Source organism: Nesoenas mayeri (assembly GCF_963082525.1).
Source record: "Nesoenas mayeri genome assembly, chromosome: 15".
In the NCBI taxonomy this organism is placed as follows: domain Eukaryota; kingdom Metazoa; phylum Chordata; class Aves; order Columbiformes; family Columbidae; genus Nesoenas; species Nesoenas mayeri.
In genome coordinates this window covers 17,408,128-17,552,306 of record NC_137559.1, presented here as the reverse complement: position 1 = coordinate 17,552,306, position 144,179 = coordinate 17,408,128, and the positions used below count along the sequence as shown (strand labels likewise).

The following is a 144,179-nucleotide window of genomic DNA, read 5'->3' as shown; positions in this document are numbered from 1 at the left end:
CACACACGATGTCCAATGGGATTTGTGATACACATCCTGTCCAATGGGGTTTGTGACACACACAGTTTTCAATGGGATATGTGACACACAAACTGTCCAATGGGGTTTGTGACACACACGTTGTCCAGGGGTCTTTGTGACGCATACCCCGTCCACTGGGGTTTGTGACACACACACTGTCCTGGGGTCTTTGTGACACACACACTCTCCAATGGGGTCTGAGACACACACACGCTGTTAAATGGGGTTTGTGACACACACACTGTCCAATGGAGTTTGTGACACACACCCTGCCCAATTGGGTTTGTGACAAACACCCCGTTTAATGGGGTTTGTGACACACACGCTTTCCAATGGGGTTTGTGACTCACACTCTGTCCAATGGAGTTTGTGACACACACGCTGTCTAGGGGTCTTTGTGACACACACCCTCTCCAATGGGGTTTGTGACGCACACGCTGTCCAATGGGGTTTGTGAAACAAAAACTGTCCAGGGGCGTTTGAGACACACACGCTGTCCAATGGGGTTTGTGACACACACGCTTTCCAATGGAATCTGTGACACACACCCTGTTTAATGGGGTTTCTGACACACCCGCTGTCCAATGGTGTTTGTGACACACCCGCTGTTCAATGGAGTTTGTGACACACACGCTGTCCAATGGGGTTTGTGACACACACCCTGTCCATGGGTGCTTGTGACACATGCTGACCAATGGGGTTTGTGACACACACGCTGTCTAATGGGATTTGTGACACACACGCTTCCCAATGGGTTTTGTGACACACTTTGTCCATGGGTGCTTGTGACACATGCTGACCAATGACGTTTGTGACACACACGCTGTCCAATGGGGTTTGTGACACATACCATGTCCAGGAGTGTTTGTGACACACACGGTGTTTAATGGGGTTTGTGACAGACACACTGTCTAATGGAATTTGTGACACACACACTTCCCATTGGGTTTTGTGACACACAGCCTGCCCAATGAGGTTTGTGACACACACCATGTCAAGTGGTGTTTGTGACACACAGGTTGTCCAATGGGGATTGTGACACACACGCTTCCCTATGGGGTTTGTGACACACAGCCTCTCCAATGAGGTTTGTGACACACACCCTTTCTAGGGGTGTTTGTGACATACACGGTGTCCAATGGGGTTTGTGACACACAGGCTGTCCAATGCGGTTTGTGATACACATACGCTGTCCAATGGAGTTTGTGATACACACCCTGTTTAATGAGATTTGTTACACACACGCTTTCCAATGGGTTTTGTTGCACACAGCCTGTCCAATGAGGATTGTGACACACACACTGTCGAATGGGATATGTGACACACACGCTGTCCAATGAGGTTTGTGACACACACATTGTCCAGGGGCATTTGTCACACACGATGTCCAATGGGATTTGTGACACACACGCTGCCCAATGGGGTTTGTGACACACACGTTGTCCAATGGGGTTTCTGACACACACCCTGTTCAGGGGCTTCTGTGACACACACGCTGCCCAATGGGGTTTGTGACACACAGGCTGTCCAATGGGGTTTGTTACACGAACCCTGTTTAATGGGCTTTGTGATACACAGGCAGTTCAATGGGGTATGTGACACACACACTGTCCAATGGGGTTTTTGACACACCCTGTCCAGGGGTATTTGTGACACACAAGCTGTCTAATGGGATTTGTGACACACACGCTTCCGAATTGGCTTTGTGACACACAGCCTGTCCAATGAGGTTTGTGACACACACCATGTCCAGGGGTGTTTGTGACACACAGGGTGTCCAATGGGGTTTTTGACACACATGCTGTCTAATGGGATTTGTGACACACACGCCTCCCAATGGGGATTTTGACAGACAGCCTGTCCAATGATATTTGTGACACACACCATGTTCAGAGGTGTTTGTGACACACAGGCTGTCCAATGGGGTTTTTGACACACACGCTGTTCAATAGGGTTTGTGACACACAACCTGCCCACGGCCTTTTGCGGCGCAAACGGTTTCCAGGGGTGTTTGTGACACATACGCTTTCCAATGGGGTTTGTGACACACACCCTATCCAGGGGTGTTCGGGACACACACGCAGTCCAAAGGGGTTTGGGACACACAGGCTGTCCAATTGACAGTGTGACACACGCACTATCCAAAGGGGTTGTTACACATACCCTGTCCAGGTGTGTTTGTGACACACGCAGTTTCCCGGGGTGTTTGTGAAACAAACGCTGTCCAATGGGATTTGTGACACACACCCTGTCCACTGGCGTTTCTGACACACATGCTGTCCAGGGGTCTTTGTTACACAGACACTGTCCAATGGGGTTTGAGACACACACACGCTGTTCAATGGTGTTTTTGACACACACGCGGTGCAAAGGGCTTTGTGACACACACGGTGTCCAGGGGTGTTTGTGACACACACACTGTCCAAAGGGGTTTGTGACACACACGCTGTTCCATTGGATTTGTGACACACACACAGTCCAATGGGGTTTGTGACACATACGCTGTCCAGGGGCATTTGTCACACGCAATGTTCAATGGGTTTTGTGACACACACGCTGTTCACTGGGGTTTGTGACCCACACGCTACCCAATGGGTTTTGTGAGACACACGCTGTCCAATGGGGTTTGTGACACACACCCTATCCAGGGCTGTTCGTGACACACGCGCTGTCCAATGGGGTTTGTGACTCACACTCTGTCCTATGGAGTTTGTGACACACGCGTTGTCCAGGCGTCTTTGTGACACAAACCCTGTGCAATGAGGTTTGTGACATATACGCTGTCCAGGGGCATTTGTCACACACGATGTCCCATGGGGTTTATGACACACACGCTGTCCAATGGGGTTTGTGTCACGAACGCTGTCCAATGGGGTTTGTGACACTCACCCTGTCCAGGGCTGTTTGTGACACATACGCTTTCTAATGGGGTTTGTGACAGACACGCTGTCCAATGGAGTTTGTAAACACACTCTGTTTAATGGGGTTTGTGACACACACGCTGTCCAATTGGGTTTGGGACACACAGGTTGTCCAATGGACAGTGTGACACACACACTGTCCAAAGTGGTTTGTGACACACACCATATCAAGTGGTGTTCGTGACACACCAGCTGTCCAATGGGGTTTGTGACACACCCGCTGTGCGATGGGGTTTGTGAGACACACCCTCTTTAATGGGGTTTTTGACACACAGGCTTTCCAATGTGGTTTGTGACTCACCCGCTGTTCAATGGGGTTTGTGACACACACCCTGTCCAATGGGGTTTGTGACACACACCCTGTCCATGGGTGCTTGTGACACACGCTGTCCAATGGGATTTGTGACACACAGCCTGTCCAATGAGGATTGTGACACACACGCTGTCTAGGGGTGTTTGTAACACTCACGGTGTCCAATGGGGTTTGTGACACATACACTGTCCAATGGAGTTTGTGACACACACACTGTCCAATGGGGTCTGAGACAAACACACACTGTTAAATGGAGTTTGTGACACACACACTGTCCAATGGGGTTTGTGACACACAGGCTGTCCAATGCTGTTTGTGACACACACTCTTTCCAATGGAGTTTGTGACATACACCCTGTTTAATGGGGTTTGTGAGACACAAGCTTTCCAATGGGGTTTGTGACTCACACTCTGTCCAATGGAGTTTGTGACACACACACTGTCGAATGGGTTTTGTGACAAACACCCTGTCCAATGGGGTTTGTGACACTCCCACTGTCCAGGGGCATTTGTGACACACGATGTCCAATGGGGTTTGTGACCCACACACTGCCCAGTGCTGTTTGTGACACACACGCTGTCCAATGGGGTTTGTGACACACACCCTGTTCAGGGGCTTTTGTAACACACACGCTGTCCAATCAGGTTGTTGACACACACGCTGTCCAATGGGGTTTCTGACACAAACCCTGTTGAATGGGCTTTGTGACACACACACTGTCCAATGTGGTTTGAGGCACACACCCTGTCCAGGCATGTTTGTGACACACACGCTGTCTAATGGGATTTGTGACACACACGCTTCCCAATGGGGTTTGTGACACACAGCCTGTCCAATGACGTTTGTGACACACACCATGTCCAGAGGTGTTTGTTACACACACACGCTGTTCAATGGGGTTTTTCACACATACGCTGTCCAATGGGGTTTGTGACACACACCCTGTTTAATGAGGTTTCTGACACACACGCTTTCCAATTGGATTTGTGACACACACACTGTCCAATGGGGTTTGTGACTCATACGTTGTCCAGGGGCATTTGTCACACACGATGTCCAATGGGGTTTGTGATTCAAACGCCCTCCGATGGGGTTTGTGACCCACACTCTACTCAGTTGGGTTTGTGACACACACGCTGTCCAATGAGGTTTGTGACAAACACACTGTCCAAAGTGGTTTGTGACACACATCCTATCCAGGGGTGTTCGTGACACACCCGCTGTCCAATGGTGTTTGTGACACACCAGCTGTCCAGGGGTCTTTGTGACACACACCCTGTCCAGTGAGGTTTGTGACACACACGCTGTCCAATGGGGTTTGTGACACACACGCTGTCCAGGGGTCTTTGTGACACACACGCTGTTCAATGGTGTTTGTGACACACTGGCTTTCCCATGGAGTTTTTGATACACACCCTGTCCAGGGGTGTTCGTGACTCACACGCTGTCCAATGGGGTTTGTGACACACATGGTGTCCAATGGGGTTTGTGACAAGCACCCTGTCCAGGGGTGTTCATGACTCACACTCTGTCCAATGGGGTTTGTGACACGCACGTTGTCCAAAGGATTTTGTGGCACAAACCCTGTTTAATGGGGTTTGTGACACACCCGCTGTCCAATGGGGTTTGTGACACACACGCTGTCCAATGCTGTTTGTGACACACACCCTGTCCATGGATGCTTGTGACACACGCTTTCCAATGGGGTTTGTGACACACACGCTGTCCAATGGGATTTATGACACACACCTTTCCCAATGGGGTTTGTGACACACAGCCTGTCCAAAGAGGATTGTGACACACACCTGTCTAGGGCTGTTTGTGACACACACGGTGTCCAATGGGTTTTGTGACACACACCATGTCCATCTGTGTTTGTGACACACAGGCTGTCCGATGGGGTTTTTGACACACACACTGTCCAATGGGATTTGTGACACACACGCTGTCCAGGGGCATTTGTCACACACGATGTCCAGTGGGGTTTTTGACACACACGCTGCCCAATGGGGTTTGTGACACACACACTGTCCAATGGGGTTTGTGACACACACCCTGTTCAGGGGCTTTTGTGACACACACGCTGTCCAATGGGGTTTGTGACACAAACCCTGTTTAATGGGCTTTGTGACACACACACTGTCCAATGGGGTTTGAGACACACACCCTGTCCAGGGGTGTTTTTGACACACACGCTGTCCAAAGGGGTTTGGGACACACAGGTTGTCCAATTCACAGTGTGACACACACACTATCCAAAGGGGTTTATTACACATGCCCTGTCCAGGGGTGTTTGTGACACAAACGCTGTCCAATGGGATTTGTGATACACACCCTGTCCAATGGGGTTTTTGACACACACGCTTTTCAATGGGATATGTGACACACACACTGTCCAATGGCGTTTGTGACACACACGCTGTCCACTTTGCATTGTGACACACACGCTGTCCAGGGGTCTTTGTGAGACACACACTGTCCAATGGGGTCTGAGACACACACACGCTGTTAAATACGGTTTGTGACACACACACTGTCCAATGGGGTCTGTGACACACACGTTGTCCAATGGGGTTTGTGATACACACCCTGTCCAGGGGTGTTTGTGACACACCCACTGTCCAATGGGGTTTGTGACACACACCCTGTCCAATGGGGTTTGTGACAAACACCCTGTTTAATGGGGTTTGTGACACACACGCTTTCCAATGGGGTTTGTGACTCACACTCTGTCCAATGGAGTTTGTGTCACACACGCTGTCCAGGGGTCTTTGTGAGACACACACTGTCCAATGGGGTCTGAGACACACACACGCTGTTAAATACGGTTTGTGACACACACACTGTCCAATGGGGTCTGTGACACACACGTTGTCCAATGGGGTTTGTGATACACACCCTGTCCAGGGGTGTTTGTGACACACCCACTGTCCAATGGGGTTTGTGACACACATGCTGTCCAATGGGGTTTGTGACACACACCCTGTCCAATGGGGTTTGTGACAAACACCCTGTTTAATGGGGTTTGTGACACACACGCTTTCCAATGGGGTTTGTGACTCACACTCTGTCCAATGCAGTTTGTGTCACACACGCTGTCCAGGGGTCTTTGTGACACACACCCTCTCCAATGGGGTTTGTGACGCACACGCTGTCCAATGGGGTTTGTGAAACAAACACTGTCTAGGGGCATTTGTGACTCACACGCTGTCCAATGGGATTTGTGACACACACGCTGTCCAATGGAGTTTGTTACACACACCCTGTTTGATGGGGTTTGTTACACACACGCTTTCCAATGGGGTTTGTGACTCACACGCTGTCCAATGGGATTTGTGACACACACGCTTCCCAATGGGTTTTGTGACACACAGTCTGTCCAATGAGGATTGTGACACACATCCTGTCTAGGGGTGTTTGTGACACACACGGTGTCCAATGGGTTTTGTGAAACACACACTGTCCAATGGGGTTAGTGACTCACAGGCTTTCCAATGAGGTTTTTGACTCACACTCTGTCCAATGGAGTTTGTGACACACACACTGTCAAATGGGGTTTGTGACACACACGCTGTCCTGGGGTTTTTGTGACACACACGCTGTCCAATGGGGTTTGTGACACACACTGTTTACAATGGAGTTTGTGACACACAGTATCACAGTATCACAGTATGTTCTGGATTGGAAGGGACCTTAAAAGATCATCTAGTCCAATCCCCCTGCTGGAGCAGGAACGCCTAAGTGAGGTTGCACAGGAACATGTCCAGGTGGGTCTTGAATGTCTCCAGAGAAGGAGACTCCACAACCTCCCTGGGCAGCCTGTTCCAGTGCTCTGTCACCCTTACTGAGACGAAGTTTTTTCTCAAATTTAAGTGGAACCTCTTGTGTTCCAGCTTGATCCCATTGCCCCTTGTCCTATCATTGTTTGCCAACGAGAAGAGCCTGGCTCCATCCTCATGGCACTCACCCTTTATATATTTATAAACATTAATAAGGTCACCCCTCAGTCTCCTCTTCTCCAAACTGAAGAGACCCAGCTCCCTCAGCCTTTCCTCATAAGGGAGGTGCTCCACTCCCTTAATCATCTTGGTTGCCCTACGCTGGACCCTCTCCAGCAGTTCCTTGTCCTTCTTGAACTGAGGGGCCCAGAACTGGACACAATATTCCAGATGGGGTCTCACCAGGGCAGAGTAGAGGGGAAGGAGGACCTCTCTTGATCTACTAACCACCCCCCTTCTAATACATCCCAGGATGCCATTGGCCTTCCTGGCCACAAGGGCACAGTGCTGGCTCATGGTCATCCTGTTGTCCACCAGGATCCCCAGGTCCCTTTCCCCTACACTGCTCTCTAATATGTAATTTCCCAACCGATACTGGAACCTGGAGTTGTTCCTGCCCAGATGCAGGACTCTACACTTTTCCTTGTTGAATTTCATTAGGTTATTCCCCGCCCAACTCTCTAGCCTGTCTAGGTCTCGCTGGATGGCAGCACAGCCTTCTGGCATGTCAGCCACTCCTCCCAGCTTAGTGTCATCAGCAAACTTGCTGATAGTACACTCTATTCCCTCGTCTAAGTCATTAATGAATATATTGAATAATACTGGCCCCAGTACTGACCCCTGAGGTACTCCACTAGATACTGGTCTCCAACTAGACTCCGCACCATTGACTACCACTCTCTGGCTTCTCTCCTTAAGCCAGTTTGTAACCCAACTCACTACTCTATTGTCTAGACCACACCTCTGCAACTTAGCAACTAGGATGCTGTGGGAGACTGTGTCAAAGGCTTTACTGAAGTCAAGGTAGACCACATCCACGGCTCTGCCATCATCCATCCACCTTGTAACATTCTCATAAAAGGCTATGAGGTTGGACAAACATGACTTACCCTTGGTAAAGCCATGCTGACTGCCCCTAATAACCTTCTTATCCTTGATATGCCTTGAGATAGCACCAAGGATAAGTTGTTCCACTACTTTCCCAGGGACAGAGGTGAGGCTGACCGGTCTATAGTTACCCAGGTCCTCCTTCTTGCCCTTTTTGAAGATTGGAGTGACATTTGCTTTCCTCCAATCCTCGGGCACCTCTCCCGTTTCCCAAGACTTGGCAAAGATGATGGAGAGCGGTCCAGCAATGACCTCAGCCAGCTCCCTCAGCACCCGCGGATGCATCCCATCTGGACCCATGGATTTATGGATGTCCAGTCTATTTAATTGCTCCTTAACCCAGTCCTCATCAACTAAAGCAAGCTCCTCCATTGACCTGGCTTCATCTGGGGTCTCAGGGGTACAGGGCTCCCCAGGACAGCCTCCGGCAGAGTAGACGGAGACAAAGAAGGCATTCAGTAATTCTGCCTTCTCTGTATCTTCCGCCACCAGGGCACCCACCTCATTCCTCAGTGGGCCTACATTGCCTCTGGTATTAGTTTTATCCGCTATGTATTTGAAAAAGTTCTTTTTGCTGTCCTTGACCCCTCTCGCCAGCTGTAATTCTAAGGAGGCCTTGGCTATCCTAGCTGCCTTCCTACATCCTCTAACAGCAGCCTTATATTCTTCCCAAGTGGCCAGCCCCTGCTTCCATGACCTGTAAACTCTCCTCTTCTGCTTGAGCATACCCAATAGATTCCTATTCAACCACGCAGGCCTCCTGGCTCCCTTCCTTGACTTCCTACGTGTGGGGATGCTCTGATCCTGAGCGCGGAAGAAGCAATCTCTGAATGCAATCCAGCTCTCTTGGGCCCCTTTTCCTTCAAGCAGTCTTGCCCATGGGATTTCCCCCAGCAATTGCTTGAAAAGGCCAAAGTTAGCCCTGCTAAAGTCCAGGGTTGCAATTCTACTTGCTATTCTGTTCCTGCCACACAAGATGCTGAACTCCACCATCTCGTGGTCACTGCAACCCAGGCAGCCCTCAACCTTTACTGCTTCGACCAGACCCTCCTTGTTAGTGAGGATGAGATCCAGCAGTGCACCTCTCCTAGTCGGCTCCTCCACCATCTGCATGAGGAAGTTATCATCAATGCACTGGAGGAACCTCCTGGACTGTGGCTGGCTGGCTGAATGGTCCTTCCAGCAAACATCAGGGAAGTTAAAATCACCCACAACAACCAGGGCCTGTGACTGCGAGGCCACTCTCAGCTGCCCATAGAAGGCCTCATCAACTTCCTCAGCCTGATCCGGTGGCCTGTAACAGACGCCCACAACAGTGTCACCCCTGCCAGCCTGCCCCTTGATCCTGACCCATACACTCTCAACTCGCTCATCATCCACTCCTGGGCAGAATTTAGTACATTGTAGTTGCTCTCTCACATAGAGAGCAACTCCACCACCACGCCTGGCTGGCCTGTCTTTTCTGAAAAGGGCATAGCCATCCATGACCACATTCCAGTCATGTGAACTGTCCCACCATGTTTCTGTAATTGCCACCAGGTCATAATCTCCCAGCTGAACATAGGATTCTAACTCCTCCTGCTTATTCCCCATGCTGCGCGCATTGGTGTACAGGCATTTCAGGGAGCGAGCAGAGCACTCCCATTTCTCCCTAGAGGCATAGGAGGCCACCTGGTCCTCATCAGTTTTAGAATGCTGCCACACTGGGACAAGCCCAGCTACAACCCCATCCCCCTTCGAGCCTAGTTTAAAGCTCTCCAAATTAGCCCAGCTAATTCCTGCCCCAGCATTCTTTTGCCCCTGTGAGAAAACCTTTCCCACGTGACACTGTCAGGACTGGTGTCTTATAGAACCAACCATTATCAAAAAATCCAAAGTCCTGCCTGTAGCACCACTCTTGGAGCCAAACATTTAGAGAATGAATTTAAACACACCCTGTTTAATGAGGTTTCTGACACACACGCTTTCCAATGGGGTTTGTGGCTCACACTCTGTCCAATGGAGTTTGTGACACACACACTGTTGAATGGGGTTTGTGACACACACGCTGTTTAATGGGATTTGTGACACACACACTGCACAATGGGGTTTCTGACACACACGCTTTCTAATGGGTTTTGTGACACACACGCTTTCCAATGGAGTTTGTGACACACACCCTGTTTAATGGGGTTTGTGACACACACGCTGTCCAATGGGGTTTGGGACACATAGACTATCCAATGGACAGTGTGACACACACACTGTCCAAAGCAGTTGGTGACACACACCGTATCCAGGGGTGTTCCTGACACACCCACTGTCAAATGGGGTTTGTGACACACCCGCTGTCCCATGGGGTTTGTTACACACACCCTGTTTGATGGAGTTTGTGACACACACGCTTTCCAATGGGGTTTGTGAATCACACTCTATTCAATGGAGTTTCAGACACACACGCTGTCCAGGGGTCTTTGTGACACACACTCTGTCCAATGGGGTTTCTGACACACCCGCTGTCCCATGGGGTTTGTTACACACACCCTGTTTGATGGGGTTTGTGACACACACGCTTTCCAATGGGGTTTGTGAATCACACTCTATCCAATGGAGTTTCAGACACACACGCTGTCCAGGGGTCTTTGTGACACACACTCTGTCCAATGGGGTTTGTGACACACACATTGTCCAGCGGCGTTTGTGACACACATGCTGTCCAATGCGGTTTGTGACACACACGCTGTCCAATGGAGTTTTTGACACGCACTGTGTTTAATGGGGTTTGTGACACACCCACTGTTCAATGGGGTTGTGACACACACGCTGTCCAATGGGGTTTGTGACACACACCCTGTCCATGGGTTCTTGTGACTCACGCTGTCCAATGCGGTTTGTGACACATAGGCTGTCCAATGGGACTTGTGACACACACGCTTCACAATGGGGTTTGTGACACACAGCCTGTCCAAGGAGGATTGAGACACACACCCTGTCCAGGGGTGTTTGTGACACACACGCTGTCGAATGGGATTTGAGACACACACGCTTCTCAATGGGGTGTGTGACACACAGTCTGTCCAATGAGGTTTGCAACACACACGCTGTCCAGGGGTTTTTGTGACACACAATCTGTCCAATGGGGTTTGTGACACACACGCTATCCAGGGGCATTTGTCACACACGATGTCCAATGGGCTTTATGACACACACGCTACCCAATTGGGTATGTGACACACACCCTGTTCAGGGGCTTTTGTGACACACACGCTGTCCAGTGGGGTTTGTGACACACACGCTCTCCAATGGAGTTTGTGACACACACCCTGTCCAATAGGGTTTGTGACACACACCCTCTCCAGGGGTGTTTGTGACACACACGCTGTCCAATGGGGTTTGTGACACACACGCTGTCCAATGGGATTTGTGACAAACACGCTTCCCAATGGCGTTTGTGACACACACCCTGTCCATGGGTGTCTGTGACACACACACTGTCCAATGGGGTTTGTGACACATAGGGTGTCCAATGCGGTTTGTGACACAAACTCTTTCCAATGGGGTTTGTGACACACACCCTGTTTAATGGGGTTTGGGACAGACACGCTTTCCAATGGGGTTTGTGACTCACACTCTGTCCAATGGACTTTGTGAAACACACACTGTCTAATGGGGTTTGTGACACACATGCTGTCCAATGGGGTATGTGACACACATGCTGTCCAGGGGTTTTTGTGACACACACCCTGTCCAATGCATTTTGTGACACACACGCTGTCCAGGGGCATTTGTCACACATGATGTCCAATGGGTTTTGTGACAAACACTCTTTCCAATTTAGTGTGTGACACACACCCTGTTTAATGGCATTTGTGACACACACGCTTTCGAATGGGTTTTTTGACTCACACTCTCTCCAATGGAGTTTGTGACACACACACTGTCGAATGAGGTTTGTGACACACCCCCCGTTTAATGGGGTTTGTGACACACACGCTTTTCAATGGGATTTGTGACTCACACTCTGTCCAATGGAGTTTGTGACACACACACTGTCGAACGGGGTTTGTGACACACACGCTGTCCAATGGGTTTTTGACACATACGCTTTCCAATGGGGTTTTTGACACATACGCTTTCCAATGGGGTTTTTGTGACACACACCCTGTCCAATGGGGTTTGTGACACACACACTGTCTAGGGGCATTTGTGACACACAATGTCCAATGGGGTTTGTGATACACGATGGCCAATGGGGTTTCTGACACACACACTGCCCAAGAGCGTTTGTGACACACACGCTCTCCAGGGGCATTTGTGACACACGATGTCCAATGGGGTTTCTGACACACACACTGCCCAATGGGGTTTGTGACACACACCCTGTTCAGGGGCTTTTGTGACACACACGCTGTCCAACGGGGTTTGTGACACACACGCTCTCCAATGGAGTATGTGACACACACGTTGTCCAGTGGGAATTCTGACACACACGCTGTCCAATGGGGTTTGTGACACATACCCTCTCCAGGGGTGTTTGTGAGACACACGCTGTCCGATGGGGATTTTGACACACGTGCTGTCCAATGGGATTTGTGACACACACGCTTCCCAATGGGTTTTGTGACAAACACCCTGTCCATGGGTGTTTGTGACACATACGGTGTCCAAGGGGGTTGTGTCACTCAAACTGTCCAATGGGGTTTGTGAAACACAGGCTGTCCAATGCGGTTTGTGACACACACTCTTTCTAATGGAGTTTGTGACACACACACTGTCGAATGGGGTTTGTTACACACACACTGTACAATGGGGTATGTGACACACACGCTGTCCAGGGGTTTTTGTGACACACACCCTGTACAATGGGTTTTGTGACACACACGCTGTCCAGGGGCATTTGTCACACACGATATCCAATGGGGTTTGTGACACACACGCTGCCCAATGGGGTTTGTGACAAACACGTTGTCCAATGGGGTTTGTGACACACACACTGTCCAATGGGGTTTGTGACACAAACCCTATTTAATGGGCTTTGTGACACACACGCTGTTCAATGGGGTTTGTGACACTCACACTGTCCAATGGGGTTAGAGACACACAACTTGTCCAGCGGTGTTTGTGACACACACGCTTTCCAATGGGGTTTGTGACTCACACTCTTTCCAATGGAGTTTGTGACACACACAATGTCGTATGCGGTTTGTGACACACACACTGTCCAATGGGGTTTGTGACACACACCCTGTTCAGGGGCTTTTGTGACACACAGACTGTTGAGGGGTCTTTGTGACGCACACCCTGTCCACTGGGGTTTGTGACACACACGCTATCCAATGGGATTTGTGACACACACGCTATCCAATGGGGTTTCTGACACACACCCTGTCCAATGGGGTTTGTGACACACACACTGTCCACGGGTCTTTGTGACAAACACCCTGTCCAATAGGGTTTGTGACACACATGCTGTCCAATGGGGTTTGAGACACACAGACTGTCCAATGCGGTTTGTGACACACACTCTTTCCCATGGAGTTTGTGACACACACCCTGTTTAATGGGGTTTGTGACACACACTCTTTCCAATGGAGTTTGTGACACATCCCCCGTTTAATGGGGTTTGTGACACACACGCTTTTCAATGGGATTTGTGACTCACACTCTGTCCAATGGAGTTTGTGACACACACACTGTCGAACGGGGTTTGTGACACACACGCTGGCCAATGGGTTTTTGACACATACGCTTTCCAATGGGGTTTTTGTGACACACACCTTGTCCAATGGAGTTTGTGACACACACACTGTCTAGGGACATTTGTGACACACAATGTCCAATGGGGTTTGTGATACACGATGACCAATAGGTTTGTGACACACACGCTGTCCAATGGGGTTTGTGACACAGACCCTGTTAAATGGGCTTTGTGACACACACACTGTTCAATGGGGTTTGTGACACACACCCTGTGCAGGGCTGTTCGTGACACACACGCTGTCCAATGGGGTTTGTGACACACACCCTGTCCAATGGGTTTTGTGACACCACCCTGCTTAATGGGGTTTGTGACACACATGCGTTCCAATGGGGTTTGTGACTCACACTCTGTCCAATGGAGTTTCTGACAGACACGCTGTCCAGGGGTCTTTGTGACACACACCCTGTGCAATGGGGTTTGTGACACACACGCTATTCAATGGGGTTTGTGACACACCCGCTGTCCAATGGAGTTTGTGACACACAGCCTGTTAATGGGGTTTGTGACACACCCGCTGTCCCATGGGATTTGTAACACACACGCTTCCCAATGGGGTTCGTGACACACAGCCTGTCCAATGAGGATTGTGACACACACCCTGTCCAGGGGTGTTTGTGACACACACGGTGTCCAATGGGGTTTGTGACACACACACTGTCCAACGTAGTTTGTGACACACAGACTGTCCAATGTGGTTTGTGACACACACACTGTCGAATGCGGTTTGTGACACACAGGCTGTCCAGGGGCATTTATCACACACTATGTCCAATGGGGTTTTTGACACACACGCTGCCCAATGGGTTTTGTGACACACACTCTGTTCAATGCGGTTTGTGACACACACAATATTCAATGGGGATTGTGACAGACACACTGTCCTATGGTGTTTGTGACACACACCCTGTCCAGTGGTGTTTGTGACACACACCCTGTCCAGTGGTGTTTGTGACACACACGCTTTCCAATGTGGTTTGTGACACATGCGCTGTCCAATGGAGTTTGTGTCACACACACTGTCCTATGGGGTTTGTGATACACACGTTGTCCAATGGGTTTTGTGACACATGCGCTGTCCAACGGGGTCTGTGACACATGCTCTGTCTAATGGGGTTTGTGACACAAACACTGTCCAGGGGCGTTTGTGACACACACGCTGTCCAAAGGGGTTTGTGACACACATGCTGTCCAATGGGGTTTGTGATACACACCCTGTGCAGGGGTGTTTGTGACACACACCCTTTCCTGGGGTGATTGTGACACACATGCTGTCCAACGGGGTTTGTGACACACGCGCTGTCCAACGGAGTTTGTGACACACACAACTGTCCAATGAGATTTGTGACACAGAGAGTATCCAATGCAGTTTGTGACACACACACTGTCCAATGGGGTTTGTGACACACACAATATTCAATGGGGATTATTCCAGACACACTGTCCAATGGGCTTTGTGACAGACACACTGTCCAGGGTCGTTTGTGACACACACGATGTCCAGTCGGGTTTGTGACACACGCGTTGTTCAACGGGGTTTGTGACATGCACGCTGTCCAATGGGGTTTGTGACACACACACTATCCAATGGGGTTTGTGACGCACACAGTATTCAATGGGGATTTTGACAGACACACTGTCCAATGGTGTTTGTGACACACACCCTGTTCAGGGGTGTTTGTGACACATGCGATCTCCAATGGGGTTTGTGACACACACCCTGTCCAGGGGCGTTTGTGACACACACGCTGTCCAATGGGGTTTGTGACACACGCGCTGTCCAATGAGGATTGTGACAGAAACGCTGTCCAAAGGGGTTTGTGACACGCATGCTGTCCAATGGGGTTTGTGACACACACCCTGTCCAGGGGTGTTTGTGACACACACCCTTTCCAGGGGTGTTTGTGACATACACGCTGTCCAATGGGGTCTGTGACACACACGCTGTCCAATGGGGTTTGTGACACACACGCTATCAAATGGGTTTTGTGACACACACCGTGTCCAGGGGGGTTTGTGACATAAACGGTTTCCAGGGCTGTTGTGACACACACACTGTCCAGGGGTGTTTGTGACACACAGCCTGTCCAATGGGGTTTGTGACACACACCCTGTCCAGGGGCGTTTGTGACACACACGCTGTCGAATAGGGTTTGTGACACACAGGCTGTCCAATGGGGTTTGTGATACACACCCTGTCCAGGGGCGCTTGTGAAAAAAACGCTGTCCAGGGAATTTTGTTACACACACGTTGTCCAATGGAGTTTCTGACACCCACTCTGTCCAATGGAGTTTGTGACACAAACGCTGTCCCATAGGGTTTGTGACACATGCAGTCCAATGGGGTTTGTTGACACACACGCTGTCAAATGGGGTTTGTGACAAACACCCTGTCCAATGGGGTTTGTGACACATGCGCTGTCGAACGGGGCTTGTGACACATGCGCTGTCCAATGGGGTTTGTGACACACACCCTGTCTAAGGGCGTTTGTGACACACACGCTGTCGAATAGGGTTTGTGACACACAGGCTGTCCAATGGGGTTTATGATACACACCCTATAGAGGGGCGCTTGTGAAACAAACGCAGTCCAGGGGGGTGTGTGACACACACACTGTCCAATGCAGTTTGTGACACACACAGTATTCAATCGGGATTGTGACAGACACACTGTCCTATGGTGTTTGTGACACAGACCCTGTCCAGGGGTGTTTGTGACACACACCCTGTCGAATGGGTTTTGTGACACACACGCTATCCAATGGGGTTTGTGACACACACCGTGTCCAGGGGGATTTGTGACACAAACGGTTTCCAGGGCTTTTGTGACACACACACTGTCCAGGGGTGTTTGTGACACAAAGGCTGTCCGATGGGGTTTGTGACACACACGCTGTCCAATAGTGTGTGTGACACACACCCTGTCCAGGAGCGTCTGTGACACAAACGGTATCCAGGGTGGTTTGTGACACACACACTGTCCAATGGGATTTGTGACACTCACGGTGTCCAATGGGGTTTGTGATACACAGGCTGTCCAATGGGGTTTGTGACAGACACACTGTCCAGGGACGTTTGTGACACACACGATGTCCATTGGGGTTTGTGACACACGCGTTGTCCAATGTGGTTTGTGACACACGCACTATCCAATGGGGTTTGTGACACACACAATGTCCAATAGGGTTTCAGACACACACAGTATTCAACGGGGATTGTGACAGACAGACTGTCCAATGCGGTTTGTGACACACAGGCTGTTCAGTGGGGTTTGTGATACAAACCCTGTCCAGGGGCGCTTGTGAAACAAATGCTGTCCAAAGGGGTTTGTTACACACACGCTGTCCAATGGGGTTTCTGACACACACTGTGTCCAATGGAGTTTGTGACACTAACGTTGTCCCATGGGGTTTGTGACACATGCTGTCCAATGGGGTTTGTGACACACACGCTGTCAAATGGGGTTTGTGACAAACACCCTGTCCAATGGGGTTTGTGACACATGCGCTGTCCAACGGGGTTTGTGACACATGCGCTGTCCAATGGGGTTTGTAACACACACGCTGTCGATTAGGGTTTGTGACACACAAACTGTCCAATGGGGTTTGTGATACACACCCTGTCCAGGGGCGCTTGTGAAACAAACGTTTTCCAGGGAGGTTTGTTACACACACGCTGTCCAATGGGGTTTCTGACACACACTCTGTACAATGTAGTTTGTGACACAAACACTGTCCCATGGGGTTCGTTACACATGCAGTCCAATGGGGTTTGTTACACACTCGTTGTCGAATGGGGTTTGTGACACACGCGCTGTCCAAAGGGGTTTCTGACACACACTCTGTTGAATGGAGTTTTTGACACAAACGCTGTCCCATGGGGTTTGTGACACATGCAGTCCAATGGGGATTGTGACACACGCATTGTCGAATGGGGTTTGTGACACACGCGCTGTCCAACGGGGTTTCTGACACACACTCTGTCCAATGCAGTTTGTGACACAAAGGTTGTCCAATGGGGTTTGTGACACACGTTATCCAGTGGGGTATGTGACACACTCCTTGTTGAGTGGGGTTTGTGACACACGCGTTGTCCAACGTGGTTTGTGACACACACGCTGTCCAATGAAGTTTGTGACACAAACACTGGCCAATGGGGTTTGTGACACACATGCTGTCCAATGGGGTTTGTGAAACACACCCTGTCCAGGGGTGTTTGTGACACACACGCTGTCCAATGGGGTTTGTGACACACGCGCTGTCCAACGGGGTTTGTGACACACACAGAACTGTCCAATGGGATTTGTGATACACACAGTGTCCAATGCAGTTTCTGACACACACACTGTCCAATGGTTTTTGTGACACACACAGTATTCAACGGGGATTGTGCCAGACACACTGTCCAAAGGTGATTGTTACACATACCCTGTCCAGGGATGTTTGTGACACACTAGTTCTCCAATGGGTTTTGTGACACACACTCTGTCCAGGGGCGTTGGTGACACACAGGCTGTCCAATGGGGTTTGTGACAGACACACTGTCCAGGGGAGTTTGTGACACACACGATTTCCAGTAGGGTTTGTGACACATGCGTTGTCCAACGGGGTTTGTGACACACACACTGTCCAATGGGGTTTGTGACACACACCCTGTCCAGGGACGCTTGTGAAACAAACGCTGCCCAGGGGGGTTTGTTTCACACACGCTGTCCAATGGGGTTTCTGACACACACTCTGTCCAATGCAGTTTGTGACACAAACGCTGTCCCATGTGGTTTTTGACACATGCTGTCCAATGGGGTTTGTTACACACTCGTTGTCGAATGGGGTTTGTGACACACGCGCTGTCCAACGGGGCTTCTGACACACACTCTGTCCAATGGAGTTTGTGACACAAAGGCTGTCCAATGGGGTTTGTGACACACGCTATCCAATGGGGTTTGTGACACACTCCATGTCGAATGGGGTTTGTGACACAAGCGCTGTCCAACGTGGTTTGTGACACACTCGCTGTCCAATGGAGTTTGTGACACACACACTGTCCAATGGGGTTTGTGACACACAGAGTATTCAATGGGGTTTGTGACACACTGGCTGTCCAATGCAGTTTTTGACACACGCGCTGTCCAACGGGGTTTGTGACGCACACAACTGTCCAATGGGATTTCTTAAACACACAGTGTCCAATGCAGTTTGTGACACACACACTGTCCAATGGGATTGTGACACACGCGCTGACCAATGGGGTTTGTGACACACGCGCTAACCAATGGGGTTTGTGACACATAGGCTGTCCAATGGGGTTTGTGACACACACGTTGTCCAATAGGGTGTGTGACACACACCCTCTCCAGGAGCGTCTGTGACACACGTGCTGTCCAGGGGGGTTTGTGACACACACTCTGTCCAATGGGATTTGTGACACACACAGTGTCCAATGGGGTTTCTGATACACAGGCTGTCCAATGAGGTTTGTGACTGACACACTGTCCAGGGGCGTTTGTGACACACACGATGTCCAGTGGGGTTTGTGACACACGCGTTGTCCAACGTGGTTTGTGACACACGCGCTGTGCAATGCGGTTTGTGACACACACACTCTCCAATAGGGTTTCTGACAAACACAGAATTCAACGGGGATTGTGACAGACAGACTGTCCAATGGGGTTTGTGACCCACACGCTGTCCGATGCGGTTTGTGACAAACACGTTGTCAAATAGGGTTTGTGACACACAGACTGTCCAATGGGATTTGTGAAACACACGCTGTCCAATGTGGTTTATGACACACACGCTGTCGAATAGGGTTTGTGATACACAGGCTGTCCAATGGGGTTTGTGAAACACACCCTGTCCAGGGGCGCTTGTGAAAAAAACGCTGTCCAGGTGGGTTTGTTACACACACGCTGTCAATGGGGTTTCTGACACACACTCTGTCCAATGGAGTTTGTGACACAAACACTGTCCCAAGGGGTTTGTGACACATGCAGTCCAATGGGGTTTGTGACACACTCGTTGTCGAATGGGGTTTGTGACACACGCGCTGTCCAACGGGGTTTGTGACACACACTCTGTCCAATGGAGTTTGTGATACACAGGCTGTCCAATGGGGTTTGTGATACACACCCTGTCCAGGGGCACTTGTGAAACAAACGCTGTCCAGGGGGGTTTGTTACACAATCGCTGTCCAATGGGGTTTTTGACACACACGCGGTCCAACGGGGTTTGTGACTCACACAACTGTCTAATGGGATTTGTGACACTCACAGTATCCAATGCAGTTTGTGACAGACACACTGTCCAATGATGTTTGTGACACACACCCTGTCCAGGGGTGTTTGTGACACACACGCTGTCCCATAGGGTTTGTGACACACGCGCTTACCAATGGAGATTGCGTCACGCACTCTGTCCTCTGGGGTTTGTGACATACACCCTGTCCAATGCGGTTTGTGACACATGCGCTGTCCAACGGGGTTTGTGACACATGCGCTGTCCAACGGGATTTGTGACACACACCCTGTTCAGGGCCGTTTGTGACACACACGCTGTCCAAAGGGGTTTGTGACACATATCCTGTCCAGGGGTGTTTGTGACACACTATTTGTCCAATGGGGTTTGTGACACACACGCTATCAAATGGGTTTTGTGACACACACCCTGTCCAGGGGCGTTTGTGACACAAACTGTTTTAAGGGCTGTTGTGGCACACGCTCTATCCAACGGAGTTTGTGACACAAAAACTGTCCAATGGGGGTTTTGACACAAACTGTCCAATTGAGTTTGTGACACACACGCTGTCCAATAGGGTGTGTGATACACACCCTGTCCAGGAGCGTCTGTGAAACAAACGGTCTCCAGGGGGGTATGTGACACACACACTGTCCAATGGGATTTGTGACACACACAGTGTCCAATGGGGTTTGTAATACACAGGCTGTCCAATGGGGTTTGTGACAGACATAATGTCCAGGGGTGTCTGTGACACACGCGATGTCCAGTGGGGTTTGTGACACACGCATTGTCGAACGGGGTTTGTGACACACGTGCTGTCCAATGGGGTTTGTGATACACACACTGTCCAATAGGGTTTCTGACACACACAGTATTCAACGGGGATTGTGAGAGAAAGACTGTCCAATGGGATTTGTGAAACACGCACTGTCCAACGTGGTTTGTGACACACACGCTGTCCAATGAAGTTTGTGACACACACACTGGCCAATGAGGTTTGTGACACACACCCTGTACAGGGGTGTTTGTGACACACACCCTTTCCAGGGGTGTTTGTGACACACACGCTGTCCAATCGGGTTTGTGACACACACCCTATCCAGTGGTGTTTGTGACACACACGCTGTCCTATCGGGTTTCTGACACACACGGTGTCAGATGGGGTTTGTGACACACACCATGTCCAATGGGTTTTGTGACACATGTGCTGCCACACAGGGTTTGTGACACACGCGCCGTGCAATGGGGTTTGTGTCACACACACTGTCCTATGGGGTTTGTGACACACACCCTGTCCAATGGGGTTTATGACACACGCGCTGTCCAACGGGGTTTGTGACACATGCGCTGTCCAATGGGGTTTGTGACACACACCCTGTCCAGGGGCGTTTGTGACACACGCTGTCCAATGGGGTTTATGAAACACGCACTGTCCAATGAGATTTGTGACACACGCGCTGTTCAAAGGAGTTTGTGACACACATGCTGTCCAATAGGGTTTGTGACACACACTCTGTCCAGGGGTCTTTGTGACACAAACCCTTTCCAGGGGTGTTTGTGACACACACGCTGTCCAATGGAATTTGTGACACAAACACTGGCCAATGGGGTTTGTGACACACACCCTGTACACGGGTGTTTGTGACAAACACCCTTTCCAGGAGTGTTTGTGACACACACGCTCTCTAATGGGGTTTGTGACACACACACTGTCTAATGGGGTTTGTGACACACACGCTGTCCAGTGGTGTTTGTGACACACATGATGTCCAATCGAGTTTCTGACTACACACGGTGTCAGATGGGGCTTGTGACACACACCCTGTCCAATCGGTTTTGTGACACATGTGCTGCCACAAAGAGTTTGTGACACACACGCCGTCCAATGGGGTCTGTGTCACAGACACCGTCCTATGGGGCTTGTGACACACACCCTGTCCAATGGGGTTTGTGACACACACCATGTCCAGGGGCGTTTGTGACACACGCTGTCCAATGGGGTTTATGAAACACGCACTGTCCAATGAGGTTTGTGACACACGCGCTGTTCAAAGGAATTTGTGACACACATGCTGTCCAACGGGGTTTCTGACACACACTCTGTCCAATGGAGTTTGTGACACACAGGCTGTCCAATGGGGTTTGTGATACACACTCTGTCCAGGGGCAATTGTGAAACAAACGCTGTCCAGGGGAGTTTGTTACACAATCGCTGTCCAATGGGGTTTTTGACACACACGTGGTCCAACGGGATTTGTGACTCACACAACTGTCCAATGAGATTTGTGACACTCACAGTATCCAATGCAGTTTGTGACAGACACACTGTCCAATGACGTTTGTGACACACACTCTGTCCAGGGGTGTTTGTGACACACACTCTGTCCTATGGGGTTTGTGACACACACCCTGTCCAATGCGGTTTGTGACACACGCGCTGTCCAACGGGGTTTGTGACACATGCGCTGTCCAACGGGGTTTGTGACACACACCCTGTCCAGGGCCGTTTCTGACACACACGCTGTCCAAAGGGGTTTGTGACACATACCCTGTCCAGGGGTGTTTGTGACACACTAGTTGTCCAATGGAGTTTGTGACACACACGCTATCAAATGGGTTTTGTGACACACGCCGTGTCCAGGGGCGTTTGTGACACAAACTGTTTCAAGGGCTGTTGTGACACACACTCTGTCCAACGGAGTTTGTGACACAAAGACTGTCCAATGGGGGTTTTGACACAAACTGTCCAATGGGGTTTGTGACACACACGCTGTCCAATAGAGTGTGTGATACACACCCTCTCCAGGAGAGTCTGTGACACAAACGGTCTCCAGGGGAATATGTGACACACACACTGTCCAATGGGATTTGTGAAACACAAAGTGTCCAATGCGGTTTGTGATACACAGGCTGTCCAATGGGGTTTGTGACAGACACACAGTCCAAGGGTGTTTGTGACGCACACGCTGTCCAATGGGGTTTGTGACACACGTGCTCTCCAATGGGGTTTGTGACACACACAATTGTCCAATGGGATTTGTGACATACACAGTGTCCAATGCAGTTTCTGACACACACACAGTCCAACGAAGTTTGTGACACACACCCTGTCCAGGGGTGTTTGTGACACACTAGTTGTCCAATGGGGTTTGTGACACACACGCTATCAAATGGTGTTTGTGACACACACCTGTCCAGTGGTGTTTGTGACACATACGCTGTCCAATGAGGTTTCTTACACACACGCTGCAAATGGGATTTGTGACACACACCCTGTCCAATGGGGTTTGTGACACATGTGCTGTCACACGGGGTTTGTGACACACGCACTGTCCAATGGGGTTTGTGTCACACACACTGTCCTATGGGGTTTGTGACACACATGCTGTCCACTGCAGTTTGTGACACACGCGCTGTCCAATGGGGTTTGTGACACACACTCTATCCAGGGGCGTTTGTGACACACACGCTGTCCAATGGGGTTTGTGACACACGCGTTGTCCAACGGGGTTTGTGACACAAGCGCTATCCAAAGGGGTTTGTGACACACAAGCTGTTCAATGGGGTTTGTGAAACACACCCTGTCCAGGCGCGTTTGTGACACAAACGGTTTCCAGGGCTGTTGTGACACACACACTGTCCAGGGGTGTTTGTGACACATGCACTGTCCAATGGGGTTTGTTACACACACCCTGTCCAGGGGCGTTTGTGACACACACGCTGTCCAATGGGGTTTGTGACACACGCGCTGTCCAATTAGGTTTGTGACACACGTGCTGTTCAAAGGGGTTTGTGACACACATGCTGTCCAATGGGGTTTGTGACACACACCCTGTCCAGGGGTGTTTGTGACACACACCCTTTTCAGGGGTGTTTGTGACACACACGCTGTCCAACGGAGTTTGTTACACACACAACTGTCCAATGGGATTTGTGACACACACTGTGTCGAATGCAGTTTGTGACACACACACTGCCCAATGGCGTTTTTGACACACCCAGTATTCAATGAGGATTGTGCCAGACACACTGTCCAATGGTGTTTGTGACACACACCCTGTCCAGGGGTGTTCGTGACACACTAGTTTTCCAGTAGGATTTGTGACACACACCCTCTCCAGGGGCGTTTGTGACACACAGGCTGTCCAATGGGGTTTGTGACACACGCGCTGACCAATGGGGTTTGTGACACACACACTGTCCAGGAGCGTCTGTGACACAAATGGTGTCCAGGGGGATTTGTGACACACACACTGTCCGATGGGATTTGTGACACACACGGTGTCCAATGGGGTTTGTGATACACAGACTGTCCAATGGGGTTTGTGACAGACACACTGTACAGGGGGGTTTGTGACACACACGATGTCCAGTGGGGTTTGTGACACACGCGTTGTCCTACGGGGTTTGTGACACACGTGCTGTCCAATGGGGTTTGTGACACACACACTGTCCAATAGGGTTTCTGACACACACAGTAGTCAACGGGCATTGTGACAGACAGACTGTCCAATGAGGTTTGTGAAACACACGCTGTCCAATGCGGTTTGTGACACACACGCTGTCAAATAGGGTTTGTGACACACAGGCTTTCCAATTGGGTTTGCGATACACACCCTGTCCAGGGGCGCTTGTGAAACAAACGCTGTCCGGGGGTGTTTGTTACACACACGCTGTCCAATGGGGTTTCTGACACACACTGTGTCCAATGGAGTTTGTGACACAAATGCTGTCCCATGGGGTTTGTGACACATGCTGTCCAATGGGGTTTGTGACACACTCATTGTCGAATGGGGTTTGTGACACACGCGCTGTCCAACGGGTTTTCTAACACACACTCTGTCCAATGGAGTTTGTGACACAAAGACTGTCCAATGGGGTTTGTGACACACGGTATCCAATGGGGTTTGTGACACACTCGTTGTCAAATGGGGTTTGTGACTCACGCGCTGTCCAATAGGATTTGTGACACACAGTATTCAATGAGGATTGTTACAGACACACTGTCCAGGGGTGTTTCTGATACACACGCTGTCCAATGGGGTTCGTGACAAACACGCTGTCCAATGGGGTTTGAGACACACAGGCTGTCCAATGAGGTGTGTGACACACACTCTGACCAGGAGCGTTTGTGACACAAACCGTGTCCACGGGGGATTGTGACACACGTGCAGTCCAATGGCGTTTGTGACACACGCGCTGTCCATCGGGGTTTGTGACACACACACTGTCCAATGGGGTTTGTGACACACGCGCTGTCCAACGGGGTTTGTGACACACACACGGTCCAAGGGGGTTTGTGACGCACTCTGTCCAATGGAGTTTGTGACACACATGCTGTACAATGTGGTTTGTGACACACACGTTGTGCAGGGGTGTTTGTGACACACACCCTGTCCAATGGGGTTTGTGACACACACACTGTCCAATGGGGTTTGTGACACACGCATTGTCCAATGGGGTTTGTGACACACGTGCTGTCCAATGGGGTTTGTGACACACACAGTGTCCTATGCAGTTTGTGACACACACACTGTCCCATGGGGTTTGTGACACACACCCTGTCCAGGGGCGTTTGTGACACACACAGTTTCAAGGGCTGTTGTGACACGCACACTGTCCAGGGGTGTTTGTGACACACAGGTTGTCCAATGGGGTTTGTGACACACGCGCTGACCAATGGGGTTTGTGACACACGAGCTGTCCAATGGGGTTTGTGACACACACGGTGTCCAATAGGGTTTCTGACACACACAGTATTCAACGGGGATTGTGACAGACAGACTGTCCAATGGTGTTTCTGAAACACACGCTGTCCAAAGCGGTTTCTGACACACACGCTGTTGAATAGGGTTTGTGACACACAGGCTGTCCAATTAGGTTTGCGATGCACACCTTTTCCAGGGGTGCTTGTGAAACAAACGCTGTCCAGGGGGGTTTGTTACACACACGCTGTCCAATGGGGTTTCTGACACACACTCTGTCCAATGCAGTTTGTGACACAAACGCTGTCCCATAGGGTTTGTGACACATGCAGTCCAATGGGGTTTATGACACACTAGTTGTTGAATGGGGTTTGTGACACACGCGGTGTCCAACAGAGTTTCTGACACACACTCTGTCCAATGAAGTTTGTGACACCAAGACTGTCCAATGGGGTTTGTGACACACTGGCTGTCCAACGGGGTTTGTGACGCACATACTGTCTAATAGGGTTTGTGACGCACACGCTGTCCAATGGGGTTTTTGACACATGCGCTGTCCAACAGAGTTTGTGACACACACAACTGTCCAATGGGATTTGTGACACACACAGTGTCCAATACAGTTTGTGACAGACACACTGTCCAATGGGGTTTGTGACACACGCGCTGACCAATGGGGTTTGTGACACACAGGCTGTCCAATGGGGTTTGTGACACACACACTGTCCAATAGGGTGTGTGACACACACCCTGTCCAGGACCGACTGTGACACAAACGGTGTCCAGGGGGGTTTGTGACACAAACACTGTCCAATGTATATGTAACAAACACAGTGTCCAATGGGGTTTGTGATACACAGGCTGTCCAATGGGATTTGTGACAGACATACTGTCCAGGGGCGTTTGTAACACACACGATGTCCAGTGGGGTTTGTGACACACGCGTTGTCCTACGGGGTTTGTGACACACGTGCTGTCCAATGGGGTTTGTGACACACACACTGTCCAATAGGGTTTCTGGCACACACAGTAGTCAACGACCATTGTGACAGACAGACTGTCCAATGAGGTTTGTGAAACACACGGTGTCCAATGCGGTTTGTGACACACACGCTGTCAAATAGGGTTTGTGATACACAGGCTGTCCAATTGGGTTTGCGATACACACTCTGTCCAGGGGCGCTTGTGAAACAAACGCTGTCCAGGGGGGTTTGTTACACACACGCTGTCCAATGGGGTTTCTGACACACACTCTGTCCAATGCAGTTTGTGACACAAACGCTGTCCCATGGGGTTTGTGACACATGCTGTCCATTGGGTTTGTGACACAGTCATTGTCGAATGGGGTTTGTGACACACACGTTGTCCAACGGGTTTTCTGACACACACTCTGTCCAATGCAGTTTGTGACACAAAGGCTGTCCAATGGGGTTTGTGACACACGGTATCCAATGGGGATTGTGACACACTCGTTGTCAAATGGGGTTTGTGACTCACGCGCTGTCCAACGTGGTTTGTTACACACTCACTGTCCAATGGAGTTTATGACACACACACTGTCCAATGGGGTTTGTGACACACAGAGTATTCAATGGGGTTTGTGACACACTGGCTGTCCAACAGAGTTTGTGACGCACATACTGTCTAATGGGTTTGTGACGCACACACTGTCCAATGGGTTTTTTGACACACACAGTGTCCAATGTAGTTTGTGACACACACACTGTCCAATGGGGTTTGTGACACACACAGTATTCAATGGGAATTGTGCCAGACACACTGTCCAATGGTGTTTGTGACACACACTCTGTCCAGGGGTGTTTGTGACACACTAGTTGTCCAATGGGATTTGTGACACACACCCTGTTTCAGGGGCGTTTGTGACACAAAAGGTTTCCAGGACTGTTGTGACACACACACTGTCCACGGGTGTTTGTGACACATGCGCTGTCCAATGGGGTTTGTGACACACACCCTGTCCAGGGGTGTTTGTGACACACAGGCTGTCCAATGGGGTTTGTGACATACGCGCTGACCAATGGGGTTTGTGACACACGCGCTGTCCAATGGGGGTTGTGACACACACGCTGTCCAATAGGGTTTCTGACACACACAGTATTCAACGGGGATTGTGACAGACAGACTGTCCAATGGTGTTTCTGAAACACACGCTGTCCAATGCGGTTTCTGACACACACGTTGTTGAATAGGGTTTGTGACACACAGGCTGTCCAATGGGGTTAGTAACACACACATTATTCAATGGGGATTGTGCCAGACACACTGTCCAAAGGTGTTTGTGACACACACCCTGTCCAGGGGTGTTTGTGATACACTAGTTTTCCAATGGGTTTTGTGACACACACCCTGTCCAGGGGCGTTTGTGATACAAACGGCTTCCAGGGCTGTTGTAAGACACACACTGTCCAGCTGTGTTTGTGACACACAGGCTGTCCAATGGGTTTTGTGACACACGCACTGACCAATGGGATTTGTGACACACACGGTGTCCAATGCGGTTTGTAATACACAGGCTGTCCAATGGGGTTTGTGACAGACACACTGTCCAGGGGTGTTTGTGACGCACACGCTGTCCAACGGGGTTTGTGACACACACAATTGTCCAATGGGATTTGGGACACACACAGTGTCCAATGCAGTTTGTGACACACACACTGTCCAATGGGGTTTCTGACACACACAGTATTCAATGGGGATTGTGCCAGACACACTGTCCAATGGTGTTTGTGACACACACTCTGTCCAGGGGTGTTTGTGACACACTAGTTGTCCAATGGGATTTGTGACACACACCCTGTTTCAGGGGCGTTTGTGACACAAAAGGTTTCCAGGGCTGTTGTGACACACATACTGTCCACGGGTGTTTGTGACACATGCGCTGTCCAATGGGGTTTGTGACACACACCCTGTCCAATGAGGTTTGTGACACATGCGCTGTCCAACGGGGTTTGTGACACATGCGCTGTCCAATAGGGTTTGTGACACACACCCTGTCCAGGGGCGTTTGGGACACACACGCTGTCCAAAGGGGTGTGTGACACACATGCTGTCCAATGGGGTTTGAGACACACACCCTGTCCAGTGGTGTTTGTAACACACACCCTTTCCAGGGGTGTTTGTGACACACAGGCTGTCCAATGGGGTTAGTAACACACACATTATTCAATGGGGATTGTGCCAGACACACTGTCCAAAGGTGTTTGTGACACACACCCTGTCCAGGGGTGTTTGTGACACACTAGTTTTCCAATGGGTTTTGTGACACACACCCTGTCCAGGGGCGTTTGTGATACAAACGGCTTCCAGGGCTGTTGTAAGACACACATTGTCCAGGTGTGTTTGTGACACACAGGCTGTCCAATGGGTTTTGTGACACACGCACTGACCAATGGGATTTGTGACACACACGGTGTCCAATGCGGTTTGTGATACACAGGCTGTCCAATGGGGTTTGTGACAGACACACTGTCCAGGGGTGTTTGTGACGCACACGCTGTCCAACGGGGTTTGTGACACACACAATTGTCCAATGGGATTTGGGACACACACAGTGTCCAATGCAGTTTGTGACACACACACTGTCCAATGGGGTTTGTGACACACACAGTATTCAATGGGGATTGTGCCAGACACACTGTCCAATCGTGTTTGTGACACACACCCTGTCCAGGGGTGTTTGTGACACACTAGTTGTCCAATGGGATTTGTGACACACACCCTGTTTCAGGGGCGTTTGTGACACAAAAGGTTTCCAGGGCTGTTGTGACACACACACTGTCCACGGGTGTTTGTGACACATGCGCTGTCCAATGGGGTTTGTGACACACACCCTGTCCAGGGATGTTTGTGACACACAGGCTGTCCAATGGGGTTTGTGACACACGCGCTGAACAATGGGGTTTGTGACACACGCGCTGTCCAATGGGGGTTGTGACACACACGCTGTCCAATAGGGTTTCTGACACACACAGTATTCAACGGGGATTGTGACAGACAGACTGTCCAATGGTGTTTCTGAAACACACGCTGTCCAATGCGGTTTCTGACACACATGCTGTTGAATAGGGTTTGTGACACACACCCTGTCCAGGGGCGTTTGGGACACACACGCTGTCCAAAGGGGTGTGTGACACACATGCTGTCCAATGGGGTTTGAGACACACACCCTGTCCAGTGGTGTTTGTAACACACACCCTTTCCAGGGGTGTTTGTGACACACACGCTGTCCAATGGGGTTTGTAACACACACATTATTCAATGGGGATTGTGCCAGACACACTGTCCAAAGGTGTTTGTGACACACACCCTGTCCAGGAGTGTTTTTGACACACTAGTTTTCCAATGGGTTTTGTGACACACACTCTGTCCAGGGGCGTTTGTGACACAAACGGCTTCCAGGGCTGTTGTAAGAGACACACTGTCCAGGTGTGTTTGTGACACACAGGCTGTCCAATGGGTTTTGTGACACACGCACTGACCAATGGGATTTGTGACACACACGGTGTCCAATGCGGTTTGTGATACACAGGCTGTCCAATGGGGTTTGTGACAGACACACTGTCCAGGGGTGTTTGTGACGCACACGCTGTCCAACGGGGTTTGTGACACACACAATTGTCCAATGGGATTTGGGACACACACAGTGTCCAATGCAGTTTCTGACACACACACAGTCCAACGGGGTTTGTGACACACACGCTGCCCTATAGGGTGTGTGACACACACCCTGTCCAGGAACGTCTGTGACACAAACAGTGTCCAAGACGGTTTGTGACACACTCACTGTTCAATGGGATTTGTGACACACACGATGTCCAGTGGGGTTTGTGACACACGCGTTTTCCAACGGGATTTGTGACACACGCGCTGTCCAATGGGGTTTCTGACACACAGGCTGTCGAATGGGATTTGTGATACACACCCTGTCCAGGAGCATCTGTGACACAAACGGTGTCCAGGGGGGTTTGTGACACACACACTGTTCAATGGGATTTGTGACACACACGGTGTCCAATGCGGTTTGTGATACACAGGCTGTCCAATGGGGTTTGTGACAGACACACAGTCCAAGGGTGTTTGTGACGCACACGCGGTCCAATGGGGTTTGTGACACACGTGCTGTCCAATGGGGTTTGTGACACACACAATTGTCCAATGGGATTTGTGACATACACAGTGTCCAATGCAGTTTCTGACACACACACAGTCCAACGAAGTTTGTGACACACACCCTGTCCAGGGGTGTTTGTGACACACTAGTTGTCCAATGGGGTTTGTGACACACACGCTATCAAATGGTGTTTGTGACACACACCTGTCCAGTGGTGTTTGTGACACATACGCTGTCCAATGAGGTTTCTTACACACACGCTGCAAATGGGATTTGTGACACACACCCTGTCCAATGGGGTTTGTGACACATGTGCTGTCACACGGGGTTTGTGACACACGCACTGTCCAATGGGGTTTGTGTCACACACACTGTCCTATGGGGTTTGTGACACACATGCTGTCCACTGCAGTTTGTGACACACGCGCTGTCCAATGGGGTTTGTGACACACACTCTATCCAGGGGCGTTTGTGACACACACGCTGTCCAATGGGGTTTGTGACACACGCGTTGTCCAACGGGGTTTGTGACACAAGCGCTATCCAAAGGGGTTTGTGACACACAAGCTGTTCAATGGGGTTTGTGAAACACACCCTGTCCAGGCGCGTTTGTGACACAAACGGTTTCCAGGGCTGTTGTGACACACACACTGTCCAGGGGTGTTTGTGACACATGCACTGTCCAATGGGGTTTGTTACACACACCCTGTCCAGGGGCGTTTGTGACACACACGCTGTCCAATGGGGTTTGTGACACACGCGCTGTCCAATTAGGTTTGTGACACACGTGCTGTTCAAAGGGGTTTGTGACACACATGCTGTCCAATGGGGTTTGTGACACACACCCTGTCCAGGGGTGTTTGTGACACACACCCTTTTCAGGGGTGTTTGTGACACACACGCTGTCCAACGGAGTTTGTTACACACACAACTGTCCAATGGGATTTGTGACACACACTGTGTCGAATGCAGTTTGTGACACACACACTGCCCAATGGCGTTTTTGGCACACCCCGTATTCAATGAGGATTGTGCCAGACACACTGTCCAATGCGGTTTGTGACACACACGCTGTCAAATAGGGTTTGTGACACACAGGCTTTCCAATTGGGTTTGCGATACACACCCTGTCCAGGGGTGCTTGTGAAACAAACGCTGTCCGGGGGTGTTTGTTACACACACGCTGTCCAATGGGGTTTCTGACACACACTCTGTCCAATGCAGTTTGTGACACAAACGCTGTCCCATGGGGTTTGTGACACATGCTGTCCAATGGGGTTTGTGACACACTCATTGTCGAATGGGGTTTGTGACACACGCGCTGTCCAACGGGTTTTCTAACACACACTCTGTCCAATGGAGTTTGTGACACACGTGCTGTCCAATGGGGTTTGTGACACACGGTATCCAATGGGGTTTGTGACACACTCGTTGTCAAATGGGGTTTGTGACTCACGCGCTGTCCAATAGGATTTGTGACACACAGTATTCAATGAGGATTGTTACAGACACACTGTCCAGGGGTGTTTCTGATACACACGCTGTCCAATGGGGTTCGTGACAAACACGCTGTCCAATGGGGTTTGAGACACACAGGCTGTCCAATGAGGTGTGTGAAACACACTCTGACCAGGAGCGTTTGTGACACAAACCGTGTCCACGGGGGATTGTGACACACGTGCAGTCCAATGGGGTTTGTGACACACGCGCTGTCCATCGGGGTTTGTGACACACACACTGTCCAATGGGGTTTGTGACACACGCGCTGTCCAACGGGGTTTGTGACACACACACGGTCCAAGGGGGTTTGTGACGCACTCTGTCCAATGGAGTTTGTGACACACATGCTGTACAATGTGGTTTGTGACACACACGTTGTGCAGGGGTGTTTGTGACAGACAGGTTGTCCAATAGGGTTTGTGACACACACCCTGTCCAGTGGTGTTTGTAACACACACCCTTTCCAGGGGTGTTTGTGACTCACACACTGTCCAATGGGGTTTGTAACACACACATTATTCAATGGGGATTGTGCCAGACACACTGTCCAAAGGTGTTTGTGACACACACCCTGTCCAGGAGTGTTTTTGACACACTAGTTTTCCAATGGATTTTGTGACACACACTCTGTCCAGGGGCGTTTGTGACACAAACGGCTTCCAGGGCTGTTGTAAGAGACACACTGTCCAGGTGTGTTTGTGATACACAGGCTGTCCAATGGGTTTTGTGACACACGCACTGACCAATGGGATTTGTGACACACACGGTGTCCAATGCGGTTTGTGATACACAGGCTGTCCAATGGGGTTTGTGACAGACACACTGTCCAGGGGTGTTTGTGACGCACACGCTGTCCAACGGGGTTTGTGACACACACAATTGTCCAATGGGATTTGGGACACACACAGTGTCCAATGCAGTTTCTGACACACACACAGTCCAACGGGGTTTGTGACACACACGTTGCCCTATAGGGTGTGTGACACACACCCTGTCCAGGAACGTCTGTGACACAAACAGTGTCCAGGACGGTTTGTGACACACTCACTGTGACACACGGTCCAAGGGGGTTTGTGACGCACTCTGTCCAATGGGTTTTGTGACACACACGCTGTCCAAGGGGATTTCTGACACGCAATCTCTCCAACGGGGTTTGTCACAAACACAGTGTCCAGGGGTGTTTGTGACACACACAGTTTCCAGGTGGGGTTGTGACACACGCCGTCCAATGGTGTTTGTAACACACACACTGTCGAGTGGGTTTTGTGACACACACGCTGTCCAATGGGGTTTGTAACACACACACTGTCCAACGGGGTTTGTGACACACTCACTGTCCAACGGAGTTTGTGACGCACATACTGTCTAATGGGCTTTGTGACACACACACTGTGCAGGGGTGTTTGTGACACACACCCTGTCCAATGGGGTTTGTGACACACACACTGTCCAAAGGGGTTTCTGACACACAATTTGTCCATTAAGGTTTGTGACACACACCCTACCCAGGGACGTTTGTGAGACACACTGTGTCCAGGGCGATTTGTGAAACACGCGCTGTTCAACGGGGTTTGTGACACACACACTGTCCAATGGGGTTTCTGAACGACACACTGTCCAATGGGGTTTCTGACAAACAGGCTGTCCAATCGTTTTTGTGACACACACGCTCTCCAGGGGCGTTTGTGACACAAACATTGTCCAGGGCGGTTTGCGACGCTCACACTGTCCAATGGGTTTTGTGACACACACGTTGTCCAAGGGGATTTCTGACACGCAATCTCTCCAATGGGGTTTCTCACACACACACAGTGTCCAGGGGTGTTTGTGACACACACAGTTTCCAGGGGGGGTTGTGACACACACTGTCCAATGTGGTTTGTGACACACACGCTGTCCAATGGGGTTTGTAACACACACACTGTCCAATGGGTTTTGTGAGACACACGTTGTCTAGGGGTGTTTGTGACACACACTCTGTCCAGGGGTGTTTGTGACACACACCCTGTCCAGGGGGTTTTGTAACACAAACGGATTCCCGGGGTGTTTGTGACACAGACAGTGTCCAATGGGGTCTGTGACACACATGCTGTCCAAAGCCGTTTGTGATACACACACTGTCCAACGGGGTTTGTGACACACAGGCTGTCCAATCGTTTTTGTTACACACACCCTGTCCAGGGGTGTTTGTGACACAAACAGTGTCCAGGGCGGTTTGTGACACACACACTGTCCAACGGGGTTTGTGACACACTCACTGTGCAATGGGGTTTGTGACGCACATACTGTCTAATGGGGTTTGTGACGCACACGCTGTCCAATGGGGTTTGTGACACACACACTGTCCAATGGGTTTTGTGACACACACGCTGTCCAATGGGATTTCTGACACACACACTTTCCAATGGGGTTTGTCACACACACAATTTCCAGGGGTGTTTGTGACACACACGCTATCAAATGGGGTTTGTTACACACACCCTGTCCAGGGGGGTTAGTGACACAAACGGTTTCCCGGGGTGTTTGTGACACACACACTGTCCAGGGGTGTTTCTGAACACACACGCTGTCCAATGGGGTTTGTGACAAACACGCTGTCCAATGGGGGTTGAGACACTACGCGCTGTCCAATGAGGTGTGTTACACACACTCTGATCAGGAGTTTTTGTGACAAAAACCGTGTCCAGGGGGGTGTGTGACACACGCGCTGTCCAATGGGGTTTGTGACACACGCGCTCTCCAACGGGGCTTGTGACACACATACTGTCCAAGGGGGTTTGTGACACGCACTCTGTCCAATGGAGTTTGTGACACACATGCTGTGCAATGGGGTTTGTGACACACACGCTGTGTAGGGGTTTTTGTGACACACACCCTGTCCAATGGGGTTTGTGACACACACACAGTCCAATGGGGTTTGTGCAATACAGGCTGTCCAATCGTTTTTGTGACACACACCCTGTCCAGGGGCGTTTGTGAGACAAACGGTGTCCAGGGGGGTTTGTGACACACACGCTGTCCAAACGGGTTTGTGACACACACGCTGTATAGGGCCGTTTGTAACACAAACAGTGTCAAGGAGGGTTTGTGACACACAGGCATTCCAAAGGGGTTTATGACACAGACGCTGTGCAGGGGTGTTTGTGACACACACCCTCTCCAAAGGGGTTTGTGACACACACGCTGTCCAGGGGCGTTTGTGAGACAAACGGTGTCCAGGGCGGTTTGTGACACACACGCTGTCCAACGGGGTTTGTGACACACACACTGTCCAAAGGGGTTTGTGACAGACACACTGTCCAATGAGGTTTCTGACAAACAGGCTGTCCAATCGTTTTTGTGTCACACACACTGTCCTATGGGTTTTGTGCACACACCCTGTCCAATGGGGTTTGTGACACATGCGCTGTCCAATGAGGTTTGTGACACACGCGCTGTCCAATGGGGTTTGTGACACACATACTGTCCAATGGGGTTTGTGACACACACCGTGTCCAGGGGTGTTTGTGACACACACCCTTTCCAGCGGTGTTTGTGACACACAGGCTGTCCAATGGAGTTTGTGACACACACACTGTCCAATGGGGTTTGTGACACACAGAGTATTCAATGGGGTTTGTGACACACTCGCTGTCCAACGGGGTTTGTGACGCACATACTGTCTAATGGGGTTTGCGACACAGGCGCTGTCCAACGTGGTTTGTGACACACACGCTGTCCAATGGAGTTTGTGACACACACACTGTCCAATGGGGTTTGTGACACACAGAGTATTCAATGGGGTTTGTGACACACTCGTTGTCCAATGAGGTTTGTGACGCACATGCTGTCTAATGGGGTTTGCGACACACACGCTGTCCAATGGGGTTTGTGACACACACACTGTCCAATAGGTTTTGTGACACACACGCTGTCCAATGGGTTTTGTGACACACACACTGTCGAATGGGGTTTGTGACACACACACTGTCTAATCGGGTTTGTGACACACAGTATTCAATGGGGATTGTTACAGACACACTGTCCAATGGAGTTTCTGACACACACGCTGTCCCGGGGTGTTTGTGACACACACGCTGTCAACTGGGGTTTGTGACACACACCCTGTCCAGGGGGGTTTGTGACACAAACCGTTTCCTGGGTTGTTTGTGACACAAACGGTTTCCCTGGGTGTTTGTGACACACACGCTGTCCAAAGGCGTTTGTGATACACACGCTGTCCAACGGGGTTTGTGACAGACACAGTGTCCAATGTGGTTTGTGACACACACGACGTCCAATGGGATTTGTGACAGACTCGCTGTCCAATGCGGTTTCTGACACACACACTGTCCAATGGGGTTTGTGACACACAGAGTATTCAATGGGGTTTGTGACACACTCGCTGTCCAACGAGGTTTGTGACGCACATACTGTCTAATGGGATTTGCGACACAGGCGCTGTCCAACGTGGTTTGTGACACACACGCTGTCCAATGGAGTTTGTGACACACACACTGTCCAATGGGGTTTGTGACACACAGAGTATTCAATGGGGTTTGTGACACACTCGCTGTCCAATAGGGTTTGTGACACACATGCTGTCTAATGGGGTTTGCGACACACACGCTGTCCAATGGGGTTTGTGACACACACACTGTCCAATGGGTTTTGTGACACATACACTGTCGAATGGGGTTTGTGACACACACGATGTCTAATCGGGTTTCTGACACACAGTATTCAATGGGGATTGTTACAGACACACTGTCCAATGGAGTTTCTGACACACACGCTGTCCCGGGGTGTTTGTGACACACACGCTGTCAACTGGGGTTTGTGACACACACCCTGTCCAGGGGGGTTTGTGACACAAACCGTTTCCTGGGGTGTTTGTGACACAAACGGTTTCCCTGGGTGTTTGTGACACACACGCTGTCCAAAGGCGTTTGTGATACACACGCTGTCCAACGGGGTTTGTGACAGACACAGTGTCCAATGTGGTTTGTGACACACATGACGTCCAATGGGATTTGTGACAGACTCGCTGTCCAATGCGGTTTCTGACAGACACACTGTCCAATGGGGTTTGTGACACGCAGATTGTCCAATCGTTTTTGCGACACAGACCCTGTCCAGGGGCATTTGTGACACAAACATTGTCCAGGGGAGTTTGTGATACACACACTGTCCAACGGGGTTTGTGACACAATCGCTGTCCAACGGGGTTTGTGACACACATACTGTCTAACGGAGTTTGTGACGCACATGCTGTCCAATGGGGTTTGTGACACACACACTGTCCAATGGGTTTTGTGACACACACGCTGTCGAGGGGTGTTTGTGACACACACAGTTTCCAGGGGGGCTTTTGACACACGCTGTCCAATGGGGTTTGTGACACACACGCTGTCCAATGGTGTTTGTGACACACACACTGTCGAATGGGGTTTGTGACACACACGCTGTCTGATAGGGTTTTTGACACACAGTATTCAATGGGGATTATTACAGACACACTGTTCAATGGGGTTTGTGACACACATGCTGTCCAGGGGTGTTTGTAACACAAACCGTTTCCCGGGGTGTTTGTCACACACACACTGTCCAGGGGTGTTTCTGACACACACGCTGTCCAATGGGGTTTATGACAAACACGCTGTCCAATGGGGTTTGAGACACACACGCTGTCCAATGAGGTGTGTGACACACACTCTGACCAGGAGCGTTTGTGACACAATCCGTGTCCAGGGGGGTTTGTCAAAAACGCGCTGTCCAATGGGGTTTGTGACACACGCGCTATCCAACGGTGTTTGTGACACACACGCTGTCCAATGGGATTTGTGACACACGCGCTGTCCAACGGGATTTGTGACACACACACACTTTCCAATGGGGTTTCTGAAAAACTGGCTGTCCAATCGTTTTTGTGACACACACGTTGTCCAGGGGCATTTGTGACACAAACAGTGTCCAGGGCGGTTTGTGACGCACACGCTGTCCAATGGGTTTTGTGACACACACGCTGTCCAAGGGGATTTCTGACACACAATCTCTCCAACGGGGTTTGTCACACATACAGTGTCCAGGGGTGTTTGTGACACACACAGTTTCCAGGGGCGGTTATGACACACGCTGTCCAATGGGGTTTGTGACACACACGCTGTCCAATGGTGTTTGTAACACACACACTGTCCAATGGGTTTTGTGAGACACACGTTGTCTAGGGGTGTTTGTGACACACACTCTGTCCAGGGGGGTTTGTGACACAAACGGTTTCCTGGGGTGTTTGTGACACAAACGATTTCCCGGGGTGTTTGTGACACACACGGTATCCAAATGCGTTTGTGATACACACGCTGTTCAACGGAGTTTGTGACAGACACAGTGTCCAATGGGATTTGTGACACACACGCCGTCCAATGGGGTTTGTGACAGACACACTGTCAAATGGGGTTTCTGACAGACACACTGTCCAATGAGGTGTGTGACACACAGGCTGTCCAATCGTTTTTGCGACACAGACCCCGTCCAGTCTCCCCGGTGTCCGCCCGCCCCTCACTCACCGCCGGCCCCGCCGCCGCACCGCTCGGACGCGCTCCTCGGCCCGTGCGCTTCTGCAACGTGGCCCCGCCCATCCGGCACAGGAACCAATCCCGTCCGCGTCCGCCACCGGACCCCGCCCCTCCTCCCTGCCCGGAGCCGCCGGCGGCCGCAGAGCGGCGCTGTCCACCCGCAGCGCGGCCCCGGCCCCGGCGGGTCAGCGGCAGCGAGGCCGGGAGCGCTCGGGCTGCGCCTGCCCGGGACGGCCTGGGACCGAGGGCTCCGACGCTGCAGCCCGTTTCGTGCCGTTTGCACCCCCGACTTACACGGCTGCAGCCTTCCTGCTGCTTTAGCTCACACATCTTTCTTCCTTCTACCTGCACAGCAGTTCACACTCACAAACGTTCTGTGCTCGTTGGCATAAGAATATCTGCAGAAGAATCTACAAACATTACAAAGATAGACCACGGACCACGGCTTCCTGAGCTTTCGGGTTAAAGTTTCTGTAGATCCCCATGTTTCGATAAAACAGACACCACCAGTAGAGCTGCTACCTCTGCCGTCTTTGGTCAGAAAGAAGTGACAACACCAGAAAACACATTGGTAGCCGGTGCTTTGCCCAGTGAAGGTGGGATCTACAAAAGTGTGATTAAACCAAACAGCCTGAGGTATTTAACAAGCTGCAGATCTGCCAGGCATGCTGAAATGCAAGAGTTTGCTCCTGCAATATTCCACAATGGAACAGCCCTTCATATCCAATCTCATCTCAAAGTTCCAAACCAGTACATTAAAAGCTGTCACTAGGTATTAGAAGATCACTGCAAGATCGTATTGCTTTTTGAGTTCAATAAGGATTTTTCAATAAATCAAAACGCAAGCAGTTTCTGCAGTCTGTTGCTCATCCTCCTGTTCATTCCTTAGCACTGCAGCAATCGTTTTTTATACGACGTGTCAGCAGAGGCATTTGAAAAACCCCAAACAAAACTTATTCCAGTCCACAGACCCCCTCGCTGCCCCCTCTCACCCTGAGCCCCACGATCAGCACTTGGTGTGGGAGAGGAGCACAGCTCGACATGTTGTATCTGGGATGCTGTATCTATTATGCTGTACCTGGGTTAGCTGTATATGGGATGCTATATCTGGGATGCTGTATCTGGGATGCTGTATTTGGGATGCTGTATCCAGGAAGCTGTATCGGGGATGCTGAATCTGGGATGCTGTATCTGGGATGCACCCGACCAGGTGCCTTTGTGTGAACATAAAACAGCCGTCTATACAGAGCTCCCTTGCATCTGTCCGCGTGAGAAATGCAGGACTGGGATGTGCTTGTGGAGAGAAAGACATGGACTCACACGCGTCTGGAGCGACGGATAGATACAGCAGGCACTAGGAACACAGACTGACTTACAGGCACACTGTCCCCACACCAACAGGGACCGCTCTGCAGCTATCCTAGACGTTGATTATCGAACCAGCCACACTGACCTGCGCCAGACTCCCAGACACTTACAGGCAAGACACAATCTCTCCGACAAGCACACAAGTGTTCGCTCTCAGCTGTAGAGAGGGGACGAGCTTGCGCAGTGATGCCCTGTTGCTCTTTCGCGTTAAGGCATGATCTGTTTCGTTTCTCTTGTAGATCGGCTGCAGAACGCCTTTCCTCGCGCCACTGTGAAGCATTTGTCAAGGGTTTTGAAGTAGCTCGGAGCAGCATTCAGTTCTGCCTACGACTGTCTTTGCTCCTTTACTAGCAGAGCTCCCTTGCATCTGTCCCCGTGCAAAATGCAGGACTGGGCAAGGTCGTGCAACACGCGGAACCTTGCCAACAAACGGCGCAGCTGTGCACTCACTCCAGCTTAAGCACTTTCACGCACACGTCGTCCAAGTACAGGGACGTATGTGCAGTTACCCTCCAAAAGAATATTCTCGTGCAGCCACGTATGCGTGATGCAGTACGCCAACCATCATCGCACACCTGTTTACCCTCAAGTATGTCGGCACATTTGGCGTACGTCTTTCTGTCCAAAGATGGGAGTGGGCGCGGTTGCGGATGTGTGCATGTGTGTGGCCAGGCGTTTTCTTAAGCATCAGTGTGTGAAAAGGTAGGTGCTTTTCTCTAGCTGCGTTCGCGCGCTCGAGGTGGTGGGTGCACATACCTGGGAGCTTGTAGAAAGGTTTCTGCTTGGTTTTCAGTAGGGAATCGTGTGTGTTCACGTGGACAAACACAAGGCGTAGCAACTAGTTTCCAGTGCAGAAAACGCAAGCTTTCCAATGTGCTCTCTTTCTCTCCCTATACCGAGTCGTGTATAGAAACCGCTCAGACTCCGATCGGCAAGTAAGCTACCACGAAGCGTGCCGTACGGAGAAAATACCAACAGATCCTCGGTCCACACATTGTTTCTGATACGTGCTTGAATGCAAATACCTTCGTGCTGCTGTGCCATAAAAGACGTCCCTCAGAATATGTGATTGCGCGCACCGGTGCAATTGCTTTGTTCTACATTCAGTCCTGGTGTGCGGGGCTTTCTGAACTGGTTCTGTGAAGTCGTCTGCGGAAATGCCGCTGTCGGAACACGCACACTCGATTGTTTACCAAAATATAGGCAGACGCGTTTTACCACGTCGTTCAGCATGGTGAGAGCTACGTCTGTTCCAAAGAGACAACGGAAGCGCGTGTGCACGCACAGAAGCAAAACCAGACCAGGTGCCTTTGTGTGAACATGAAACAGCCGTATGTACACTGGCAGTCACGGGAACGTGCATCAATGCAGTCACACAGCCACCAGCTTTTGAGCACAGGCTCTGCTGGTTTTTGCACTTTTCAGGCACAATCCCGAAAGCCGCGCACACTGCAGTTCATTCGCTAAATGTGGTCTAGGGAAGCATTTCTCCGGTCGATCTACCGCTCAGCTTTCTTCTCGTGTTACCGAGAACTGTCAGCGCAGGGAATCCGTCTCCATCGAGCACACGTCAATCCCTCTTCAGTTTTCCTTTGTTGAATCTGCCTAGATGATTTCCCTGGTCTCTCTTCACCGGAGCAGTCGTGGCTGTGCTGTGTTACACACAGGCACAGCCAACACGCACCAAGTGTCGAGAGACACACTCCGCTGAGCTCAACACTAGCACAGATGCACATGTGCGACGAAATCAGCACACATGCTTGTGGAGAGAAAGACATGGACTCACACGCGTGTGTAGCGACGGATAGATACAGCAGGCGCTAGCAACACAGACTGAGTTACAGGCACACTGTCCCCACACCAACAGGGACCGCTCTGCAGGTATCCTAGACGTTGATTATTGAACCAGTCACACTGACCTGCGCCAGACTCCCAGACACTTACAGGCAAGACACAATCTCTCCAACAAGCACACAAGTGTTCGCTCTCAGCTGTAGATCAGGGACGAGCTTGCGCAGTGACGCCCTGTTGCTCTTTCACATTAAGGCATGATCTGTTTCGTTTCTCTTGTAGATTGGCTGCTGAGCGCCTTTCCTCAGGCCACTGTGAAGCATTTGCCAAGAGTGAGAAGTAGCCCGGAACAGCATTCAGTTCTGCCTACGACTGTCTTTGCTCCTTTACTAGCAGAGTTCCCTTGCATCTGTGCGCGTGAGAAATGCAGGACTGGGCAACGTCGTGCGACACAGGGAGCTTTGCCAACAAACGGCGCAGCTGTGCACTCACTCCAGCTGAAGCACGAATGGAGCCTGCATCAAGGCACACGCATGTGGACAGACAATTGTTTGTAGACACACACGCTTTCACGCACACGTCGTCCAAGTACAGGGACGTATGTGCAGTTACTCTCCAAAAGAATATTCTCGTGCAGCCATGTATGTGTGATGCAGTACGTCAAACATCAATGCACACCTGTTTACCCTCAAGCATGCCAGTACGTTTCGCATACGTCTTTCTGTCCAAAGATGGGAGTGGGCGCGCTTGCGGATGTGTGCATGTGTGTGGCCAGGCGTTTTCTTAAGCATCAGTGTGTGAAAAGGTAGGTGCTTTTCTCTAGCTGCGTTCGCGCGCGCGACGTGGTGGGTGCACATACCTAGGAGCTTGTGGAAAGGTTTCTGCTTGGTTTTCAGGGCGGAATCGTGTGTGTTCACATGGACACGTGCCGCCCTGTGGCGATTGTCGGGTACTGCAGCGCACGGCCAGTGAGAAGAGACGCTGTTTGACCTGCAGGGTTCGCAGACAGGTCTGTGCGTGTCAGTGTTCGTCCCCCCGACGGGGGTCTGGTCCCCATTTGTGTGAAAACGACATCCCTCCCTTGATGGCTCCTTAGAAGGGTTAATCCCAATCCTCGTTTTTTTTGGCAGCGGTGGATCTGTGACCTCGCGGGAAGCCCAGGCTGCTGCACAGAGCTCATCGGGAGTGGGAGCTGCAGAGGTGGGGCCTCTCTCTTCCTCGGGGATTAAACCCGCGCCCGTCCGTGCCCTTCCCGCGGGCAGCGGCGAGGCGGGGTCCTCCGGCTCTCCTGGGGCGGCTCCGCTGCGAGGGGGCACGGGCGAGGCGGCAGCACCTCCTCGGTGCCGGGGGGCAGAGGGGAGAGAGACCTGCCGGCCGGAGCTGCGGGGTGCGCGGCCCCTCGGGCAGGGTGCTCTCGGTCTCCTGGCCGCAGGCTGGGGCTGGCAGACGGGTTCAGGTGCTTTGGCCTGCTTTTTTGCCAGCGTCGCCTTCTCGGTGCCGTGAAGAAAATCCCGCGCGGTTGATTCCGCTCGCTGCTCAGGAGATTCCGCGTCTGGGGCCGTGGACTGAGGAAGAACGTTTGCGATTTGGAGGACGCTACAAGATATTCCGCGCCGCGGCTGTCTGTGTGCTAGACGCCCTGAGTCCTAAGGAGATGTATCTTTTAGGATTCGTTCTACAAGTCAAAGAGAGGAGCCAAATATGTGCTGAATGTTATAGTTAGAACTGATATTCCGTGAAGAAGTGGTCTGAAAAAATATACATTTCTTAAAAGCTAGTGCAGAATTGTGTATCTTCACATTAATCGACTCAAACGTCCCCCTCGTAAATAAAACCCAACTCCCCCCAGAAACAACAGAGAAGAAACGAGCTAGCAGAGCTCCTGTGACAAAAGGAGGTCAGTATTTTTCCCTCAGTTTTTTCCTTATCTGAAGAAATCAAAGAGAATTTTAGATCTTATTTTTTCCATCTAAATCAAGTGTTGGCGTAGACTTTTGTGTTCAGATAATCAACATTGTCTGTAAAGAATTGTATAACAAAAACAAGCAGAAACCAAAACCAGGTTCAGACCTGTAAGAAGCATAGAATAATTTCATTTGTAAGAGACCATCTAGGGGGGTCATCTTGTTGAATTGCCTTCACAATGAGATCAGGTCACTGAATGCCTTGTCTACTGAAATTCTGAATATCTCCAAGGTTGGGGATTCCATGGGCTCCCCGGGAAGCTGGCGCTTAACCATTTGTGTCACCAAACATGCTAAAAAAATACCTCACTAGTTAGCTTTGTTTTACCATGAGAAGCTTTTGTTCTCTTCATAGGTGTTGCAACCATCATTATTGTGGGTGATGAAGGAGCTTCTGGGGTGGTTGGGATAGCACATTCATCCCAGCATGTTCTGATTGGAGAACCTTCAGGAAATTATAATGGGACTGCTCTTATTAGGTGAGTACATCACTCATTTATCCAAAACAGCTCTGTTTCAAAAGCTATGAGGCTCCACATTTGGCAAGAATTAATTGAATGCTGCATTTCATTATCACTTCTAAAATCATAAGTATTTTTAAAATTAGATGCTTGTTTTTTAAGAAGGGCAGAACATACTACGTAGGTGTCTTTTCAGTATTGCTGAGGAGCTTTAGATATGTCTTCCAATTATTTACAACATAGATTCATTAAAGGAAAGAGGATTCTAATCAAAGGAATAGGGGAAGGCAGTCAATTATATTTGAAGATGCTTTGTGCTTTTCAGGATTCAGTTCAGGATTGGTGCTTGAGCTGAAATTCGGTACATTGTTACGATGATCAGCATAACCAAAGCAGCACTGGGTCTTAGTTGAAACAAGATGCAATTCTTTCACTGCATTCAGTCAGCTGAAAACAAGATGAAGAAATCACAATGTTACCATACCTTCTAACAGAATTGGAGAAAAAGTATTACAACACTTTCCCTTAGTGAAACAGCAAATAGAAGCAAGAAAACAGATTCTCATGCTGCCCTGAGAATCCCAACAGACAAAGGGATGCTTTGTGCAGCACCACTTTAGAACATGTACTAGATCATGGTATAGACAATTTCTTGCCATGCTTCAGTTCACCGAGAATGTCATGAGTAGGATTAGCCTCTAGGTTTTTAGACAAGCAGCACACAGAACATTTCTCAAGTGATCTCATAGTACTATTCTCGTATCTTTCTGCCTTCAAAACCAAATTACCTCTGGGTGCTACCCGTAAGTCCCATTTCCCTTCTGTTTTGCATGTCTATTTCCTGAAAAGCAGAAAGACAGCTCAGTTTTCAGCTGCCAACTTTGGGCTGTATGCACAAAGAAACTATAAAGTGCTCTGGGTAAAAATACAGCTCAAGATGCCTCCCAACACGGGGAAGTAAATCAGAACTGCAGACACGTTATTGCTCTGAAGAGGTTATGGTAAAGATCTTAATAGTGACTTAATAGATTAAAATTCAAGCTTCACAGTGCTGGTAACATTTCTTCCATGCACAACAATATCTATGCTTTATATCTCTGGATTTGGTATCAAATATTAAAGGTAGAAGATTAAATCTGTGTTTGCATTCTGCAGCCTGACACGTGGCCCAGGGATTTTTGATGAAATCATAATATATTGGAATATAACACACCCTCATCACACAGAATTTATTGAGACGTCGGAGACCTTGACAGTGCGAGACAGGGAGTGTGCAGCAGTGGTTCTAATACAGGTACAAGAGATTTTACACCAGTAGCTATTTCAGGTTCTTCCTTTTATCTAGCCAGCATCTTGATTAGAAATTAGTTATACCTCTCTACCTGGAAATGGTTAATTGGTTCTTCTCCCTAGGCTGTCGATGATAACCGTCCTGAGGAGAAGCATTACTACACATTTGAATTAACTGGAATCAGTGATGGAGGACTCATAAATGAATCTAGCAGCACAGCAAATATTACCATGGCCGACAGTGATTTTCCATATGGAGAGTTTACATTTTCACGAGAAATATTGCTGACAACAGAAGAAGAAAAATGGGTATATGGTTAAAATTCCTTCTTACGTAAAATATCGATAGATATCAATATTGTTGCTAGATTTATACTTAACTTCATAGCACAGTCCATCTGAGGCTTTTGGTGTTTTTAATACTCTGAGAAAGATGCCTGTCTGTTAAATTATGTGTATTCTGCACTTAGTAGAGCAAATTGTTACCTGACAGAACCGTTGAGAAGGTGCCTATAGAACAGTCTCAGAATGGTAACAGAAAAGCAAAGCCATTTTTTAAAGCAAATGTCCTCTCTCTCTCAGGTTAACATCACTGTTTTGCGTTCGAGGGGATCCTATGGCAAAGTGCGTCTTTGCTTCCAGAGAATAAATGGGACTGCAGAGGAGGGAGTTGATTTCACCCCCCTAGTAAGGGAACTGTTATTTGAACCACATGAGGAGAGTAGAATGATTTCGGTTGAAATTCGTGATGACGACTTTCCTGAAGGTCCTAAAGACTTTTCAGTGATGATTACCAAAGTGGAACTCCAAGGAAGATAAAGATAAAATTAATTATAAGATAAAATTAATTAAAAGCAGGAGATCAAACTGTATTTGGAATCTGATCTACCTGCATAAAGGCACCGCTGGATTTCAGGTGTTTTACTGTAAAATTTCATATGGCAGCTATAATAGTAATAATAATACAAATTGGATGTATGGCAATCCAGATTCTTTCAACATTAATTTTAAGATTTTGCTAATTAAGATTTATTAAAGCTGAAAGTCCATCCATTACATAGAAGTTGTCAAATCACATGAAACTCAAATAAGAAGATAAAATGTGCAAGAAAAAGTGAAAGATCCACATTTCTGTGAAAAAACTACCAGTTTTGCATATATAGTTTGAAAAAGTGTGACCAAAAATCTTCAGTGGTAACTGTCAGAAAATAAAAGTATTTGTGGTAATTGAAAATTGTTATACTTGCATTACAATACATTTGCAAGATTTTTTTTTTTTTAATGTAATATTCCTTTATATGTTCTTGCAAGTGGATTTGATTTCACCATAAAGGAAAATGATCTACAGATAGATCAACCCCCAGTAATAGGAAATATCTCCACAGTACGAGTCACTATAGCAAAAAGTGATAATGCAGAAGGCATCATAGAATTTGATCCACAGTATATCCTTTTACAGGGTAAGTTTACCAGAAGCTTTCACTATGGTTTAGAGGATAAGCCTGTGGCTCTCTCACAAATTTTGAAATAAAATAACTTTTTTTCCCAATTTTTCCTGAAGTGCAAGAGGATGCTGGATTAATAATGATTCCTGTTGTGAGAAAGCGTGGAACGTATGGCGATGTAACAGCCGATTTCCTTTCTCGAAGTATTTCTGCACTTCCGAACGCTGACTACATCATCTATAATGATTCTGTCATTTTTTATCATGGCCAGAACCAGACTTTTATCTATATCTCTATCATAGATGATGAAGAAAGGTAATTATTTTTTTCAGATATTTATTCACTAATCTACTTCTGAGAAACCGTTTTTTAACACGTGCAGTATGCCTATCAGTAGAGTTTGAATTGAAAAGCAAATTTCTGCAGCCCTGAAATATTTAAAGGGAGGGAAAAGAAGCTATTATTGGAGTTTCATAGTGCCTGTTAAATTTTATACAAACAACTACATTCTTTTTACCTAGATTATCAGAAAGTTTGGGTGTTAATAGTACTGCTGTGAATAATAAAATATTTTGCTGATTGGTTTTTTTTTTAATTTAGCACATGTAGAAAATAAAACAATATTTTTATCTCAGATATCACCATTCTCTGCAAATGGGGGGAATCTTCTGCTGTATGCTTACAGAGATGACTTCTGTATATCTTTAAACAGATCCAGCTGGACGCATGGTTGAATGACAAATCATAATTTTAATTTTTTGTTCTTGTGTGTCTCAGAACATCTTTTTTAATGTTTTTTTTTTTCCCATGCAGCGAATTTGCAGAGCAATTTGAAATCCAGCTGATGGGAGCCACTGGTGGAGCAGCCCTTGGGCTCCATCTACTGAGCCAGGTCACCATTGCCAAAAGCGACTCCCCCCAGGGCATCATCCGATTTCTCAGCCAAAGTCGAATTACTCTTCCCAACCCCGATACACAGACAACAGTGTCGCTGGTGCTGGAAAGGACAGGAAAATTGTTTGGGGAGACACAGGTGGGCCCTGGTTCTCAAAAACGGAATGTTTTCCAGTGACAAGGCCAAAAATCTTCTTTTTTTGCCGTCAGGGGCTTCCTTGTGACTGATTTCTAATGGGATAGTTGCAGCTTTTCATTAAGTGTGAATTCTGTATAGTTGCAGAAGAACAGAAAATGTTGTTACTTTTTTAATCTTCTCTTTGTCCTCCTGCTTTTCTCCTTTTATTATGGTCTGGTGTACTTTATTTTGAACTATCTCCCAATCCCATTGAAAATATAGTTAATTTCATGCACCACCACTAATTTAATTGAACTCAGTTGAATTACTTCCTGAAGCTGGTCAATTTATTTTTATTTTCAGTAAATTGTTTACTATGAGGCCTCTAGACTTTTTTTTAGTCTGTACGTATCACTGCCAAAGTGAAAGTGTAAATATGAACCAAGATAAGGCTTCCACAGTCTGGGCAAATGATTGGAAAATTGGCATTAAAGGCCATGAGCTACTGCTCTCCTCATGTAAAAATTGCCGTGGTCTTCTTTGACTTTTCCTAGAAGTCATTGAAGAAAACTGAAAAACAATTAAGTGTCAAAATAATAATTTTAAGATGCTGAATAGGACCCCTTCAAAAACAATCTAATTTGTGGGAAATTCTGAAAATATTCTAGCTTTTAATCAGCCTGAGGAAGTGTGAATCGTGATTTGAGGCATTTGTCGTGGTTTTGTTAAAAACAAGTTTCTCTTTCAGTGAATTTTGCCTGTCAGCTAAAGCCTTCATATTAACTGCATTTTCCTGGAGAACCAGACACATGTTTTGGTAAACCTAGCAATGGAATGCAAACTTATTGATAAGCATGGATGGACATCTCGCGAGAGGGGCGACGCGAAACAACTGACCAACTGTGTATAACATTCCATTCACGTGAATACTTCATATAAAATGGGAGATCACGAGGATCTCACCCCTTCTGCTTATGACCGACATTAGGAGAGGACCTTGCTAGTCGTCCCTGCGAACTGAGGCCTAGTGAGAGACTGAATCCAGCTCTGGTTGGCTGTGGAGTCTAATCCAGGACTTTGGATGCCAGCTCTGCAGTTGCTGAGACTTTCAAAATTGGTTTTGTGTATTTTGTATTATTTTCTCTATTCTTATTCGTAGCATTAGTAAAATATCTTTAATTTTTTCCAACTCTCTTCTCTCTGTTCTTCTTTTCCTCCCAATCGCCTCTCCTTAGTGGAAAGCGGGGAGAGGGAGGGGCAAAAGGGGGAAGTGGGGGGGAAGAGGGGGTTAACAATACATCTGCCAGGGTTTTATTGTCACCCCGCAATCTTAACCCTCGACAGTAAGCTACCACGAAGCATGCCGTGCGGAGAAAATACCAACAGATCCTCGGTTCACACATTGTTTCTGATACATGCTTGAACGCAAATACTTTCGTGCTGCTGTGGCATAAAAGACGTCCATCAGAATATGTGATTGTGCGCACTGGGTGTTTGAGCACCTCCTAATGCCAGTGGTTCACTCCTCAGTTTTCATTGCTCCTCTCCAGTGTTCAAGCAACTGTGAACGTGCTACCCTTGGGCAGCACATAGGTTTATGGCGATAAACGCAAATGGTCATTGGCTTCTTGGACTCAACTTTCTATACATGCAACAAGATGCACTCAGACCCCCTGAGATGTCCCCTCCCTTTGGTGGCCCAGTGGCACGGGCAGCAGAGCCCTGCGAGGGCGAGAATCACGGACTCCACACAATCCAATGTGAACTCCAGAGAAGCCGTTTATTGCTTGTTACAATTCTCCTTAAGTATCTTTTTGACCTGTCCCCGCACTTACAGACTGCATGTAACTGGACAGGAGCTGCTGTTCACACGCCGCAAACTCTCGAGTGACTGGATGTTACAAATCTGCAGGAGCTCTAGTGCTAAGCAAAAAGTATCTACAAAATTGGTGACTTGCTGACTGTTCTTCACTTGCTCAAGGCTGCACGAGGTCACGTAAGACATGGAGGCGGTTTTGCTCCCTTCTGGGTCACATAGGCCTCACAGGCCTGTTCAGTTCAGTTCCATATAATGTCCGTTCTATTCAAGAAAATGCCTCAAATCTCCCACAGAGCCCCACACGGCAAAGCCCGCCACATCTCCCCCAGGCTGTCCTGCTCTGGCTGGTGCTGACAGGAGGGGAGACCGGGTGGTGACAGGCCTGGGGGGTGGCAGGAGGGACATGGAGCAGTGAGAGGCCTTGGGAGTGACAGGAAGGACATGGAGCAGTGAGGTATTTGACACAGTCTCCCGCAGCGTCCTCACAGCTAAACTGGGGGAGTGTGGTCTGGATGATCGGGTAGTGAGGTGACTGTGAACTGGCTGAAGGGAAGAAGCCAGAGAGTCGTGGTCAATGGGGCAGAGTCCAGTTGGGGCCTGTATCCAGTGCAGTGCCCCAGGGGGCAGTGCTGGGGCCGGTGTTATTCAATATATTCATCAATGATTTGGACGAGGGAATAGAGTGACTGTCAGCAAGTTTGCTGATGACACCAAGCTGGGAGGAGTGGCTGACACTGGAAGCTGTGCTGCCATCAGAGACCTGGACAGGCTGGAGAGTTGGGCAGAGAAACATTTAATGAAATATAACAAGGGCAAGTGTAGAGTCTTGAATCTGGGCAGGAACAACCCCAGGTTCCAGTATAAGTTGGGAAACGACCCGTTGGAGAGCAGCATAGGGGAAAGGGACCTGGGGGTCCTGGGGACAGCAGGGTGACCGTGAGCCAGCACTGGGCCCTTGTGGCCAGGAAGCCAATGGTACCTGGGGTGGGTTAGAAGGGGGTGGTCAGTAGGTCAGAGAGATTCTCCTGCCCCTCTGCTCTGCCCCGGGGAGACCACACCTGGAATCTGGTGTCCAGTTGTGGCCCCTCAGTTCCAGCAGGACAGGAAACTGCTGGAGAGAGTCCAGCGCAGCCACCAAGATGCTGAAGGGAGTGGAGCATCTCCCGTGTGAGGAAAGGCTGAGGGAGCTGGGGCTCTTTAGCTTGGAGAAGAGGGGTGACCTTATTGATGTTGCCAAATATATAAAGGGTGAGTGTCAGGAGGATGGAGTCAGGCTCTTCTGGGTGACAACCAATGACAGGACAAGCGGCAATGGGTTCAAACTGGAACTCAGGAGGTCCCTTCCAATCCCTAATATTCTGTGATTCTGTGTGATTCTGTGAGACTTCTAGGGGGTGACAGGACATGGCCCTTTTGTCACAGCACACCGGGCTGTGGAATGCGCAGGGGGTGCGCGGTGCCATTGTGACTGCAGGTGAGGCGCTGCTGGTGACCCCTGCAGTTGGTGTCCCAGGAACCCCCCAAACAGAACCCTGAGACAGGGGCGCCTGAGCCGAGCCTGGGAGCGCTGCGGGACAGAGAGGGAGCAGAGACCGAGCCGAGGCCGCAGGAGCCTTTCCCTCCTGTGCGCCTGCCCGGGCTGTGAGCTCGGGCTCAGCCCGCAGCGCTCGCCCCAAAGCCCTCGGTGGACCTTCCTGCTGTCGCCGTGGGGGCAAACCCAGCGTGGGGGCCAGGGCGCTGTTTGCCACAGTAGATGCTGTCGCGGAGCAGCAGCACCCGGCCATGGGCACATCACGTGTCTACTACAAGTTCTTCGCCGCTCTGGACTACGAAGCAGTCACCTTCAACGGCCTCCATATCTCCCTGCGCGAGCTCAAGTGCAAGATCAGGGCCCGCAAGAAGTTGAAGGCGACCAAGTGTGACCTGCTGGTCACCAACGCACAGACCAAAGAAGGTACTCGGGGGCGGTGGGCACGGGGTGGGAAGCAATAATGTGATGTGGCCAGGGCTGGTCGCTGTGGCTTGTGCTGGGGCCTTGCAGAGCTGCTCTTTTGTAGTTGCTCTTCTGGCAACTGCCTTCTGACCTATGTTTAGACACACAACTTGGCATGGAAGGATGCGCGGTTGTTGTGCGATGCGTAATGCTTGCAAAAGTTTTGGTTTCCAAGGATTCTTCCAGGTAAAATGATAATGAAATGTGCGAGGATGTCATATAATAACAAATTTGCCAGATTTCTTTGAAATCTGGTGGAGAAAGCTGAAAGTGACAGAAATAGAACAGATGGCTTGGGTTTGGTGACTTAATTTTGCCTTTGACTTGTTTTAATCCACCGCATTGGAAAACTGGTTTTCTGGCTGTTGCTGAAACCGCTCACCAGCAACATCTGGATCAAGAGTTTCTCTGTGAGTTTTAATCTAAGCAGAGCCTTTAAAGCCATCTTGCACATGAGTGTTCCCTGTATCTAAATTATACTTTGGAATTTCTTGTTAATAGAAGTTCTCTTGTACACCAACAATACTGTCATTCAGATGCACTTGAGCATCCTTTCATCATTGATTTCTACCTTTTTTTTCCTGGCACTACGTGTTAACGATGTCAGGACAGTACTGAAGCTTTATGGCAGAACATTTATGGTGAATACATGCAAGAAATATTCTTAGAGAGGCCATAAAAGCTTTTAAATCTTAGAAATGGTGCTTGATTCTCAGAGATGATAATGGTTTCAAGTTACTTAGTATGGTAGTTCAGTCTGGTCACGTGCCATCTTGATACGTTTGAATGTGATTAGAGACTTGGAGGCTTTGGGATGTGACTTCTCAGAAATAAACAAACTGTAAAGTGTTTTCATTCCATAAACATTAATCATTTTTTCCCTGTGGTTCTGTGGCACTCTTATAACAATCTTTTCCTTAAAATGAGCACTACTGGTTTGGCTTTTTTCCTCTTCCTGTTTCATGTATCAAAACTTAAACAGAATAGAATGTTCACTGCAGAACCTGTAGTTTCAGCCTTAGAAGGGTTGGTTGCTGTTTCTCTACAGATACTTAAAATATTTTCAGGAGCGTGTCTGTGAAGAGACTTCACAGCACAATGTTGGGTGTTAGGGATGCCCTTGGGTTGCATTACATACGTAGGCAGAGATACATTACAGAAATAGAAGTAAAATGATCATTTCATTGTTGAAATAATGTCTTCTGGCAGGTGTTCTTTGGTCTAAGTGAACTTGCTGCCTATAGGAATAATATACTGAAAAATGGAGCGTACCTTGTGGAATATTTCTATTTTGTTTGTGATCACTGATCCAAACCACCCTGACAGAGTGCGACTGGATCCACAGTATCTTTGGTTCCCAGATCATTGTTCTGATGAGGTCTGCAAAGTTACGGGCTTTCAACAGTTGAAACTGTGGGCAGATTACAGGGAACGGCTGCTGGTAGAGCTTTAAAATACATAATCATATTCAGCTTGTGCAATGAAGCTCAAAAAAACCCCCAGGTTTCTGTTTTCAGGCTTTAGCTGCGTGCCGGGTTGGTTGCCGGGCAGACTCCAGAATCTGGTTGATGCAGGTGAGACTTTGCTGTGGTTTGTTTTTCTCCAAAGATGGATTGGGTTTGTAGCCTAAGAGAGCGAAAGGAATTTAAGCTGCATCAGGAAAGAACCGCATGCATTAGCAGACTCTCCTTTAGTGACGTTTGAGACCATTTTGCTGCTGATGTTCAAACAATTTAAATAACTGAAAAAGATTTTGCTGCTTGTGTTTGATTATCAAACCTGAAGCTTACTTGAAACGTACCGTTAGTGTGTTGAGATAATAAAAGTGTGATATTACATCTAAAATTTTGCTTTTGTATCCGAAAAGGTATTCTTTGAAGTGCTACGTAATAGTTCTATTTAATATCTATTATTACATATTGATATATCTTCTTACTAACCGCTTGATGTCTTTTTCTATATTTATGTTGTTTTCAGAATACACAGAAGATAATGCCCTGATTCCAAAGAACTCATCAGTGATTGTTAGAAGAGTCCCTGCTGGAGCAGTTAAAGCCACCAGCAAAACAAATGATGTGTGAGTATCCATGAAGCATTGATTCCTTGTCAGGGGTTCATTGTGTTCACTTTTTGTGTTGATATCTGTTTACAGAGGCATTCAGATTGTATCTTGCTTGCTAAAGCTGCTGTGAATTGTTGTAATGAGTGGATTTGAGGGAGGGATATAGCAGGTGTTCTTATGCCCCAAATCTATCTGATTTGCATACCAGGAATAGAGGGAAGACCAAGGGTTGCCAGCTGGCAAACCACCCAAACAAGAAGTTTCATTCATAAATGATTCCTATTAGTTTCCCAAAGACAGTGTCTGTGTCAGGCAAGAGAAAAAGGACGATATCTTGAAGTGTGTTGCGTTTTGTGCAAGTATCTTTTATTTTTATTTTGTGCAGTTCTATATCAGCTATATTAGCATTGCTACAATAGTCGGGTTTTCCAGCCTCTTAAAGATACGCCTGTCCACCACAATTAGTAGATATTACTGGCTTGTGGTTTTGCCATGTCTTTCTTATGTTGGTTCTCAATAAATAAAGTAGACTGGTGAGTTACAGGGTGTCTCGAACAAACAGTGCAGCAGCATCCTGGTACCCATGAAGCATTTGCTGTGCACGTAAACTTTGGGCTTGTGAGTTGCAGTGTTTGTGGGCACTGCCTAGTAATTCTGGACACCATAGCGTTGTGCTTATACACTTGGCCTTGTTTTGGGGGTTAACTGAAACACGTGTGCTTTGTGCTGTCTTGTCATGCATCCTCCATTTCTGCTTGGTGATAATCTGGAGTATTTGTTTGTGCTGGTCATCCTCAGGTCTGTGGCTGTGAGTGGGAGCCTGGGGCTGTTGTAGCAGCGGCAGGAAGCCTGAGCCTTTCTGTTTGTACATGAACTCCCCAGCAGACCTGAATGGCCTCTGCTCATGGGATGCTTGGGTGAATGATTTGTTACCTCTGTCGATGGTTGCGTGTCTGGTTCATGATAAGTAGCATGCAGATACAGCTCAACGAGTCTGTGGAATCTCAGCAGGTTTCCCAATGTAATCAATATTTCCTAAAAGACTGTAGTAATTTTAATGGGATCTTAAATAAAATTCTGGCAATTAAAACCTTTTTGTTTTTTTTTCACAGGGTTCCTGAGTCACAGAAAATCCTCCAAAGTGCTTCCAGGTGACATTCCTAGTGCTATTTTTAGTCAACACAGTCTATGTAACATATTTAGTATTTTGGCGCTTTCATGGGTAATATAGTAGATATTACGTGTGCTTGGGCTTCCACAAACAAACACTGTTCTGAAGACTGTGCTGCTGATATTTTTGTTATTTCTTTGCAATATGACTGATTTATTTCACTAAAGTAAACTGGCACTATGAGGTGTCTATCACTGCTCTTTCTTAGAAACTGAAGTACTGTATCTGGTACCTGTTTGTTATACTCAGGATATACAGATTGGCAACAGTTCCTTTCATATTTTGATGGTTGATTACGTAAAAATACAACATTGTAGTACAGACTTCATATTTCAGAGACAAAATATCTGAGGACTTCCTCTTGCACTGCTGTGTTCTGTATCTGTCAGTCTTAGAGTAAGTTGTGACAAAGCAGATATGGGATTTTGGTTTTGGTTTGGTTTGGTGTTTTTAGTGGCACTGCATGTACTGAGGGAGAACAGTTTCTGTATGTGAATACATTTCTACATTCCCTAGACTATCAGAACCTGATGTTCTGATGTTGAGGTTTTATAACCTCTTTCCACTGGCTCATGTTGGGTACAAGAGCTTTATTTTAAGTTCTGATCTCCTTTATTTCTTCTTCTAGGAGCCGAACGGAGCCAGCGAGTGCAACATCAAAAGCCGTATGTAAAACCAAAATTTTTCTACACTCTGCACTGAATTCTAAACAATGTAGCCTTGTTTCAATTTTCCAGACATCGACTTAATATATTCTACAGTAAAACACAGTACATGTTGTGAACACAATGTCTTTGATTCAACACAGCAAACAGCACAGTGTGTTTAGCCTGGAGAACAGGAGGCTGAGTGACACCTGATCATTCGCTACAACTGCCTGAAAGGAGGTTGTAGCGTGAAAGGTGTTGGTCTCTTCTCCCGAGTCACAAGTGGTAGGACGAGATGAAATGGCTTCACATTGTGCCAGGGGAGGTTTAGATTGAGTATGAGGAGAAACTTCTCCTCTGAGAGACTTGTGGGGCATTGGAACAGGGAAGTGGTGGAATTGCCATCCCTGGAAGTGTTCAAGAGATGTACAGATGATGTTCTTAGGGACGTGGTTTAGAGGTGGACTTGACAGCGTTGGGTTAATGGTTGGACTCGGTGATCTTAAAGGTCTCTTTCAGCCAAAATTATTCTGTGACTCTGGTTCTGTGAATACGCCAGCATGTCTGTAACACACGAAATAGAACATGAATTCTCTGTTTCCTGTGACTAGAAAGGAGTGCTGTCACCTTTAAGAAATCCGACTTCTGCCTGCAGGCCATAGAACTGCTTTCCAAACAGGCGGGTTTTGAATGTCTCCAGAGTTTTAATCCTTTTTAGCTGAAAATCAACAGCTTCCTTACCCCTGTGACTTTGAAGCAGTTGTGACGTTTGACAAGGGCCACTCTCTGACATATCCTGGAGCACTAAGTTGATCTCGAGCGAGTTTGGTTCTCGTCATTTCTCTCTATCCACACGGGCACTCTCAGGCTGGGGTTTGGACTTTGTTTTGAGCAAATACAAATCTCACTGGATTGGAAATGCCTCTTGCACTGACACTCGGGGGCTATAGTGCAGACTGTCAGACTACAGTAGAGGTGAACTATTGCTGTGTTCTGATTGTAAAACAAATGTGTTTAATTTTTTGTGAACAGATTGATGACTCTTCTGCACGTATGGCCCAGCTTATTAAGGTATATGTACATTCTTGTCAAATTTTTTAAAAAAAGGTATTTGCTTAGTATTTTTCTATCTTATACTTTGATCTATAGCTGTATAACTGTTGTAATTTGAACAAAACTTTAATAATTTCAAGTATTTATTTTACCTTCAGAATGTGTGCACATTTTGAGGCTGGACAGGGTGCTGGGCCATCCTGTCTAGTCGGTGCTTTTGTCAAGGAAGGTCGGACCAGCTGATGTCCGCAGTCCCTTCAAACCCGGGATTCTCTGACTCTCTGGGAGTTGTGCTGCGCTTGACAGGATGGGCTGATCAGCGCTGTCCAGCTTTGTGGGCTTAAACGTGTTTCTGATGTGTGTGTCAATAAGGACTTGTTTAACAGGCTGCCAATCTGGCTGAAACCGACGCTTCGAAGAAGAGAAAATAAAAGCCATGATGATACAGTCCTGCCAGGCATACAATCCAGTCAAGTGAGTGTTGGTCATCTGTTCTTTGATGATGAGGGAAAAATTGTAGAGATGGTTGTTTTAACATGAGAGACACATGCATCCCTTTTTCTTTTTTCCCCAAATCCTTTTAGTTTCGTGAAGAAAAACTCGGGCCCGCCTCCACCATCATACACTTGCTTTTGTTGTGGACAGCCTGGCCACTATATAAGGAACTGCCCAACTAACGGGGTAAGATTGTGTGGGACTTGTGGTGCCACTTAGCCTGTAACTTTTTCACCTTGGCAGGTAGGTAACAAAGGCATGAATACTCATAGTAAAAAATGTTTCTCTTGGGGTAAAATACGGCGGTTATGTGACATTGTTGCAAAGCCCTTCAAAATTCGAGGATACCTGGAATTATAAATGTAAATTTTTCTACGTCATGGACATTAAATGTGTCCAAAGATCTTTCTCTGTGAACACTGATGCTTATTTTTATACATTTCAATATTTTTGGACATTTTTGTGGTTTTAAGTGTTTTTAATGGCAGTTCACAGTTTTTAGTATATAGCGTAAAATCAAGATGTTTCTGTTGAACCTGTCTGTTCAATATGGGCATGGTTTAATGACACAGGTCTCTGGTTCGGTGTTCATGTCATTTAATGTTTAGCCACTGAGTGTATGTGTGTGAGGTACCAATTCAACCTTCATGTACAGACGGTGAATATGAGTTTCTGCAGTGACTGGTTCGAGCACTGAATTAAGCTCTCGCTCTGAATTGCGCTTTGGTGGAGATGCAGGTTTGTGTCTTTTCTGAGTGGCTGGTGAGCTTAAGGGATATTTCACCCTTAAAGACCCTGAAGTGAAGCCAAAGAATGTCGATTGAGTTCAAGCACGGCTCGAGCCTTTGGGACAGCCTGCCTGCAAGGGCTTAGTCAACCCTTATTCTTGATAATAGAAGAGGATGAGAGACTTTTGCTGCTTCAAGTAATCACTGAAATGTCATTTTGAGTGTGGGACTTCAGACAAGACATGGCTGCGTTTCTTTTCTTAACAGGACAAAAATTTTCAGCCTGTTCCCAGAATGAAAAGGAGCACAGGAATACCAAGGAGTTTCCTGATGGAAGTGAAAGATCCCACTACCAAGGGTGCTATACTGACAAACACTGGAAAATATGTAATACCAACTATCAATGCGTAAGTATGGAATGAATCAGACTGACCCAAAAGGGAACAAGAGAAATCACGCCTGAGTGCTTCTTTTCCTTCTGTTTTATATTTTGAAGACTTCTCAAAAAATTTATCAGAGAGCTGTTGGGCTGAGGTTTCCTCCCCATCTCATCGGTTCCCAATCTCATGTGTGAAACAGACACATTCTGTTGCTACAATCTAAGAAAACTGGCTGTTTTAAAATGCACTTGGTAGCACTTCTGGTTTTTCTGTCATGTTTCTCCTTTTGTAGAAGCTGTGACAGAGACTTCTTTCATTTATGAAATGTAATTACTTGGCGACTAATGTGATCCTGAGCCTGCAATTTACATTTACCCTCTGGCAAAGGGAGGTGGGATTCATTTCACCTGATTTCTAGCCAGCAAAAAATGATTTTTCTAGTCTGAGCAGATTTCTTCTGCAGAAGGAAAACAAGTACCCTATCCCTCTTCTAGACTTGTGGCTATAGAAAAGTCGTTTAAACTAAATGCTTACATTTAGAAGGGTAATGTGGAGCGAGCAGAATTCCACCTACTGTCTTCATTTCATAAAATCCAAAGCTTGGGAAAGTTTTCCTTTAACCGTCTTTAACTTTGTTTGTTTTCCTTCCCCACTCCCCTCCAGGGAAGCTTATGTGAGAGGAAAGAAGGAAAAGCCTCCCTTCCTACCAGCAGAGCCACCCTCCTCCTCCTCCTCCTGCTCAGATGAGGATCTTGTTCCAGCTGAGTTGTTATGTCTCATTTGCAAAGATGTCATGACTGATTCAGCTGTTATTCCCTGCTCTGGAAACAGCTTTTGTGATGAATGTGAGTGTTACTCCCATATTTGTTAATTCAAATCCTCACATCTGATCTTCTGAAAGCATGAATAGGAGATATGAGATGACTTTGTTACCTGTTCTATTTAACACTTAAGGATACCTGGAACAGGAAAGGACTCTTCTGGTATAAAGGAAAAAAAAAGGCAGAAGGCTTATTTTCCTTTTTGCACATCTATTGAAACCATCTTTCCGTGTGGAAGGACGGGTGTGAGAAGAGCACAGAACTGTGCAGGTCATTACAGTGTTGGATATTGAATGCATTTAGTTTGTCCACAGCCCTTTCTCTGATACAAAATCACGCAGCCAGCTCTGGTGACTTTTTGTGCTCTGCAACAAACAGTCAGCATTTAATCCACATTCCTCACCACAGGAGAGCTGGTTAAAACCTCCAGAACTTGAAGCTGCTCGTGTTTTTTTGAGATGTGTTATATTCGTTAACCTTGAGGTTGGAAACTTCTCACTGTACTGGATGGTGGGAAAAAGACTAATTAAAACACCAGGACACAGCCTACTCTAAATCTTCAACTCTTGCAATAGTGAAATATCAAAACTGTATTTGCTGCATACTACACATTTTTTACACTATTCAATATTTATCACACTGTCAATTCAAGACCACATTCAGCCATTAATCATATACGTCTTATTATTCACAGGTATTAGAACAGCATTGCTAGAATCTGAGGAACACACATGTCCAGTGTGTCATCAAACAAACGTTTCTCCTGATAGTTTAGTTGCCAACAAGTTCCTGCGCCAGGTAACATGACGACTTTTACGTAAATGGTTTGTAAGAAAAGTCTTTTTGGAAAAGAAAATATTAATTTACATCTCCTTAAGCAAGGCCACATTGAGAAAGGCTAAATTTGTATCTCAAACACATGATCTGTTGTTAAGAAGCTTACAATTTTTTAGATACACTCTGTCAAATTCAGGTCACGCTTCTGTTCAATACGATCGCCTCACTTTGAGAATCGGTATCAACACCGAAGTTCTTTACAGACACTCCGAGTCACCAGCCATTAATATCAGTGTTTGATGTGATGTGTGTTCATGTATCCATATGTTGATTTATTTTAGGATTGACAGCATTTAGAGGAATACACAGGTAATTTTACTCTCTGGAGGCTTTTGCTCATGTATCTCCTGAATTTTCATAGTACATTTTCTAAATATTTTTGTGCCCCCAGGCTGTGAACAACTTCAAAAATGGCACTGGCTACAGTAAACAGATTCAGCAGCAGCAGCAGCTGCCACCACCACCAGTGAGACAACCAGTGACACGCAACCCGCAACCTCTACTCCGTCCGACAGTTTCCAAACAGAAGGATCCACTAATTCCTCCATCAGCTTCTGTGTCTTCTCATTCTGCTGCTTTGTCATCGTTTGGCCCTACTCAGGCATCTAGGGCAGCTCAGCTGCCAGGAATCCTGCCTTCTGTCACTGTCCCTGGTGTCCCACCAGCAGTGTCCCTGCCCTTCCCTGGACCTTTTCGGTGAGTACATCTGTAGCTTAACCAAAGTTTTTACATGCAGGTGTAATTTTACAGTGAATGTAAAAGACACCAAAACACTGAAGTTAGATTCTGCTGCTTCTTGAGCTTCTCCACTAGTGATTTGTGTACCAATAGTGGCAGTTCCAGGTAGCTGAGGAAGCTCTGGTGTTTCATTTACTTTGAATGAGGACCCTTTGATGAGTTGGAAGCTGCTTCATGCAAGAGTTTCCTCAGAAGTACTTCTTGTCATTCAGTCCGGGTTTACCGCGAAGGAGGAACCTTTTTTCCTCAGGAGCCCTTTGATTTTGGGTGCTTAGCAGTTCCTAGAATAACCGTTTAGTTATGTCAAACCTGCTTGAGCGCATTAATTTCTCTTTAGTGAGTCATACTCAGTTACGGACCGTCTTGGATAATAGACATTGAAACACTATAAACTTGAAGTATTGACAAACATGACAGTCGAAGTTTGCGATCCAGTGAAGTCACATGAAAACACATGAAAAATCTGCACTGTTGTTTAGGGCTTATATCCCTTCACCTTTACACCTGGAATGCAGACAGGCGCTCTGCCCAGAAGCCGGTCAGGCTCAGCTGTACCACTGAATACACAAGATCACAGTCCAAATGAACCTCTAGGGCAGGCTCTGAATCAGCACATCAGCATTTTGTAATAGAATTTGAGTTCTTGCATGTTCCAAAGCTGAGATTCAGCACGTGGGTTATACCTACTCTCGGCCTTTCATGTGCAGCAAGCTTAATAAAATGTTTCTGCAGTGAGCTTTCTCTTTAACTCCCACTAATCCAGACAGACCCCTGCTCAGCGCTTCATTTGGAATCAACCAAATTCACATTTGTAAATGTCGTGCCGATTCTTTTTCCTTTTACAGTAGCCAGCATTTCTTACCTTGGACTTGATATTTCAAGCAGCACTTCAGAACTCTGTTTGAATGATGCAAATTTGGGTTTTTTGTAGCGAGGCTGATGTGGTTACAGCTCCTGCTGCTCTGGTGAGCGCCGCTGGACTTTCTCAACCCTCCTCTCTGACCAGCAGCGGTTTGTCGGAAGAGCAGGTAAATTTTATTTCAAAATATGCAGTGATTCTTGTCTTTTAGCAGAGCTTGTTTTCCAGCGGTCTGTGTTTATTCAAAGGGCTATCAGGTTCCTGTACTAAGACAACGAGCACTGACAAGTCTCCTGGGCCCGCAAGGACAATCAATACCCACCAATGGTAACTAACTATAACTTTAGAATTTATGTTTTTAAAGTTATCTTCAGATAAACTGAATGGGCTTTTTCTGTCTCCTCTCTCCACTGAAAAAGGTCAGGCAGTGAGAGCCAGTACAGTCTGCTCAGCCAGCGGGAGACCAGGCTGGGAACTGTAAGTATTCTACAGAAATTCAATATATTACTGTTGTAACCTGTTAAAAGAGGCCACGACACGTAACGTAGGCAAAAGCTGGTTTATAATGAAATAAGAATGCACAAATAGTTGTGGAGAATGCAAGTGGTAATAAATTTTTAAATGGCTTCATTTCAATTGTCTTGAACAAAGGAGACCTGTGCTTGCAGTAAGATTGTTTAAAATGAAACTCCAGTACATGATTGAAAAGGGGACTCTGAAAAATGAACACCTTTTGGGCTAACCATAAGTACATATAAAAATGAAATAGAATTGAAGCATCAGGTGGAAAGCCACCCTGTTGGTTCATGGCTGAATAGGGCTGAATAAATTGATTTCCCAATATAAATCCTCCTCCAACATTCTTCTGTTAACAACTTAGTTGATACTGATTGAGAAGATTATTGGAAAACCAAGGCTGTTATTTTATGACAATTTTGTATTTCTTCAATCCAGTCATCTCGAGTAGCCAAGCTGCTTTCTCTCAGTTGGAGAGAGAGGAGCCTGTTTTATCTGTTCTTGCCGTGTCAAGTAGGTCCTTCATTCTGGTGTGTGTTTGTTATAGACAGATGGTAAGTGTGTATAAAACCTTAAACATAAATAAAACCAAACCCCACGATCCATCCCGCCGATGATCTGAAGTCTCAGGATCTATAAGCAAGAAAGCTTTGGGGTTTCTTGAGAGGTTCAAATCAAGGATGCCTGCACAGTGAACACACCCAAAGGACTCGTGCCCCAGCACTTCAACACCACCCGTCTCCGTGCCCACGCCTCCACCTCCCTTGTGTCCTCCAGCACCCCACGTGCTCCCTTTTCCACCAGCGGCAGCACCACCACAGTTTCCTCCTCAGTCTCCACCTGGTCACCCTCCAGCTGCTGGGTGCGCTGTCTCCTTCCAGGGCATTCCCCAGCCCCGGAAACGTCATCAGCTTGGGCACCAACACAAACCATCCCAAGGACACAGGCACCTCCTTTATCTGGGGAGGAGTTTTACAGAGAACAACAGAGACTTACAGAGGAGTATTTGGCTCAATGAAGATGCGTTGTTTTCCATTTCTGTGTTTCGATAGTGTATCGCACTGCAGTTCCACAGAAGTGTATCTGACATAAGCAAAAATGACATAAGATTTTTTTCTTATATATTTTTTCATAGCAGATGCTAAATGTGCAAAACTTTAAGCAAACGTAATTCTAATGCTTTCCTTAAAACTTGTCGTAATTCTGACCTGGTTTTGCTTACATAGGAAGGTCACCTTTTGCATTTGCATGCAGTATGTTTTCTCACATTGGCCACATTTTGTTTTGTGTGCCTATTTGTGTCTTTTTATAATAACATTCAAACTATAATTGTAATAAATGTCAAACTTATTTTTGCAGGGAAAAAAAGAAGTCCAAACTTGATTTTACAGATGATTTTGCTAAGGAATTGATGGAATACAAAAGGATTCAAAAGGAGCATCGGCAGTTGTTGTCCAGGTAATGACATCCTCATCCTCCTGACAGCTGTGAGGAGGCAGGAAACTGAACGGGTGTGGTTGCTGAATTTTTTGTCTCCCTATTCTGATTGAACAGCTGATGTTTCCTATCCCAAAAAAATCACTTGGGAAGGAGTCTGAATAACTCTCTGTTAGTAACGCTGTCAGTGTCTTCCCTCGTTGAGTCATATCACTAGAAGGTCAGTTTGGAGCTTTTAGATGTGATCTCACCTGACATACAGTTGCCGTACTGGGTTAGAACGTGCAAGCTTTTGCTGGGACACCGCGAAGTGTTGATGAAATGGTCCTGTAGTGAGATTGCAGTACAAGTATTGTCCATCTTGTACAAATTGCCAAATAATTAGTGAAGTTAAATAGACCAACTTGACAATTTAGAATAGAGCTTTACTGTCTTCAGGTGAAATAATGTTTTCTTGATATTTGATACTGCACTGTAACTATTAACACTTGCTTTTTTTGCCTCTTACTGCAGCAAAAATGATTTGCATTGCATGTAGTTGCTGAGTAGTTAGAAATGTGCACATTCGTGTACCAGCAGAGGCCAGCACACACCGCCTTACATCAACTCCCGGTGGTGGTGGTTCCTGCGACAGGAGTGCAAATAGATTTTCCCTTCCTGTATGTTTTTAGACGAACGAAGCAGCAGCTGTTGGGTCCTTTAAGCAGAAACTGTGGTCAGGTTCTTAAATTTGCAGTGGCATTAAGTCAACAGCTGTTCTGAATCAACTTCATTTGTGTGTGTGTGTGTTGTGTTTTATTGAAGGTCCAGGTCTCCCCATGATGCTCCAGCTCACTCCAGAAGTTCGTATACCTGCTCCAAGTCAAGACCAGGCTCTTCCCACTCTCGCACCAACTCTGGATATTTAGTCATTCCCAGTCTCGTTCCCACTCCCGATCACCGTGTCAAAGAAGAGGCAGAGCGAACAGTCGTGACCGTCGTTCTAGTCCAGGGTCACGTCGTCATTGCCGGTCAAGGTCTCGCTCATGCAGAAGATGCCGTTCACGGTCACGGTCTCCGGTGTTTAGAGGCCAGTCTCACACTAAAAGGACTGTGCCTCAACGGGAAGGAGAGAGGGAGTATTTTAACAGGAATGCAGAAGGTCCAGCATCTTCTATGAAAGGTTACTATGGCAGACCTGTTGATGTCAGAGATCCATTTGAAAAGGAAAGACGCAGAGAATGGGAAAGGAACTATAGAGAATGGTATGGCGAGGTTTACAAGGGCTGTGCTGTTGCTGCTCAACCTCCACGTGCAGTAAGCAGAGAGAACTTTTCTCCTGAGTGGTTTGGTCCACCTGGGAGCAGACAAGAGAACTCAGCGTGTGCTTGTGGAAACAGGGAGGATTATCCTGGTGGGCAGAGCCACAGAAGTCATAATATAACTGGACATTACGGTGCAGAACCTTCTGGAAGAGAGAGGCCTGGCATCAGTGATCCTAGAAAATCAAAAGAGAAAGAGGTGAAATATCCATGGGGAGATGACAAAGGAAATGAACAGAAAAGACACCAGAAGAGAAGAAAATGCAATGAGAATGAAGGATTTCGCAGTGCTGAGTTGCTGGAAGGTGCAAGAACACCGAGAGAGCCAGTTCCAGCAGGAGACGATAAAACAGCCTCTCTGTTTGTGCTCCCGAGCAGAGGTGCTGCCACCCCTGTAAGAGATGAGCCTATGGAAGCAGATTTGATTGCTTTCAAACCAGGGTCTGAAGAGGAGAGAACAGAGAAGGACAAGCCAAAAGAAAAGAATGACCAGACGAAGTCGAAAGTAGAAGTGGCTGCTCCTCCTAAGAAAGACGACACAATAATAGCAGCTAAAACTTCCCAGGAGACGGTGGACACCGATTGCGAAAATTCTCCTCAAATGGAACCTCCTGTGAAAAAAGCGAAGAAGGAGTTGTCAAAGACAGACGATGCTGTAACATCTTCCTCCCAAAAGGGTGAGAAGGCTTCTGATGCTCCATGGAAATATCACCCAAAAGTGACAAAAGGTCACCCAGGAACCAGAACAACCAAGGATGAAAAGGTGAAGAAAGACCATCCAAAAGAAACCAACTCAGAGAAGCCCTCCGGAGAGGACAAGTCAGAAAAACCTGTGGAAAAAAGCAAAACTTCTGATGCAAAACCTGAAAAAGGCAAAGGAAACGCAGATGAAAAGATGGATGAGGAGCATGAAGCCACTTGCACCGACGCCTCAAAACCAGAAACTGCTGAATGGAAACCATTGGCAAAGGGGAAGAGTGAGCCCGATCCTGGAAAAGGAGAGCGAACTCCAGAAACAGCGAAATCTGCGTTTCTCAACCACCCCACAAAAGAGATTGAACTGAACCAAGAAACTGGCGAAAATCTTGTGAGAGGAGCAAATGTGCCTCCTGCAGAAGATCCTGCGGGGAAACCCAAGGCAAGCAGTAGTAAAGTTAAACAGGATAAAGCTGAGGGGAAAGTACAAATAAGAGTAACAGCAGCTGATGGATCTAGTTCAGTTCTTGTAGGTTACACCAGGTACCTCATCATTTCTTTCCCTGTTCTTTCTTTCCTCCTCCCCTCCACCTCCAAAAATGTAAAATGCTTTATGGTGACGAATGAAGGGAACAGCTAAATCTAATGCAAAATAATGGAATAACCAGCGATCTTTCCTGCTAAACTGTTCCTGAGTCACAAACACATTTTGTTGAAGAAAGCAAGTAGCGTGTACTGCACAGAAAGCTGACAGGGTTCATTCACTGATGACGTGTTTGACCCTTACTTCGGGACTCTTTTTTCTCCCCTGTTCTTATTCACTGCTTGTTGACTCTTAGAGGGGTCCCCTCAATGTCTTCCTTCAAATCCAGCTTCAGCGCCTAAAGAAGCAGGAGAAAGCAAACTTCTAACATTTAAGACATTAATAGAGACGGGGACATGAGGATAAAACTTTTGTTGGGTATACCTCTTCCTAATTGTTTGCTGTTGAAATAAGAATGTATATCTAATTTATTTACTGTTGCTAGACATCATAGGACATGAAGGAATTACCAGATGAGACGAGTCTACAATCTGATTATCCTGTGTCTTTGTTAATTAAATGTAGAATAGAATCATAGAATGATAAAATCATAGAGCAGTTTGGGTTGAAGGACCTTCCCAGCTCCCAGTCCCTCCCCTGCCATGACAGGAACATCTTCACCAGCTCAGGGTGCTCAGAGCCCCATCCAGCCTGGCCTGGGATGTCTCCAGGGATGGTTCATCCACCACCTCTCTGGCCAACCTGGGCCAGGCTCTCACCACCCTCAGGGACAACAATTCCTTCCTCATGTCCGGCCTGAATCTCCCTCCTTTAGTTTAAAACCGTCACCCCTTGTCCTGTCACAACAGGCCCTGCTCAAAAGTCTGTCCCCATCTTTTTTATTGGCCCCTTTTAAGTCCAGAAAGGTGCACTAAGGTCTCCCGGAGCTTCTCTTCTGCAGCTGAACACCCCAACTCTCTCAGCCTGTCCCCAGCAGAGCTGTTCCAGCCTCGGGTCATTCCTGGGGCTCCTCTGGCCCCTCTCCAGCAGGTCCATGTGTGTCCTGTGCTGAGGACCCAGAGCTGGCCCAGCACTGCAGGGGGTCTCACCGGAGCGGGGCACAGGGGCAGGATCCCTCCCTTGACCGGCTGCCCACGCTCTTTTTGCTGCAGCTCAAGATGTGTTTGGCCGTCTGGGCTGCAGGTGCTCATGGCCAACTCATGTCCAGTCCTTCATCCACCAGCGCCCCAAGTCCATCCCTGGGGCTGCTCTCCATCCATCCCTCCATCCCTAGCCCGTATTGATACCAGGGGTCGCCCTGACCCAGGTGCAGGACCTTGCACTTGGCCTTGTTGAACCTCATGGGGATACTAAATTAATTGATTAGGAAGATACTAAATTAATTGGTTGTTCATAATCTTAGCTAGTGGGCTCATCCTTTCTCGTCTGTTCCCTTAATTGATCATACTAAAAGAAAAACAATTCAGAACTGAAGCAAAAGCCGTTTTATAAACTACTACAAAAGATGGTGGTGTGTGTGTCTCCCCTGTTATTAATGTACATTTATTTCCTCTTAGCAGCAGTTCTACTGAGGGAAGGCCCAGGACAAAGACTGAAGAAAAGCCAGATACAAATCGAACTGTCATTAAGAGCATGGAGGAGTATAATAATGATCTAACAGCCCCTGCAGAAGATGTCATCCTTACGATCCAAGTCTCTCAGTCAAAGTGGGATAAAGATGAGTTTGAGGCTGGAGAGGAACACAGTGAATCTACACAGGTGCCCACAAACAGAATTGGGATTTGTGAGCACCTAACACGGGAGGCTTTTCTTAGCATGTTATTTTTAACCGCCATTAATTAGTCTTTGTGTAGTAAAAATGTTGAGTTGAATTATTTTTAATTGACTGACAGAAGCAGCTTGTATCAGTTATAAAACATCAGCAGAATGACTTGCAGAAAACATTGCAGCTCTGTTATGTCACTTTTTGCTTGCAATAAAAGGTTTTCAATAACTGGTACGATGTGATGAGGTTTCAGTGGTAGCTAAACATCAGCAGAGAAAAGACGAGTTACAGAAAACAGCTGCCAGCAACAGCTTGCCGGCAGCTCACTGCAATGAAGGTTTCCTGCCTGCAGTAGGATTGATTTTCTGGTCTGTGAGGCTGCATTGGAGCAGCAGAGCAAGAAGAGGTTTCTTTTCAGGTAACAAAGCTGTGGCAAAACTAGTGGGAAAAGCTGGTTTCTCCCTAGAATGCTGCCTGACAAAAGTGGTAGCAAGTAAAGGCACTTGAAACTGGCTTTTTTATTCAGTCTTCATACACAGCTTTTGGAGATTGGTTTCTGGGAAGCAAGATCTGAGTGTCTGTGCACTTCCAAGGCAGCGCTGCCTCCCAAAATAGGTTCACGCTCCTCCACCTCTGCTCCTTCCACGCTCGTGTAGAACAAGGACGTGCAATCGTGTGCAGATTTGGTAATTCCCTGGCAACAGGTGTAGGTTGGGGAGCCTGGTGGAGGGTGTGACATGACAGGGTTGTGAGGTCACAGCCCCGTGGTGACACGCTGTGACGTGCTGTGACATGATGTGACAAGCTGTGATGTGCTGTGACGTGCTGTCCCACACCAGCTGCAGGCGACGTCTCAGTAAGCAGCAGCAGCAGCAGCAGCAGCAGCAGCAGCAGCAGCAGCATGGTGGGATCGTGGGGGGGCAAGTTCCTCACGCACCTCCTCCTCCTCCTGCTTCTGGTGTCCCTGCAAGCCCGGGACGCCCAGGCTGTTCTGAGAGGAGCACAGAGAGCAGGTGGGCGGGCAGAGACCAGCACCCAGCCCAGAGCAGCTCAGCAGGGCAGCAGTGGGTCTGGGGCTGAGGCCGGTTGAGCAGCCGGGCAGGGCAATGTGAGCAGCACCACGGCCCGGGCAGGGGGGCAGATACCCCACGGGGCTGTGTAGAGGGGCTGCGGCGGCTTCAGCGGCATTTTCTGGGCAAGCAGGGGGCTGGCAATGCTGGCGCAGGGTGTGCAAGCGGGCACTGGGTCCCCCTGGGATTCCCCCTCCCGCCCAGCCCCATGCCACAGTGCCCTGTCCCAGGGCAGCCTGTCCCCAGCATGGACGCTGGGCTGGGCTGGTGAGGGAGCGGTGCCACAGGAGCCGGGTGGCAGCCCCTGGCAGCGTTTGTTCCCGGGCTGCTTGCGGCTGTGCCCAGGGCTGTGGCTCTGCCGCTCCCTGGCTGCACCTCGGCTTTCAGCCCCCAGTCTGGAGGGGCGTGCTCAGGAAATGTGCGCTTGGGAGAACAGGGACAGAGAGCAGGAGAGGCGCTGGGATGGACGGCTCTCCGGCGCTGAGCGCATCAACTGTGCAACAGCCCCGAGGCACAAAAAGGTCTCAGAAGTTCTTAATAGGATATTTGGTAAAATTGCACATGAATAACCTACTAAAACAGAAGTGTTTATTCTATAAGCAGACAGACATTGGCAACTTAGCTCTGGGATGTCCCCAAGGCTCATAATCAGGATCCAGCTGAGCAGCTCTAAGCACTGCCTATGCCATACCTTGTATTATGTGTGAATCTTGGTCCTGGGCGTGTGAATGAGTGGGTCGAGTGCCACGCAGAAGTTATGCATGGGAACATGACTGAAAACAGACACAGCACGAATGTGGTGTGTTTGAAATAACAATTATTGAAAAACATATCCTGTCTGGCCTCTTGCTCCAGATCCGTATCGCTAAACCTATAAATTGAGAACTGTTAATAAAAGTCAGCTCAGCCTGGCTCAGCTCTGCTCTACACAGTCAAGGTCCTACAGTGCATCCCCTCCACCTTCCTTAAAGAAATCTCACAACAGCAGCTCTTTGAAATGTTTGTATCATTGCAAACTGCATTACAGTATTGCAGACACCCACTGTTTCTTACTCGTAGACACTCTCATGCCACTTTAGCAGCTTCTACAACAGAAGGAAATGCAGTTGCAGACTCCTATACTGTAGTCACAGTCCGCTTCTGGTCTGCCAGTGCTTCACACGCTTTCTTCCATCAAAATGCTGCTGCTTTAAAAAAGATATTTGATCTGACACTCAAACAAGCAAAATACATAGTTTGCTCTTGCCCGGAAAGCCAAGGCCTTATTACAAATTTACACTCCTTTGGAGTTAAGCCTCGCGGGCATACAACTAATGCCATTTAGCAGACAGATGTTACATATGTCTCATCTTTTGGTCATTTGATATATGTACACATCTCTATAGAGACTTTTTCTGGTATGCTTTGTGCATCTGCTTATACTAGTGAAAAAAGCAGAGATGTTCAGCCCCACTGGACCCACTGATTTGCCATGCTGGGTGTGCCACAGCAATGGTCCTGGCTACACTGTCAGGTCCACGCAATATTTTTTACAGCAGTGGGTTGTTTTGCATGTCACAGGTATTCCACATTCTCCCACTGGACAGGCTATTATTGAACAGACACATTCCACACTGAGACAGCTCTCTGCTCTGCCCGGCTCTGCACTCCTTCCTGAACACGCACTCTGCCTCTGTGTGCATCTTTGTCCGTGTCCCGGTGTGCGCTGTTTCCCATCGCCACATCTAGTGCGTTTCTTCTCCTGCTAAACTCACCTGCTGAACCCCACTTTTAATGGGAGTGTTCCAGTTTGCACCCATTGCCCCTTGTCCTGTCCCTGGTTGTCACCAGCAGAGCCTGGCTCCATCCTCCTGACACTGCCCCTTTCCATATTGATGCCCAGGAACGAGTCCCCCCTCAGTCTCCTCTTGTCCAGCTCCAGAGCCCCAGCTCCCTCAGCCTTTCCTCACACGGGAGATGCTCCACTCCCTTAACAACAGGGGGAGCTGGGCCGGGGGTGGAGGAAGGAAAATCCCAGTGAGGAGCCGGCACAGGACGGAGCGGGAAGAGCTGGAGGGGACGGGGACCGGGGGTTGTGCTGGGTGACCCTGGCTGGACACCGGACCCACCCACGTGCTCCGGGACGGGTCCTGGCCCTGACCCCAGGGTTTGTACAGCCCTGTTCAGCCTCCTGCCCCAGGTCCCCCAACCACAACCCACCGCTAGCCCCATGTCCTGAGAACCTCATGTGCGTCTGTCCAACCCTCGAGGGATGGTGACTCCAGCACTGCCCTGGGCAGCCTGTTCCAATGCCCCACAGCCCTTTGGGGAAGAAATTGTTCCCAGATCCAACCTCAACCTCCCCTGGCGCAACTTGAGGCCGTTTCCTCTGCTCCTGGCGCTTGTTCCTGGGGAGCAGAGCCCGACCCCCCTGGCTCCAAGCTCCTTTCAGGCAGTTCAGAGATCAGAAGGTCTCCCCTCAGCTCCTGTTCTCCAGCTGAACCCCCCAGGTCCCTCAGCCGCTCCGTCACACTTGTGCTCCAGCCCCTCACCAGCTCCGTTCCCTTCTCTCCACTCGCTCCAGCACCTCAAGGCCTTTCCTGTAGTGAGGGACACAAAACTGACCCCAGGATTTGAGGTTTGGCTTCCCCAGTGCCCAGCACAGGGACGGTCACTGCCCTGGGCCTGCTGGCCACACTATTCCTGATAAAAGACAGGATGCTGGGGGCCTTTTGGCCACCTGGGCACACGCTGGTTCATGTTCAGCTGCTGTCACCAACACCCCCAGCTCCTTTTCCTCCAGGCACTCTCCAGCCGCTCTTCCCCAGCCTGCAGCTTTCATGGGGCTGTTGTGACGCAGGTGCAGGACCCGGCCCTTGGCCTTGTTGAACCTCAGACGGTTGTCCCAGCCCATCGACCCAGCCGGTCCAGATCCCTCTGTGTGGCCTTCCCACCCTCCAGTACATCAACACCCCACCCAACCTGGTGTCATCTCTGAACTTATTGAGGGTGCACTCAATCATGGCCTGTCAGGCTCTGCCAGGCCTTGTCGGGCTGTGTCGGGCCTTGTCGGGTTCTGTCCAGGCCTGTCAGACCCGGTTGGCCTCGCTGTGGCTCTGGAGGGCTCTGATGGGCCATGTCTGGCTTTGTTGGACTTTGCGGGGACCTGTCAGGCTCTGATGGACTCTGTCATGCCCTTTCAGGCTTTGTTAGGCCCTGTTGGGCTCTGACGGGCCCTGTCGGGCTTCGTCGGGCTCTGTCACACCCTTTCAGTCTTTGCCGGGTCTGTCAGGCTCTGTCGCGCTCTGTCACGCTCCGTCAGGCTGACAACAGTCATCCTCACAGAGCCGCTCCTGGCCTGTTCTACAACACTTTCTCTGGAGGGACAGTTTCAGGTTTGGCTGCTGACCCCATGTGCACCAGCGGCACCGGGGGAAGAGCCGCAGGCACCCACAGCACTGCCCATGGGAGCACAGGCTCCCAGCTCAGCCAGACTGGGTGACACAGGCTGCTCCGCACAGGAGGAGGAGAGCTGGGACGCGGTGCTCGTAGTGCCCAGCCAGGCAGCCTAGAGCAATGGACAAAACCTCTCCTGCCTGCTTCTCGCACCCTTCAGTCGCAGCTGCAGAGCAGAGCTGGGATAAGACTGGCTTTGTGCTCTGTCCTCTGTGTCACCTGCCGCGCTCCGAGAAACCTCGAAAGTCAGACTCCATGTTGGCCTTAATGGGCTCTGCACTATTCAGGCGGTGGCAACCCAAGCAAGCTCAAGGACAAACCCCCACACGTGACGTCTGGCCAGCACGTCCCCATCCTGGTGCATGAAAGCCTTTTTGACAGCCCCAGCTGGGAAACCAGGGTGATGCTGGGACAAAGAGGTCCCTCCCCGAGTGCAGGTCTGACAGCTTCTCTCACAGACCCAGCCCTGCTCCCGGCTCTGTGCCTGATACCCTGACTCAAACAGCCTAAACAGTCAAGGACTCACTGCTTTGGACCAAAAGAGACTTGTTATTTACTCTACAAAGCCATCATCTGATGAACAGTATCCCTGCTGGTGCTGGTAACAGGGACACCAGAAGGGCTGAGGCTCCAGTGAGTCCAGGGAAATCCAGGTGTCCGGAGAAGAGGCCTCACGAGGGAGAGAGCAGCTGGGATCGGGCAGAGCTGAGGCGTCTGCGCTCATGTTCCTGTAGAGCTGGGCGAGCTCAGCCGCAAAGATCCACGAGGATGGGCTGGAGCTGTTGCAGAAAAGCTCGCTTTCCTGGGCAATCTCTCCCTTTTGTGTTTCTTCTCCTGACTCTGCTTGGCCTTGATCTTTAGTTTGATCTTCCCTTTTCCAGGCAGAGGCAGTGTCGACTTGTTCTGGTGCTGCTTTGTCTCCCTGGGTCCTCCTGTAGGAATGAGTTTCAGGAAAAGACTACTCATTGACAGGAATTAAGAGGCCACTCAACCGTCTTAGAGCAGAAATCTCAGCAGAGTTCGGCCAGCAGCTGCCTGGGCACTCCAGCACGCTCTGACTGCAAACAGTTCATTGCCAACTGCAGCAATGCACAGCTCTGGGGAAAAGCAACTCACGGGGCTCTCTTCCTCAGCCGTGAGATGACGATGCAAGCCGTCACTACAGCAAACAGCGGCACAGCCAGGACTGCTGCAGTCACGGGGATATAGTGCTCGCGCAGACCCTCCAGACCGGCAGCCTCAGCCTTTTCTCCAGCGTCCGCCCCTGCGGGAGAGGAGACAATGCCACACGTTGCTGTGCTCTGCGCTGCGATCACCTCACACCATGCCCCACATGCCGAAGAGAGGCTTTTTTCAGCAGTTGGTGCCTCTGGCTCTGCTGCCTTAGCACCAGAGGACAAGAAGGATCTCTTCAATTTCTTGTATAGAAGAGCCCGTGTGCCAGCGAGCAGCTGCACCAGCGCTACCCCTGTCTGTTCCTCTGGGCTGCACACCGGGTTTGTGTGCTGGGGACCCGCGGTGCAGCCAAGGAGAGCACTGCAGGGATGGAGCAGAGGCAAAGTTCCTAAATTCCTGGCAACGGGCTGTGGTGCTAGGTGAACAAGCTGGGAAACCAGGGTGATGCTGGGACAAAGGGGTCCCTCCCCGAGTGCAGGTCTGACAGCTTCTCTCACAGACCCAGCCCTGCTCCTCGTCAAGGACTCACTGTTTGTACAAAAAAATACTTGTTATTTATTCTACAAAGTCATCATCTGATGAACAATATCCCTGCTGGTATTGGTAACAGGGACACCAGAAGGGCTGAGGCTCCAGTGAGTCCAGGGAAATCCAAGTGTCTGGTGAAGAAGCCCCACGAGGGAGAGAGCAGCTGGGATCGGGCAGAGCTGAGGCATCTGCGCTCATGTTCCTGTACAGCTGGGCGAGCTCAGCCGCAAAGATCCATGGGGATGGGCTGGAGCTGTTGCAGAAAAGCTCGCTTTCCTGGGCAATCTCTCCCTTTCGTTTTTCTTCTCCAGACTCTGCTTTGCCTTGGTCTTCAGTTTGATCTTCCCTTTTCCAGGCAGAGGCAGTGTCGATGTGTTCTGGTGCTTCTTCGTCTCCCTGGGTCCTTCTGTAGGAATGAGTTTCAGGAGAAGTCTGGTCATTGATAGGAATTAAGAGGTCCATTAAACATCTTAGAGCAGAAATCTCAGCAGAGTCTGGCCAGCAGCTGCCTTTGGCAGTCCAGCGTGCTATAACTGCAAATAGTTCATTGCCAACTGCAGCAATGCACAGCTCTGGGGAAAAGCAACTCACGGGGCTCTCTTCCTCAGCCGTGAGATGACGATGCAAGCCGCCACTACAGCAAACAGCGGCACAGCCAGGACTGCTGCAGTCACGGGGATATAGTGCTCGTGCAGACCCTCCAGACCGGCAGCCTCAGCCTTTTCCCCAGCGTCCACCCCTGCGGGAGAGGAGACAATGCCACATGTTACTGTGCTCTGCGCTGCCGATCACCTCACACCGTGCCTCACATGCCCAAGAGACCTAGCAGCTCCTCCGGTACAGAAATATTCATTACTTATCTATGCAACAGCCCCAAGGCACAAAAAGGTCTTGGAAGTCCTTAAGAGGAGGTTTGGTAAAATTATACATGAATAACCTCTTAAAACAGAAGTGTTTATTTCCTCAAGCAGACAGGCATTGACAACCTACCTGTGGGACGCCCCCAAGGCTCATAACCAGGGTCCAGCCGAGCAGCTCGATAAGCGCCGCCAGCGCCATAGCCTGGAATCAAGCACAGATCAGAGAAGTTTCCACACTCCCAGAGGAAGGGCTAAACTGGAGGCAAAAGCGACTGTCCGTGCTTCTGCTGGACAAGACCCTGGGAAAGGCTGCACCAGTGCTACCACTGCATGCTCCTGCAGGCTGGGGACCTGTGGCTCATGCGAGGGGAGCAGGGCTGCAGGACGAGAGCACGAACATCCCTGTTCTCCCGAGCGCACATTTCCTGAGCACGCCCCTCCAGACTGGGGGCTGAAAGCCGAGGTGCAGCCAGGGAGCGGCAGAGCCACAGCCCTGGGCACAGCCGCAAGCAGCCCGGGAACAAACGCTGCCAGGGGCTGCCACCTGGCTCCTGTGGCACCGCTCCCTCACCAGCCCAGCCCAGCGTCCATGCTGGGGACAGGCTGCCCTGGGACAGGGCACTGTGGCATGGGGCTGGACAGCAGGGGGAATCCCAGGGGGACCCAGTGCCCGCTTGCACACCCTGCGCCAGCATTGCCAGCCCCCTGCTTGCCCAGAAAATGCCACTGAAGCAGCCGCAGCCCCTCTACACAGCCCCGTGGGGTATTTGCCCCCCTGCTCGGGCCGTGGTGCTGCTCACATTGCCCTGCCCGGCTGCTCAACCGGCCTCAGCCCCAGACCCACTGCTGCCCTGCTGAGCTGCTCTGGGCTGGGTGCTGGTCTCTGCCCGCCCACCTGCTCTCTGTGCTCCTCTCAGAACAGCCTGGGCGTCCCAGGCTTGCAGGGACACCAGAAGCAGGAGGAGGAGGAGGCGCGTGAGGAACTTGCCCCCCCACGATCCCACCATGCTGCTGCTGCTGCTGCTGCTGCTGCTTACTGAGACGTCGCCTGCAGCTGGTGTGGGACAGCACGTCACAGCACATCACAGCTTGTCACATCATGTCACAGCACGTCACAGCGTGTCACCACGGGGCTGTGACCTCACAACCCTGTCATGTCACACCCTCCACCAGGCTCCCCAACCTACACCCGTTGCCAGGGAATTACCAAATCTGCACACGATTGCACGTCCTTGTTCTACATGAGCGTGGAAGGAGCAGAGGTGGAGGAGCGTGAACCTATTTTGGGAGGCAGCGCTGCCTTGGAAGTGCACAGACACTCAGATCTTGCTTCCCAGAAACCAATCTCCAAAAGCTGTGTATGAAGACTGAATAAAAAAGCCGGTTTCAAGTGCCTTTACTTGCTACCACTTTTGTCAGGCAGCATTCTAGGGAGAAACCAGCTTTTCCCACTAGTTTTGCCACAGCTTTGTTACCTGAAAAGAAACCTCTTCTTGCTCTGCTGCTCCAATGCAGCCTCACAGACCAGAAAATCAATCCTACTGCAGGCAGGAAACCTTCATTGCAGCGAGCTGCTGGCAAGCTGTTGCTGGCAGCTGTTTTCTGTAACTCGTCTTTTCTCTGCCGATGTTTAGCTACCACTGAAACCTCATCACATCGTACCAGTTATTGAAAACCTTTTATTGCAAGCAAAAAGTGACATAACAGAGCTGCAATGTTTTCTGCAAGTCATTCTGCTGATGTTTTATAACTGATACAAGCTGCTTCTGTCAGTCAATTAAAAATAACTCAACATTTTTACTACACACAAACTAATTAATGGTGGTTAAAAGTAACATGCTAAGAAAAGCCTCTCATGTTACGTGCTCACAAATCCCAATTCTGTTTGTGGGCACCTGTGTAGATTCACTGTGTTCCTCTCCAGCCTCAAACTCATCTTTATCCCACTTTGACTGAGAGACTTGGATCGTAAGGATGACATCTTCTGCAGGGGCTGTTAGATCATTATTATACTCCTCCATGCTCTTAATGACAGTTCGATTTGTATCTGGCTTTTCTTCAGTCTTTGTCCTGGGCCTTCCCTCAGTAGAACTGCTGCTAAGAGGAAATAAATGTACATTAATAACAGGGGAGACACACACACCACCATCTTTTGTAGTAGTTTATAAAACGGCTTTTGCTTCAGTTCTGAATTGTTTTTCTTTTAGTATGATCAATTAAGGGAACAGACGAGAAAGGATGAGCCCACTAGCTAAGATTATGAACAACCAATTAATTTAGTATCTTCCTAATCAATTAATTTAGTATCCCCATGAGGTTCAACAAGGCCAAGTGCAAGGTCCTGCACCTGGGTCAGGGCGACCCCTGGTATCAATACGGGCTAGGGATGGAGGGATGGATGGAGAGCAGCCCCAGGGATGGACTTGGGGCGCTGGTGGATGAAGGACTGGACATGAGTTGGCCATGAGCACCTGCAGCCCAGACGGCCAAACACATCTTGAGCTGCAGCAAAAAGAGCGTGGGCAGCCGGTCAAGGGAGGGATCCTGCCCCTGTGCCCCGCTCCGGTGAGACCCCCTGCAGTGCTGGGCCAGCTCTGGGTCCTCAGCACAGGACACACATGGACCTGCTGGAGAGGGGCCAGAGGAGCCCCAGGAATGACCCGAGGCTGGAACAGCTCTGCTGGGGACAGGCTGAGAGAGTTGGGGTGTTCAGCTGCAGAAGAGAAGCTCCGGGAGACCTTAGTGCACCTTTCTGGACTTAAAAGGGGCCAATAAAAAAGATGGGGACAGACTTTTGAGCAGGGCCTGTTGTGACAGGACAAGGGGTGACGGTTTTAAACTAAAGGAGGGAGATTCAGGCCGGACATGAGGAAGGAATTGTTGTCCCTGAGGGTGGTGAGAGCCTGGCCCAGGTTGGCCAGAGAGGTGGTGGATGAACCATCCCTGGAGACATCCCAGGCCAGGCTGGATGGGGCTCTGAGCACCCTGAGCTGGTGAAGATGTTCCTGTCATGGCAGGGGAGGGACTGGGAGCTGGGAAGGTCCTTCAACCCAAACTGCTCTATGATTTTATCATTCTATGATTCTATTCTACATTTAACAAAGACACAGGATAATCAGATTGTAGACTCGTCTCATCTGGTAATTCCTTCATGTCCTATGATGTCTAGCAACAGTAAATAAATTAGATATACATTCTTATTTCAACAGCAAACAATTAGGAAGAGGTATACCCAACAAAAGTTTTATCCTCATGTCCCCGTCTCTATTAATGTCTTAAATGTTAGAAGTTTGCTTTCTCCTGCTTCTTTAGGCGCTGAAGCTGGATTTGAAGGAAGACATTGAGGGGACCCCTCTAAGAGTCAACAAGCAGTGAATAAGAACAGGGGAGAAAAAAGAGTCCCGAAGTAAGGGTCAAACACGTCATCAGTGAATGAACCCTGTCAGCTTTCTGTGCAGTACACGCTACTTGCTTTCTTCAACAAAATGTGTTTGTGACTCAGGAACAGTTTAGCAGGAAAGATCGCTGGTTATTCCATTATTTTGCATTAGATTTAGCTGTTCCCTTCATTCGTCACCATAAAGCATTTTACATTTTTGGAGGTGGAGGGGAGGAGGAAAGAAAGAACAGGGAAAGAAATGATGAGGTACCTGGTGTAACCTACAAGAACTGAACTAGATCCATCAGCTGCTGTTACTCTTATTTGTACTTTCCCCTCAGCTTTATCCTGTTTAACTTTACTACTGCTTGCCTTGGGTTTCCCCGCAGGATCTTCTGCAGGAGGCACATTTGCTCCTCTCACAAGATTTTCGCCAGTTTCTTGGTTCAGTTCAATCTCTTTTGTGGGGTGGTTGAGAAACGCAGATTTCGCTGTTTCTGGAGTTCGCTCTCCTTTTCCAGGATCGGGCTCACTCTTCCCCTTTGCCAATGGTTTCCATTCAGCAGTTTCTGGTTTTGAGGCGTCGGTGCAAGTGGCTTCATGCTCCTCATCCATCTTTTCATCTGCGTTTCCTTTGCCTTTTTCAGGTTTTGCATCAGAAGTTTTGCTTTTTTCCACAGGTTTTTCTGACTTGTCCTCTCCGGAGGGCTTCTCTGAGTTGGTTTCTTTTGGATGGTCTTTCTTCACCTTTTCATCCTTGGTTGTTCTGGTTCCTGGGTGACCTTTTGTCACTTTTGGGTGATATTTCCATGGAGCATCAGAAGCCTTCTCACCCTTTTGGGAGGAAGATGTTACAGCATCGTCTGTCTTTGACAACTCCTTCTTCGCTTTTTTCACAGGAGGTTCCATTTGAGGAGAATTTTCGCAATCGGTGTCCACCGTCTCCTGGGAAGTTTTAGCTGCTATTATTGTGTCGTCTTTCTTAGGAGGAGCAGCCACTTCTACTTTCGACTTCGTCTGGTCATTCTTTTCTTTTGGCTTGTCCTTCTCTGTTCTCTCCTCTTCAGACCCTGGTTTGAAAGCAATCAAATCTGCTTCCATAGGCTCATCTCTTACAGGGGTGGCAGCACCTCTGCTCGGGAGCACAAACAGAGAGGCTGTTTTATCGTCTCCTGCTGGAACTGGCTCTCTCGGTGTTCTTGCACCTTCCAGCAACTCAGCACTGCGAAATCCTTCATTCTCATTGCATTTTCTTCTCTTCTGGTGTCTTTTCTGTTCATTTCCTTTGTCATCTCCCCATGGATATTTCACCTCTTTCTCTTTTGATTTTCTAGGATCACTGATGCCAGGCCTCTCTCTTCCAGAAGGTTCTGCACCGTAATGTCCAGTTATATTATGACTTCTGTGGCTCTGCCCACCAGGATAATCCTCCCTGTTTCCACAAGCACACGCTGAGTTCTCTTGTCTGCTCCCAGGTGGACCAAACCACTCAGGAGAAAAGTTCTCTCTGCTTACTGCACGTGGAGGTTGAGCAGCAACAGCACAGCCCTTGTAAACCTCGCCATACCATTCTCTATAGTTCCTTTCCCATTCTCTGCGTCTTTCCTTTTCAAATGGATCTCTGACATCAACAGGTCTGCCATAGTAACCTTTCATAGAAGATGCTGGACCTTCTGCATTCCTGTTAAAATACTCCCTCTCTCCTTCCCGTTGAGGCACAGTCCTTTTAGTGTGAGACTGGCCTCTAAACACCGGAGACCGTGACCGTGAACGGCATCTTCTGCATGAGCGAGACCTTGACCGGCAATGACGACGTGACCCTGGACTAGAACGACGGTCACGACTGTTCGCTCTGCCTCTTCTTTGACACGGTGATCGGGAGTGGGAACGAGACTGGGAATGACTAAATATCCAGAGTTGGTGCGAGAGTGGGAAGAGCCTGGTCTTGACTTGGAGCAGGTATACGAACTTCTGGAGTGAGCTGGAGCATCATGGGGAGACCTGGACCTTCAATAAAACACAACACACACACACACAAATGAAGTTGATTCAGAACAGCTGTTGACTTAATGCCACTGCAAATTTAAGAACCTGACCACAGTTTCTGCTTAAAGGACCCAACAGCTGCTGCTTCGTTCGTCTAAAAACATACAGGAAGGGAAAATCTATTTGCACTCCTGTCGCAGGAACCACCACCACCGGGAGTTGATGTAAGGCGGTGTGTGCTGGCCTCTGCTGGTACACGAATGTGCACATTTCTAACTACTCAGCAACTACATGCAATGCAAATCATTTTTGCTGCAGTAAGAGGCAAAAAAAGCAAGTGTTAATAGTTACAGTGCAGTATCAAATATCAAGAAAACATTATTTCACCTGAAGACAGTAAAGCTCTATTCTAAATTGTCAAGTTGGTCTATTTAACTTCACTAATTATTTGGCAATTTGTACAAGATGGACAATACTTGTACTGCAATCTCACTACAGGACCATTTCATCAACACTTCGCGGTGTCCCAGCAAAAGCTTGCACGTTCTAACCCAGTACGGCAACTGTATGTCAGGTGAGATCACATCTAAAAGCTCCAAACTGACCTTCTAGTGATATGACTCAACGAGGGAAGACACTGACAGCGTTACTAACAGAGAGTTATTCAGACTCCTTCCCAAGTGATTTTTTTGGGATAGGAAACATCAGCTGTTCAATCAGAATAGGGAGACAAAAAATTCAGCAACCACACCCGTTCAGTTTCCTGCCTCCTCACAGCTGTCAGGAGGATGAGGATGTCATTACCTGGACAACAACTGCCGATGCTCCTTTTGAATCCTTTTGTATTCCATCAATTCCTTAGCAAAATCATCTGTAAAATCAAGTTTGGACTTCTTTTTTTCCCTGCAAAAATAAGTTTGACATTTATTACAATTATAGTTTGAATGTTATTATAAAAAGACACAAATAGGCACACAAAACAAAATGTGGCCAATGTGAGAAAACATACTGCATGCAAATGCAAAAGGTGACCTTCCTATGTAAGCAAAACCAGGTCAGAATTACGACAAGTTTTAAGGAAAGCATTAGAATTACGTTTGCTTAAAGTTTTGCACATTTAGCATCTGCTATGAAAAAATATATAAGAAAAAAATCTTATGTCATTTTTGCTTATGTCAGATACACTTCTGTGGAACTGCAGTGCGATACACTATCGAAACACAGAAATGGAAAACAACGCATCTTCATTGAGCCAAATACTCCTCTGTAAGTCTCTGTTGTTCTCTGTAAAACTCCTCCCCAGATAAAGGAGGTGCCTGTGTCCTTGGGATGGTTTGTGTTGGTGCCCAAGCTGATGACGTTTCCGGGGCTGGGGAATGCCCTGGAAGGAGACAGCGCACCCAGCAGCTGGAGGGTGACCAGGTGGAGACTGAGGAGGAAACTGTGGTGGTGCTGCCGCTGGTGGAAAAGGGAGCACGTGGGGTGCTGGAGGACACAAGGGAGGTGGAGGCGTGGGCACGGAGACGGGTGGTGTTGAAGTGCTGGGGCACGAGTCCTTTGGGTGTGTTCACTGTGCAGGCATCCTTGATTTGAACCTCTCAAGAAACCCCAAAGCTTTCTTGCTTATAGATCCTGAGACTTCAGATCATCGGCGGGATGGATCGTGGGGTTTGGTTTTATTTATGTTTAAGGTTTTATACACACTTACCATCTGTCTATAACAAACACACACCAGAATGAAGGACCTACTTGACACGGCAAGAACAGATAAAACAGGCTCCTCTCTCTCCAACTGAGAGAAAGCAGCTTGGCTACTCGAGATGACTGGATTGAAGAAATACAAAATTGTCATAAAATAACAGCCTTGGTTTTCCAATAATCTTCTCAATCAGTATCAACTAAGTTGTTAACAGAAGAATGTTGGAGGAGGATTTATATTGGGAAATCAATTTATTCAGCCCTATTCAGCCATGAACCAACAGGGTGGCTTTCCACCTGATGCTTCAATTCTATTTCATTTTTATATGTACTTATGGTTAGCCCAAAAGGTGTTCATTTTTCAGAGTCCCCTTTTCAATCATGTACTGGAGTTTCATTTTAAACAATCTTACTGCAAGCACAGGTCTCCTTTGTTCAAGACAATTGAAATGAAGCCATTTAAAAATTTATTACCACTTGCATTCTCCACAACTATTTGTGCATTCTTATTTCATTATAAACCAGCTTTTGCCTACGTTACGTGTCGTGGCCTCTTTTAACAGGTTACAACAGTAATATATTGAATTTCTGTAGAATACTTACAGTTCCCAGCCTGGTCTCCCGCTGGCTGAGCAGACTGTACTGGCTCTCACTGCCTGACCTTTTTCAGTGGAGAGAGGAGACAGAAAAAGCCCATTCAGTTTATCTGAAGATAACTTTAAAAACATAAATTCTAAAGTTATAGTTAGTTACCATTGGTGGGTATTGATTGTCCTTGCGGGCCCAGGAGACTTGTCAGTGCTCGTTGTCTTAGTACAGGAACCTGATAGCCCTTTGAATAAACACAGACCGCTGGAAAACAAGCTCTGCTAAAAGACAAGAATCACTGCATATTTTGAAATAAAATTTACCTGCTCTTCCGACAAACCGCTGCTGGTCAGAGAGGAGGGTTGAGAAAGTCCAGCGGCGCTCACCAGAGCAGCAGGAGCTGTAACCACATCAGCCTCGCTACAAAAAACCCGAATTTGCATCATTCAAACAGAGTTCTGAAGTGCTGCTTGAAATATCAAGTCCAAGGTAAGAAATGCTGACTACTGTAAAAGGAAAAAGAATCGGCACCACATTTACAAATGTGAATTTGGTTGATTCCAAATGAAGCGCTGAGCAGGGGTCTGTCTGGATTAGTGGGAGTTAAAGAGAAAGCTCACTGCAGAAACATTTTATTAAGCTTGCTGCACATGAAAGGCCGAGAGTAGGTATAACCCACGTGCTGAATCTCAGCTTTGGAACATGCAAGAACTCAAATTCTATTACAAAATGCTGATGTGCTGATTCAGAGCCTGCCCTAGAGGTTCATTTGGACTGTGATCTTGTGTATTCAGTGGTACAGCTGAGCCTGACCGGCTTCTGGGCAGAGCGCCTGTCTGCATTCCAGGTGTAAAGGTGAAGGGATATAAGCCCTAAACAACAGTGCAGATTTTTCATGTGTTTTCATGTGACTTCACTGGATCGCAAACTTCGACTGTCATGTTTGTCAATACTTCAAGTTTATAGTGTTTCAATGTCTATTATCCAAGACGGTCCGTAACTGAGTATGACTCACTAAAGAGAAATTAATGCGCTCAAGCAGGTTTGACATAACTAAACGGTTATTCTAGGAACTGCTAAGCACCCAAAATCAAAGGGCTCCTGAGGAAAAAAGGTTCCTCCTTCGCGGTAAACCCGGACTGAATGACAAGAAGTACTTCTGAGGAAACTCTTGCATGAAGCAGCTTCCAACTCATCAAAGGGTCCTCATTCAAAGTAAATGAAACACCAGAGCTTCCTCAGCTACCTGGAACTGCCACTATTGGTACACAAATCACTAGTGGAGAAGCTCAAGAAGCAGCAGAATCTAACTTCAGTGTTTTGGTGTCTTTTACATTCACTGTAAAATTACACCTGCATGTAAAAACTTTGGTTAAGCTACAGATGTACTCACCGAAAAGGTCCAGGGAAGGGCAGGGACACTGCTGGTGGGACACCAGGGACAGTGACAGAAGGCAGGATTCCTGGCAGCTGAGCTGCCCTAGATGCCTGAGTAGGGCCAAACGATGACAAAGCAGCAGAATGAGAAGACACAGAAGCTGATGGAGGAATTAGTGGATCCTTCTGTTTGGAAACTGTCGGACGGAGTAGAGGTTGCGGGTTGCGTGTCACTGGTTGTCTCACTGGTGGTGGTGGCAGCTGCTGCTGCTGCTGAATCTGTTTACTGTAGCCAGTGCCATTTTTGAAGTTGTTCACAGCCTGGGGGCACAAAAATATTTAGAAAATGTACTATGAAAATTCAGGAGATACATGAGCAAAAGCCTCCAGAGAGTAAAATTACCTGTGTATTCCTCTAAATGCTGTCAATCCTAAAATAAATCAACATATGGATACATGAACACACATCACATCAAACACTGATATTAATGGCTGGTGACTCGGAGTGTCTGTAAAGAACTTCGGTGTTGATACCGATTCTCAAAGTGAGGCGATCGTATTGAACAGAAGCGTGACCTGAATTTGACAGAGTGTATCTAAAAAATTGTAAGCTTCTTAACAACAGATCATGTGTTTGAGATACAAATTTAGCCTTTCTCAATGTGGCCTTGCTTAAGGAGATGTAAATTAATATTTTCTTTTCCAAAAAGACTTTTCTTACAAACCATTTACGTAAAAGTCGTCATGTTACCTGGCGCAGGAACTTGTTGGCAACTAAACTATCAGGAGAAACGTTTGTTTGATGACACACTGGACATGTGTGTTCCTCAGATTCTAGCAATGCTGTTCTAATACCTGTGAATAATAAGACGTATATGATTAATGGCTGAATGTGGTCTTGAATTGACAGTGTGATAAATATTGAATAGTGTAAAAAATGTGTAGTATGCAGCAAATACAGTTTTGATATTTCACTATTGCAAGAGTTGAAGATTTAGAGTAGGCTGTGTCCTGGTGTTTTAATTAGTCTTTTTCCCACCATCCAGTACAGTGAGAAGTTTCCAACCTCAAGGTTAACGAATATAACACATCTCAAAAAAACACGAGCAGCTTCAAGTTTTTAGCCAGCTTTAGCCAGCTTCAAGGTTTTAACCAGCTCTCCTGTGGTGAGGAATGTGGATTAAATGCCGACTGTTTGTTGCAGAGCACAGGAAGTCACCAGAGCTGGCTGCGTGATTTTGTATCAGAGAAAGGGCTGTGGACAAACTAAATGCATTCAATATCCAACACTGTAATGACCTGCACAGTTCTGTGCTCTTCTCACACCCGTCCTTCCACACGGAAAGATGGTTTCAATAGATGTGTAAAAAGGAAAATAAGCCTTCTGCCTTTTTTTTTCCTTTATACCAGAAGAGTCCTTTCCTGTTCCAGGTATCCTTAAGTGTTAAATAGAACAGGTAACAAAGTCATCTCATTATCTCCTATTCATGCTTTCAGAAGATCAGATGTGAGGATTTGAATTAACAAACATGGGAGTAACACTCACATTCGTCACAAAAGCTATTTCCACAGCAGGGAATAACAGCTGCATCGGTCATGACATCTTTACAAATGAGACATAACAACTCAGCTGGAACATGATCCTCATCTGAGCAGGAGGAGGAGGAGGAGGGCGGCTCCGCTGGTAGGAAGGGAGGCTTTTCCTTCTTTCCTCTCGCATAAGCTTCCCTGGAGGGGAGTGGGGAAGGAAAACAAACAAAGTTAAAGACGGTTAAAGGAAAACTTTCCCAAGCTTTGGATTTTATGAAATGAAGACAGTAGGTGGAATTCTGCTCGCTCCACATTACCCTTCTAAATGTAAGCATTTAGTTTAAACGACTTTTCTATAGCCACAAGTCTAGAAGAGGGATAGGGTACCTGTTTTCCTTCTGCAGAACTCTCTCATTCATTGGATCAACTAAGAAATCTGCTCAGACTAGAAAAATCATTTTTTGCTGGCTAGAAATCAGGTGAAATGAATCCCACCTCCCTTTGCCAGAGGGTAAATGTAAATTGCAGGCTCAGGATCACATTAGTCGCCAAGTAACTACATTTCATAAATGAAAGAAGTCTCTGTCACAGCTTCTACAAAAGGAGAAACATGACAGAAAAACCAGAAGTGCTACCAAGTGCATTTTAAAACAGCCAATTTTCTTAGATTGTAGCAACAGAACGTGTCTGTTTCACACATGAGATTGGGAACCGATGAGATGGGGAGGAAACCTCAGCCCAACAGCTCTTTGATAAATTTTTTGAGAAGTCTTCAAAATATAAAACAGAAGGAAAAGAAGCACTCAGGCGTGATTTCTCTTGTTCCCTTTTGGGTCAGTCTGATTCATTCCATACTTACGCATTGATAGTTGGTATTATATATTTTCCCGTGTTTGTCAGCATAGCACCCTTGGTAGCGGGATCTTTCACTTCCATCAGGAAACTCCTTGGTATTCCTGTGCTCCTTTTCATTCTGGGAACAGGCTGAAAATTTTTGTCCTGTTAAGAAAAGAAACGCAGCCATGTCTTGTCTGAAGTCCCACACTCAAAATGACATTTCAGTGATTACTTGAAGCAGCAAAAGTCTCTCATCCTCTTCTATTATCAAGAATAAGGGTTGACTAAGCCCTTGCAGGCAGGCTGTCCCAAAGGCTCGAGCCGTGCTTGAACTCAATCGACATTCTTTGGCTTCACTTCAGGGTCTTTAAGGGTGAAATATCCCTTAAGCTCACCAGCCACTCAGAAAAGACACAAACCTGCATCTCCACCAAAGCGCAATTCAGAGCGAGAGCTTAATTCAGTGCTCGAACCAGTCACTGCAGAAACTCATATTCACCGTCTGTACATGAAGGTTGAATTGGTACCTCACACACATACACTCAGTGGCTAAACATTAAATGACATGAACACCGAACCAGAGACCTGTGTCATTAAACCATGCCCATATTAAACAGACAGGTTCAACAGAAACATCTTGATTTTACGCTATATACTAAAAACTGTGAACTGCCATTAAAAACACTTAAAACCACAAAAATGTCCAAAAATATTGAAATGTATAAAAATAAGCATCAGTGTTCACAGAGAAAGATCTTTGGACACATTTAATGTCCATGACCTAGAAAATCTTACATTTATAATTCCAGGTATCCTTGAATTTTGAAGGGCTTTGCAACAATGTCATATAACTGCCGTATTTTACCCCAGTTTTACTATGAGTATTCATGCCTTTGTTACCTACCTGCCAAGGTGAAAAAATTACAGGCTAAGTGGCACCACAAGTCCCACACAATCTTACCCCGTTAGTTGGGCAGTTCCTTATATAGTGGCCAGGCTGTCCACAACGAAAGCAAGTGTATGATGGTGGAGGCGGGCCCGAGTTTTTCTTCACGAAACTAAAAGGATTTGGGGAAAAAAGAAAAAGGGATGCATGTATTTCTCATGTTAAAACAACCATCTCTACAATTTTTCCCTCATCGTCAGAGAACAGACGACCAACACTCACTTGACTGGATTGTATGCCTGGCAGGACTGTATCATCATGGCTTTTATTTTCTCTTCTTCGGAAGCGTCGGTTTCAGCCAGATTGGCAGCCTGTTAAACAAGTCCTTATTGACACACACACCAGAAACACATTTAAGCCCACACAGCCGGACAGCACCGATCAGCCCATCCTGTCAAGCGCAGCACAACTACTAGAGTTATCCAGCTATAGATCAAAGTATAAGAAAATACTAAAAATACTAAGCAAATACCTTTTTTTTTAAAGCATTTGACAAGAATGTACATATACCTTAATAAGCTGGGCCATACGTGCAGAAGAGTCATCAATCTGTTCACAAAAAATTAAACACATTTGTTTTACAATCAGAACACAGCAATAGTTCACCTCTACCGTAGTCTGACAGTCTGCACTATAGCCCCCGAGTGCCAGTGCAAGAGGCATTTCCAATCCAGTGAGATTTGTATTTGCTCAAAACAAAGTCCAAACCCCAGCCTGAGAGTGCCCGTGTGGATAGAGAGAAGAAGTGACGAGAACCAAACTCGCTCGAGATCAACTTAGTGCTCCAGGATATGTCAGAGAGTGGCCCTTGTCAAACGTCACAACTGCTTCAAAGTCACAGGGGTAAGGAAGCTGTTGATTTTCAGCTAAAAAGGATTAAAACTCTGGAGACATTCAAAACCCGCCTGTTTGGAAAGCAGTTCTATGGCCTGCAGGCAGAAGTCGGATTTCTTAAAGGTGTCGAATATTAAAATATTTTAATGCCAGACAAGAATTGGTGGGAAAAACTTCAAGTATTTATTATATAAATATTAAATAAAGATGATGTATTATATAAAGCTCAATTATTAATATATATTAACGCCAGAAAAAAAAGGTAGAAAAAAGTTTATATTTTTATATATAAACTATATATATAAAATATGAAGCTGAAACACTATATACAGATCAAACATTAAAATATATTCACTCCAGACAAAAACTGGTTGAAAAAAGTTGATATATTTATCATATAAATATTAAATATTATACAAAGATCAAATATTATATAAAGATGAAATAATGTATCAACTCCAGAAAAAAATTATTGGGGAAGGTCTATGTACATATTAAATAAATATTAAATGTTAGTATATTAAAATATTAAATAAATATTAAATATTATATAAAGCTCAAGTATTATCTAAAGATAAAACTTTTAAATATATGAACTCCAGAGTAAAACTCGTGGAAAAAATGTTTATATACTTATTACATAAATATTAAATACTATACAAAGCTCAACTATTCTATAAAGATCAAGTATTAAAATCTATTAACTTCAGACAAAACTATTGGGGAAGGTCTATGTACATATTAAATAAAGATTAAATATTAGTACATTAAATTAAAATAAATAAGAATATTCTATAAAGCTAAGCTATTTAAATATAGTAACTCCAAGCAGAAATTAGTGGAAAAAAAGTTATATAGTATTGAATGTTTCTACAGCAGTATGTAAAGATTAAATATGATAAAAACATCAAGTATTAAAATACATTAACTGCAGAAAAAAATGGAAACAAGTTAATATACTTGTTATATAAATATTAAATATTATACAAAGCTCAAACCTTATATACAGGTCACATATTAAAATATATAACTCCAGACTAAAACTGGGGGAAAAGAAGTTTACGTACTTATCATATAAATAGTAAATCTACAAAGCTCAAAGACGATACAGAGCTCAACCATTAACATCGATGACGCGCAGGCTCCTCCTGTGCTGCAGCTTTCCTCCTCAGGATGAAATCGAAGTTGCCCTGGGTGTTCATGGCGTAGAACACGTTCGCCTTGGGTGGGATCGCCAGCTCTGCAAGAGAGGGAGCAGAGCGAGCGTTACCTGGCGCACTGCTCAGCGCGAGGGGTTTGTTCTCACCGGCAGCTGTGACAACGTGTCCACGGCGTTTCTGACGTCGCTTCGCGTGTTACTCTGGCCGTCAAAACGCAGCAGAGCCGTTCAAGCAGCAGCAGCAGAGTTCTGCTTCCCCACCTTTGTCCTCGGAGATGATCTGTACCAGCTCGTAATCCTCAGCCGAGCCGCACTGCAGGTTGTGCTTCTCCAGGGCTCTCTGGATGACAGCAGGAGCCTTCTCTTGGTTAGTCAGCTGCAAACAGAGAGTTGCAAGGAGTCGGTTACTAAGTCCTAGATTCTGCCAGATACTAAAACATGCTCTTTGGGACACCTGGTGGTTGATTTAGTTGAAGACAACAGACACTGTTCTAGAAATGGAGCAGGAAATCATAGCCTCTGCTCTCCAGAGCACCCACTTGCAGAGGTGAGACCTTGTTCTCAGCAGCCAGCGAATCCACAGCAATAGCTGCCCCAGCTGCTGTCTGCAGGCATCCATTAACCCACAGTCTCCTGTGCTAAACACTTTCTTGATGTCCTGCAAGGATTCTGGGCCTTGTAGCTGGGTTTGCTGGGAAAGGGGCACCTTCTGTCACAGCTCACACACCCCAGTGCTGAGCTGGACACACAACAGCCGGCGCTGGCAGAAGAGCAGGGGCAGCAAAGCCGGCACTTGCTCAGAGTGCTTCACTTGGCATTGTTGATCAAATACAAGCTTCAATTTCAAGACCAGAAACCTTGAGAGATGCTCTTTGCAAACCTCTCACTCATCCCCTGCTCCACATGTTTTGATTTCTAACATTTGTCACTTTCCCTGTCAAGGAGATTTCATAAGTGAATAGGTGTTTCCAAAACTAAAAGCACCATGTAAGTCACCTGGGGTGAAAACATCACCCACAGTAACAGCGTTTTGCTGTTCCCACCACTCACCAGGATGCTCTTGTAGATGTTGCCACTTCTGTCCTCTTCTGCGCTGGTCCGGATGATGCAGCTCTCTCCGTTCTGGCGGTTGTAAAGTGGCAGGGCTGGAGGCGCTTCTTTAGAGGTAACGGGAGTCACAGAGTCGGGGCACTTCTTGGAGCACTTGTCATCAGACGGCAGCAAGGCGGGAGACGAGATCAAACACATTTATTACCATTTAACTGAAAAGATCCAAAGGCTAAAGATGACACTCTTCAGCACAACAGCCTTAACAAGGGCTTCAGCAACCCAGTTAAGGCAGTTTAGGTCAACAGAGCAGAGTCTGTAGGACAAAGCTCCCTGGGAACGGAACCCAGCCCAGACAAGGCTTGGTCTGGGCAGCTCCTGGCAGCTCAAACCCCAGGGCTGGCGAGCTCTGACCTCACCTGCTTCTCCCTTGCTCAGCTGCTCCGCCTGCCCCACAATTAGGCTGGGCTGATGCAGATGAGCTTTCCCCCAAAACTGCCTTTCCCAGAGCTCAGGTCCCTCCATTCCACTGCACGCAACGCTCTAGTCAAGACCCACAGGCTTGGGCAAGCGCCTGGGGCCGCCGGCAGCGTCAGCAGCCTCGCACGGGCTGTTGGTGCTGAACACAGGGCCCAGGCCCTACCTTGTGCTGAGGCTCCTCGGCAGTGTCGCTGGGAGGGACGATGGTGACGGTGCTGTCCCCAGAGCTCCCACCTGGAGCAGGTTTGGGCTGCGCGTTGACGGATGCGCTGTGGGCGCTCACCCTCAAGCCCAGCAACGGCCTAGGGGAGAAAAGAAAGCACAACAGAGCTGGGCTGAGCAAAGCTGTCACTTGCTTCAACAACCTGACCTGGTGGTGTGTTCTCCTATCTCGAGTGGCCTATTGTTTGTGCGTGTAGATCAAATTAGACTCTATCCTTATTTACTCTGTTTTGCTACTGCAGATTTGAATTGAATATCTAATCCAGCACTAAAATTGTTCCTTTGTCTGACACCTTAGGGTTATTTCTAATGTCTTTAGTCAATAATCCTCATGACTTCTTACACCAATAGAAAGAGACAACAGAAATACGTGTTTCTAGCTGGTGGTGTCTCCTTACAGCACTGCAGTGCTCTGGATCCCCAGCCAGGTTTGTCAGCTGGTGGTTGATTTATTCCAGTTCATATTCACACACCAAACCCCCCTCCCCGTTGCACTCACAGTCTGAATCTCTTCACCACACTCTTCTGAGCTTTGCCCGATGCGATGCTCTTGTCAGCGGCTGCTTCAATTTCCCGTGACAGATGGAAACTGCAGAACAGGCAATACCATTGTTAAATATCTCAGAGTGGCCATAGTTGAGCAGCCCTGGGTCATGCCCACGTCCCAGAGGGTCGCATCCCCACAAGGAGGAGGCAGCTCTGTGCGTGTGTGTTTCCACTCTCCGGGAGCAGCTCCTGGCAGCGCAGAGCTCAGGGCTGAGAGAACCTGAACCTGCCTGCGGGGCAAGAAAAGCTGCTTCGCCAGCCGGGCTGAGACCCTACCTCTCCTCATCACTTAAGTGCCGCTGCCTCCTAAACCACTGCACGAATTTCTCATCTCGTGTCATGCAATAGCTGTTACATGAGGACTGCAAGAGCTTAATTTGGGCGATTACGTCAAATTCCTAAGAAAACAAATAATAGAAAAGGAATTCTAATTAGAAAAATAAAGCCAGTCTCGTTAATACACTGAACGCACACAGCAACAGGTCCAGGACAAACTGAGTTTGACCCGCAGGTCGGTTTACGTTGAAGAAGCGACTATTTCAAGAACCGCTGTTTCAAACAATGCAGCTCTGCAGCTCACCCTTCCCGCTCCCCCCTGCGTGGCCAGAGCAGCGCCCAGAGAGGAATCCCGCTCTGTACGGAGCTGGTTCTCAGGCACTAAGCAAGGGAAATAACTAGAGGTGCCTGTGATGACAGCAGAGCCTGATCCTCCCCGGCTCTGCACGTCGTGCGCTCACACTCACACTTACAATCTGCGGTAACATGAGCGGCTGCTGGATACGCCCGAGCAAAGACAACAGGCCTCGCCAAGAGAACGCTCCAGCAGAGCGCGTCAGCAACTGACCATCACAGAACAGTCACCGGCCACTCACCCTTCGCCGCTTCTCAAAGTTGATCAGGCCGCCCTGTTGGAAGGACAGAGAAGGGATCAGAGGAGAAGAGCACGGGCTCGGTTGGAGTTGATCACAAACAGGATGAAGTAGCAACACCAAGGGAAAGGCCAGAGCTGCCCTGACCAAAGGCTTCTACAAAGACCTGTTTCCAGCTCTAGGATAAACCACGGCACTCATGTCCCCGAGTCTATTTTTCAAATAGATTCCTCTAGTTTTAAGAACTGCACTAGAACCCAGTGGAAGATGCAGGACCAGACACAGTGTCTGGAAGGGAGGGAGGATATTTAGGATTCCAAACATTGCCCCAAATTACCTCGAGATAGTCCTGAAGGGCTGTGTCCAGCATGACCAGGTCTGTGAGGAAGGTACCCAGGTAAGGTACCGTGCCTTGGGTGACTCCCTGCAAACGGGCAGAGCAATGGGGGATTAATTGACTGAGAAATAACAATAAAACAAGTGCTCTTGTAAATGATGCTTTCATGACATCACCCTCAGTATCTTAGCCAGTGGTTCGTCTCTGTACAGAGCGGTATAAAGGCAAAGTGCCCATTCGTAACTCATCTGCGTCAAATCTCGCTGTGCGGCACCTCTCGCCCCAGCAGAAAAGCCCGGGATTTACAGACCCGTCTTCCCCAAAGCAGCGCATACGGGAGTTCATTGGTTAGGAACAGGGCTGAGCTCGGCTTTGGGCGAGATCACAAGCCTGGCAACTCAAGCTCATTCCCACCTTCATCAGCAGCTCCCTGCTCGTCGCAAAGTTGTCGCAGTCGGAGAATATTTCTGAAAGCTCTTCGAACAGCAGCATTATGTCCCTGTACAGGAAAAGATGAAATCATTTAAGTTGTTTGTAAGCACTCTGAATCAGATCACGGTACTATTTTTTCCTCGTGAATTGTTAGCAGTTGGGCACATAAAAGATAAAAGCACCAAAACACATCCCGTGACACGCTGCACATCTACCAGGAACCTTCCTGGGATCTTCTGGGGCTCCCAGGCCCTATTTGACACAAAGAAATGCCGCAGAGATGCTGACTCTGCTGAGGGTTCTCAATCACGCTGCAGGTATGAGATTCTTGGAAGAAGGTGGATCAATGGGTACAAAGAAAGAGCACGGAGCTTTTTGCCTTAGTCTGGGGCAGCCTTACTTTGGAACGCAGGCCTAGGTCTTCTTCAGGCGATAAACAGAGGTGGACTGCAGTGCGGAAACAATGGCCTTCAGAGACGAAAAGCTGTTCAGGATCCTACATTGCTGTGAAAGGAGTGGTTAGAAACACAGGAGCATTAATCGTCAGCATCACCAATAGTCAGTGCTCTTCTGTCTGCCCCGTGTCCTGCTTGCTGCACATTCTCCCTGCTAAGCGGGCAGCTCCACAAAGACTGAGCCTCAAAAATATCACTCCCCGCTCCAGCCACCAAACACCTGATGGGCTTTGGCATTTACATCTTGTTTTCCTCACTTTTGTCTCTTTGTGGCGATGCTGCCCAAACTACAACAGTGAGGAGAGGAAGAGCAACGCTGCATGTGCTGTGACAGGGACAGTCAGTCAAAACCAGAGAGAACGAGAGCTCAGCTGCTCCCTGGCCTGGGCCCAACGCCAACAACCCCCCTCTCCCCTCCCAGCTCCACGGCACCCGCACAAGGAACGTTAAACAGCCGTGAATAAACGCTTTACACGGGCGATACGGATCCACTTCTCCAAGATCTTCGCTCGTTGCCGTGGCTTTAATTCTCTGGTCTGTAGGACGGTGCTGACCACGCAGTTGGCGACGGCGTTGAACTGCGAGATGGTGGCTCTGATGCTCTGTGCCAGGTGTTTGTTCTCTTGCTTATCCCTGCGGGACCAGATGCAGCCCAGGCAGTGGTGGGGCACAACGTTCTTGAAGAGTGTCTAGAGGGAAACACAGGTGTCCAAGTCAGCCTGGATCGCTATTGCCCACAGGAAGAAATGCATGTTCACAGTACAAACTGGATCTGAATCTAATATGGTATTAAAAGGGAAATATTGATTTTCTCTTAGTTTAAAATATACACTTTGGTATAACTCTTCAGGCCTGATGCCCTAAAAGAACTGCCAGCTACACAGTCCTGGCAAAATAAGAGACACCTTTCTATCACTTACATTACCAAGGGGAAAGATTTCTATATAATGATATTTTTGAAAGAGACTGATACAAAGAAACCAAATCTGAGCACTACAGTTAAAAGTACTTATACATCTTCAGGTGAGGTAGCCTAAAATAGAGTCAAAATACGCTATTTCTGAGGGGTCAAATATTAAACTTTGCAAAAGAGGCCACACAGTCTACATTCACACTGTAAAAAAGAAGACAAAAACCTTCAGAAGAACTGAAGGAAAAGCCCAATGAATGAAGCAAGTTTGGATAACCAAGCAGAGCTGTGCTCTGTGTCCCAGCAACAGAGCGGTTCTGGAACGCTAGACTTACATTGATCTAAGTTAAAAAACAAACAGACAAACAAACAATTAGAAGCCCAGAACTATTTCCCCGAGCAGTTCAAGTAATACGTGTGACCTACATACCGCGTCCATGTATGTCAGCTGTTCTGCCACCAGGTCTTCTTGGAACAATGAGAATTCTTCTGCACCGCTCATGTCCCGTTCCTCTTCGTCATCCAGGTCGCAGGGAGAAAGGCTGTGGAACGCGTCTGGCCAGCGTGGAAACACGAGTCAGTGAATTTATACAGAACACAATTAATCAAAGCAGATATTTGAAAAATCACTACATCTAATAGCAGAACATGCAAAGGGACCTGCCTGGTGTAACGGCCTCACTGTGCTGCACATTTTAGTGAGAAAGATAAGGACCGGAAGATTAAATTGGCAAAGAGAAGGTAGAAGAAAAAGAAACAGGGAGAACTGAGCTGTTCAGGGTCTCTTAGCTGAGAAGTGCCTTAACCCATTCACTAGCCATTCTTTGGGAATAAAAAACCCACCACCCCCCCACAACAATTCCTTATTAACACTGCAGAATTTTGATAATCTACTTGCCAGCATTTATGCTTTCTATAGTCTGAAAAATAGCTGAACTGCAAAGAGACAGGACTGCAATTATACCCCCAAAATATTACGCTGAGAACGCCCTTCTGTCCAGATTTCAAGGGAAGAGGAGGAGAAGGGAGACAGACCAGTTGGAAAGTTAAAACATGCTTTGCTAGTAGTACTGATGAGGAGAGAAAGTAATGCAAAATATACAAAACCAATCGTGGCTCCAGCAGCTGCAGGACAAGCACCCGGACGCCCTGGGCTGGACTCGGCAGTAAACCAGAGCTGGATTCAGGGCTGCAGGGCCTGGAACCAGGCCTAGGATCGCAGGCAGGCTCCTCTTCAGATGCCGGCCATGGACGAGAAGAGCGAGACCCTGGTGATCTCCCAGTTCTAGATGCTGCGCAACGTGGATGGCGTGCAAAACCTACCGAGCTGGTCACTTTGGGTCACCAGTTCTGGCCACCCCTCCCGGCAAGTCCGCCCCTCTCACGGGATGTACAGAATTGACCAGCAGCCTCGGCTGCCGCAGCACTAAGTCTAAATCTGGGCCTTTTCTGCACGCCAGTCCCACCGTTATGCGCTCCAGAGCCAACGGGGTCTGAAAAACACGCAGCCAACGTGAGAATCATGCACGTAGAAGAACTTAGTCCCTCCACTAAAGCTGGAAGTTGATTCCAGTTCCAACTCACATACTACGTGAGCTCTTACGACCTTTCGGCTCACGGCACTGGAAGCTTTGTGCCCTGGATAAGGGGACGTGTCAGGGTTGTCGCTGGGAGAACACACAGACAGCAGAGGAAGGTACTTTACCATCATTCTCCAGTTCTTCTTTCTGGAACTGCTCCAGGAGGTTCTGCGCCCTCTTCTCCGGGTCGGAGCCGGGCATGTTCTTCTTCAGGTAACTCAGCACCTTCAGCAGACACACGTAGTCAGGCGGCTCTTGGAAATCCTCGGCACATTGGTCGAGCCAGGCTTGTAAAATCGATGCAATCGCACTGTGAGCAAATTCAGAGAGAGCACATGGGTTGTATGCAGCAGGTATTGATGCAATCCTATGGATCTGTACCTAATACAACAACAGGAACGCTGAGCCATGCATCCCCCACGTGAAGGCAATATGGAGATTTCCATGAGCATAAAATTTAATTTGTTCTTTTTATGCAAGAAATATTATTAAGATAATACTTCATAGGAAACTAAAGGCTGCTTCTTCAATTACACCTTGAGAAACCAGCGCGGTCATTCAAAAAAGTAAAAGATTTGCTCTGTGTTGTATTATTGGATGTGTTATGAGACAGCTGATACTCGGCCTTTACACAAGCTCCTTGAAGCACACAGGGCTGTGATTTGTCAAAGGAAACAACAGCTCTGCTGCCCACGTCCCGCTCCAGCACCGAACCCTGACTGGGGCTCGCTGGGCGCTGCAAAACCGAACTTACGTCCTGAGCACTGTGCTGGATTCGGGCGAATTCTGGTTTCCACGCTCCTCAGAGCCCGAGATCTCCAGGTTTCCGTATCTGAAAAAATGAGATGGCTGCTTAGAGGAACCGCTACTGAGCAAAAGCAAAATCCCAAATAGCGTAATCCATATACAGTTGGCATAAACATATACAATAGGCATGAAGACAAGGGCTTCATGCTGGACAATTCCACGGTGGCTGGGGACGCTGAGGCGGAGATGAAGGCTTTGCACATGTCCCCGTGCACTGCAAAGCAAACTCAGACTAAACCAGGCAAACCCGTGGTGCCTCTGACAGGAGCGGCGCAGCCACAGCCATAGGGAGCTCAGCTGGGGACACGGAGCCTCGAGAGACCTGCGGGGAGAGCCCTGGCGGCAGCTGGAACAGCTCCTTCCAAACCACACCTTGCACCTCCTTACGTACGGGTGAGGAGGAGTTCATGGGACATCTGAGTGTGAACATTTTAATGGCTGCTCAGAAAACACCACAAACCCATCAAACCCAGAACTGACTGCAAGACGGAACAAGAAGGAATCTATTCCAGGTGTGACTTTACGGCCCACACATATTCTGGTCTTTTTTTAAGGGAAAAGCTGTATTGATTTTCTTGTGTCGGTCCCACTTTGGTTCCTTAGCGCTCAGACCACGCACACTTTCCCCACTCGGCGCTTAAGCTTTAATGAGAGTTGGGATGTGGGCAGCGTGCATTTACACATGCTGTGTTTATGCTGAAATCCCGAACTTTGCGGGATTCTTGACCTCTGTCCATCAGGTTATTAACTCCATGTCCACTAAAAGTAGGGGAAGAAATTCCTGTCAACGTCCCCCTGTCGTGTATAACAAATGATGGCTCAGTTTCCATTCTGTCCCGCCTCTTACCTGTCCAGGAGCAGCTCCAGGACTGTGCTGGTGGAAGCAAAGGCCCTGTACGTTGAGAGGAAGATGTTGATGTATGTAAAATCCTTATCTGCAAATGCCGTTGGAAGCGTCTCCACCAGCTTTTCCAAAGTTCCAGCTTTCAGGGCCCTGCTTTTGCACGTCTCGTCCGGGCTGACAGTGTGTTCTGCAGGTAACCGGTCCCCTTCAGCCTACAAGCGGAAACAAAGACAAAGCACAAAACTCAGACAGAAGCCAGAGCCCCGACACAGCCTGCACAATGAAACACAGATTCCATTCCACCTTTTTACAGGAATAGTCCATCTCTAGTTACTAAACAATTTTGTCAGTTTTGGCTTTCCGAATACCAAATGCTGTATCAAATACTAGAGGACAATGAAGACGTTTCTTATTTAAACAGGCAAGTGCTTCCAGTGCTTAAGCTGTAATCTCATGGTTGGCTTTTAAACTGACCCTTCTCTCCTAACAGGGCCAACCATTCAAAAACCTCGGATGCTTTCTTAGCATCAAGAAGTTTAAGAAAGGTTTATTAGACTTCTTGCAGCATGAAAGATCTAAGTTCCTTCACTTACTGGTACCTCTACAAGAAGTTACTAAGCAAGATTTCAAGCTCCTCAGTATTTAAAGGAATTGGTAATAAAGCCCAGCTCCCTCAAATTGAACAAAACTTTATATTACTTTCAACATGGGTTCTATGATATTTTCACAACATAACATGGAAGTTCTACCCACTTGCTGACCCTCTGGCTCAAACTGCCACAGCTGCACTGATTGCAATGAAGTGAGGACACTTGAATCAGCTGGGGACCTGGCCACCACGCCAGCTCTACTTACCCCGAGCCATCTTGCTCCTTCACTGTCAGGCTGCTGGATCTGCGCTCTTCTCAGGGGGTCACAGTCAACAGCGCCTTCTTGTGCTTTTTCAGCTCCATCCTCAGTTGTGCTCTGCCAGGAAAAGGGCAAAGAGAAACAAGTCAGAGAGAAAGGAACATGGTCCCTCACAAGCGCAGGCTGCAGACACCAGCATGCCGACACCAGCATCTCAAAACACCTCAACAACACCCACTTAAGTCGCCACTTTTTAGCTGCCTTTAGTTACCTGGGGTTTTTGGACTTTTAACTGAAAGCACAGAGGAGCTGAGAGCACAAATTACTGCACAAGCCCACGAAAGAGGTAAGAATTAAACCAGAGAGTCCAGATCTCCTGAACCCCAGCACTAACAGCCGCTGTATTAACATGCTGATACATGTTGAGGAGCAAAGCACTAGAGAACTGAAAACAGACGTAACAATTAACTTTAGAAATACATATACTGGTCCCCCTGCAACCACATAATGTTTTTTCGTCATACATGCCACTTGAATAATTAAAGTTTCAGGGCTTTACTAACTACCACAGCCTTAAGCACAGCAACAACTCAATTAGAAAGGATTTCAGTGCAGTGCAACCAAATCCTGATTTGGGGAAGCTGGGGTTTGGGGTTTTGGGGGGCTGCTTTTCTGTTTGTTTTTATCTCCTTTATCTCTAAAATATCCCCTAGTCAGATAGAACTGTCTGCACACCAGTGACTTGCCTCTTGAACGCTCTGTGGAACCTCCACATCTTCCCCAGGTTGGTTCCTCACATTGTCTTCCAGGCTCTGTGGAGTCTTCATGTCTTCTTCAGCTGGCTTGCTTGGAGTCTCCTCTATGCACTCCGCAGTCTCCACGTGTTCCTCTCTTATCTTGCTTGGACTCTCCTCGTTGTGCTCTGGAGTCTCCATGTCTCCCTCTGTTATCTCGCTTAGAGTGTTCTCAATGCACTTTGGAGTCTCTGCGTCTTCCTCTGTTGTCTTGCTTGTAGTCTCGTCATCTTCCTCTCTTGTCTTGCTTAGAGTGTGCTCAGTGTGCTCCGGACTCTCCTCAATGCCCTCTGGAGTCTCCACATCTTCCTTGGTTGGCTTGGTCACAGTCTCCTCAAGGCTGTGCAGAGACTCCACATCTTCCTCGCGTGTCTTCCTCCTGGGTGTCCTCCTCCTTGGTCTCCTCCAGCATCTCCAAACAGACAGGTTCCGAAAGGGGAAGTTCCGAGCCTGTTAGAAAACAACGGAAAGGCACTTTTGAATTGCAGATAGCAACACATTTACTTTTAATGTCCTTGCAAAAGTACCAGGACAAGATCATATGAACCCTGATCTTTAGGCACTATTACAATGCAAAAAATAGATCGTATGACAGAATAATAGAATCATTTTGGTTGGAAGAGATCATCGAGTGCAACCATTAACGCACCCCTCCCACTGCCCCATGTCCCTCAGAACCTCATCTACGTGCCTTTTAAACCCCTCTAGGGATGGTGACTCCACCACTGCCCTGGGCAGCCTGTTCCAATGTTGAATAACCCTTTCACAGAATCACAGAATGTCTGGGATGGGACGGGACCTTGAAAACTCGTCCAGTGCAATCCCCCCATGGAGCAGGAACACCCAGATGAGGTTACACAGGAAGGTGTCCAGGCAGGTCTTGAATGCCTCCAGAGCAGGAGATTCCACAACCTCCCTGGGCAGCCTGGGCCAGGCTCCGGCACCCTCACTGATAAGAAGTTTCTTCTCAAATTTAAGCGGAACCTCTTGTGTTCCAGTTTGTACCCATTACCCCTTGTCCTGTCACTGGTTGGCACCAGGAAGAGCCTGGCTCCATCCTCCTGACACTCCCCCTTTATATATCTGTAAACATTAATGAGGTCACCCCTCAGTCTCCTCTTGTCCAGCTCCAGAGCCCCAGCTCCCTCAGCCTTTCCTCACACGGGAGATGCTCCACTCCCTTCAGCATCTTGGTGGCTGCGCTGGACTCTCTCCAGCAGTTCCCTGTCCTGCTGGAACTGAGGGGCTACAACTGGACACAATATTCCAGGTGTGGTCTCCCCGGGGCAGAGCAGAGGGGCAGGAGAACCTCTCTGACCTACTGACCACCCCCTTCTAACCCACCCCAGGTACCATTGGCTTCCTGGCCACAAGGGCCCAGTGCTGGCTCACGGTCACCCTGCTGTCCCCAGGACCCCCAGGTCCCTTTCCCCTACGCTGCTCTATAACAGGTCATTCCCCAACTTATACTGGAACCTGGGGTTGTTCCTGCCCACATTCAAGACTCTACACTCGCCCTTGTTCTATTTCAATAAATGTTTCCCTGCCCAACTCTCCAGCCTGTCCAGGTCTCTGATGGCAGCACAGCTTCCAGTGTCAGCCACTCCTCCCAGCTTGGTGTCATCAGCAAACTTGCTGACAGTCACTCTATTCCCTCGTCCAAATCATTGATGAATATATTGAATAACACCGGCCCCAGCACTGCCCCCTGAGGCACTGCACTGGATACAGGCCCCAACTGGACTCTGCCCCATTGACCACGACTCTCTGGCTTCTTCCCTTCAGCCAGTTCACAGTCACCTCACTACCCGATCATCCAGACCGCACTCCCTCCCATTTCCCAACAGCCAACCTGAGCCTCCCCCGGCACAACTGGCGGCCGTTTCCTCCCGTCCCGTCACTTGTCACTCGCAGTGTCACCAACACCCTTCTCTCGGCACTCGGAGCTGCCCCCCCCCGCCCCGTGTCCCCCGCAGCCCCGTGGGAGGGCGGGCGGCGGGACCCGGCTCGCTCATACCCGTCCGCAGCAGGGCCCGCAGCTGATCCCGCACATGGCGCTGTGTCCGCGTCCGCAGGCAGCGCTGCTGCCGGCTCCGCCAGTCCCGCGCTCCCGCTCTCTCTCTCTCGCACCGACCGCTCGCCCCGACGGCAACGGCGGCAACGGCTCCGGCGGCACCGCGGCGCCCGGACGCGGCCTCGCGGCAGCACGTGTCGCCCGCCGCCGGCCAATCGCAGCTCGCCGTCGCTCCGGGCACGCCCCCTTGCCCCGCCCCCAGCCCGCCTGCGGTCCAAGCCCTTGCTCAGCCGGACAAAGCGCTGGGAACGGGACAGACGGACCGAGCCGGGAGCGTGCGGATCAAACTGTCCGTGGAACACAACTTGTGCTGCGGCAGAGCGGGGGACGAGCGCTCCGGAGCTGCTTCACACACGCACCACATGCTTGGATTTTACTGCTGGCCCTTGCAAACGCAAACCAGACCCGCACTGTCTGACCAACACCCCCTGCAGTTCATTCATTTGTTGCCCTCGAGCAAGTTCCGCCAGATACACGTAAACAGTCCACGGGCTACAAGCACAACTGCAGCCGGGCTGTGGCTCCTATATACATCCCAAATGGAATATTCCATCCCAAAGGAATCCCAAATACAGCATCCTAGATACAGCATCCCAGATTCAGCATCCCAGATACAGCATCCCAGATACCCCACCCTAGATACAGTATCCCACATACAGTATCCTAGATACAGCATTCCAGATACAGCATACTAGGTACATCATCCTATATATAGCATCCTAGATACAGGATCTAAGATACAGCATCCCAGATACATCATCCTAGATACAGCATCCTAGATACAGTATCCTAGATACAGCATCCTAGATACAGCATCCCTGATACAGCATCCCTGATACAGCATCCTAGATACAGCATCCCTGATACAGCATCCCTGATACAGCATCCTATATACAGCATCCTTAATACATCATCCTGGATACAGCGTCTGAAATACAGCATCTCAGATACAGCATCCTAGATACATCATCCTAGATACAGCATCACAGATAGAGCATCCTAGATACAGCATCCCAGATAAAGGATCCCAGATACAGCATCCTCGATACATCATCCTGGATACAGCATCTGACATACACAATCCCAGATGCAGCAACATACATACAGCATCCCAGATACAGTATCTTAGATACCACATCGCAGATATAGCATCCCAGGTACAGCATCACAGAGCATCCTAGATACAGCATCCCAGATACAGCATCCGAGATAGAGCAACCCAGATACAGCATCGTAAATACAGCATCCCAGATACAGCATCCCAGATATAGCATCCCAGATATAGCATCCCAGACACAGTATCCTACATACAGCATCCTAGATACAGCATCCCAGATAGAGCATACTAGGTACATCATGCTATATATAGCATTCTAGATAGATGATCTAAGATAGAGCATTCCACATACAACGTCCTAGATATAGCATCCTAGATACAGTATCCTAGATACAGCATCACAGATATAGCATCCCAGATACACAGTCCTAGATACAGCATCCCTGATACAGCATCCTAGATACAACATCCTTGATACAGCATCCTCAATACACCATCTGAGATACAGCATCCCAGACAGAGCAACTGAGATACAGCATCCCCAATACAACATCCCAGATACAACATCCCAGATACATCATGCTAGATACTGCATCCCAGATAAGGCATTCCAAATACAGCATCCTAGATACAGCATCCCAGATACAGCAACCAGGAAACAGCATCCTAGATACTGCATCCCAGGTACAACATTCCAGATACAGCATTCAATATACGTCATCCGAGATACATCATCCTAGATACAGCATCCCAGATACAGAATCCTTGATACTGCATCCTACATACAGCATCCTAGATACATCATCCAAGATACAGCATCCTTGATAAATTCTCCTAGATACAGCATCCCAGATACAGCATTCCAGATACGCCATCCTAGATGCAGCATCCTAGATACAGTATCCTAGATACACCGTCGTAGATACAGTATCCCTGATACAGCATCCTAGATACAGCATTCTTGATACAGTATCCTAGATACAGCATCCTTGATACATCATCCCGGATACAGCATCTAAAATACAGCATCCCAGATACAGTAACCTAGATACAGCATCCCAGATACAGCAACTTAGATACAGAATCCCAGATACAGCATCCTAGATACATCATCCGAGATACAGCATCACAGATAGAGCATCCTAGATACAGCATTCCAGATTCAGCATCCCAGATACAGCATCCCAGATAAAGGATCCCACATACAGCATCCCATATACAGCATCTTAGATACAACATCCCAGATACAGTGTCCTTGATTCAGCATCCTAGATACAGCATCCCACATACAGCATCCCAGATACAGAATCCTACATACAGTATCCCAGATACATCATCCTAGATACAGCATCCTTGATACATCATCCTGGATACAGCATCTGCGATACACAATCCCAGATGCAGCAACATAGATACAGCATCCCAGATATAGCATTCTAGATACCGCATCCCAGATATAGCACCCCAGATACAGCATCACAGAGCATCCTAGATACAGCATCCCAGATACAGCATCCTAGATACAGGATCTCAGATACAGCATCCCAGATATAGCATCCCAGATTCAGCATCCCAGACACAGTATCCTACATACAGCATCCTAGAAACAGCATCCCAGATAGAGCATACTAGGTACATCATCCTATATATAGCATCCTAGATAGATGATCTAAGATAGAGAATTCCAGATACAACGTCTTAGATATAGCATCCTAATTACAGTATCCTAGACACAGCATCACAGATACAGCATTCCAGATACACAGTCCAAGATACAACATCCCTGATACAGCATCCTAGATACAACATCCTTGATACAGCATCCTCGATACACCATCTGAGATACAGCATCCCAGACAGAGCAACCGACATACACCATCCCCAATACAACATCCCGGATACAGCATCCCAGATACATCATGCTAGATACTGCATCCCAGATAAGACATCCCAAATACAGCATCCCAGATACAGCATCCCAGATACAGCATCCCAGATATAGCATCCCAGACACAGTATCCTACATACAGCATCCTAGATACAGCATCCCAGATAGAGCATACTAGGTACATTATGCTATATATAGCATTCTAGATAGATGATCTAAGATAGAGCATTCCAGATACAACGTCTTAGATATAGCATCCTAGATACAGTATCCTAGACACAGCATCACAGATACAGCATCCCAGATACACAGTCCTAGATACAGCATCCCTGATACAGCATCCTAGATACAACATCCTTGATACAGCATCCTCGATACACCATCTGAGATACAGCATCCCAGACAGAGCAACTGAGATACAGCATCCCCAATACAACATCCCAGATACAGCATCCCAGATACATCATGCTAGATACTGCATCCCAGATAAGGCATTCCAAATACAGCATCCTAGATACAGCATCCCAGATACAGCAACCTCGAAACAGCATCCTAGATACAGCATCCCAGGTACAGCATCCCAGGTACAGCATCCCGGATACAGCATTCAATATATGTCATCCGAGATACAGCATCCTAGATACAGCATCCCAGATACAGAATCCTTGATACTGCATCCTACATACAGCATCCTAGATACATCATCCAAGATACAGCATCCTTGATAAATTCTCCTAGATACAGCATCCCAAATACGCCATCCTAGATACAGCATTCTAGATACAGTATCCTAGATACACCGTCCTAGATACAGCATCCCAGATACATCATCCTAGATACAGCATCCTTGATACATCATCCTGGATACAGCATTTGCCATACACAATCCCAGATGCAGCAACATAGATACAGCATCCCAGATATAGCATTCTAGATACCGCATCCCAGATATAGCACCCCAGGTACAGCATCACAGAGCATCCTAGATACAGCATCCCAGATACAGCATCCCAGATACATCATGCTAGATATTGTATCCCAGATAAGGCATTCCAAATACAGCATCCCAGATACAGCATCCCAGATACATCATGCTAGATATTGTATCACAGATAAGGCATTCCAAATACAGCATCCTAGATACAGCATCCCAGATACAGCAACCTCGAAACAGCATCCTAGATACAGCATCCCAGATACAGAATCCTTGATACTGCATCCTACATACAGCATCCTAGATACATCATCCAAGATACAGCATCCTTGATAAATTCTCCTAGATACAGCATCCCAGATACGCCATCCTAGATACAGCATCCTAGATACAGTATCCTAGATACACCGTCCTAGATACAGCATCCATGATACAGCATCCTAGATACAGCATCCTTGATACATCATCCCGGATACAGCATCTGAAATACAGCATCCCAGATACAGCATCCTAAATACAGCATCCCAGATACAGCATCCTAGATACAGGATCCCAGATACAGCATCCCAGATATAGCATCCCAGATTCAGCATCCCAGACACAGTATCCTACATACAGCATCCCAGATACAGCATACTAGGTACATCATCCTATATATAGCATCCGAGATAGGGGATCTAAGATAGAGAATTCCAGATACAACGTCTTAGATATAGCATCCTAATTACAGTATCCTAGACACAGCATCACAGATACAGCATCCCAGATACAGCATTCCAGATACACAGTCCAAGATAGAGCATCCCTGATACAGCATCCTAGATACAACATCCTTGATACAGCATCCTCGATACACCATCTGAGATACAGCATCCCAGACAGAGCAACCGACATACACCATCCCCAATACAACATCCCGGATACAGCATCCCTGATACATCATGCTAGATACTGCATCCCAGATAAGACATCCCAAATACAGTATCCTAGATACAGCATCCCAGATACAGCATCCTCGAAACAGCATCCTAGATACAGCATCCTAGATACAGCATCCCAGATACAGCATCCCAGATATAGCATCCCAGATATAGCATCCCAGACACAGTATCCTACATACAGCATCCTAGATACAGCATCCCAGATAGAGCATACTAGGTACATCATGCTATATATAGCATTCTAGATAGATGATCTAAGATAGAGCATTCCACATACAACGTCCTAGATATAGCATCCTAGATACAGTATCCTAGACACAGTATCACAGATACAGCATCCCAGATACACAGTCCTAGATACAGCATCCCTGATACAGCATCCTAGATACAGCATCCCTGATACAGCATCCTAGATACAACATCCTTGATACAGCATCCTCAATACACCCTATGAGATACAGCATCCCAGACAGAGCAACTGAGATACAGCATCCCCAATACAACATCCCAGATACAGCATCCCAGATACATCATGCTAGATACTGCATCCCAGATAAGGCATTCCAAATACAGCATCCTAGATACAGCATCCCAGATACAGCAACCTCGAAACAGCATCCTAGATACAGCATCCTAGATACAGCATCCCAGGTACAGCATCCCGGATACAGCATTCAATATATGTCATCCGAGATACAGCATCCTAGATACAGCATCCCAGATACAGAATCCTTGATACTGCATCCTACATACAGCATCCTAGATACATCATCCAAGATACAGCATCCTTGATAAATTCTCCTAGATACAGCATCCCAGATACATCATGCTAGATATTGCATCCCAGATAAGGCATTCCAAATACAGTATCCTAGATACACCGTCCTAGATACAGCATCCCTGATACAGCATCCTAGATACAACATCCTTGATACATCATCCCGGATACAGCATCTGAAATACAGCATCCCAGATACAGCAACCTAGATACAGCATCCCAGATACAGCATCCTTGCTACATCATCCTGGATACAGCATCCTTGATACAGAATCCCAGATACAGCATCCTGGATACATCACCCTAGATACAGCATCACAGATAGAGCATCCTAGATACAGCATTCCAGATTCAGCATCCCAGATACAGCATCCCAGATAAAGGATCCCACATACAGCATCCCAGATACAGCATCCTAGATACAGCATCCCAGATACAATATCCTTGATTCAGCATCCTAGATACAGCATCCCACATACAGCATCCCAGAGACAGCATCCTACATACAGTATCCCAGATACATCATCCTAGATACAGCATCCTTGATACATCATCCTGGATACAGCATCTGCGATACACAATCCCAGATACAGCAACATAGATACAGCATCCCAGATATAGCATCCTAGATACCACATCCCAGATATAGCACCCCAGGTACAGCATCACAGAGCATCCTAGATACAGCATCCCAGATACAGCATCCTGGATACAGGATCCCAGATACAGCATCCCAGATTCAGCATCCCAGACACAATATCCTACATACAGCATCCCAGATAAAGCATACTAGGTACATCATCCTATATATAGCATCCGAGATAGAGAATCTAAGATAGAGAATTCCAGATACAACGTCTTAGATATAGCATTCTAATTACAGTATCCTAGACACAGCATCACAGATACAGCATCCCAGATACAGCATTCCAGATACACAGTCCAAGATAGAGCATCCCTGATACAGCATCCTAGATACAACATCCTTGATACAGCATCCTCGATACACCATCTGAGATACAGCATCCCAGACAGAGCAACCGACATACACCATCCCCAATACAACATCCCGGATACAGCATCCCTGATACATCATGCTAGATACTGCATCCCAGATAAGACATCCCAAATACAGCATCCTAGATACAGCATCCCAGATACAGCATCCTCGAAACAGCATCCTAGATACAACATCCTAGATACAGCATCCCAGATACAGCATCCCAGATATAGCATCCCAGATATAGCATCCCAGACACAGTATCCTACATACAGCATCCTAGATACAGCATCCCAGATAGAGCATACTAGGTACATCATGCTATATATAGCATTCTAGATAGATGATCTAAGATAGAGCATTCCAGATACAACGTCCTAGATATAGCATCCTAGATACAGTATCCTAGACACAGCATCACAGATACAGCATCCCAGATACACAGTCCGAGATACAGCATCCCTGATACAGCATCCTAGATGCAGCATTCTTGATACAGCATCCTAGATACAGCATCCTTGATACATCATCCCGGATACAGCATCTGAAATACAGCATCCCAGATACAGCAACCTAGATACAGCATCCCAGATACAGCAACCTAGATACAGAATCCCAGATACAGCATCCTAGATACATCATCCGAGATGCAGCATCACAGATAGAGCATCCTAGATACAGCATTCCAGATTCAGCATCCCAGATACAGCATCCCAGATACAGCATCCTTGCTACATCATCCTGGATACAGCATCCTTGATACAGAATCCCAGATACAGCATCCTAGATACATCATCACAGATAGAGCATCCTAGATACAGCATTCCAGATTCAGCATCCCAGATACAGCATCCCAGATAAAGGATCCCACATACAGCATCCCAGATACAGCATCCTAGATACAGCATCCCAGATACAGTATCCTTGATTCAGCATCCTAGATACAACATCCCACATACAGCATCCCAGAGACAGCATCCTACATACAGTATCCCAGATACATCATCCTAGATACAGCATCCTTGATACATCATCCTGGATACAGCATCTGCGATACACAATCCCAGATGCAGCAACATAGATACAGCATCCCAGATATAGCATTCTAGATACCGCATCCCAGATATAGCACCCCAGATACAGCATCACAGAGCATCCTAGATACAGCATCCCAGATACAGCATCCTAGATACAGGATCCCAGATACAGCATCCCAGATATAGTATCCCAGATTCAGCATCCCAGACACAGTATCCTACATACAGCATCCTAGAAACAGCATCCCAGATACAGCATAGTAGGTACATCATCCTATATATAGCATCCTAGATAGAGGATCTAAGATAGAGAATTCCAGATACAACGTCTTAGATATAGCATCCTAATTACAGTATCCTAGACACAGCATCACAGATACAGCATCCCAGATACAGCATTCCAGATACACAGTCCAAGATACAGCATCCCTGATACAGCATCCTAGATACAACATCCTTGATACAGCATCCTCGATACACCATCTGAGATACAGCATCCCAGACAGAGCAACCGACATACACCATCCCCAATACAACATCCCGGATACAGCATCCCTGATACATCATGCTAGATACTGCATCCCAGATAAGGCATTCCAAATACAGCATCCTAGATACAGCATCCCAGATACAGCATCCTCGAAACAGCATCCTAGATACAGCATCCTAGATACAGCATCCCAGGTACAGCATGCCGGATACAGCATTCAATATACGTCATCCCAGATACAGCATCCTAGATACAGAATCCCAGATACAGCATCCCAGATACAACATTCCAGATACAGCATCCTAGATACATCATCCAAGATACAGCATCCTTGATACAGCATCCTACATACAGCATCCTAGATACATCATCCTAGATACAGCATCCTTGATAAATTCTACTAGATACGGCATCATAGATACAGCATGCCAGATACAGCATCCCAAGTTCTTCATACTAGATACATCTTACTAGATACTGCATCCCAGATACAGCATCCCAGATATAGCTTCCCAGGTACAGCATTCCAGATACAGTATCCCTGATACAGCATCCTAGATCACAGAATCACAGAATCAACTGGGCTGGAAAAGACCTCAGAGATCATCCAGTCCAACCCTTGGTCCAACTCCAGTCCATTCACTAGATCATGGCACTAATTGCCATGTCCAACCTCACTTTAAAAACCTCCAGAGATGGCGAATCCCCACTCCCTGGGCAGCCGTTCCAATGCCTGACCACTCTCTCTGTAAAGAATTTCTTCCTAATATCCAGCCTAAATTTCCCCTGGCAGAGTTTAAGCCCATGGCCCCTTGTCCTATTGCCGATGCCTGAGAGAAGAGCCCAATCCCCACCTGGCTACAACTTCCCTTCAGGTAGTTCTAGAGAGTGCTGAGCTCACCTCTGAGTCTCATCTTCTCCAGACTAAACAAGCCCAGCTCCCTCAGCCTCTCCCCATAGGTTTTGTGCTCAAGTCCCTTCACCAGTTGTGTTGCTCTTCTCTGGACCCGCTCCAGCACTTCCATCTCTTTCCTGACCTGAGGGCCCAGAATTGAACACAATACTCCAGGTGTGGCCTCCCCAATGCAGAGCACAGGGGAAGGATCACTGCCCTTGTCCTGCTGACCACGCTAGTTTGGATACAGGACAGGATTCCATTGGCATTCTTGGCCACCTGGGCACACTGTTGGCTCATGTTGAGCTTCCTGTCCATTAGTCCCCCAGGTCCATTTCTGCCTGACTGCTCTGCAGCCACTCTATGCCCAGCCTGGAGCGCTGCAGGGGGTTGTTGTGGCCAAAGTGCAGCACCCGGCACTTGGCCTTGTTGAACTTCAGCCCATTGGAATCAGCCCACTTTTCCAGTCTATCCAGATCCATCTGCAGAGCCCTCCTGCCTTCCAACAGGTTGACACACCCTCCTAGATACAGGATCTAAGATACAGCATCCCAGATACACCATCCTAGATACAGCATCCTAGATACAGTATCCTAGATACACCATCCTAGATAAAGCATCCCTGATACAGCATCCTAGATACAGCAACCTTGATACATCGTCCTGGATACAGCATCTGAGATACAGAATCCCAGATACAACGTCCCAGATACAGCATCCCAGATACATCATTCTTGATACTGCATACCAGATAAGGCATCCCAAATACAGCATCCTAGATACAGCATCCCAGACACAGCATCCTGGATATAGCATCCAAGATACATCATCCCAGATAGAGTATCCCAGATACAATATCCCAGATACGGCATCCGAGATACAGCATCCTATATACAGCATCCCAGATACAGCATCCTAGACACAATATCCCAGATACAGTATCCCAGATACAGCATCCCAGATACAGGATCCCAGATACAGGATCCCAGATACAGCATCCCAGATAAGACATCCCAAATACAGCATACTAGATACATCTTACTAGATACAGCATCCCAGATACAGCATCCTACATACAGTATGCCAGATAAAGTATCCCAAATACAGGATCCTAGATACAGCATTCCAGATACAGTATCCCAGATACAGCAACCCAGATACAGCATCCTAGATACAGCATCCCAGATACAGTATCCCAGATACAGCATCCTAGATAGCGCATCCCTGATACAGCATCCCAGAAACAGCATCCTAGATACAGCATCCAAGATACATCATCCCAGATACAGTATCCTAGACACAGTATCACAGGTACAGCATCCCAGATATAGCATTCCAGATACACCGTCCTAGATACAGCATCCCTGATACAGCATCCTGGATACAGCATCTGAGATACAGCATCCCAGATACAGCAATCTAGATACAGCATCCCCAACACAACATCCCGGACACAGCATCCCAGATACATCATGCTAGACACTGCATCTCAGATAAGGCATCGGAAATACAGCGTCCCAAATACAGCATCCCAGATACAGCATCCTCAATACAGCATCCTAGATACATCATCCTAGATATAGCATGCTTGATACATTATCCTAGATACAGCATCCCAGATACAGCATCCCAGATACAGCATTCCAGATACAGCATCCTAGATAAAGCATCCCAGATACAGCATCCCTGATACAGCATCCTAGACACAGCATCCTAGATACATCATCCTAGATGCAGCATCCTTGATACATCATCCTAGATACACCATCCTAGATACAGCATCCCAGATGCAACATCCCAGATACAGCATCCTAGATACAGCATTTCAGATACAGTATCCCAGATACAGCATCCCAGATACAGCATCCCAGATACAGCATTCCAGATACAGCATTCCAGATACAGCATCCTAGATACAGCATCCCAGATACAGCATCCCTGATACAGCATCCTAGATACATCATCCTACATGCAGCATCCTTGATACATCATCCTAGATACACCATCCTAGATACAGCATCCCAGATGCAACATCCCAGATACAGCATCCTAGATACAGCATTTCAGATACAGTATCCCAGATACAGCATCCCAGATACAGTATTCTAAATACAGTATCCTAGATACCGCATCCCAGATACCGCATCCCAGATACAGCATCCCAGATACAGTATTCCAGATACAGCATCCTAGATACCGCATCCCAGATACAGCATCCCAGATAAAACATACTAGATACAGCATCCAAGATACAGCATCCCAGATAGAGCATCCCAGGTACAGCATCCCAGATACAGCATCCTAAATACAGCATCCTAGATACATCATCCTAGATACAGCATTCCAGATACAGCATCCCAGATATAGCATCCTAGGTACAGCATCCTAGGTACAGCAACCCATATACAGCATCCTAGATACAGCATCCCAGATACAGCATCCCAGATATTGCATCCCAGATACAGCATCCTAGATACAGCATCCTAGATACAGAATCCCTGATACAGCATCCCATATACAGCATGCCAGATACAGGATCCGAGATACAGCATCCCACATACAGTATCCTTGATTCAGCATCCTAGATACAGCATTCCAGATACAGCATCCCAGATACAGCATTCCAGATACAGCATCCCAGATATAGCATCCTAGATACAGCATCCCAGATACAGCATTCCAGATACAGCATCCCAGATACAGTATCCCAGATACAGCATCCCAGATACAGCATCCCAGATACAGCATTCCAGATACAGCATCCCAGATATAGCATCCCAGATACAGCATCCTAGGTACAGTAACCTATATACAGCATCCTAGATACAGCATCCCAGATACAGCAACCCAGACATAGCATCCCAGATACAGCATCCTAGATACAGCATCCTAGATACAGAATCCCTGATACAGCATCCCATATACAGCATGCCAGATAGAGGATCCCAGATACAGCATCCCACATACAGTATCCTTGATTCAGCATCCCAGATACAGCATCCCACATACAGCATCCCAGATACAGTATCCCAGATAAACCATACTAGATACAGCATCCTAGATACAGCATCCCAGATACAGCATCCTAGATACAGCAGCCTTGATACATCATCCTGGATACAGCATCTGAGATACAGAATCCCAGATACAGCATCCTAGATACAGCATCCCAGATACACCATCCCAGATACAGTATCCCAGATACAGCATCCCAGATACAGCATCCCAGATACAGCATCCTAGATACAGCATCCCACATACAGTATCCTTGATTCAGCATCCTAGATACAGCATCCCACATACAGCATCCCAGATACAGCATCCTAGATACAGCATCCCAGATACAGCATCCCACATACAGTATCCTTGATTCAGCATCCTAGATACAGCATCCCACATACAGCATCCCAGGTACAGCATCCCAGATACAGCATCCTAAATACAGCATCCTAGATACATCATCCTAGTTACAGCATTCCAGATACAGCATCCCAGATATAGCATCCCAGATACAGCATCCTAGGTACAGCAACCCATATACAGCATCCTAGATACAGCATCCCTGATACAGCATCCCAGATATTGCATCCCAGATACAGCATCCCACATACAGTATCCTTGATTCAGCATCCCAGATACAGCATCCCACATACAGCATCCCAGATACAGCATCCCAGATAAACCATACTAGATACAGCATCCTAGATACAGCATCCCAGATACAGCATCCCAGATACAGCAGCCTTGATACATCATCCTGGATACAGCATCTGAGATACAGAATCCCAGATACAGCATCCTAGATACAGCATCCCAGATACTGATACGGGGACTAAACAGTTAACTAATTAACACTTTAAAAAACTAACACTTGACACTTAAAGTACTAAGCCTACCCCACATCACTCAACACACTTAGAGAGCCGACCCTTTAACCCACATCACTATTGCCCAGCCTTGCTTAGCTCTGTGTAACTTATTGTACAGAAAGCAGGATGTCACTGACGCCCTGCAAGGACAATAGTCCTTGGTGCATGCTTGGGTGAACTGGATTACAGAAACTGAGGCACAGGACAGGAGATACGCCAGTTTAACCCACTCAGCAGTCTGAGTCCCAACCAACTCATCACCAAAGGTGACCGTGTACAGAGAAAGAGGACCCGGGGTCACGATCACTGTGCAGCTGCAATCAGGAGGATCCAGAGCTGGAGACTGTGGAAATGGTCTCCTGAAATCATTGCAATAAGAACCGCCTTCTCGGGGACAGGTTCTGAATATGTACAGGCGTTCCTAGAACTGTCATGAATATGCAACATTTTACTGCATTTAACCAAGCCAACCATCAACGCTTACAGGCAAGACACAATCTCTATGACAAGCACACAAGTTTTCGCCCTCAGCTGTAGATCAGGGACAAGCTTGCGCAGAGACGCCCTGTTGCTCTTTCGCGTTAAGGCATGATCTGTTTCGTTTCTCTTGTAGATCGGCTGCTGAGCTCCTTTCCTTGGGCCACTGTGAAGCATTTGCCACAGGTGAGAAGTAGCTAGGAGCAGCATCCAGTTCTGCCTACGACTGTCTTTGCTCCTTTACTAGCAGAGCTCCCGTGCATCTGTGCGCGTGAGAAATGCAGGACTGGGCAACGTCGTGCGACACGCGGAGCTTTGCCAACAAACGGCGCAGCTGTGCACTCACTCCAGCTTAAGCACGAATGGAGCCTGCATCAAGGCACACGCAAGTGGACAGACAAACGTTTGTAGACACACGTGCTTTCACGCACACGGTCGTCCAAGTACAGGGACGTATCAGCAGGTACCCTCCAAAAGAATATTCTCGTGCAGCCACGTATGCGTGATGCAGTACGCCAGCCATCAACGGACGTGTTTACCCTCAAGCACGTCAGTACGTTTCGCGTACGTCTTTCTCTCCATAGATGGGGGTGGGCGTGTGCATGTGTGTGTCCAGGCGTTTGCTTAAGCTTCAGTGTGTGAAAAGGTAGGTGCTTTTCTCTAGCTGCGTTCGCGCGCACGAGGTGGTGGGCGCACATACCTGGGAGCTTGTGGAAAGGTTTCTGCTTGGTTTTCAGTGGGGAATCGTGTGTGTTCACGTGGACAAACAGAAGGCGTAGCAACTAGGTTCCAGCGCAGAAAACGCAAGTTTTCCGATGCTCTCTCTTTCTCTCCCTATACCGAGTCGTGTATAGAAACCGCTAAGCCTGCGATCGGCAAGTAAGCTACCACGAAGCATGCCATACGGAGAAAATACCAACAGATCCTCGGTCCACACATTGTTTCTGATACGTGCTTGAACGCAAATACCTTCGTGCTGCTGTGCCATAAAAGACGTCCGTCAGAATAGGTGATTGCGCGCACCGGTGCAATTGCTTTGTTCTACATTCAGTCCTGGTATGCGGGGCTTTCAGAACTGGCTCTGTGGAGTCGTCTATGGAAATGCCGCTGTCGGAACACGCACACTCGATTGTTTACCAAAATATAGGCAGACACGTTTTACCACGACGTTCAGCATGCAGAGAGCTACGTCTGTTCCGAAGAGACAACGGAAACGCGTGTGCACGCACAGAAGCAAAACCCAACCAGGTGCCTTTGTGTGAACATGAAACAGCCGTCTGTACACTCGCAGACACGGGAACATGCATCGATGCAGTCACACAGCCACCAGCTTTTGAGCACAGGCTCTGCTGGTTTTCGCACTTTTCAGGCACAATCCCAAAAGCTGGCACACTGCAGTTCATTCGCTAAATGTCGATGAGACTTTGGAGAATAAAGAACAGGTCTCTTGTGGCCCAAAGCAGTGAGTCCTTGGCTGTTTTGGCCGTTTCAGTCGGGGTCTCAGGCAGAGAGGTGGGAGCAGGGCTGGGAGGTGCAGAGGGTTGCCCTTGATGTTGCTTGGGATGCTGCCCCGGATGAGGATGGACTGGACAGAGAGGGAGGGAGGCGCCGGGAAGGGTGGCTGTCCGGCACTGAGCGCGTCTGTCAAGGAGGGCTGCTGTGGTGCCAGAGGCTGCGGGGCTGGAGCAGTGCTCTTGTGCCTCTCACTACTTACCCACCTGTATCTTTTTTCATTCCCTGTTCCTCTCTTCCTCTCCATGATTGTGCTCTGCTGGCTGTCCCTCCTTTCTCTTTTCTCCAAGTCCCTGTCTCTCTTTGTCATCCGACCTTTTGTCGTTGCCCCGATTTCCTGCTCCCTGTGCCTCTTTTTTTCTGTCTCTCTCTGTCCTTCAGCCCATCGCAGCTTTTTCCTTCTCTGTCTCTTTGTCCTGATCTACAGCCCTCTCTGTTTATCACAGTCTGTCTGGCCTGTTCCTTATTCTTTGTCACTCTCTGCCTGGTACGTCTCCCTTCCTCCCTCCCTCCCTTCCTTCCTTCCTTCCTTCCTTCCTTCCTTCCTTCCTTCCTCCCTCCCTCCCTCCCTCCCTCCCTCCCTCCCTTCCTCCCTTCCTCCCTTCCTCCCTCCCTTCCTCCCTTCCTCCCTTCCTTCCTTCCTTCTTTCCTTCCTTCCTTCCTTCCTTCCTTCCTTCCTTCCTTCCTTCCTTCCTTCCTTCTGTGTGTCCTTCCGTCCTTCTCTCCTCTTCACTCTCACTGTGGTTTTACGTCCTGCGTCCCACCATCCCTGTTCTTCTTCCTGTTCGTCTCCTCTCTCCCTGTCCCTCAAAGCTGCTCCCTGACTGGTTTGCCCACCTCTTCCTCCTGACACTTCTCTCTCTGTCTCCATCCCTCTGTTCTGCTCACCTTCCCTGGTTTTCTTTCTCATTGTTGTTATTCTTGTCTGTCACTCTGTCCTGTTCCCTGCCCCGTCATTTCTTGCTATATCCTCCTGTCCTGCACCCCGCTCCTATGCCCACCTCTCTTCTTTTTACTCCTCCTCTGCCTCGCTGCCCACCCCAGGTGTTTTTCCCATCTTGTTCCTGGTCTCAACTGTTATTTTTCTTTCTCTCTCCTGCTCCCTCTCACTCTTTCTGCATCTCTTCCTCTTTCCCTGCTGCTTCTTTCTCCATGGCCAGATCCTTGCTTGCCTCTTGCTTTCTGTCCTTTTTTTCTTTTCTGTCTTTCTGTCCTCTTATAGGTCTGATCCTTTCTCACTGTACCCCCTGCCCAGCTGCTGCCCCTTCTTTCCTCTCTCTCCCGCTCTGGTTTTCCTTTCTCCATCTCTGTCCCCCTGCCCACCACAGTTGTGTTTTATCCTCCAGTTCTGTCCTGCCCACTGTTCTTTGCTCTTCCTCTGTCACTCTGTCCTGCTCCCTGTGTGTAGTTCTGGGGCTCCCCTGGGGGGACAGGGTCACCGCCAGCCCGGCTGGGAGGTGAAGCCGGAGACAAAAGAGACAAAAGGAATTCTATAAGAAGGTACCAGCCAATGAGCAATTGCCAACACTTGCATGTAGAGCGCGTGGACTGTGCATGCAGCCAATCACGTTACTGTATGGAGCGTGCAATATATCATTGCAAGGCGCGTGGACAGGGCAGCTCTAGTATAAAGCTGGCTCGGTCCAACAATAAAGCTGAACTCTGTGAACATCATATTGGTGTGTCAGGTTCCATCTCTCCCGTGCCAGCAACATTTTGGTGAAGCAATGTGATACTTCATATGGAAGACGACCCCGAAGTGAAGAAGCGAGAGGGCCGGCAGTGCCGGCCAAGGTAAGCTGGGCGCTCAAAGAGAAGCAGAAAGTAGGCCTATGGCGAATCAGGCAGCACGGCAAACGTGGCATCCGTGGAAGAAAAAGTGATAGTTTAAAATATTCCGCAGCTGGCTGCACAAACAGAAAGAAACTTGGAGCGAGATGCCATCGAGCATCTCCTACAATTTCACAACGGAAGGGGTGTGCTCGAGCTACGGACAAGCTTTTTTCTCCCGGTACACGGGGGAGACAGGGACTGAGCTGTGGGAGGCTGTCACGGGAGGGAGCCGGAGCGTGGCGGGAGGTCAGGCAGCTGGTGGAGGATGTCCCAGGGGAGCCGGAACTGTGTGCCGCTCCCCGCCCCGCTGCGAGCTGCCCCAGCTCTGAGAACGCTGAAAAGCCAACGCTGCTGGGTTGCCCCGTATCAGACTTGGAGTTTTGGGGAGGCAGTGAGCCGCTTGCACCCTCTGTGCCCTTTGAGCCATTACCTGACGACGAACGGCAGCAACCAGCAAGTTACAACAACCCCGAACAAGTTAATCCAGCTGATGTTCCTTTACCAAAAGAGCCCATGGGTCACCACGATGGACAACAAAATCACCGTGACTTCTGGGATGAGGGACACTTGCAGAGCCTGAAGGACTTGCTGGGACAGCAGGAGGTGCAGATGCAAGAAGTGTTAGAGGCAATTAAGCGGTTAGATGGGGGTAAAGTGCGAGTAAAACTTCACAGTTAATAGCATACAAAAAGGCATCAGATGCAATTAAGGACGGGTTGGAGGCAATTGGCAGGGATTGTGAAAAACGGGGAAAACAGGATCGGGAGGGGGTGGATTTGGACCTCACTCCTGAGGAGCTCCAAATAAAAAAGCAGCGAATACAAAAATGGGCAAAGCAGTGCGTAGAAGACAGGATGTGGTCAATAAGGGAAGCAGACGAATATTTGCGAGCACGATATGGAAAAGGGCTAGAGACTGGGTCAGCGGATATGCGTCGACTCACTGATCCACAAGGAAACACAAGGGAATTGTACAGCAGTGACAGTGATGACGATCCGGGTGCTGCTCCTGTGCGTCAGGGTAGAGATATTCCTCGAGATCACTCATAATGCAGGGCAGCGCTGGCACGGGGTAATCAGGGACGCAACCATTGAAGGGGGTTATGTTACTTGGCAGTATTACAGCAATGCTGGTGTATGTAGATAATAGGGGTGTCACAGAGGCCCCCCGAGGTTACTTTAAGGGACAACAGGGTCCAAAACAACTTGTATTAAACCGGTGAGAAACATGGTTAACACTCCAAAAGTGACTTGAATACAGGTTCGGATATCAGTTGAGGAAAATTATTAAGGGTCAGCAACTAACACAACAGGAGGTCCACAGAGTGCATGCACGTGGCTTCACCAGAACAATGCCGGAGCCGCCCTGAGTCCGGGCAGAGCCCACACTTGCCTGAGCACGGTGTGGGGTTATTTTAAAGGGACACACGTACTCGTGTTGAGTACGGAAAGTGTACACTCGTGATTCTGCGAGGGGAAATTTATAATACACTCGCAGTCCTGCGAGGAGAGATACACGTGCAAATGTACACGGAATATTACACGTGCTTATGTGGAAGCACAGGAGGAAAATACACTCGCAATTCTGTGAGGATTAATTTATACACGTGCTCGTATTGACCACGGAACGTACGCGTGCAAATGTGCACGGAAAGTATAAATACACGTGCAAATGTGCACAGAAAGCAGATACACTCGCAATCCCGTGAGGGTTAATTTTACTCACACCGTGGCGCAAGGCAAGCGGAGTCTCCATCCCGGGGGCAGCGGCTCCCGGCGGCAGCGGCTCAGCTCGTGCTCCAAGAGATCCGCGCAAGGGGCGGAGTCTCCACGGGAATCCCGTTTTTATAGGCTGATCAGATCTGACTGTGGGCATTCCAGAAGCATCTCTGCACCCCACACTGGCTGTGGGTGCCCCTGAAGCCTCCAAACATCCCCCACACTGGCCGCGGGCGCCCAGCGGCTCCCTGGCACCTCTGCGCTCCCTTCTCCCTTCTCCTGTCTCTTAATGGCCCTGGCCAGGGGCTCTGGGGCCAAACAGAAGCAGCTGTCAGGCTCAAGCAGCAGAGAGAGGGAGATGTGTCTGCTCCTTCCATAGCGAAGGAGGGAGGGGGACAGAGGGAGTTTTGCATTCTGCCACAAGGGGACAACGGCAGTGGTCTCCTTTAGACTGGAAAACAAGCAGCTGCAGTGCAGTAATGCAATATGGTATGGATAATAAACATGTGATGCAGCTAATAAATTCCTTTTTCAAGGGGCAAGTACTAACTCCGACGGATGTTCGGGCATTGATGGAGTTATTACTTCCCCCAACGGGGTATTTGATGTTCTTGGAGTAGTGGCAGGGGAAGGTGGAATTGGCAGTATTAGAAAATGTTAGTTTACCAGCTGATGATCCATTGCGATGAGCCAGCATGGACCAATTACTCGGTCGTGGACAATATGCGGATGGTGCCACTCAGGCAGCGCTTCATCCAAGGATTTTACATCAAACGCAAGGGCTTGCCCTGGCGGCAGTGAAAGAATTACCAAATATAGGTACCCCTGTGCCACCCTATTCTACGATAAAGTAGGGTCCTGGGGAACCCTATATGAAGTTTGTGGACCATTTAAAAGAAGCTATAGATGCTTCTCCTAACCTGACTCCAGAGGCAAATCTGCTGTGGGGAAAGATTTGGCCGTGATTAGACCTCAGAAGCTTACTACGAAAGCAGAGGTAGCAACCCTTCACAGTGCAATGAAATTGGTAGCGGACTTGCGGTGGATAAGAAACGTTGTGGGAATTACAAATACAGATTTGCAACCATTGTTTAGTCTCCTTCGTGAGGGACGAGACCCCCAAGAACCACGGTGCCTTACACCAGCAGCACAAAAAGTGCTTGCGCAAATTGCAAGAAAAATTTCACAGAACACGGCTCAGCGGATGAGATCAGAATTGCCTGTTGCCCTTTATGCCTATAACACCAATACGGAGGTGGCAGGACTTTGGGCCCAGTGGAGTACGGAAGAAAAGGATCCGCTGTTAGTATTATAATGGATATTTCTAAGCAATCAAAACCAAAAAAACCGTCATTGAGAGGCGGGAAGCCATTGCCCAAGTGGTAGTGAAAGGACTAAGCCAGTATCTGACCTTGTCTGGGTCGTACGTTGCTAAAATTGTGATCCCCATTTCTCTCAACCTGTTTGAACGGATCCTTCTCAAACATGACGATTTTGCCTTAGCTCTTACCTGGATTCCAGTGCAGGTGGACAATCATTATCCACTGCATCCCGTATTTAAAACCAACCTCCCCCTGGAGCCCGTGTCAGTTGTTAGTGAGCGTCCATTAGATGCGATAACCATTTTCACGGATGCAAGTAGTCGCTCAGGCAAAGGAGGGTTTGTGTGGTTTGAGCAGGGTCAGTGGCATTCACAGATTGTTATAGCTGAAGGATCAGTTCAAATGTTAAAGTTGCAAGCGGTGATAGCGACATTACAAAAATGGCATAACTGCTCAATTAATCTGGTAGTAGATTCCCTTTATGTTGTGGGAGTTGTACGAAGAATGCACAGAGCGCTTTTGCAGTGAGTTTCCAACCCCTTGTTGTTTGAGGCATTATTAGATTTGTGGAACGTGTTAGATTATAGGACAGCGCCAGTATTTATAATGCATATAGGAAGCCACTCTAACCTACCAGGTGGTCTAGTTGAGGGAAGCAACATTATAGACAAACTCGTGGCAGTGACCACGTATCTCCTTTTGAACAAGCCAGACAAGCTCACGAGTTCTTCCATCAATCCTCAGCATCGCAGCTTGCCCTTACCAAGGAACAAGCTCGATCCATTATTGCAGCTTGTCCCGACTGTGCCCGCATAGCGCCTCTGCAACAAAAGGGAGTGAATCCTCGGGGCTTGCAGACAGGCCAATTATGGCCAGACTGCTATTACTGAATCTGCACCATTTGGCCAACAAAAGTACATTCATTTGTCCATAGATACCTGTTCAGGGCTGCTGTGGGCTACAGCTTTGACCTCAGCAAATGCAAAAGCGGTAAAGCGTCATTTTTTACAAGCTTTGGCCGTCATGGGAGTTCCTACCCAGATCAAACAGATAATGGCCCCACGTACCGCTCTGACACACTTGCAACCTTCCTCATCCAGTGGAAGGTACAGCACCTGTTCGGAGTCCCTTATAGTTCCCCTGGACCGGCAATTATTGAGCGCGCACACCGCACATTGAAAAATCTTTTGTCCGTTTCAAAAAAACAAGGGGGAATTGGTGTGAGTCCAGAGAGGTTTTGATGAAGGCATCGTATGTGCTGAACTGGCTTAATCCTAAAGGTGAAACTGAAATGGAACCTGCTGTTATGCACCATATCAAAAATGTCAAAGATTTTTCCGAAAATGTACCTAAGGTTAGTGCGTTTAATCCAACAACACAGCAATAGGAAGGTCCTATGTCATTAGTAACCTGGGGAAGGGGATATGCTTGTGTTTCTACAGGTAATCATAAAAATTCGTGGATCCCAGCAAAGTGAGACCTTGGCTAGCTAACAATGAAGAAACCTCTCTGCGCTCCTTCCTGAACACGCACCCTGCCCCTGTGTGCATCTCTGTCCGCGTCCCGGTGTGCGCAGTTCCCCATCCCCATGTCTAGTGGGCTTTCTTCTGCTGCTGAGCTCACCTGCTGAACCCCACTTGTAAAGGGAGGGTTGGTTCTTTATCGTGGCACCACCGTAAGAAAATGGAACCAATGAAGGTTCTGTTTAAAAACCACAAACACTGTGGTGTTCAGCACAGTCATGAGAGGAAATACACATGACAGGGCATCGTAAAGAGAGGTGTAAATGTTGGCTGGCAAATGACAATAGCTTTCTAAACACACTGGAACAATGTTGAAATGTGACAGGTCCACATATGATGTTATTTTAAAATAATACCAGCAGTTAATAGTGGCTGTATGTTTGGGTCCATGTGCTGCCTTTAACAAGCTAAAAACAAGCCCACCTGGCACATGAAATGAAAGCGCCTCTTGGCAGGACCTCCCCACGCGGCATCAGCTCAAAACATTTAAACTCCTACCGTTTTTTTCAAACTTAAACTTGTTGGTGTGTTATTTCTCATTGCAGTGAGCTGTCGGCAAGCTGTTACTGGCGGCTGTTTTCTGTAACTCGTCTTTTCTCTGCTGATGTTCAGCTACCACTGAAACCTCATCACATCGCACCAGTTATTGAAAACCTTTTATTGCAAGCAAAAAGTGACATAACAGAGCTGCAATGTTTTCTGCAAGGCATTCTGCCGATATTTTATAACTGATACATGCTGCTTCTGCCAGTCAATTAAAAATAACTCAACATTTTTACTACACACAGACTAATTAATGCCGGTTAAAAATAACAGTTACAAAACAGTTTGGTTTGTATCTGGCTTTTCTTCAGTCTTTGTCCTGGGCCTTCCCTCAGTAGAACTGCTGCTAAGAGGAAATAAATGTACATTAATAACAGGTGAGACACACACACCACCATCTTTTGTAATAGTTTATAAAACGGCTTTTGCTTCAGTTCTGAAACTTTTTTTTGTTTTCAGATGATCAATTAAGGGAACAGACGAGAAAGGATGAGCCCACTAGCTAAGATTATGAACAACCAATTAATTTAGTATCTTCCTAATCAATTAATTTAGTATCCCCATGAGGTTCAACAAGGCCAAGTGCAAGGTCCTGCACCTGGGTCGGGGCAACCCCTGATATCAATAGGGGCTGGGGATGGAGGGATGGATGGATGGAGAGCAGCCCCAGGGATGGACTTGGGGCACTGGTGGATGAAGGACTGGACGTGAGTTGGCCATGAGCACCTGCAGCCCAGACGGCCAAACACATCTTGAGCTGCAGCAAAAAGAGCGTGGGCAGCCGGTCAAGGGAGGGATCCTGCCCCTGTGCCCCGCTCCGGTGAGACCCCCTGCAGTGCTGGGCCAGCTCTGGGTCCTCAGCACAGGACACACATGGACCTGCTGGAGAGGGGCCAGAGGAGCCCCAGGAATGACTCGAGGCTGGAACAGCTCTGCTGGGGACAGGCTGAGAGAGTTGGGGTGTTCAGCTGCAGAAGAGAAGCTCCGGGAGACCTTAGTGCACCTTTCTGGACTTAAAAGGGGCCGATAAGAAAGATGGGGACAGAGTTTTGAGTAGGGCCTGTTGTGACAGGACAAAGGGCGATGGTTTTAAACTAAAGGAGGGACATTCAGGCTGGACATGAGGAAGGAATTGTTGGCCCTGAGGGTGGTGAGAGCCTGGCCCAGGTTGGCCAGAGAGGTGGTGGATGAACCATCCCTGGAGACATCCCAGGCCAGGCTGGACGGGGCTCTGAGCAACCTGAGCTGGTGAAGATGTCCCTGTCATGGCAGGGGGGGCACTGGGAGCTGGGAAGGTCCTTCAACCCAAACTGCTCTATGATTCTATGATTCTATGATTCTATTCTACATTTAATTAACAAAGACACAAGATAATCAGATTGTAGACTCGTCTCATTTGGTAATTCTTTCATGTCCTACGATGTCTAGCAACGGTAAATAAATTAGATATACATTCTTATTTCAACAGCAGACAATTATGAAGAGGTATACACAACAGAAGTTTTATCCTCATGCCCCCGTGTTCTTCTTTAGAAAAACATACATTTAAAAAACTTTTTAGAATAACAAGACACTATCTTAAGTCTCCAGCAATATCTTAAATGTTAGAAGTTTGCTTTCTCCTGCTTCTTTAGGTGCTGAAGCTGGATTTGAGGGAAGACATTGAGGGGACCCCTCTAAGAGTCAACAAGCAGTGAATAAGAAGAGGGGAGAAAAAAGAGTCCCGAAGTAAGGGTCAAACACGTCATCAGTGAATGAACCCTGTCAGCTTTCTGTGCAGTACACACTACTTGCTTTCTTCAACAAAATGTGTTTGTGACTCAGGAACAGTTTAGCAGGAAAGATCGCAGGTTATTCCGTTATTTTGCATTAGATTTAGCTGTTCCCTTCATTCGTCACCATAAAGCATTTTACATTTTTGGAGGTGGAGGGGAGAAGGAAAGAAAGAAAGAACAGGGAAAGAAATGATGAGGTACCTGGTGTAACCTACAAGAACTGAACTAGATCCATCAGCTGCTGTTACCCTTATTCGTGCTTTCCCCTCAGCTTTATCCTGTTTAACTTTACTACTGCTTGCCTTGGGTTTCCCCGCAGGATCTTCTGCAGGAGGCACATTTGCTCCTCTCACAAGATTTTCGCCACTTTCTTGGTTCAGTTCAATCTCGTCTGTCTTTGACAACTCCTTCTTCGCTTTTTTCACAGGAGGTTCCATTTGAGGAGAATTTTCGCAATCGGTGTCCACCGTCTCCTGGGAAGTTTTAGCTGCTATTATTGTGTCGTCTTTCTTAGGAGGAGCAGCCACTTCTACTTTCAACTTTGTCTGGTCATTCTTTTCTTTTGGCTCGTCCTTCTCTGTTCTCTCCTCTTCAGACCCTGGTTTGAAAAGAATCAAATCTGCTTCCATAGGCTCATCTCTTACAGGGGTGGCAGCACCTCTGCTCGGGAGCACGAACAGAGAGGCTGTTTTATCGTCTCCTGCTGGAACTGGCTCTCTCGGTGTTCTTGCACCTTCCAGCAACTCAGCACTGCGAAATCCTTCATTCTCATTGCATTTTCTTCTCTTCTGGTGTCTTTTCTGTTCATTTCCTTTGTCATCTCCCCATGGATATTTCACCTCTTTCTCTTTTGATTTTCTAGGATCACTGATGCCAGGCCTCTCTCTTCCAGAAGGTTCTGCACCGTAATGTCCAGTTATATTATGACTTCTGTGGCTCTGCCCACCAGGATAATCCTCCCTGTTTCCACAAGCACACGCTGAGTTCTCTTGTCTGCTCCCAGGTGGACCAAACCTCTCAGGAGAAAAGTTCTCTCTGTTTACTGCACGTGGAGGTTGAGCAGCAACAGCACAGCCCTTGTAAACCTCGCCATACCATTCTCTATAGTTCCTTTCCCATTCTCTGCGTCTTTCCTTTTCAAATGGATCTCTGACGTCAACAGGTCTGCCATAGTAACCTTTCATAGAAGATGCTGGACCTTCTGCGTTCCTGTTAAAATACTCCCTCTCTCCTTCCCCTTGAGGCACAGTCCTTTTAGTGTGAGACTGGCCTCTAAACACCGGAGACCGTGACCGTGAACGGCATCTTCTGCATGAGCGAGACCTTGACCGGCAATGATGACGTGACCCTGGACTAGAACGACGGTCACGACTGTTTGCTCTGCCTCTTCTTTGACACGGTGATCGGGAGTGGGAACGAGACCGGGAATGACTAAAAGATCCAGAGTTGGTGCGAGAGTGGGAAGAGCCTGGTCTTGACTTGGAGCAGGTATACGAACTTCTGGAGTGAGCTGGAGCATCATGGGGAGACCTGGACCTTCAATAAAACACAACACACACACACACAAATGAAGTTGATTCAGAACAGCTGTTGACTTAATGCTACTGCAAATTTAAGAACCTGACAACAATTTCTGCTTAAAGGACCCAACAGCTGCTGCTTCGTTCATCTAAAAACATACAGGAAGGGAAAATCTATTTGCACTCCTGTCGCAGGAACCACCACCACTGGGGGTTCATTTAAGGCGGTGTGTGCTGGCCTCTGCTGGTACACGAATGTGCACATTTCTAACTACTCAGCAACTACATGCAATGCAAATCATTTTTGCTGCAGTAAGAGGCAAAAAGAGCAAATAATCACTGCAGGCACAGGTCTCCTTTGTTCAAGACCATTGAAATCAAGCCATTTAAAAATTTATTACCACTTGCATTCTCCACAACTATTTGTGCATTATTACTTCATTATAAACCAGCTTTTGCCTACGTTACGTGTCGTGGCCTCTTTTAACAGGTTACAGTAGTAATATATTGAATTTCTGTAGAATACTTACAGTTCCCAGCCTGGTCTACCACTGGCTGAGCAGACTGTACTGGCTCTCACTGCCTGACCTTTTTCAGTGGAGAGAGGAGACAGAAAAAGCCCATTCAGTTTATCTGAAGATAATGTTAAAACATAAATTCTAAAGTTGTAGTTAGTTACCATTGGTGGGTATTGATTGTCCTTGCGGGCCCAGGAGACTTGTCAGTGCTGGTTGTCTCAGTGCAGGAACCTGACAGCCCTTTGAATAAACACAGACCATTGGAATACAAGCTCTGCTAAAATACAAGAATCACTGCATTTTTGAAATAAAATTTACCTGCTCTTCCGACAAACCGCTGCTGGTCAGAGAGGAGGGTTGAGAAAGTCCAGCGGCGCTCACCAGAGCAGCAGGAGCTGTAACCACATCAGCCTCGCTACAAAAAACCCGAATTTGCATCATTCAAACAGAGTTCTGAAGTGCTGCTTGAAATATCAAGTCCAAGGTAAGAAATGCTGACTACTGTAAAAGGAAAAAGAATCGGCACCACATTTACAAATGTGAATTTGGTTGATTCCAAATGAAGCGCTGAGCAGGGGTCTGTCTGGATTAGTGGGAGTTAAAGAGAAAGCTCACTGCAGAAACATTTTATTAAGCTTGCTGCACATGAAAGGCCGAGAGTAGGTATAACCCACGTGCTGAATCTCAGCTTTGGAACATGCAAGAACTCAAATTCTATTACAAAATGCTGATGTGCTGATTCAGAGCCTGCCCTAGAGGTTCATTTGGACTGTGATCTTGTGTATTCAGTGGTACAGCTGAGCCTGACCGGCTTCTGGGCAGAGCGCCTGTCTGCATTCCAGGTGTAAAGGTGAAGGGATATAAGCCCTAAACAACAGTGCAGATTTTTCATGTGTTTTCATGTGACTTCACTGGATCGCAAACTTCGACTGTCACGTTTGTCAATACTTCAAGTTTATAATGTTTCAATGTCTATTATCCAAGACGGTCCGTAACTGAGTATGACTCACTAAAGAGAAATCAATGCGCTCAAGCAGGTTTGACATAACTAAACGGTTATTCTAGGAACTGCTAAGCACCCAAAATCAAAGGGCTCCTGAGGAAAAAAGGTTCCTCCTTCGCGGTAAACCCGGACTGAATGACAAGAAGTACTTCTGAGGAAACTCTTGCATGAGGCAGCTTCCAACTGATCAAAGGGTCCTCATTCAAAGTAAATGAAACACCAGAGCTTCCACAGCTACCTGGAACTGCCACTATTGGTACACAAATCACTAGTGGAGAAGCTCAAGAAGCAGCAGAATCTAACTTCAGTGCTTCGGTGTCTTTTACATTCACTGTAAAATTACACCTGCATGTAAAAACTTTGGTTAAGCTACAGATGTACTCACCGAAAAGGTCCAGGGAAGGGCAGGGACACTGCTGGTGGGACACCAGGGACAGTGACAGAAGGCAGAATTCCTGGCAGCTGAGCTGCCCCAGATGCCTGAGTAGGGCCAAACGATGACAAAGCAGCAGAATGAGAAGACATGGAAGCTGATGGAGGAATTAGTGGATCCTTCTGTTTGGAAACTGTCGGACGGAGTAGAGGTTGCGGGTTGCGTGTCACTGGTTGTCTCACTGGTGGTGGTGGCAGCTGCTGCTGCTGCTGAATCTGTTTACTGTAGCCAGTGCCATTTTTGAAGTTGTTCACAGCCTGGGGGCACAAAAATATTTAGAAAATGTACTATGAAAATTCAGGAGATACATGAGCAAAAGCCTCCAGAGAGTAAAATTACCTGTGTATTCCTCTAAATGCTGTCAATCCTAAAATAAATCAACATATGGATACATGAACACATCACATCAGACACTGATATTAATGGCTGATGACTCGGAGTGTCTGTAAAGAACTTCAGTGTTGATACCGATTCTCAAAGTGAGGCGATCGTATTGAACAGAAGCGTGACCTGAATTTGACAGAGTGTATCTAAAAAGTTGTCAGCTTCTTAACAACAGATCATGTGTTTGAGATACAAATTTAGGCTTTCTCAATGTGGCCTTGCTTAAGGAGATGTAAATTAATATTTTCTTTTCCAAAAAGACTTTTCTTACAAACCATTTACGTAAAAGTCGTCATGTTACCTGGCGCAGGAACTTGTTGGCAACTAAACTATCAGGAGAAACGTTTGTTTGATGACACACTGGACATGTGTGTTCCTCAGATTCTAGCAATGCTGTTCTAATACCTGTGAATAATAAGACGTATATGATTAATGGCTGAATGTGGTCTTGAATTGACAGTATGATAAATATTGAATAGTGTAAAAAATGTGTAGTAAGCAGCAAATACAGTTTTGATATTTCACTATTGCAAGAGTTGAAGATTTAGAGTAGGCTGTGTCCTGGTGTTTTAATTAGTCTTTTTCCCACCATCCAGTACAGCGAGATGTTACCAACCTCAATGTTACCGTATATAACACATCTCAAAAACACACGAGCAGCTTCAAGTTCTGGAGGTTTTAACCAGCTCTCCTGTGGTGAGGAATGTGGATTAAATGCTGACTGTTTGTTGCAGAGCACAGGAAGTCACCAGAGCTGGCTGCGTGATTTTGTATCAGAGAAAGGGCTGTGGACAAACTAAATGCATTCAATATCCAACACTGTAATGACCTGCACAGTTCTGTGCTCTTCTCACACCCGTCCTTCCACACGGAAAGATGGTTTCAATAGATGTGTAAAAAGGAAAATAAGCCTTCTGCCTTTTTTTTTCCTTTATACCAGAAGAGTCCTTTCCTGTTCCAGGTATCCTTAAGTGTTAAATAGAACAGGTAACAAAGTCATCTCATTATCTCCTATTCATGCTTTCAGAAGATCAGATGTGAGGATTTGAATTAACAAACATGGGAGTAACACTCACATTCGTCACAAAAGCTATTTCCACAGCAGGGAATAACAGCTGCATCGGTCATGACATCTTTACAAATGAGACATAACAACTCAGCTGGAACATGATCCTCATCTGAGCAGGAGGAGGAGGAGGAGGGCGGCTCCGCTGGTAGGAAGGGAGGCTTTTCCTTCTTTCCTCTCGCATAAGCTTCCCTGGAGGGGAGTGGGGAAGGAAAACAAACAAAGTTAAAGACGGTTAAAGGAAAACTTTCCCAAGCTTTGGATTTTATGAAATGAAGACAGTAGGTGGAATTCTGCTCGCTCCACATTACCCTTCTAAATGTAAGCATTTAGTTTAAACGACTTTTCTATAGCCACAAGTCTAGAAGAGGGATAGGGTACCTGTTTTCCTTCTGCAGAACTCTCTCATTCATTGGATCAACTAAGAAATTTGCTCAGACCAGAAAAATCATTTTTTGCTGGCTAGAAATCAGGTGAAATGAATCCCACCTCCCTTTGCCAGAGGGTAAATGTAAATTGCAGGCTCAGGATCACATTAGTCGCCAAGTAACTACATTTCATAAATGAAAGAAGTCTCTGTCACAGCTTCTACAAAAGGAGAAACATGACAGAAAAACCAGAAGTGCTACCAAGTGCATTTTAAAACAGCCAATTTTCTTAGATTGTAGCAACAGAACGTGTCTGTTTCACACATGAGATTGGGAACCGATGAGATGGGGAGGAAACCTCAGCCCAACAGCTCTTTGATAAATTTTTTGAGAAGTCTTCAAAATATAAAACAAAAGGAAAAGAAGCACTCAGGCGTGATTTCTCTTGTTCCCTTTTGGGTCAGTCTGATTCATTCCATACTTACGCATTGATAGTTGGTATTACATATTTTCCAGTGTTTGTCAGCATAGCACCCTTGGTAGTGGGATCTTTCACTTCCATCAGGAAACTCCTTGGTATTCCTGTGCTCCTTTTCATTCTGGGAACAGGCTGAAAATTTTTGTCCTGTTAAGAAAAGAAACGCAGCCATGTCTTGTCTGAAGTCCCACACTCAAAATGACATTTCAGTGATTACTTGAAGCAGCAAAAGTCTCTCATCCTCTCCTGTTATCAAGAATAAGGGTTGACTAAGCCCTTGCAGGCAGGCTGTCGCAAAGGCTCGAGCCGTGCTTGAACTCAATCGACATTCTTTGGCTTCACTTCAGGGTCTTTAAGGGTGAAATATCCCTTAAGCTCACCAGCCACTCAGAAAAGACACAAACCTGCATCTCCACCAAAGCGCAATTCAGAGCGAGAGCTTAATTCAGTGCTCGAACCAGTCACTGCAGAAACTCATATTCACCGTCTGTACATGAAGGTTGAATTGGTACCTCACACACATACACTCAGTGGCTAAACATTAAATGACATGAACACCGAACCAGAGACCTGTGTCATTAAACCATGCCCATATTAAACAGACAGGTTCAACAGAAACATCTTGATTTTACGCTATATACTAAAAACTGTGAACTGCCATTAAAAACACTTAAAACCACAAAAATGTCCAAAAATATTGAAAATGTATAAAAATAAGCATCAGTGTTCACAGAGAAAGATCTTTGGACACATTTAATGTCCATGACCTAGAAAATCTTACATTTATAATTCCAGGTATCCTTGAATTTTGAAGGGCTTTGCAACAATGTCATATAACTGCCGTATTTTACCCCAGTTTTACTATGAGTATTCATGCCTTTGTTACCTACCTGCCAAGGTGAAAAAATTACAGGCTAAGTGGCACCACAAGTCCCACACAATCTTACCCCGTTAGTTGGGCAGTTCCTTATATAGTGGCCAGGCTGTCCACAACGAAAGCAAGTGTATGATGGTGGAGGCGGGCCCGAGTTTTTCTTCACGAAACTAAAAGGATTTGGGGAAAAAAGAAAAAGGGATGCATGTATTTCTCATGTTAAAACAACCATCTCTACAATTTTTCCCTCATCGTCAGAGAACAGACGACCAACACTCACTTGACTGGATTGTATGCCTGGCAGGACTGTATCATCATGGCTTTTATTTTCTCTTCTTCGGAAGCGTCGGTTTCAGCCAGATTGGCAGCCTGTTAAACAAGTCCTTATTGACACACACACCAGAAACACATTTAAGCCCACACAGCCGGACAGCACCGATCAGCCCATCCTGTCAAGCGCAGCACAACTACTAGAGTTATCCAGCTATAGATCAAAGTATAAGAAAATACTAAAAATACTAAGCAAATACCTTTTTTTTTAAAGCATTTGACAAGAATGTACATATACCTTAATAAGCTGGGCCATACGTGCAGAAGAGTCATCAATCTGTTCACAAAAAATTAAACACATTTGTTTTACAATCAGAACACAGCAATAGTTCACCTCTACCGTAGTCTGACAGTCTGCACTATAGCCCCCGAGTGCCAGTGCAAGAGGCATTTCCAATCCAGTGAGATTTGTATTTGCTCAAAACAAAGTCCAAACCCCAGCCTGAGAGTGCCCGTGTGGATAGAGAGAAGAAGTGACGAGAACCAAACTCGCTCGAGATCAACTTAGTGCTCCAGGATATGTCAGAGAGTGGCCCTTGTCAAACGTCACAACTGCTTCAAAGTCACAGGGGTAAGGAAGCTGTTGATTTTCAGCTAAAAAGGATTAAAACTCTGGAGACATTCAAAACCCGCCTGTTTGGAAAGCAGTTCTATGGCCTGCAGGCAGAAGTCGGATTTCTTAAAGGTGATAGCACTCCTTTCTACTCACAGGAAATAGAGAATTCATGTTCTATTTCGTGTGTTACAAACATGCTGGTGTATTCACAGAACCAGAGTCACAGAATAATTTTGGCTGGAAGAGACCTTTAAGATCACCGAGTCCAACCATTAACCCAATGCTGTCAAGTCCACCTCTAAACCACGTCCCTAAGAACATCATCTGTACATCTCTTGAACACTTCCAGGGATGGCAATTCCACCACTTCCCTGTTCCAATGCCCCACAAGCCTCTCAGAGGAGAAGTTTCTCCTCTTACCCAGTCTAAACCTCCCCTGGCACAACGTGAAGCCATTTCATCTCGTCCTACCCCTTGTGACTTGGGAGAAGAGACCAACACCTTTCATGCTACAACCTCCTTTCAGGCAGTTGTAGCGAATGATCAGGTGTCACTCAGCCTCCTGTTCTCCAGGCTAAACACACTGTGCTGTTTGCTGTGTTGAATCAAAGACATTGTGTTCACAACATGTACTGTGTTTTACTGTAGAATATATTAAGTCAATGTTTGGAAAAGTGAAACAAGGCTACATTGTTTAGAATTCAGTGCAGCGTGTAGAAAATTGTGGTTTTACATACGGCTTTTGATGTTGCACTCGCTGGCTCCGTTCGACTTCTAGAAGAAATAAAGGAGATCAGAACTTAAAATAAAGCTCTTGTACCCAACATGAGCCAGTGGAAAGAGGTTATAAAACCTCAACATCAGAACATCAGGTTCTGATAGTCTAGGGAATGTAGAAATGTATTCACATACAGAAACTGTTCTCCCTCAGTACATGCAGTGCCACTAAAAACACCAAACCAATCCAAACCCAAAATCCCATATCTGCTTTGTCACAACTTACTCTAAGACTGACAGATACAGAACACAGCAGTGTAAGAGGAAGTCCTCAGATATTCTGTCTCTGAAATATGAAGTCTGTACTACAGTGTTGTATTTTTACATAATCAACCATCAAAATATGAAAGGAACTGTTGCCAATCTGTATATCCTGAGTATAACAAACAGGTACCAGATACAGTACTTCAGTTTCTAAGAAAGAGCAGTGATAGACACCTCATAGTGCCAGTTTACTTTAGTGAAATAAATCAGTCATATCGCAAAGAAATAACAAAATATCAGCAGCACAGTCTTCAGAACAGTGTGTGTTTGTGGAAGCCCAAGCACCGTGTTCAGATATCTACTATACTACCCATGAAAGCGCCAAAATACTGAATATGTTACATAGACTGTGTTGACTAAAAATAGCACTAGAAATGTCACCTGGAAGCACTTTGGAGGATTTTCTGTGACTCAGGAACCCTGTGACAGAAAAACAAAAAGGTCTTAATTGCCAGAATTTTATTTAAGATCCCATTAAAATTACTACAGTCTTTTAGGAAATATTGATTACATTGGGAAACCTGCTGAGATTCCACAGACTCGTTGAGCTGTATCTGCGTGCTACTCATCATGAACCAGACACGCAACCATCGACAGAGGTAACAAATCATTCACCCAAGCATCCCATGAGCAGAGGCCATTCAGGTCTGCTGGGGAGTTCATGTACAAACAGAAAGGCTCAGGCTTCCTGCCGCTGCTACAACAGCCCCAGGCTCCCACTCACAGCCACAGACCTGAGGATGACCCAGCACAAACAAATACTCCAGATTATCACCAAGCAGAAATGGAGGATGCATGACAAGACAGCACGAAGCACACGTGTTTCAGTTAACCCCAAAACAAGGCCATGTGTATAAGCACAACGCTATGGTGTCCAGAATTACTAGCTAGTGCCCACAAGCACTGCAACTCACAAGCCCAAAGTTTACGTGCACAGCAAATGCTTCATGGGTACCAGGATGCTGCTGCACTGTTTGTTCGAGACACCCTGTAACTCACCAGTCTACTTTATTTATTGAGAACCAACATAAGAAGGACATGGCAAAACCACAAGCCAGTAACATCTACTAATTGTGGTTTTACAGTGTCTGTCTTATGTGGAAAGGTTGGAAAACACGACTATGCAAACAATGCTAATGTAGCTGATATAGAACTGGTATGAATACAGAAATGGCAGCAATAACCCTGTAGTCAGGATTGTGTTTGAATAGCTCTAATTTTGATTAACACACCTGATTCTCTGTCATACAGAATGAAAACCTGGAGCACAGATATCAGCTCAAGGTAAGAACAGACATGGAAAGATAACTGGTAACCTTTGGTAACATGCTAAAGTGCTTACTGAGTTTCAAGTTTGGACACGATCCACTATTCGTTCATCGTACTTGCACAAAACGCAACACACTTCAAGATATCGTCCTTTTTCTCTTGCCTGACACAGACACTGTCTTTGGGAAACTAATAGGAATCATTTATGAATGAAACTTCTTGTTTGGGTGGTTTGCCAGCTGGCAACCCTTGGTCTTCCCTCTATTGCTGGTATGCAAAACAAACAGAGGTGGGGCGTAAGAACACCTGCTATATCCCTCCCTACCCAGCTGCAAGAAATGGTCAAACACGGAGAATCAGACTTTTCCAAGACAGGAACAAATTAGAAGTTTACATTACAATGCATACCTGTCCTTACTAGAAAAGCAATAAAAGCAAATGCATATAATAAGGAATCTCTCCACATAGAGGAATCAGTATACACAACTTGGGTCTCAGAAAAATCAAACCAAGAAAAAACCCATTAGAAGGATTTTAAAAGTTAGCATACTGGAGTTGGAACCTCCTGTCCCAGCTGGCCTGAGCCTGTGAGTCGCTTTGGGACAGATACATTCAAATCTACCCCATTACAACAACAATTCACAGCAGCTTTAGCAAGCAAGATACAATCTGAATGCCTCTGTAAACTGATACCAACACAAAAAGTGAACACAGTGAACTCCTGACAAGGAATCAATGCTTCATGGGCACTCACACATCATTTGTTTTGCTGGTGGCTTTAACTGCTCCAGCAGGGACTCTTCTAACAATCACTGATGAGTTCTTTGGAATCAGGGCATTATCTTCTGTGTATTCTGAAAACAACATAAATATAGAAAAAGACATCAGGCGGTTAGTAAGAATATATATTCATATGTTATAATAGATATTAACATATTATATATTAAATAGAACTATTACATAGCACTTCAAAGAATCCCTTACAGATACAAAAGCAAAATTTTAGATGTGATATCAAACTTTCATTATCTCAACACACTAACAGTACATTTCAAGTAAGCTTCAGATTTGATAATCAAACACAAGCAGCAAAATCTTTTTCAGTTTTTAAAATTGTTTGAATATCAGCAGCAAAATGGTCTCAAACGTCACTAAAGGAGAGTCTGCTAATGCATGCGGTTCTTTCCTCTTCACAGACACGCTCCTGAAAATATTTTAAGTATCTGTAGAGAAACAGCAACCAACCCTTCTAAGGCTGAAGCTACAGGTTCTGCAGTGAACATTCTATTCTGTTTAAGTTTTGATACATGAAACAGGAAGAGGAAAAAAGCCAAACCAGTAGTGCTCATTTTAAGGAAAAGATTGTTGTAAGAGTGCCACAGAACCACAGGGAAAAAATGATTAATGTTTATGGAATGAAAACACTTTACAGTTTGTTTATTTCTGAGAAGTCACATCCCAAAGCCTCCAAGTCTCTAATCACATTCAAACGTATCAAGATGGCACGTGACCAGACTGAACTACCATACTAAGTAACATGAAACCATTATCATCTCTGAGAATCAAGCACCGTATCTAAGATTTAAAAGTTTTTATGACTTTTCTAAGAACATTTCTTGCATGTATTCACCATAAATGTTCTGCCATAAAGCTTCAGTACTGTCCTGACATCGTTAACACGTAGTGCCAGGAAAAAAAAGGTAGAAATCAATGATGAAAGGATGCTCAAGTGCATCTGAAGGACAATATCTTTGGTGTAGAAAAGAAGTTATATTAACAAGAAATTCCAAAGTATAATTTAGATTCAGAGAACACTCATGTGCAAGATGGCTTTAAAGGCTCTGCTTAGATTTAAACTCACAGAGAAACTCTTGATCCAGATGTTGCTGGTGAGCGGTTTCAGCAACAGCCAGAAAACCAGTTTTCCAATGCGGTGGATTAAAACAAGTCAAAGGCAAAATTAAGTCACCAAACCCAAGCCATCTGTTCTATTTCCATCACTTTCAGCTTTCTCCTCCAGATTTCAAAGAAATATATCCTCTCACATTTCATTATCATTTTACCTGGAAGAATCCCTGGAAACCAAAACTTTTGCAAGCACTACACATCGCACAACAACCGCGCATCCTTCCATGCCAAGTTGTGTGTCTAAACACAGGTCAGAAGGCAGTTGCCAGAAGAGCAACTACAAAAGAGCAGCTCTGCAAGGCCCCAGCACAAGCCACAGCGACCAGCCCTGGCCACATCACATTATTGCTTCCCACCCCGTGCCCACCGCCCCCGAGTACCTTCTTTGGTCTGTGCGTTGGTGACCAGCAGGTCACACTTGGTCGCCTTCAACTTCTTGCGGGCCCTGATCTTGCACTTGAGCTCGCGCAGGGAGATATGGAGGCCGTTGAAGGTGACTGCTTCGTAGTCCAGAGCGGCGAAGAACTTGTAGTAGACACGTGATGTGCCCATGGCCGGGTGCTGCTGCTCCGCGACAGCATCTACTGTGGCAAACAGCGCCCTGGCCCCCACGCTGGGTTTGCCCCCACGGCGACAGCAGGAAGGTCCACCGAGGGCTTTGGGGCGAGCGCTGCGGGCTGAGCCCGAGCTCACAGCCCGGGCAGGCGCACAGGAGGGAAAGGCTCCTGCGGCCTCGGCTCGGTCTCTGCTCCCTCTCTGTCCCGCAGCGCTCCCAGGCCCGGCTCAGGCGCCCGTCTCAGGGTTCTGTTTGGGGGTTTCCTGGGACACCAACTGCAGGGGTCACCAGCAGCGCCTCACCTGCAGTCACAATGGCACCGCGCACCCCCTGCGCATTCCACAGCCCGGTGTGCTGTGACAAAAGGGCCATGTCCTGTCACCCCCCAGGCCTCTCACAGAATCACACAGAATCACAGAATATTAGGGATTGGAAGGGACCTCCTGAGTTCCAATTTGAACCCATTGCCCCTTGGCCTATCACTGGTTGTCACCAAGAAGAGCCTGGCTCCATCCTCCTGACACTCGCCCTTTATATATTTGTCAACATCAATAAGGTCACCCCTCTTCTCCAAGCTAAAGAGTCCCAGCTCCCTCAGCCTTTCCTCACACGGGAGATGCTCCACTCCCTTCAGCATCTTGGTGGCTGCGCTGGACTCTCTCCAGCAGTTCCCTGTCCTGCTGGAACTGAGGGGCTACAACTGGACACAAGATTCCAGGTGTGGTCTCCCCAGGGCAGAGCAGAGGGGCAGGAGAACCTCTCTGACCTACTGACCACCCCCTTCTAACCCACCCCAGGTACCACTGGCTTCCTGGCCACAAGGGCCCAGTGCTGGCTCATGGTCACCCTGCTGTCCCCAGGACCCCCAGGTCCCTTTCCCCTACACTGCTCTCCAACAGGTCATTCCCCAACTTATACTGGAACCTGGGGTTGTTCCTGCCCACATTCAAGACTCTACACTTGCCCTTGTTCTATTTCAATAAATGTTTCCCTGCCCAACTCTCCAGCCTGTCCAGGTCTCTGATGGCAGCACAGCTTCCAGTGTCAGCCACTCCTCCCAGCTTGGTGTCACCAGCAAACTTGCTGACAGTCACTCTGTTCCCTCCTCCAAATCATTGATGAATATATTGAATAACACCGGCCCCAGCACTGCCCCCTGAGGCACTGCACTGGATACAGGCCCCAACTGGACTCTGCCCATTGACCACGACTCTCTGGCTTCTTCCCTTCAGCCAGTTCACAGTCACCTCACTACCCGATCATCCAGACCACACTCCCCCAGTTTAGCTGTGAGGACGCTGTGGGAGACTGTGTCAAATGCCTCACTGCTCCATGTCCCTCCTGTCACCCCCCAGGCCTGTCACCACCCGGTCTCCCCTCCTGTCAGCACCAGCCAGGGCAGGACAGCCTGGGGGAGATGTGGCGGGCTTTGCCGTGTGAGGCTCTGTGGGAGATTTGAGGCATTTTCTTGAATAGAACCGACATTATATGGAACTGAACTGAACAGGCCTGTGAGGCCTATGTGACCCAGAAGGGAGCAAAATCGCCTCCATGTCTTACGTGACCTCGTGCAGCCTTGAGCAAGTGAAGAGCAGTCAGCAAGTCACCAATTTTGTAGATACTTTTTGCTTAGCACTAGAGCTCCTGCAGATTTGTAACATCCAGTCACTCAAGAGTTTGCGGCGCGTGAACAGCAGCTCCTGTCCAGTTACATGCAGTCTGTAAGTGCGGGGACAGGTCAAAAAGATACTTAAGGAGAATTGCAACAAGCAATAAACGGCTTCTCTGGAGTTCACATTGGATTGTGTGGAGTCCGTGATTCTCGCCCTCGCAGGGCTCTGCTGCCCGTGCCACTGGGCCACCAAAGGGAGGGGACATCTCAGGGGGTCTGAGTGCATCTTGTTGCATGTATAGAAAGTTCAGTCCAAGAAGCCAATGACCATTTGCGTTTATCGCCATAAACCTATGTGCTGCCCAAGGGTAGCACGTTCACAGTTGCTTGAACTCTGGATCCAGAGGAGCAATGAAAACTGAGGAGTGAACCACTGGCACTAGGAGGTGCCCAGGACAATATTTCTTGCTTTCTCAGTCATCACAGTTGCTGCTGCCACTGCCCTAGTGCCTGAGATCAGGCCGTGAGTTATGAGGTCTAGCGCTGCTGAGTAATATGCCCTGGCTCGCAGACATTTCTGGGCTAACTGGCTATTCCTTCCTGTTCATGTGAATATAATAGAAAGGGTTTGTTACAGTCTATCAGGGCTAACAAGGGAGCTTCCACGACTTCTTGGTTTAGATCTTCAAATGCCTTTCGGGTTTTCGGTCCTCTATATCTAGGGGACAGTTATTTTTGCTATTTGCGTCAGTTTGTTTCTCCTGTTAATAGTGATTTGGAAGCAAAGATTTCAATTTTGTAGCCTTGCTTATAAGCCTGAGGTGGAATATGGATTGTACATATTAATTCCATAACTCGACGATAGCCACAGTCCAAAGTACAGCAGAGGAGGTGAATAAGCAGTAGGAACAGAGGGATGGACAGGAAAGTACAATAGAGGAAGAAGGACATGGGAGAGAGAAAGACAAGGAAAAGGAGCAGGACACACATTGTCAGAGAAACACAAAGGGAGAAGGACAGGGTGACACAGAACGAGAAAAAGGGTCAGGTAGGCAGCACAAAGGGAAAGAGGAGACAACAAGAGACAGGGAGCAGACACAGGTGGAGGCAGAAAAGCCTGGGCTGGGCAGCAGGACAGAGACGAGCAAACCTCAGCACTGGGCTGCAGAACAAAGATGAGAGAAATGACAGTGACAGGGAGCAGGACAGAGTGACAGAGAGAGCGGAAAAACTGAGTGTGAGCAGAGAGAAGAGTAGGAAGGATGGGGAGAGACAGGGAGAAAGACAGAGAAACAGAGAGGGAATGAGAGGGGCAGGGAGCAGCACAGCTGGAGCAAGAAGGGAAAAAGAGATGGGCAGCAGCACAAATGGAAGAAGAAACAAAGACGGGCAGAAAGCAGGACCAAGGGATGGAAGAAGAGAAGAACAGTCATGGGCTGCAGGACTGAGATGGAGGAGTTCAAAAAAAGACACAGGGAGCAGGACAGAGTGACAGAGGAAGAGCAAAGAACAGTGGGCAGGACAGAACTGGAGGATAAAACACAACTGTGGTGGGCAGGGGGACAGAGATGGAGAAAGGAAAACCAGAGCGGGAGAGAGAGGAAAGAAGGGGCAGCAGCTGGGCAGGGGGTACAGTGAGAAAGGATCAGACCTATAAGAGGACAGAAAGATAGAAAAGAAAAAAAGGACAGAAAGCAAGAGGCAAGCAAGGATCTGGCCATGGAGAAAGAAGCAGCAGGGAAAGAGGAAGAGATGCAGAAAGAGTGAGAGGGAGCAGGAGAGAGAAAGAAAAATAACAGTTGAGACCAGGAACAAGATGAGAAAAACACCTGGGGTGGGCAGCGAGGCAGAGGAGGAGTAAAAAGAAGAGAGGTGGGCATAGGGGCGGGGTGCAGGACAGGAGGATATAGCAAGAAATGACGGGGCAGGGAACAGGACAGAGTGACAGACAAGAATAACAACAATGAGAAAGAAAACCAGGGAAGGTGAGCAGAACAGAGGGATGGAGACAGAGAGAGAAGTGTCAGGAGGAAGAGGTGGGCAAACCAGTCAGAGAGCAGCTTTGAGGGACAGGGAGAGAGGAGACGAACAGGAAGAAGAACAGGGATGGTGGGACGCAGGACGTAAAACCACAGTGAGAGTGAAGAGGAGAGAAGGACGGAAGGACACACAGAAGGAAGGAAGGAAGGAAGGAAGGAAGGAAGGAAGGAAGGAAGGAAGGAAGCAAGCAAGCAAGCACAGGGAGGGAGACGTACCAGGCAGAGAGTGACAACGAACAAGGAACAGCCCAGACAGACTGTGATAAACAGAGAGGGCTGTAGATCAGGACAAAGAGACAGAGAAGGAAAAAGCTGCGATGGGCTGAAGGACAGAGAGAGACAGAAAAAAAGAGGCACAGGGAGCAGGAAATCGGGGCAACGACAAAAGGTCGGATGACAAAGAGAGACAGGGACTTGGAGAAAAGAGAAAGGAGGGACAGCCAGCAGAGCACAATCATGGAGAGGAAGAGAGGAACAGGGAATGAAAAAATACACAGAGGGAAAGGCCGGGGGGGAAGGGGCGGGTAAGTAGTGAGAGGCACAGGAGGGGCGACACGGCCCCAGGGGCCCGGGACTCACTGCAGCTCTGACTCTGCGCTGCCAGGCAAATGTTCCTGTTGGGGCACTGCTCCACCTGCTGGTCTGTCCTTTCCTTTCCTCCCTCCCTTTTCTGTAGCTCCAGTCGCTTGCCCGTCCTGCACCTGAGAGAACACACGGGTGTCCGGCACCTGCGGGAACGGCGGCTGGAGCAGCCCCAGCCCGGCTCTGCTGCCGGGACAGGCCGCGCTGTGGCCGTGGGACCGGGCAGGGCCGTGCTGGGCCGGGACAGCTGCAGGGGGTGGGCTGGGGCGGCTCCGGAGCTCTGGGCTCGGGTGCCGCTGCCTGTGACCCCCACGGCTGGGCCCGGCCCCTCCTCACCCGGGAGCGGCTGCAGCACAAACTGCGTGTCCAGCAGAAAATGGCGCCGGCAGCCCCGTGCCCGGGACTGGAGCTGCCAGCACGGCCCGGGGCGCCCCTCTGCTGTCTGACCCTGCGGGGACACCGGCCCGGCCCCTCATGGCCCTGCCCGGGGCTGCCCCGCTCCCAGAGCCCCGGGGAGCCGGGACGAGCAGGAGCCGAGCGGGACAGAGCGGGAGGGAGCGGCGGGGCAGGGTGAGGGGTGGCGGGAGAGGGACAGAGGGACGAGGAGAACCCCGGAGTGTCAGGGCTTGGAGGGCCCTGGAAAGCCCATCCAGTGCAATCCCCCCATGGAGCAGGAACACCCAGATGAGGTTACACAGGAAGGTGTCCAGGCGGGTTGGAATGTCTGCACAGAAGGAGACTCCACAACCCCCCTGGGCAGCCTGGGCCAGGCTCTGCCACCCTCACCCCAAGTTTCTTCTCCTCTTTCAGTGGAACCTCCTGTGTTCCAGTTTGCACCCATTGCCCCTTGTCCTGTCACTGGTGTCACCAGCAGAGCCTGGCTCCATCCTCCTGACACTGCCCCTTTCCATATTGATCCCCAGGAATGAGTCCCCCCTCAGTGTCCTCTTGTCCAGCTCCAGAGCCCCAGCTCCCTCAGCCTTTCCTCACACGGGAGATGCTCCACTCCCTTAACAACAGGGGGAGCTGGGCCAGGGGTGGAGGAAGGAAAATCCCGGTGAGGAGCCGGCACAGGACGGAGCGGGAAGAGCTGGAGGGGACGGGGACCGGGGGTTGTGCTGGGTGACCCTGGCTGGACACCGGACCCACCCACGTGCTCCGGGACGGGTCCTGGCCCTGACCCCAGGGTTTGTACAGCCCTGTTCAGCCTCCTGCCCCAGGTCCCCCAACCACAACCCACCCCAGCACTGCCCATGTCCTGAGAACCTCATGTCCGTCTGTCCAGCCCTCCAGGGATGGTGACTCCAGCACGGCCCTGGGCAGCCTGTTCCAATGCCCCACAGCCCTTTGGGGAAGAAATTGTTCCCCAGATCCAGCCTAACATGAAAATCAGGTTAAAATCATACTCCTTTCTGTGAACTATAACACTTGCACACACTTAGAAAGCAGCAAAAGTGTGTGAGAGCAATCATCTCCTGAGAGGTTTGTCCGTCCTCGTGCTACAAAGCTGTTGGGCTCCAGTATTAACCCTGACACAGCCTTCACTTTAAGGCGTGTTGAGATGTTTTTATCATGAGAAATCAAGGCAGAAATTTTTGGTCTGGCTCTTGCAGAAAGGGAAGTGGGAGCCCACATGCCATCTGGTGGTCTCGGAGACTTGGGCACCCATCAGGACCTCTTAAGAAAATATTTGAGGCCAAGCTCCTGACATATTGATGGTCCCACAAGAAGTCGTTGGCAGAGTTAGGGATATCATTTCTAAGCTTGATTTAGAATGTAAATCAGTAAGTTAATTTTTCTCCCAGTTTTTGAGCAAAACAAGTGCGGGAATTTCATGAGTTACGGCTCATCTGTAACATCAGCAGCACTTCCCCCGTTGCGCCTGTGTCCAACTTGAATTTACTTTCTATTTAAATGCTGGTAGGTGTTCTCTCTTTGTCAGAGCGCTGAACGCGAGTCAGCTCAAAGCTCTCAGCATCCACGTGCTGCCGGGTTAGCGGGACCCGACCTCCTCGCGGCCCTCACCCGGGGAGAGATCGGCTGCTTCCTCAGCCTCTGCTACATCTGGGAGGAGGTGAGGGGGTGCGGGGGCCCTGGGGAGGCTGCTGGGGGCAGGAGCAGTGGGAAGGCACACGGACAGTCCCAGGACCAATATAATACCGGTTTCTGGCAGTGTAGGGTGGAACGGTTTTCCTTGGTTTGT

General features: G+C 47.9%; 3 protein-coding genes across 3 annotated transcripts; 1 reads left to right on the top strand and 2 right to left on the bottom strand.

Moving 5' to 3' along the window:
- Positions 1-51,937: 51,937 nt before the first annotated feature.
- LOC308046277 (E3 ubiquitin-protein ligase RBBP6-like) lies at positions 51,938-70,137 on the top strand (the record flags this gene model as incomplete). The annotated part of the gene is given in 17 exon segments (XM_080354005.1): positions 51,938-52,109; positions 53,666-53,722; positions 54,126-54,225; positions 56,010-56,046; positions 57,468-57,492; positions 57,495-57,555; positions 57,666-57,762; positions 58,572-58,711; positions 59,348-59,529; positions 60,200-60,303; positions 60,734-60,927; positions 62,359-62,416; positions 63,233-63,317; positions 64,723-64,788; positions 64,791-66,432; positions 67,990-68,216; positions 70,124-70,137. Coding segments are annotated over 17 exon segments (3,261 nt in total).
- A 3,678-nt stretch (positions 70,138-73,815) lies between these two features.
- Positions 73,816-137,739, bottom strand: LOC308046276 (E3 ubiquitin-protein ligase RBBP6-like; the record flags this gene model as incomplete). Its single annotated transcript, XM_080354004.1, is given in 20 exon segments — positions 73,816-73,967; positions 74,721-74,839; positions 74,999-75,146; positions 75,398-75,469; positions 76,163-76,321; positions 77,138-77,364; positions 78,918-80,559; positions 80,562-80,627; positions 82,033-82,117; positions 82,934-82,991; positions 84,423-84,616; positions 85,047-85,150; positions 85,842-86,023; positions 86,685-86,824; positions 87,624-87,720; positions 87,831-87,919; positions 88,119-88,157; positions 133,707-133,743; positions 136,034-136,133; positions 137,568-137,739. Coding segments are annotated over 20 exon segments (3,882 nt in total).
- On the bottom strand, positions 89,564-126,610 carry LOC308046057 (ral guanine nucleotide dissociation stimulator-like 1; the record flags this gene model as incomplete). Its single annotated transcript, XM_080353685.1, is given in 20 exon segments — positions 89,564-89,682; positions 89,863-89,977; positions 90,652-90,804; positions 91,292-91,430; positions 91,850-91,939; positions 92,173-92,294; positions 92,769-92,801; positions 93,103-93,189; positions 93,517-93,601; positions 93,935-93,948; positions 93,952-94,038; positions 94,463-94,678; positions 95,330-95,454; positions 96,605-96,789; positions 97,234-97,311; positions 98,134-98,342; positions 98,986-99,096; positions 99,726-100,223; positions 125,793-126,037; positions 126,535-126,610. Coding segments are annotated over 20 exon segments (2,787 nt in total).
- Positions 137,740-144,179: the final 6,440 nt, after the last annotated feature.